A 144,179-nucleotide genomic window follows, 5' to 3' on the forward strand; every position below is an offset into this window, starting at 1 on the left:
CCGCCAAGCCATGGGGCCGGCCCATCTTATTCTATTTATAAACTTATCTTCCTTAAAAAGTTGAAAGAGATCTTTACATCTGCTGTGACATTTAATGTATTTTTTCTAGTTAGCTGAAATTTTATTTTTATTATTTTGAATTACACATGTTTAAAATTTTTATGCATTTGAATTTGTCAGTCTTCCTCTGCCATATCTTCTTTTGCTTCTAAACTGAATGCTCAGGCCGGCCCAGTGGCGTAGTGATTAAGTCTGGTGCCTTCTGCTTTGGTTCGCTGGTTCGGATCCTGGGTGCAGACCTACACCGCTCGTCAAGCCATGCTGTGGTGGCAATCCACATACAAAGCGGAGGAAAATGAGCATAGATGTTAGCTCAGGGACAATCTTCCTCAAGGCAAAAAAAAAAAAAGATTGTCAACAGATGTTAGCTTGGAGTGAATCTTCCACACCAAAAAACAAACAAAAACAAACTACAAAAAAACTCCTGAATGATCATTTTCCTGTAGATCTGATCAATACCATATTCTTTTTTCTGATGGCTTCTCTATCACTTAATTTTAACGAAATTTTAGAATGATATTTAGAGTGAGTTTTAGAATGAGTACTTTAACTTCCATTCACTTTTTCTATATAGTTAGAGCCACTTCTGGTTTCCCTTTCTATCCCATTGAATATATTTACATTATCTGCACTTTTTGCCATTTAAAATACATTATTGCTTTATAATATCTGTTTGACTAGAGTCCCTCTCACTAATCTAGTTACTTTTCAGAATGTATTTTTGTTATTTTTTTCATGTTTCAAAATCTTTTTGTAATATTTATTGAACCTGAGTTAAATATTATGACATGGGCTTTGAAACTCTAGTTACACCACTTGCTAGTTGTCTGATCTTTTACAAGTTTATTAACTCTGAACTTTAGTTCCTCATCTGTAAACTGGGGATGATACTAATATTTACCTCGTAAGATTTCAGGGTTAAATGAAAAACTCCATGTAAGGCATTTAGTACATTTCCTATTTCACGCTTTTCACAGGAAATACTAGAAAAGTGTTAATTATTATGATAAACTTGGGGGTAAACAGCCATTTTTTACATGCGAAGTTTTCGATGTAAGGCGGATAGACTATGCTTCTTTTACATCGAGGCTCGACAAGAGTAGCGCTGCCACTTTTCTCATTTCAACCTCTTTTAAATGGGCTGCCACCACCGGCCAGTACCTCGCCCCTTCCTCGCCGCTTTCCCCTTGAAAGCGGCCCAAGCTCCACGTGTGAGCGGGTCCCGGGGGCGGGGCGGGACCCGTTGCCTAGGAGATGAGGGCGGGGCGGGCCTGCGACCCAACCACCGGGGCTTCCGGGGGCGGGCGGAAGCGAGGGCACGGCGCCCGACGCGACGACCGGCAGCCAATCAGAAGGTGGCGCGCCCATTCAAATGGCGGCGGCCGCGGGAGCCGGCTGAGTGGCGCGGGGACGGCCCCAGGGAGGTGTCCGCGGGGGAAGCTCGCGGAAGGGCGAGGTCTCGGTGCTGGGGGCTTGCGTGCGGACGCCTTCGCCACCGCGGCCGCCGAGGTGCGGGCGGCTGGGCCAGCTCGGTCCCCCACGAGCCCCCGACCCGGGTCGGGGCGGAGGGGACCCCGAAGGAGGGCGCGGGGTGGCGCCTCCAGGGAACCGGTAAGCCGGACCCAGGGCCCTCGGCCACAGCTTCCCCGAGGGAGTCCTGCCCGGTCGGTTGGCGTAAGAGGAACATTCGCGGTCACAGCCGTAATGACCAGTGAGGACACGTCCCCGGGGATGTCGGGGTTCGGGTCGTGACCTCCCTTCCTCCTCTCCTCCCAGTCCCGGTTAAAGTCGGGGGAGAAACTTCCCAGAAGAGCCACACGCGTGTCTACCTGGGTAAGTAGCTAACCATTTTCAGCTGCGCTAGAATTGCCACACTCTTTTCTTTGTTTATTTCCATAAGAGGAAGGCTCTGTGCTCTCAGTTAAAAGGTTGACGGGAGATGCTTATGTCCTGGCGAATTTTTCGTAATCATTGTTATTTATTTAGAACTTGAAAAGACTGAGTTAAAACTTCTGTTCTTTCGTTCCCTGATAGCAATGATTTATGGAGTAGTTGGAGCAAGTGTCATTTTACAAGTTAGAACCAGGCATGCAAATTTAAAGACTTGTTTACATCCTTGTAACCAGTTTGATGCGGAGTTGACTAGAAGCCAGGCCTCTTAGCTGTCGTTGTTTTCTTTCTTTTGATGAAAATAATAAGAATAGTAAGAAGTTTTCACATATCGAGGTATATGGGGAATCCATTCTGGTTTAAATCTGACTTGGCTTAAAACTTGTTTTTCCCGGATCAGTCCTCAGCTCAATAAATATCACCCTTTCTTTTTTTTTAAATTGAGGTAAAATTGCTTTATAACATTGTATAAATTTCAGGTATACATCATTATATTTCAATTTCTGTGTAGACTACATCACGTTCACCACCCAAAGACTACCATCCATCCCCATATGCATGTGCAAGTCACCCCTTTCGCCCTCCTCCCTCCTCGCTTCCTCTCTGGGAGCCACCAATCCAATCTCTGTCTCTATGTGTGTGTTTGTTGTTTTTATCTGCTATTTGTGAGTGAGATCATACCGTATTTGACTTTCTCTGTCTGACTTATTTTGCTTAGCATAATACTCTCAAGTTCCATCCATGTTGTTGCAAATGGCAAGATTTCATCTTGTTTTAATAGCTGAGTAGTATTCCATTGTTATATGGACCACATCTTCTTTATTCATACCTTGATGGGCACTTAGTTTGTTTCCAAGTCTTGTCTATTGTGAATAATGCTGCAGTGAACACAGGGGTGCATGTATCTTTATGCATTCATGTTTTTGTGTTCTTTGGATAAATACCCAGCAGTGGAATAGCTGGATCATATGGTAGTTCTATTCTTAATTTTTTGAGGAATCTCCATACTGTTTTCCATAGTGGCTGCACCAGTTTGCACTCCCATCAGCAGTGTATGAGAGTTCTCTTTTCTTTTTGTTTTTAAAGGATCTGGGTTTTTTTGTGTGTGTGTGTGTGAGGAAGATCAGCCCTGAGCTAACACCCATGCTAATCCCCCTCTTTTTGCTGAGGAAGACTGGCTCTGAGCTAACATCTATTGCCAATCTTCCTCCTTTTTTTCCCCAAAGCCCCAGTAGATAGTTGTTTGTCATAGTTGCACATCCTTCTAGTTGCTGTATGTGGGATGCTGCCTCAGCATGGCCCGACAAGCGGTGCGTCGGTGCGGGCCCGGGATCTGAACCCAGGCCGCCAGTAGCGGAGCGCAAGCACTTAACCACAAAGCCATGGGGCCGGCCCCAAGAGAGTTCCCTTTTCTCCACATCCTCTCCAACGCTTGTTATTTCTTGTCTTGTTAATTATAGCCGTTTTGACGGGCGTGAGGTGATATCTCATTGTAGTTTTGATTTGCGTTTCCCTGATAGTTAATGATGTTGAACATCTTTTCCTGTGCCTGTTGGCCATTTGTATATCTTCTTTGGAGAAATGTCTGTTCAGGTCTTTTACTAATTTTTCCATTGGGTTGCTTGTTTCTTTGTTGTTGAGATGTGTGAGTTCTTTCTATCACTTTTTTTTTTTTTTTTTGCTGAGGAGGACCGGCCCTGAGCTAACATCTATTGCCGATCCTCCTCCTTTTTTTCCCCTCCCCAAAGCCCCAGTAGATAGTTGTATATGGTAGTTGCATATCCTGCTAGTTGCTGTATGTGGGACACTGCCTCAGCATGGCCCGACAAGCAGTGCGTTGGTGCGTGCCCAGGATCCGAACCCAGGCCACCGGTAGCGGAGCGTGTGCACTTAACCGCTAAGCCACGGGGCCCGCCCCTCTATCTTTCTTATCTATAGATTGGTTATTGATTATTCAGGTGGATCCTTTTTTTGTGAGGAAGATCAGCTCTGAGCTACCATCCGATGCCGATCTCCCTCTTTTTTGCTGAGGAAGATTGGCCCTGGGCTAACATCTGTGCCCATCTTCCTCTACTTTGTATGGGACGCCACCACAGCATGGCCTGACAAGCGGTGCATTGGTGCGCGCCTGGGATCCGAACCTGTGAGCCCTCGGCCGCCGAAGCGGAGCACATGCACTTAACTGCTGCGCCACCGGGCAGGCCCCCATGTGGACACTTTTAAACACGAATGCTGGATAGATATTGTTGACGTATATTTACATACACACTTGTCTACTTTGTTGTCTTAACTGCTAGAGGACAGGCTCTCTACTTATCTAATCTTGTGTAATTTTTCTCAACCCAAGCAGTTAATTTACAGTACTTATCATATTTGTTGTCTGCGATACTTTTTTGGGAATAATCTGCCTTGTGATACCTCTGAAACTAATCTCCATGAGGCATTCCTGTAATGTTGTATATACATTCAACAAGTATTATAAAAATGCTTTTTAAAAATTTTTTTTTTTTGTGAGGAAGATTGGCCCTGAGCTAATGTTGCCAATCTTCCTCTTTTTCTTTTTTCTTCCCTAAAGCCCTGGTACATAGTTGTGTATCTTAGTTATAGGTCGTTCTAGTTCTTCTATGTGGGACGGTGCCTCTGCATGGCTTGATGAGCGGTGAGTAGGTCCGCACCCAGGATCCGAACTGGTGAACTCCGGGCCGCCAAAGCAAAACGCCCAAACTTAACCGCCACGCCACTGGGCCAGTCCTATAAAAATGCTTTACTCCAGTCTTTGACTTGGTAGCTAGGGTTTCCACTAATCCCTCTCCCTACTCCTCAAGCTGGGGTTACTTAAAAAAAAAATCTTTTCTGACATGCACTTTTTTTTTCTTTTTAAAATTGTGTTATAATACATATAACATTTACCATCTTTTTTTTTTTTTTTTTTTTTGTGAGGAGGACTAGCCCTGAGCTAACAACCGATGCCAATCCTCCCCTTTTTTTCTTGAAGGAGAGTGGCCCTGGGCTAACATCCATACCCATCTTCCTCTACTTTATATGGGATGCTGCCACAGCCTGGCTTGACAAGCGGTGCATCGGTGCACACCTGGAATCGGAACCTGGGAACCCTGGGCTGCCGCAGCAGAGCGCGCGCACCTAACCGCTGTGCCACCGGGCCGGCCCCTAACATTTACCATCTTAACCATTTTTAAGTGTAGCATTTTTTTAGTATACATCCTTAAATACATTCACGTTGTTGTGCAGGCATCACCACTATCCACCCCCATAACTCTTGTCATCCTGTAAATCTGAAACTCTATACCCATTAAACAATAACTCCCTCTTCTTCCCTTCCCCAACCGCTGGCAGCCACCCTTATACTTTCTGTCTTTATGATTTTAACTACTCTTAGGTACCTCATATAAGTGGAATCAAACAATATTTGTCTTTTTGTGACTAGATTATTTCACTTAGTGTAATGTCCTCGAGGTTCATCCACGTTGTGGCATATTGCAGAATTTTTTTCCTTTTAAGGCAGAATAACATTTCATTGTGTGAATCTACCACATCTTGGTAAGCCATTCATTCATCAGTGGACACTTGGGTTGCTTCCATGTTTTAGCTATTGTGAATGATGCTGCTCTGAACATGGGTGTACAAATATCTCTTGGAGACCTTTCACTTCTTTTGGGTATATACCCAGAAGTGGAATTGCTGGGTCGTATGGTAATTTTATTTTTAATTTTTTGAGGAACTTCCATACTGTTTTCCACAGCAGCTGTACCATTCTACATTCCCACCCACAGTGCACAAGTGTTCCAATTTCTCCACATCCTCGCTAACTCTTGTTGTTTTCTGTTTTGTTGAGAGTATCCATCCTAATGCATGTGATGTAGTATCTCATAGTTTTGATTTGCATTTCCTTAATGATTAGTGATGTTGAGCATCTTTTTATATGCTTGTTGGCCATTCGTGTATCTTTTTTGACATGTGCTTTTTATATCTTTTAAGTCTCTTGGCACATTTGGCCTGATATAAAGGTTATCTGTGTATTCCTTCTAGACTAGGGAAATGAGGACAGAGGTCTTGTCTTTGAAATCCATAGTATCTATCAGAGGGCCTGACACATAATGGGGACTCAGTGAATACTTGTTGAATACTGATCGTAAGCTCTTGGAGGGCAAAGATTTGTCTGAAGCTGCCTGGGACCAGTATCTGAGTTGGAAAGCGTGATTTATTCTGATGTATTTCACTGAGAAGTTACTTTCACAATGGAAAGCTGTCATATTTTTAAAGTCTGTTTGTAGTCTGTGCAATCTAAATTTTTTTTTTTTTGTAGTTTAGCTGATAATTTTGGAAACTGATATGTAAGAAATGGCTGGAAGTCAAATAAACATCCAAAGAAGAGCTTAGCTTCTTCAACAACGTTCTTTTTTAAAATAACTTGCCACCACGATGTCAGCATTCACTGCACGTAGCGGAAATGACAGCGATATCCTTGGTAGTCCTGCTTTCCCAAAGAGTTCAGCACCGAATGTCCTCACCCACAGTAGCAGACTAAAGCTGCATTTGAAGTCAGATATATCAGAATGTGAAAATGATGATTCCTTATTGAGATCTGCAAGTAAAATCAGAGACATAAATAGTACTTATGTTATTTCTGCCTGTGAAAAAGCAGGAGCTAAGCCCCTTAGCCCTAACCCTGCAAGTAGATTGACACTTCAGAGAAGAGTTACAAGGAACAAGGAAGCATCTTTGCTTGGTATTGAGTTGGGAGACTCAACTGAAAAAACAGCAGAAACACGTCTTACATTACAATGTCGTGCTAAAACAGAGTCTGTGGAAAAGTGGAAAACAACACAGAATGTGGGAGGTGAAACAGAAAATAATTGTGCTTCACGGGAACCTTGTACAAATGTAAAGATTGTAAATAATGATAAAATCTCTTCTATTGCGTCTTCTGTACCTTTAGCTGAAGACCCCAAAGACATTGAAATGATGGCTGATGAAAAATACAAAGAAACGTCTTCTGCCCTCAGTGGGGCAAATGAAGATGCTGCACTTAAGTACTTAAGTAACAGAGCACCCACTGGTTCCCAGAGTCAGATTGTCATTAGATCTGGACCTGTGGCTGCAAAACCTCTTCAGAACAAGTTGGATACCAAAGTGTCAGGAACAGGAAACTTACACCATAGAAGTACTGGGAAGGATATTGCAAAAAGTTCAAATAAATTTGAAAGCTTAGAAAGAAGAACACCTACAAAATGTATTACAGAACACAGATTGACGCCAAGGTGTGGCACACCTCAGTTTAAGAGCCCAGCTGCATCAATACTGAAAAATCGGACACCTAGCCTTCAAGTTAAACAAAAACCAAAAAGTTCTCTTCTTGCAAACAAAAGGGAAAGGTCACAAGAAAAGACACTCCCTCCTGAAGAAGAAACTTCAGTTCAGAACACCTCTCCAGAGACAGACCCCTTAAAAGTAGAGAACAGTCAAGTGACGGTGGCAGTTCGTGTCAGGCCTTTCAGCCAGAGGTATGGTACACCTTTTAAATCTAAGGCCACGGTAGTGACGTGTAACATGTCTAATTCCTCTCTGCCTTTGGAAAGGCAAAAATCTCTCTCCAAAGTGATTGTGGGTAAGACAGTCACAGATCACAGGCAGGGCTGAAAAAGATGGACATGACAAAATGTGAATGTGGCATCTAATTATTTTAAAATATTCTAAGGGACGACTATGAAAAACTTCAGAGTCAGTAGGTTTTAACTTTGTTGTGTATCTGAGCAAATTAGAAGAGGATATGGTGACCACTGCAGTGGGGAAGGAACCTCTAGTTTGAACCCAAAGAAAGGGTCAGTCGTTAAAGGCAAGTTATACAGAGCTATAAAGACTTTCAGTAAAAATGTGGGGTTAGTGATAGGGGAGAGAACTGGGGGTGAGTTGTCTAGAGAAAGTGGGGAAACCTAACAGAAAAGGCTCGAGAACCGTGATGGGAAGAGAGGCGACAGCAAGAACAGAGCCAGGAGGAACAAAACCCAAGATGGAAGACTGTCCTGCGGAGAACTTATTGCAGGACCAAGTGCCCGTTTCCAGACTTGTCAGACAGCCCTGGAAGCAGGGCTGGCGTGGAGGGGCACTTGTCAGATTGATGAGGCATGCGATTTCCAGGATAAGTTCTAACGCAGAGTTGGGGGCCAAAAGGGATATCTGGGGCCAGACAAGGACTGATACTGTTTTTCTGCAAATCTGGAGTAAGTGCAAGATTTCCACCTAAGTCTGAGATGGAAGAAGGATGTGCATGAAGACCCATGATTTTAAGGGAGATAATCTGAAGGAGGGAGGGATCTTTGGATTAACAGTAACAATAGCTAGTAGTCAAAAGAAACTTATGATTCCAACTTATATTTAACTGCATTTGTTGGAATGACATTTGTATTTCATACAGCTTTATATAGATTTGTGCCTCCCAAATTTCTTTATAGTAAAAATAAGTTTCCAGATTTGAACTGAAGAGTACAGGTAGATTACAGTAGGTGGGATGGGAAGAGATGAAAAATCCTGTAAACGTAGGGTAGGTTTTCCCAACAATAAATCTGGAACTCCGTTTTCCCTTTGAGTAGTGGCATTGGAGCTACAGGAAATGTATTTTGGAACCTAGTATGATTATGTTTGCTGGTCCACGTTTTCCACATAAAACTTAGAGAATTATCTTGCTCTTGAGGAATGTTGTATTTAACTAGTTTTGAGGTCCTAATTATATTCTGTGGGAATAATACTCAAAATAAGTACAGTAACGTGATGTTTTTCTTTGTGCTTCTTTTTAAAGAGAGAAGATTGAAAAAGCATCCCAGGTGGTCTTCTTGAATGGGGAAGAAATAGCCGTGGAGCATCCTGACATGAAACAAGTTTATACCTTTAGACATGATGTTTCATTCTGGTCTTTTGATGAATGTCATCCTAACTACGCCAGCCAGACGACTGTCTACGAGACCCTGGCAGCCCCGCTCCTGCAGCGGGCTTTTGAAGGCTACAATGCCTGTCTCTTCGCCTATGGTCAGACTGGCTCTGGGAAATCATACACGTGAGCTTTACTGCAGATACAGTTATCCAGAAATGTTGACATCATCTTTTATGAGAAGCAGCATGGTTTGATAGAATGAATATAGTTTTGAAACCACACAGATCTAGGCTCAAATCGCATCCATTTTGCATACTAGTTCTGCAAACTTGGGCGAGTGACTTAACTTTTGGGCTTCAGTTTATGCAGGAGGTACTGTTTACCTTGTGAGTATCCTTGGCTCCATTTTACTGTAAATCATATTTCTTGTGTAAACCGAAGCCCAGAGAGGTTATCTGGTAAGTATTATTGTGAGAATTAAAAGTAAGTCATCTAACAAGTGGTGTGGTAATGATACTGTCCTGGAAGGGAATACTCAGCATTTTAGTTGTAGCTAACGTTGACTGAGTTCTTACTGGATTGTAGGCACTGTGCTGAAGGCTCTGCTTGTCCTCTCTCACAGCATCCCTCTGAATTAGATAGTTCTATTTATTCCTGTTTCACAGAAGAGGAAATGGAGGTTTACTGAAGTTAAGTATCTTGTCCAAGGTCACAGAGCTAATAAGTGGTGAAATCAAGACTTGAACTCAGGCAGATTTGGCTCCAGAGCCCAGGTTCTTAGTTACTAACGATGAGGTTTAATTGGCTTGTTCCCCACTCCCTCTCCAACCCGTTTCCCCCAAAAGAATAAAAAATAACTAATAGTTTTATTCTCCCCTATTCATTATGTATTTTCCAGGATGATGGGATTTAGTGAAGAACCAGGAATAATTCCAAGATTTTGTGAAGATCTTTTTGCTCAAGTAGCTAAAAAACAAACCCAAGAGGTATGTTCTTATAGTATCTGCACGCCTTCAGATTGGACTAGAAAACAGTCAAATCAGGTTAAAATCAGTAATGGCCACTAAGGAAATATCAGTGGAAGACATGGTTCTAGTTTCTAAATGACTTCCTTCGGAACAGGGATATGGAGAGACAGGGTGGGGATTCTGAATTCAGAATTAGTTCTTCCTGGTGGACAGTGACGCGGTCGTCTCCTCTGTCTTTCTAGCTTTCTCTGCTTTATTCCTTTTGTGTTTGTGTGGTGGCTCACAGTGTGGTGTTGTGTACCATTATACGTGTCTCTAGTCAGGCAGGTGTGCAGACTTAACTAAGGACAGCAGGCATATGCTTTAGAACAACACGAAGCAGAAAGAGTAGGGAAGCTGGAGTTTGAACCCAGTTTTGATTCAACTTCAACAGTCATGCTCTTTCCTCTGTACTACACCTGAAGAGTCTCTGCTGGCTTCCTTTTCATTGATTCATTTGTTCATTTAGCAAGTATTACTGAGCGTCTGCTATTTGCCAGGCAGTCTGTTAGACCACTTTTTTCTCAAATTTGCTTGATGACAAGAATCACCAGTGACATGGCAGGGACAGGTGTGTGTGTGTGAGTGCTCTCTTCTGGAGATTCTGATTCAGCTGGTCTGGGGTGGAGCCTGGGAATTTGTAATTATCATGCTTTTCCCCTAGTAATTCATATGATAGGAAAATTGGGACGATATTGTGGTATATTTGGGAGTATGGAGTTAAAAGACCCGATCCCTGTAGTTAAAAGAGTGTAATGGGAGAAATGGGGCAGTAAACAGCCAAGTACAATCAATTAAATGCTAAATAAATGAAATACTGTGATAGAGTAAGAACAGGGCACTGGGAGAAGACGTAAGATTGGAGGGAGACAGATTTTCTTAGAGGAGGGAACAACTGAGCCTATTTTTGAAGGGAACATAGTAGTGATTAGCCTGATGAAGAGGGGAGGGGTGTTCTAGGCAGAGGGAGCAGCACGTGCAAGATCTGAGAGCAGGAGAGTGGGAGCCCGCGGGAGTCTAGAAGTTGTTTGCTTAAAGCATGGAATTTTTTATTTTTATTTATTTATTTATTTTTATTTATTTTATTTATTTATTTTTCCCCCAAAGCCCCAGTAGATAGTTGTATGTCATAGCTGCACATCCTTCTAGTTGCTGTATGTGGGACGCGGCTTCAGCATGGCCGGAGAAGCAGTGTGTCAGTGCGCGCCCGGGATCCGAACCAGCCGCCAGCAGCGGAGCGCACGCACTTAACCACCAAGCCATGGGGCTGGCCCTATTTTTATTATTTTTTTTGTGAGGAAGATCAGCCCTGAGCTAACATCCGTGCCAATCCTCCTCTTTTTGCTGAGGAAGGCCACCTCTGAGCTAACGTCTATTGCCAATCCTCCTCCTTTTTTTTCCCCCAAAGCCCCAGTAGATAGTTGTATGTCATAGCTGCGCATCCTTCTAGTTGCTGTATGTGGGACTCGGCCTCAGCATGGCTGGAGAAGCGGTGCGTTGGTGCACACCTGGGATCTGAACCCGGGCTGCCAGTAGCGGAGCGCGCGCACTTAACAGCTAAGCCACGGGGCCGGCCCGAAGCATGGAGTTTGAGGTAGAGGGTGACAAGAGGTGGAACTAGAGAGGCAGGCAGAACTTGGCTTGTCAAGGACTTCTTGAACCATGCTTCCAGGAATCCAGAAGGCTGTGGAAGGATTTTAAACAGTGAAGTAATACGATCATATTTGCTCTTTGAAAAAATAGCTCTGGCTACAGTGTGGAGAATGGATTGAAGGGAAGTGGGACTGGCTGCAGAGAGACCAGCTGTGGGACCAGTTAGCTGTGTGAGGCATGACAAGGAGCTGACTAAGGTAGTGACAGTGGGGGTGAACAAGGGGGCACACATTTGAGACATTTTAGTACCTGGCAACTATTGGAAATGGAGGATCAGGGAGAGAGGAATCGAAGTTGAAAATCAGAGGAGGAGAGAGACCAATAGAAACATGGTGGTCTGGAGACTACAGGATGAAACGGGATCCAGGTCCAAGTTTAGTGGGAATAAGGCGGTGAGAGAGCTGTGGGCTTGTGGGTCAGACTCGATTGGCTGTTGAATATTTTAGAGGTAGAGTAGTTTGAAGGTACTGGAAGCTGGAGAGAAAGAGAGAAAGTGAAGTGGAGGCAGAGGTCTTGGGGATGATTTCACAGATCTGGGAGGCTCGGACTTTGCATGGAATGACTTTATCACTGGGAGGAATGTAGTGTAACAGTTCAGAGCCTGAACTTGGGAGATAGATTGAGTTTGAATCCGAGCTCCATCACTTTACTAGAAGTGGGACCTTAATCCATTTACTTCTCTCTGTGCTTCAGCAGAGAAAATGAGAATGATGAGGAGGAAGAGGAGGGGGAGGAGGAGGATGAGGAAGATGATTCCTTTCTCATGGGTCTGTTGTGAGGATTAAATGGGTTGAGCTACGTAGAGGGTTTTGAATAGTGCCTGGCATGCAGTGAACCCAACTAAGTGACTGGTAGATCAACTCGGGGATTATTCAGGATGGTACAGGGTGATAGTATGTGGATGGAAGTAGTAGAAGGTGGCATAGCTGGCAAATGGCAGGAGCCTCTAAGGAGAAGAGAGTATGGTCCTCTGCATTGTGAACCTCACTACCTTTCCCGGCTCACCTCCTGCTACATTTTCATCTCTAAGACTCCCTGAAACTCAGCACAATGCACTATTTTATATTTAATAGGCATTAATGCATGTTTGTTGAATTCTGAGCCCCCATACCTACATCAATAGTGTTTGTAAATGACCCTATAGTTACATGGTGTTCCCGTACACCTGGTCTCTATCTGGAAGAGTTCTGTTCCTCTCCTGTGATGCTAACCATAGTCTTCTGTTTTGCATCACTCATGTACTGTATTGCACCTCTGATTAGATTGTGAGGTCTTCGAGGATAAAGACCATGTCCAGTTATCTCAGATTCTCCCACAGCCCCTAGAAGAGTGCAGTGTACCTGGTGGGTCCAGTAAATATTTGGTGAATTGAACCTGAATCACTTTGAGGCTCCCAGTTCTGTCAGTATTGGATGCGTCCTCAGTCACTTCGGGCCAGTGGATGAAACTTATTTGTCTAATAAGGAAACCTGCCCTAACTGTCAAAAAAGCTATGTGGAAGCAAACTTCCCCCCGTTTGACCTTTTCCCCTGTCTTTCTGAATCAAAAGGAGGAGAAGCTCAGTCCTACTTAGTCTGATGATTGCTTTTTGCCCCAATCAGGAAGAATTACTGATTTAAGATCCCAACTTACCAGATCAAATGCCAACACACCAGGTCCAGTCCACTCTTTCCCTCATGCCTCGCGTCCTTTTTTCTCTTTCCCCAGCCTTTCCGGCCACCCTAATTTCTCCCCTTTCTGATTAGTTGTTTTATTTGTAGTCACGATCTCTCATTTTGGTTCTTAATTTTCTATTGCTCTGTCTTATCTATTGGAGGGTATGTTGTATTTCTATGAGATGGAACCTCACGGGCAAGAACCTTGTCTTATGCTTCTTTATATCCTTCTGACGATAGCCCAGAGCCTTACACATAGGAGGTAGGTGCTTGTTGGATTGAATTGAACCTTACATAGAAGTTAAGAAGGAGAAACTCAAGGACTTTTGTTGTTCAAATTAAAAAAAGTTTTTGGGGGATAAAATTCACATAACATAAAATTAACCGTTTTAAGGTATAAAGTTCAGTGGCATTTAGTACAGTCATAATGTCGTGTAATCACCACCTCTATCTGGTTCCAAAAATTGTCATCATCCTCAAAGGACACCTTGTACCCATTAAGCACTTACAACCCATTCCCCTCCCCCAGTCTGTGACAACCACTGATCTGCTTTCTGTCTCTATGGATTTACCTATTCTGGATATTTCATACCAACGGAATATCATGCAATATGTGACCTTTTGTGTCTGGCTGCTTTCATTTAGCAAATGTGTTGGAGGTTCATCAGTGTTGTAGAATGTATCAGTACTTCATTCTTTTTTATGGCCGAACAATATTCCAAAATTAGTAAATTTTGTTTATTCATCAGTTGATGGACATTGGGTTGTTTCCATCTTTTGGCTATTGTGAGTAGTGCTACTGTGAACACTGGTATACAAATTTTTATTTGAATACCTATTTTCAATTCTTTGAGGTTGAAATTGCTGGATCGTAGGGTAACTCTATGTTTAACCTTTTGAGGAACTGCCAACTATTTTCTGTAGTGGCTGCACCATTTTACATTCCTACCGGCAATGTAGGAGGGTTCCAGTTTCTCCATATCCTTATCAGTATTTGTTGTTTTCCATTTTTTTGATTATAGTTACCTAGTGGGTGTGGAGTGGTTTCTCACTGTGGTTTTGATTTGTATTTCCCCACTGACTAATGATGTTGAGCACCTTTTCATGTGCTTGTTGGCTGTTTGTATATCTTCTTTGGAGAAATGTCTATTCAACTCTTTTGCCCATTTTTTAATTGGGTTGTTTGTCTTTTTGTTGTTGAGTTGTAAGAATACTTTATATATTTTGGATACTAGATGCTTATCAGATACATGATTTGCAAAAAATGCAAAGACTTTTAAAATAAATTGCGTGCTGTGTTTCTTTTCCTGCTAGATCAGCTATCATCTTGAGATGAGCTTCTTTGAAGTATATAATGAAAAAATTCATGACCTTTTGGTTTGTAAAGGTGAAAACGGGCAGAGAAAGCAACCAGTAAGATTAAAACAGTTTATTATTTGTTTTTAATTTCTGTTTTTATAAATGCATATAATTATGTGAGTTCTCAATGATATAATGGCTTAAGTTTTTACTGAAATGTTATTATATGATAGCAAATGCTTGTAATCTATACTCTAACTACATTGTTATTTAGTAAATAGGCTGAGCATTATTGTTAGTGGAAATTGTTATTAAATTTAACCTCTTTTTATTTTAATCAAGTATTGTATGAAAATTAAAGATAAAATATTTCTTCTAAGATTTAGTTGGACCACTTAGATCAAACACCAAATCCCTAATAGTCTGTAAAGCCAAAAAGCAGTAAAAGTTTAAAAAATTGCATTATTATAGAATATGTATTTCACTGGATTATTTAGCAAAGTGATATCTTATGGATAATATTTCCTGTGAAATAGAAAGTTTCACAAATACATAAGCTTTTAAAAAAAACCACTATTAGAATTTAAAATTTTTAATTTTGAAAAGGAACTTGGAGCACAGGAAACGAAAATCTGAAGAGTTCACTTGCCTTGCCCAAGGTCATGCAGTCTGCTATTGGCAAAATCAAAAACTTAAACAAAGCTTGGCATTTTCTTCTATGTCTTCTATGTGTTTTAAAATTTCTGGTGACAAAGTTTAAAATGAATAGTGTAAAACTAAAGAAAATTGTAAAAGTCTGAAATTTGTTGAACATGTTTTAGAAAGATATTTAAAGATTTTATTTATTCAGTTTTTTCCCCCCAAAGCCCCAGTAGATAGTTGTATGTCATAGGTTCACATCCTTCTAGTTGCTGTACGTGGGACTTGGCCTCACGTTGGACGGAGAAGTGGTGCCTCGGGGCGCTCCCGGGATCCGAACCCGGGCCGCCAGCATCAGAGCGCGCGCACTTAACCGCTAAGCCACGGAGCCGGCCCTAGAAAGATATTTAAAAGCATATAAATAATAGCTACTGCGGGACTTAAGAATATCAAACTATTAAGATAATCGATGCTACAGTATATTGTCGTACATTGTGCAGATATAAACAGTTTATGATATTGAAGCAGTTTCTTAATGCCTTACAGATTTGTTTTTGTGGGAACCTTTGTTTTTATTTCTGGATAAAGTAAAGACAAATCTCTTTAAACTCAAAATATAGAAAAAATGATCATTGAAAATTATATTTTGTGTGAACTGTTTGTCATCCTCTTAACGATGCCCATGTCTGCTTCCACTAGCTGAGAGTGAGGGAGCATCCTGTCTCGGGACCGTATGTCGAGGCTCTGTCACTGTAAGTGCTTGGCTCAGCAGGACAAGGAGACAGCAAATGATAGAGGGGATGTCATTCTCATTTGCCTCCCCAGCTTTGAAACCCTGGCTGACTATTTAGCCTTCTACCCTTAATATTAAGTTTTCCTTCCCTTTTCATGTAGAGTGTTAGCTGCTTGTTTTTATGTTTGTTTGTATCTTTCACAGCACCTGTAAAGTGCCTGGTGTAGAGTATTATACTGAGTATGACATACATATCTGATTTTTCTCCCTTTTACCTCCTCTTTTCCCCATTAAGTTAAGCCTTCCCTCTCAAGCTGCTTTTATATCTATTATTTGAAGCTGACAAGGGGAGAACGTGCTAAGATGAGTTCATGTTGCGAGTTTGATAACGTGCTAAGAGTCATTTACTTTGTCTTTCAACACTTCAAGTGCTTTTCTTAAAGAAAAGGAAAAGCGATGAGGTGCAGATCCAGCTCCCTTTAATAAATCTGAGACCCATACACACCAACATACCCACACTCACATATACAGACACCTATACATATGCATGTGTGTTAAAGTGTATCTTCTGCTCTCCTGATGTAGACTTGAATATCATAGTGTTAAGAAGCTAAGGTGCTTCATTGTATTAAGAAAAATCATACTTTTTGGTAAAATTAAAGCATTATTTTATTTCCTACCCTTTAGAATGAAGAAAATGAAAGATTCTGTGAGAATCAGTATAATAATATCTATGAATTATTCCATTGTGATATTCAGAGAGTAATTATGTAATTGAAAGGTGGTGGTTATTTTATGAGAATGAGGGGATAATCATCAGTAAAACTGATTTTGTTTTTTGACTTTTTAAAAACAGGAATGTTGTCAGTTCTTACTCTGATGTCCAGGTAAGTTGATCACATTTTGTCTTCTCTCCGCTAGATAGAAAGGTTGTAATCATAAATATTTATAAGAATATTTCTCCTTAATTGCTATTTGCATAAAAGGTTAGTCTTGTTAATTTATCATGAACTGATTTTGTTTGTTAAACCTTAATTCAAAGAATACTCTTCTGAATTAAAAATAAAAATTGACCATCATGTCAGCTTAGAGTTACAGAAATAGCCTTTAAAGGTATTATTTCCTGATTCATATTTCTGTGACAGAAAAAAAATAGACAGTGAGAATACTAATTATTAAATGGTAAACATTTATTAATAATTTCAATTTATAAACTAGTTATAGATGTGTATATGTTACCAGATGTGCTTATTTCACTTTGTTGTTCCAATAACTTTCAGCCTGCAGGTCTCACCTCCTCTCTTCTTGCTCATTAGAGTTGGCTGGAATTGGGGTATAAACAGAGAGCAACCGCTGCTACTGGTATGAACGACAAAAGCTCCCGGTCCCATTCTGTGTTGACTCTGGTGATGACCCAGACCAAGGTATTGTTGTTGTTGACTCTTTTCTTAGGTAAGATAGTAAATATGTTCAAGTTTCATGTTTTTCTTTTTTAAATCAAAGGTAAAAAGTACAGTCATATAAATATATAAGCAATTGGATTTTAGGAAATATACACAATAACTCTGACTTTTAGTATATATGGCAGTATGGTAGTTCTCATTGTTTTAAAAATCAATAATATATTATTAACTTATGATATCAGTGATATTATCATATCAATATTTGATAATATATTAATAACTTATGGTAATTATAGAGTATTTGGAAAAACATATCAGAAAGTAAAAGATTTTTAAAAATTCAGCCATAGATTCCACTACTCAAATAAAACCCCTCTAAACATTTTGGTATATTATTTTTTAGTTGTTTTACAATCACGGTTAAATTTACAAAATCTGTTACAATTTATGCTGTTAAAATTCTTTGCAAAGTATCATTTTTAATAGCTCTATAATATTCCAATGACCATTACAGTTCCTTAAGTTTTTGTCTACTGTTGGACATTTATGTTGCTTTTAAATATTTTGCTGTTTGTTTTTTTTTTTGTGAGGAAGAATGGCCCTGAGCTAACATCCGATGCTGATTCCTCCTCTTTTTTTTTTTTTATTGATGTTAACATTGTGAAATTTTGGGTTGTGCATTTTTGTTTGTCCATCACCATATATATGTCTCCCTTCACCCCTTGTGCCCACCCCCCACCCCCACTGCCCCTGGTAACCACAATACAGTTTTCTCTGTCCATGTGTTGGTTTATATTCCACATGAATGAGATCATACAGTGTTTGTCTTTCTCTTTCTGGCTTATTTCACTTAACATAATACCCTCCAGGCCCTTCCATGTTGTTGCAAATGGGACGATTTTGTCTTTTTTTATGGCTGAGTAGTATTCCATTGTGTATATATACCACATCTTCTTGATCCAATCATCAATCGAGGGACACTTAGGTTGCTTCCACTTCTTGGCTATAGTGAATAATGCTGCAGTGAATATAGGGGTGCATAAGCCTCTTTGGGTTGTTGATTTCAGGTTCGTTGGATAGATTCCCAGTAGTGGGATGGCTGGGTCATAGGGCATCTCTATTTTTAATTCTTTGAGGAATCTCCATACCGTTTTCCATAGAGGCTGCACCAGTTTGCATTCCCACCAGCTGTGTATGAGGGTTCCTGTTTCTCCACATCCTCTCCAACATTTGTTGTTTTTTGTCTTGGTGATTATAGCCATTCTAACGGTCGTGAGGTGGTATCTTAGTGTTGTTTTGATTTGCATTTCCTTGATGGTTAGTGATGTTGAACATCTTTTCATGTGCCTATTGGCCATCTGTATATCTTCTTTGGAGAAGTGTCTGATCATTTCCTCTGCCCATTTTTTGATCAGGTTGTTTGTTTTTTTGTTGTTCAGTTGTGTGAGTTCTTTATATATTATGGAGATCAACCCCTTGTCAGATGTATGTTTTGCAAATATTCTCTCCCAGCTGGTGGGTTGTCTGTTCATCTTGATTCTCGTTTCCTTTGTCTTGTAGAAGCTCTTTAATCTGATAAAGTCCCACTTGTTTATTTTTTCTTTAGTTTCCCTAGTCTGGGTAGGCATGGCATCCGAAAAGATTCCTTTATGACCAATGTCAAATAGTGTGTTGCCTATATTTTCTTCTATGAGTTTTATAGTTTCAGGTCTCACCTTCAGGTCTTTGATCCATTTTGAGTTAATTTTTGTGAATGGCGATAGCAGATGGTCCACTTTGATTCTTTTGCATGTGGCTGTTCAGTTTTCCCAACACCATTTATTGAGGAGACTTTCCTTTCTCCACTGTATGTTCTTAGCTCCTTTGTCGAAAATTAGCTGTCCGTATATGTGTGGTTTTCTTTCTGGGCTTTCGATTCTGTTCCATTGATCTGTGTGTCTGTTTTTGTACCAGTACCATGCTGTTTTGATTACTATTGCTTTGTCGTATGTTTTGAAGTCAGGGATTGTGATGCCTCCTGCTTTGTTCTTTTTTCTTAGGATTGCTTTAGCTATTTGGAGTGTTTTGTTGCCCCATATAAATTTTAGTATTCTTTTTTCTATTTCCGTGAAGAACGTCATTGGGATTCTGGTTGGGATTGCATTGAATCTGTAGATTGCTTTAGGTAATATAGACATTTTAACTATGTTTATTCTTCCAAGCCACGTGCATGGGATGTCTTTCCATTTCTTTATGTCATCATCGATTTCTTTCAATAATGTCTTGTAGTTCTCATTGTATAGGTCATTCACCTCCTTGGTAAGATTTATTCCTAGGTATTTTATTATTTTTGATGCAATTGTAAATGGTATTATCTTTCTGAGCTCTCTTTCTGTTACTTCATTATTAGCATACAGAAATGCAACTGATTTTTGTAAGTTGATTTTGTACCCTGCTACTTTGCTGTAGTTGTTGATTATTTCTAATAGTTTTCCAATGGATTCTTTAGGGTTTTCTATATATACAATCATGTCATCTGCAAATAGTGAGAGTTTCACTTCTTCGTTACCTGTTTGGTTTTTTTTGTGAGGAAGAATGAGCTAACATCGGATGCTGATTCCTCCTCTTTATTTTGCTGTTTTAATGCTGGCATCAACAACAACTTTGTACCTTAAACTTTTTCTCTATTTATGGTTGTTTCCTTAATGTAATTGAGTAGTTGTGTGTTTTTATCCCTTTAAAGTTATTTCTTTTATTTTGGCATAAGCCAAGCACTGCTCAATGTATTCTCAAATATTTGTGCATCATATATGACCACAAATTCAATTAGGGGGAGTTTCAAAACTAAATGAGCAGTTGATAACCTTGTATAACTTCCTTTTGAAGCCTTGTATTGATGACAAGTCATAAAGAAACTTAAATTATTGTGATATCGTTTTGCTACAGACAGAATTTGTGGAAGGAGAAGAACATGATCACAGAGTGACGAGCCGCATAAACCTAGTCGACCTGGCTGGCAGTGAGCGATGCTCCCTCGAGCACACGTGTGGAGAGCGGCTGAAGGTAGACGTCTTCGTGCTGTTCTCATTCTGATCAAACTTATTTCTCAGGAGACTACAAACTAAATATGCTTAACCAAAAAAAAAAAAATCTAATCTGTGGTTTATTGACTGCATTGCTGTGGTTTAAAGGGAAATCCATACTTTTTGGTTATGATTACTTGTCAAAGAAAATTAGTAAATTTTGAGTCATAAGAAAGGTGGTTGTTGGGCTGGCCCCGTGGCTTAGCGGTTAAGTGTGCGCGCTCCACTGCTGGCGGCCCGGGTTTGGATCCCGGGCGCGCACCGACGCACCGCTTCTCCGGCCATGCTGAGGCCGAGTCCCACATACAGCAACTAGAAGGATGTGCAGCTATGACATACAACTATCTACTGGGGCTTTGGGGGAAAAATAAATAAATAAAAATTAAAAAAAAAAATAGGTAGTTGTTTATGAAAGAAAATATTTACTCAGTAACTATATGAGGGGAGAAATATATTTTGTGAAGTAAATTTCTCCTTGAGCAGTTATTTTAAATTAAAAGCACTTTTTATGTTGTGTGCAGGAAGGTGTGAGCATTAACAAGTCCTTGCTAACTCTGGGAAAGGTGATATCTGCCCTCTCGGAACAGGCAAACCGGAAGAGTGTCTTCATTCCCTATCGAGAATCTGTGCTTACGTGGCAAGTATCTTTTGAAGTGTAAAGAACTGTATAAAATGTAGGACTACTGTGGGGAGAAGAGCGGCAGACTGACTTCATGTAACTGAGGGTGAGAGAAGAAGCCGTCAGCAGTGTGAATTCAGAGCGAACCTGCCTGGCTTTGGAGCTCAGCTCTGCGTCCTACATGCTCTGTGACTGGGCAAATCACACCTGGTTCCTCATCCCTAAGATGGGGAGAGTATCAATACCTATCTGTTAGGGTTATAGTGAGGATTAAATGATTGATGTAAACCTCTCAGTGCAGAGTATGTGCTATGAGTGTAAGCGATTATGCTAATACTTAACTATTGTTAGTGCCTCGTGTCGGAGCAGTGGTGTCACTAATGTGTGTGTCAAATGGAATTGAAGTTTTGTTAGCACACTCCAGCTAGCACATAGGTATTCAGTGTTTTCGTTAATGAATGTGTATTTAATTTCAGATACATTCCCTTCACATGACATCTGTATAAATTGGATTCTTGTGGCATTAATGCACAATTCTGTCAAGGACTGCATCTCTACTTGACAGCAGTGTGTCTTTACAATTGGTTTCTTATAATGGAATTGCCACCTCGAAACCTGTGAGGGAAAATCTGATTTTTATTACGCCTTTTGAAAGTTAAGAATAGTGATATTCATTCTGCATTAATAGAGATAGGCCTTTTAGTCTCATATTCTCATACTTTCTTTTTTCTTCTAAAATAAGGCTTTTGCATATAGTGGAAAAAAATTTTATTTATATGTCCATTCATCATTTTCAACATTTACTGTGTACCTGCACAAAAGGTCGTGGTAGCACTGGAAATACAAAGATGACCAAGACATGTGGTCCTTCCCTAAAGTGGCTCCTAGTCTAGTGTGGGGAGAGGCATCTTACTAAATATTTGATGGTTAACCCTATGTTAAAATCTCTACATAGATCCTTGCATCGTGAAACAATATAAAAAGTATAAGAGAAAATAATGTGTTCATGAGATCTAAAAATAGCTACAAATACCAAAAAAGTATTAAATGGTATTTAAGTGAAGAGTATAATACTATATTATATACCCTATTAGTTTGTTTTATGCTTTCTAGATAATTACTGTTATTAGGTTGTTGTAGAAGCAAAGTCTAATTATGATGTTTTTCCTTGAAGGCTGTTAAAAGAAAGTCTGGGTGGAAACTCTAAAACTGCAATGATCGCCACGATCAGTCCCGCTGCCAGCAACATCGAGGAAACATTGAGCACCCTTAGATACGCCAACAAGGCCCGCATGATAGTCAACGTTGCCAGAGTAAACGAAGATGTGAATGCTAAGTTAATTAGAGGTGAATGTTTTTCTGAAGATTAAATTATTTTGTAACAGTTTAATCTCAAATATTAATTTCAGTCATGAAAATAGGCACCTTAAGAAAACAAAAGATTTTTCTTCCATACCTACTTATAATAGGTTCTAATCATCCTTCTACAGTGATGGAGGTAGATGACTGGGAAAGAGATAAGTAGTGAGGGAAACAGTCAGAGCATAGAACATAGAGTGTGGAGAAGGGGAAATCGCAAGCATAGAAAACTAATTTCACAGAACGAGTCGTAGGGTGTGCAGCATAGTAACAGTACAGTTAGTTATTTTACTTCTTGTGACCATTCCTCCACTGTCCTTCTGTTTATCAGCTCTACTCTTCCTTAATTTGTTGATCCGAAGGCTGTTTGGTCTTGAGTTTCTAGCATAGGCCTAACGTTATTTGTGCTAAACTTTACTTCCTCTTTCTGTCTTGGTAACCACCTGCTTAGGATAGACTTGGGTGCCTGCAAGGAATCTTGATTTGTACAGTTTTCTCTTTGCTTATGTGGAACTACCATCTTTTCCTACCCTTTTGTCCTCTGGCAGCAAAAGGTGAACAGACACTTCAGAGGGTGGGCCAGAGATGAATGAGTTTGCTATATTGTGGTTTTTCTTTCCATTTTGGATCCCCTCTCTTTTACAAATGGGACCGTTTTCATGAAAAATAAGTATCCTGGATTCCAGCATGAAAAACCTTTGATCCTTATCCCACATGTGTTTATAGTAAGGTTTATGTCTGTTGTCCCAGTGTAAGTAAGAGTGTCCCCTTTCTCAGTTTCTCACTTTGGACAGTGCATTATGTGGCGATCCTACTTAGGAGGGGGGAAATTCATTGATATAGGAGCACTTTTTCAGGCGAAGGCTAGGTAGAGATTTATAAGTAATGTAAGTAAAATAAAATTGATTTTTGCAAATATTCTACTTAGTAATATTTAAAACTTCAAATAAAATAGAAGATTGGAGGATTATGCCTACTGTGGACATATTACATGTTACTAATCATGCATCTTTTTACAAATATTTAGAATTGAAGGCAGAAATTGAAAAGCTAAAAGCTGCTCAAAGAAACAGTCGGAATATTGACCCTGAACAGTATAGGCTCTGTCGGCAAGAAATAACATCCTTAAGAATGAAACTGTATCAGCAGGAGAGACACATGGCAGAAATGCAAAGGTGGAATATATTTTAGGTGTTAAATGTGTTGCCTGGTGGGGGTGGAGAGAGAGGGGCTTAGGAGAGGTCTGTCTGTCTGTCTGTCTGTCTACCTACCTTCTGAAGAGTAGAGCTGCCCACCCCAGATTATCATATTTTAAATATTCCTAAGTGGCTTCCTCATCTTTATTGATTGTCTCTTGATTCCCAATCTTACGTATCAGGATGTTTTTGACTCTATTATTTCATTTGTCTTTGGAAAGATTATGGAGAGAGAAACTTAAACAAGCTGAAAAAAGAAAACTTCAAGAAACAGAAGAGTTACAGGTATCATTTCAACTTTCAAACTGATTTGAAAGTTAAAGAAGTATGCCAATAAGTATGTAAATTTAATTTCTCAAATACTTATTGGATCCTGACTCTGTACAAAGCAATACCATAGAGAATTGTTATAAAGAAATGTTAAGATCAGATTGTGATTGCTTAGAGCCCGTCAGCTGGTTGGAAAGTGAAAATATAAACAAACTGTCTGGTTCTATTCACTGTGGTTCAGCAAATAGTAAATGTTCATGCTGTGGCAGGCCTGGGGAGGCCAAGGTGAATGGAACATACTTTGGGCCTCAGAGAGCATGCGATCCAGAGGGAGGTTTACAAAATAGGTGACTGAAGTGCAGCGTGACTTGATGAGGCTGAACCGTGTGAAACTGCCATTTTTTAGGTAAATGGCATATGGTTCAACCTAGTGTAGTGGAAAGTGTATAAAAGGTAGAGAAACAGGAGAGAGGAAGGAATAATTAATATTGATGAAGATGGTTATTAAGGAGGACTTCAAAGAGAAAGGGATTACTAAGCAAGATTTTGTACAACCAGCAGGAAGTTGCTAGGCTAACGAGGTCCAAATTTCTAAGCAGAGGAATACCGTGTTCGAAAGCATGGAGGCACAGCACAGTGTGGTGTTCAGAGAATTAAGACGTTACAAATTAATGTTGGTGATGTTAGATGGAGAGAGATGTAAGATTCAGATCATGACGTAGGGAGGAACTTGAATTTAGGTAGAAGGGGAGCAACATGAGCAGACTTGAGTTTTGAGTAGATTCCTCTGGTGATAGTGTGAAAGATGGAGTTGAGGGAGGAAAGACTGATGATGGCAGGGCAAGGTACTTGTTTAGGAGGCTGTTGCTGCACTTAAGCTGACAGATGAGGAAAGATTGGAGTAAGGCAGTGGCCGTGGGAATGGGTGGTGGAGGCATGGGATTCAAGAGATAGAAAGGAGGTAACATTGAGAGGATCCCCTGGGGCTTTTTTCGGGGGGTGGGGTGGGACCTAGGTGTTGAGAGAAATGGAAAGTCAAGAATGACGCCCAGGTTTCTGAAATGTGTGCATGGCTTTGGGAAATTATGAGGTCTTGGTGCTGGAGAAAGAAGGGGCCAGATGATGTGGGTTGAGGAATGACTGAGAGATGAAGAGACAGAGCCGCACATACAGACTCTGAAAACCTTAGTGAGAAGTCTAGGAGTCAGGGGGCGCTGTGAGGCTGAGTCGAGAAGTTTTGTTTTTTTGTTTGATTTGTTTTTGTTTCTTTAAAGGATGGAAGAGACTTGAACATTTTTACAGGAATCAAAGCCCCTTAATGGAGATGTCCTAAAGCAGAATGGAGAGGACAGGTCAGGCTCAAAGGCGTTGGCAGTGAAGGAAACATTTCAGATGATTGGTAGGCGAGTCCTGTAAGAATTCAGAGGAGGGGGTGCAGATTTCCTTGGGAATGGCTAGTCCAGCTTCATAGAGGATGAGATTTGAGTTGCGTTTTGACGCATGGGTAAGATTTTGATGGGCAGAGAAAAAGAGGAGTGTGTTCTAGGAAGGGCGAATTGTATGAGAGTAAAGGTGGGAAAGTTTAAGGTGTGCTCAGAAGAGCGTGTGTGGATCAGTGTTATTGGAGCAAGGAGTTCGTATGAGGTCATAAGGAGATGAAATTGGAAGGGTATGTTATGGTTAGTTTATTAAGGACTTGATTTCCAGGCCAAGAAATGTGAGTTTTATCCCATAGGAAGTGGAAAGTCACTGAAAGTGTTTGACTGGGAACTGACATTTTGAGAATATCCTTTCAGGAGAATTAATTTGGTATAGGATGTAAGATGGACTGAAAACAGGAGGACATTGTTGATGGGGCAGTCAGACTGCAGTAGTTCAGATATGAGTTGATAAGGGTCTGAACTAAGGTGATGGCAATGAAGATGCAGCAAAAGGGATCGATCTTCTCTAAAGACAGCAGTTTAGTAAGAATAGGCACAATTTGGTGGTGATGGATTGATGAATGAGTGGGCTGAGGATGGCGAAGGACCAAGAAGGGTCAACATAACTCTGCAAGTCTAAGAAGTAATGATAATGATGGTAACAGTTACAGGGAAGTCACAAAGGAGAGATTCTAAGAAACTAACTTAGTGAGACTTCACATCGAGTGATTTTAATGTTTAACATAAACCATTTATTTTAAGTGAATTTAACAATTTCTTGGGCCGGCCCCGTGGCTTAGCGGTTAAGTGCGCGAGCTCTGCTGCTGGCGGCCCGGGTTCGGATCCCGGGTGCACACTGACGCACCGCTTCTCCAGCCATGCTGAGGCCGCGTCCCACATACAGCAACTAGAAGGATGTGCAGCTATGACATACGACTATCTACTGGGGCTTTGGGGGAAAAAATAAAAAAATAAAATTATAAAAAAAACAACAATTTCTTGCTTGTGGTTAAGGTTAATTTTTTTTCTGACTTTTACTAGAAAGCAGGAATTACATTTCAAATGGACAACCATTTGCCAAACCTCGTCAATCTCAATGAAGATCCTCAGCTATCAGAGATGCTGTTATATATGATAAAAGAAGGCATAACTACAGTTGGGAAACATAAGCCAAACTCCAGCCATGATATTCAGTTATCTGGGGTGCTGGTTGCTGATGATCATTGGTATGTTATTCTTCCCCCCAAATAAAAGGCACCTGTTCATTTTTCAGGAGGCTTCCATATCTTTGTGATGACGTGTGGTTTCCTTCACACAAGGCGTTCATTTGTACTGATTCTTTGGTATAATTCTTTAATGCATCTTTTAGCCAGGAAAAACAGACGTTCTGAGTGTTTTGTAAGGACGGTAGGCCAGTTACTCTCAATACAGGGTACAAGGTAGTCATGCTCTCTATTTTTGTTTTGGTGTACATGATCTGCTGGCTGAGGGATAATTTCTTGGAATTGTGATCATAGGCATGAAAGTAAATTTCTATCTATCTTATATGGCAGGATTTTTGGTTGGATTGACAAATTTAAATGTTTTGTTTCATGTGAATTTCATTCACATGAATTGAATACTATATGTATTGTTGGGATGATAGAATATGTAGACTTTCTTGTCTCCACATTATGTTTTCAAGATTTATCCATATTGATGCTCTTTCATTTTCACTGCTGTATTCTATTGTATGAATTTATCTATCTTTCATATTATTACAATCTATTTTGTTGATAGACATTTGGGTTGCTTCTGATTTTTTGCTACCACAACATTGCTGAGTACTCTTGTGCATGTCTCCTGGTACACATGTGAGGAGTTTCTCCACAGTGAGTTTCCCAGATGATGAACTGAGATATGAGCCCTCTAGGCAGCCAATGGGAACTTCGGAGGCCTGACCTGACAGACAGTCATGTCTAGTTGTGGGCAGCCTTTCTATTTACCCTAGTGTGCTATACAAATGTTATGATTTTCTAATTATGCTGCAATAATAATGATTTTAAAGGTTTGGGAAGCACTCTTAAACTATATGTCTAAGAGTATTTGAAATATTAGGTTGTAGGATATGTGTATGTTCAACTTTACTTGGTAATTTCAAATTGTTTTCCAAAATGATTATCAGTTTCTATTCCAGTTGGCTTTGAGGGTACCTATTACTCCACATCCTTGCCAACACTTAGTACTGCTGGACTTTAGTTTATGCCAGTCAGGTGGACGTGAAAAGGTATCTCACTGAGGCTTCATTCTGCATTTCTTTGACTAATAATCTTTTCATTTATTCACTGGCCATTTTAGTTTGCTGTTCTGTGACTTGCCTGTTCCTGTCTTTTGTCCATTTTTCAATTGGATTTTTTGTTTTTTTCCTAGTGATTTGTAGCAGTTCTTTATATATTCTGGTTGCCAAGCCTTTGTGAGTTTTATGTGTTGCAAATACCTTTTTTCCAGTGTGTGGCTCATCTTTTCACCCTCTGGTGGTGCCTTTTGGTGGATCGAAGTTCCTAGTTTTATTGTAGTACATGGCATCAATCTTTTCCTTTACGGTTGTCAATTTTTGTGTCTTGTTTAAGACATAGTTTCTACGTTGAGGTCATGGAGATGTTCTCCTAAATTTTCTTCTAGATGTTTTGAAGTTTTGCTTTCACATTTAAGTCCTTAAGTAGTCTGGAATTTTTTGGTGTGAAGTAGAGATGTAAATTCATTTATTTTCCATGTGAATAACCAATTCTGCCAGTACCATATATTAAATAGTATATTGCTTCTTTTGTGATCTGCAGTGTTCATATAAAAAAGTTCCAAAAATATGGGAGTCTTAATTACTTGAGCTTTCTGATAAGTCTTTCTATTAGCTATGTTCTCGGTTCCTTTGGCTCTTCTATTATTAATTGTTTTCTATAACAAATACAGTATGATTTACACCAAGGCTCTGACTCTCAAGGAGTTGAGAGTCCAGCAGGGCACGAGGAAGCCCTCTGCCTGGTACTCAGTATTTCCCATTTTAGTCACTCCTCAGGGTTTGTCTTACTTACTAGACTGTGAACTGTGTGAGAGCTGGTTTTCTGCCTGTCCTCACTGCTGAGACATAACTGGCTGGTGGGGGCTCAGTGAATAAAAGGACTTCTGTACCCGTCAACGTGTATTAATGTTAGATGGGTCTCACATACTTAGTGCTTAAAAGTAAGAAGAAGGAAGAGTTCACGTCTAGCTTGAGCCCTAAAGAGAAGCTTCTTAGGGAGCTCTGGCATTTCAGTTGGGCCTTGAAGGGTGGCAGAGATGAGGGAGAGGACGTCCTCTGCTACAGGGATGGCTCAGACAAAGGAGGGAAGCCCATACTAGGGCTAATTCAGGTGGGCTGCTTACAGGGAAGTAGTGGTGCATGAGGAAGGTGAGTGATTGAAGCCAGACTGGGGGGTCCAGAATGCTAGGCTGAGGAGTTTGATGACAGAGTAGATAGAATTAGGAGAGGGCAGGGCTCAGAACCAGTAGATGTGGTTAAGACTCGAGACTTGTGGGAGGGGTGTATTGCCTGGGGGTGAGCGGTTCTTCCCAGGTACTCTTCTCTAGATGCTGTGAGTGAACTGTCACTCTTGAATTATAATCAACAGCCAGACGTGTTTGGTTAGGACTCATCCAGTTAATCCAAGATGAATTGGACTTTGGAGTTCCTTTCCTGGTCTCTGAATAAAAAGACTCAGAGGAATATATAGCATTTTTAGCTGGTTTTCCACAGTGTCATCTTATCGTCAGGGTCAGTTATTAGATGACTAAGGAGTGTACTGTGATCTGCATGCTTTTCCTTCTTTTGTGATGCTCCACTTTTCATGAGAGGAAAGTGTTTGTTGTTCATTCGTTTATTAAAACTCATGTATAACCAGAAAGTTAGAAAAGCAAAAAAAAAAAACACTTAAAATTGTTCCGTTTATGGGTAAACCATTGTCAATATTTTAATATATTTTTTTCTTTGGATTTTTTAAATTCATTTTTGGGGAGAGGGAGGAGGTTGGTCTTTTTTTTTTTAAAGTAGTTATAATCAAAATACATACAATGAAAATTCTTCCCACTGCTGGTGGATAGAATTGCTAGAGAGGCCAGGCTTTTTCACCAAAACTTCAAAATCTAGTTGGAGGAAAATAAGGGAATTTTAAATCATTGTTGTCACAAATGGATATGAAACTTGACACCAAAGCAATAACCCAAGAAGGATTATCTCATATTGCCTTTTTCTCACTTTTTAGTCTGTTCTGTTATTTTAACAATGTGCCTCCTATCTTAACAGTACTATCAAAAGTTTTGGTGGGACAGTGAGTATTGTCCCAGTTGGGGAAGCAAAGACATATGTAAACGGAAAACGTATTTTGGAACCCACAGTATTACATCATGTAAGTTGGCTGGTGCTAAAATGTAAGAAATTGTTTGACTTTGGGCAAGTTGTTAATGTTTTGAGTCCTAGTTTTCTCCTCTGTAAAATATGGTAATGAGCTAGATTAAGGACTTGCCAGTTGTAAAATTCTCTTTCCTGTTATCTTGTTAATTGCTTTCCTTTGTCCAAAGACAAAAGATATATCACTATGAACCAGTACCTGAGGAGCTGACCACTGACAGCATTGTATGTGTGTGGTAAAGAGCTGGGCTCTGGACTCAGGCCAGACAGGGTTGAAGCCCCGACCCTGCCATCTGCCGTATGACCTTTGGAAAGTTATTTCACTGGGATGATTGTAATATTGACATTAGGAGAACAGGCATAAACCAGTCTGTTGCAGGCAAACCAAGACATGTGGTCACTTCACGTATGTCCTGTCTTTCAGGGGTAAGGGAGGATTAAATGCAGTCATTCATGTGTAGTTCTTAACACCATGTCTGCAAATAGGAAGCTCAGTGAACGCTCACGATTGCTCGTATTAAGCTCTGTGCTCTTTAGTTTCCTCATACCTGACGTCGGGATGATAGCATGTATCTCATTGAGTTGTTGAGAGATGGAAATGTGATAACGTGTACATAAAGCGTTTGACGCAGTTCTTGGCACATGGAAAGTATTTAATAAATGTTAGTTGCTATGATATTTATGTTTATCATTAATAATACTAGACTATAGTGAATTATTGAGTGTGATGATTTGTCCCATGTGATTTTTTGGTTCAGACTCATCTCAAGTGGTAAATTTTGTGTGTGCCTTAGGGTGATCGGGTGATTCTTGGTGGAGATCATTATTTTAGATTGAATCATCCAGTAGAAGTCCGGAAAGGAAAAAGACCATCCAATAGAGATACTCTTATGAGCGAGGGTCCAAAAGACTTTGAATTTGCAAAAAATGAGTTGCTCATGGCACAGAGAGCACAGTAAGTATTATTGCTGCAGCGACATGTAAGTATATGGGGGAGATCTGCAGAGAGAGTTAATCCCATTGCGCGAGGCTGCAGTCTTTCAGGTTCACGCTCTGGGTGCTGGTTTCTCATGACGTAATCTTTTCTCTTGGTACGTTCATTCATTCAACAGACGTTTACTGGGCAGATATTATGTGTCTCTCCGTGTACTCGATGCTGGGAATACACAGAATAATTGAAAGTTAGCTCCTGCACTGGAGGAATTCCTCATCTCCTGGAGCTGGCAGATAGACAGTTGTGACTGTCCCGACAGAGTCCCGCACTGTGTGACTCGTATGGAGTGACTCCTGGCCCCAACCAGGGATCCGCCAAGGGTTCCAGAGGATGAGAAGACATCCCCTGGAATGGAGTCCCTGGAGACTGTTAGAAGTTAGCCAGGAAGACTGGGGAGCATATCTGGGGTTTTCTTTTCTTTTCTTTTTTTTTTTTGTGAGGGAAATCAGCCCTGAGCTAACATCCATGCTAATCCTCCTCTTTTTGCTGAGGAAGACCAGCTCTGAGCTAACACCTATTGCCAATCCTCCTCCTTTTTTTCTTTCCCAAAGCCCCAGTAGATAGTTGTATGTCATAGTTGCACAGCCTTCTAGTTGCTGTATGTGGGAAGCGGCCTCGGCATGGCTGGAGAAGCGGTGCGTCCGTGCGCGCCCGGGATCCAAACCCCGGCTGCCAGTAGCGGAGCGCGTGCACTTAAGCCGCCAAGCCACCGGGCCGGCCCATGGGGTTTTCTTTTCTTCTTGTGCCTAGTTGCAGCTCATGCAATACTGTAGAATTTCTGATTTAAGGAGTATCCTTGTAAACTAAATGGTAAAGTATGCATAAATAAAATGCTAAAGAGTTTGGAGTTTATCTTAAAGGATGTGGAATCATTAATGAATTTTAAGCAGACGTGAGGCAGATATGGTCAGAATCACGTTTTAGAGAGACCACTGTGAGCCAAGTCCGGAGAGTGGACAGAGGTGGAGTAGGATTGCGGGCCGCAGGTGCAGTTCAGAGGCGCCTGCCATCAGATGAGTGTAGTGAGGTCCAGAAGGAGGGATTCTAAGGAGGGAGAGTCAGCAAGTCCTGATGACTAAAGAGGAAGCAGAGAGGAGGCGTCAAGAACGACTAGTATAGGCTGGAATCATCTTGCTCTGTCACCCTGAAAAAGTTGATCTTGCTTTTGCCTTCTTTTTTTTAAATTGTGGTACAGTATACATAGCATAAAATTCACCATTTTAACCATTTTTCAGTGTACAGTTCAACAATATTAAGTACATTCACATCCTTGTGCAGCCATCACCACCATCCATGTCCAAAACTTTTTCATCATCCCAAACCGCGAACCTCTGTCCCCGTTATACACTAATTCTCTATTCTCCCATGGCCCCCAGGCCCTGGTAACCATTGGCCCTCTTTCTTTTGACATTATATTTCCAGTAAAATTGGGAATGGTAATTTCTATAAAGTGCACTTGCTAAAGCATTGATTTTATTTATTTATTTATTTTCTGAGGAAGATCAGCCCTGAGCTAACATCCATGCCAATCCTCCTCTTTTTGCTGAGGAAGACTGGCCCTGAGCTAACATCTGTGCTGATCTTCCTTTACTTTATGTGGGACGCTGCCTCAGCATGGCCAGACCAGCGGTGCATCGGTGCGCGCCCGGGATCCCAACCTGGGCTGCCAGCAGCAGAGCGTGTGCACTTAACTGCTATGCCATGGGGCCGGCCCCTGAAGCATTGATTTTATTGGGAAGAAAGAAGCTTTTAGTTTTCTATAATCGTTGATTCTTTTTTTTTTTTTTTATAATTTTATTTATTTGTTTTTTCCCCCAAAGCCCCAGTAGATAGTTGTATGTCATAGCTGCACATCCTTCTAGTTGCTGTATGTGGGACGCGGCCTCAGCATGGCCGGAGAAGCGGTGCGTCGGTGCGCACCCGGGATCCGAACCCGGGTCGCCAGCAGCGGAGCGCGCGCGCTTAACCGCTCAGCCACGGGGCCGGCCCTATAATCGTTGATTCTTTTCCTTCTGTATATTGAAGAGTGACAAAGCTAATTTAAGGGGCCAGCCCGGTGGCGCACGCGGTTAAGTGCGTGTGCTCTGCTGCAGCAGCCCAGGGTTCGCCGGTTCGGATCCTGGACGCCCACCGATGCACTGCTTGGCAAGCCATGCTGTGGCGGCGTCCCATATAAAGTAGAGGAAGATGGGCACGGATGTTAGCCCAGGGCCAGTCTTCCTCAGCAAAAAAAGAGGAGGATTGGCAGATGTTAGCACAGGGCTGATCTCCTCACTGAAAGAAAAAAAAAAAAAAGCTAATTTAATGTTTTGACTTATCAAAATGCCAAATTATTATAGATGGTTGAAAATATATGGTGCAGTTTCTGCTTTATCAGCTCTTGTAGCATGTGCTTCTAGAGTTGTTTCAATAGTTTCCTAATCTGTGACCTAAACATGAATTGAAAGATATGGATATATGAAATATAATTTCTGCTCTAACCATTGTTAGTTTAACATAGAATACCCTTATTCTGGGGCTGGCCCAGCGGCATAGTGATTAAGTTTGCTCGCTGTGCTTCGGTGGCCCCGGGTTCACAGCTTCTGATGCCGGGCGTGGACCAACGCACCACTTGTCAAGCCATGCTGTGGAGGCATCCCATATAAAGTAGAGTAAGATGGGCACGGATGTTAGCCCGGGGCCAACAGTTCTAAAGCTAATAAATATTTAAGAACACTATCGACAGAATGTCAGAAATTACATTTTAAGATTTAAATTTTTGTATAATGGAAAACATTTTAATATGATTGAGAACTATTATGGTATATAAAGAATTGGTGACGATGTACCCTATAAATATTTTGCTGCTTTGTAGACTTGAAGAAGAAATAAAAGAGGCACAGTTGAAAGCAAAGGAAGAAATGATGCAAGGAATCCAAATTGCCAAAGAAATGGCTCAGCAAGAGCTTTCTTCTCAAAAAGCTGCGTATGAAAGCAAAATAAGAGCCCTGGAGGCAGAACTGGTAGGAGGCACTTGGTTATCCTTTCTCTGCTGGTGCGCCCCGCGTGCCGTGCTGGCTGCAAGATGGGGCATGTAGCTGTGAGGGAACGGGAGGGTCAACCAGTCGAGTCAGGCCCAGCGAGTCTCGGCCTGCTTTAGTTTTACTTGGTCAGCAAGTTGTAGAAGACCTGTGGCTGCCGGCCGGAGAAGGAAAGTGAGGAGCCTCCGTCCTCCAGCCGCAGGAGCCACTGCCATCTCCAGGGTTCCCAGGCGATCTCTCGATCCTGGAAACCCGCCTTAGACGAGAACGCTCCGAAAGGCTGGCCAGCGATCCTGATGTTTAGTTAGGTTAGTCAGCCTGAATGAGGTAGGGAAGCTAGAGAGCAACCTGTTAGTGAGTCAAGTTCTCGTGCACTGAGTAAAGAAGGGGGCTTGTGTACTTTTTTGGTATCATTTTTGAAAAAAATCCTTTGTACTTTTTGCCTTACTCATTTTTTATTATTGCTCTTTAAAGAAAGAAGAGTCTCAAAGGAAGAAATTGCAGGAATTAAGTAACCAAAAGGCTAATCACAAAATTGAGGAGTTAGAAGAGGCAAAGCAGCGGCTTGAGCAGGAGATATGTGTCAACAAGAAGCGGTTAGAAATGGAGACTTTGGCTACGAAACAGGTAATTTCATGTTATTGCTAGTTTATGCTATTTTGAGGAGAAGCTAGATTTATTTTAAGAACTTACGGTATCTTGACAAGAGATGGCCAAACCCAGGTGTGCAGATGAGAAGGGCTCTTCTTGCCTGAGACCTTCCGTCCTGGTGCTGCTCACACGTCAGCACACACAGGCTTTGAGAGAGCCAGAGCTAGTGTTTCCATTAGTTCCATTCCAGATTTCTCTCTTGATGCATCCGCAACTATCGTGATCCGTCATGCCAGATAACATAAAGGAGGGAAACAATGCTGGGGCGTCCTCCACAGAAGGAGGAGAGGCCGAGCTCTCGCACTGGTCACACCCTGACAGCACAGTGAAGCATTGTCTGCCCGTGGAAAGAGGGCCAGCGGACACTTGCCTGAGTAGCTGCTAGGAGAATTCACAGGAGGGCGTCTGTGCCCTGTCTTACGAGCTCAGGCGTTGGCTCTTGTCATCTCACTGAGGACGGAGGCGTCTTTCAAGGGCCGACTCACATTAACCAAGTTCACAAGACCGAAGCATAAAACCTGAATGTCAACATGTTACTACCTTCAGTCAACCTTCTGTCAACCTTTTAGGCCATTCTTTGTCTTTGTAATAGTGCTTTTCTTTTTTTTTTTTTTTTTTTTTTAAGATTTTATTTTTATTTATTTTTTCCCCCCAAAGCCCCAGTAGATAGTTGTATGTCATAGCTGCACATCCTTCTAGTTGCTGTATGTGGGACTCGGCCCCAGGATGGACGGAGAAGTGGTGCCTCGGTGCGCGCCCGGTATCCGAACCCGGGCCACCAGCATCGGAGCGCGCGCACTTAACTGCCAAGCCACGGGGCAGGCCCCTGTAATAGTGCTTTTCAAGATGCGATCCTTAGACCTCATCAGCATCACCTGTTAGAAATGCAGGTTCTTAGGCCCCACTCCAGAACCACTGAATCAGAAACTCCGGTGGTGGGGCCCGAATCTGTTTTAACAGGTTCTGCAGGGGGTTCTGATGAATGCTAAAGTTTGGAGCCACTGTTTTAATCTCTGCTTTGATTCCTTATATCTCAAGGTTAAAGTTTTAATCTCAACTGGCAATTTTTTTTTACCCAAGTTTGTGGTGGGGGTGGGAGTTGGGGTGGAAGAAAATACTCCTAGTAACCAGAGTACTGATACTATAATGTGGTGATAATACCTGTATTGGCCAGCTGTAGAGCACAAAGGCTAGTGAACCACCTCAGAGAGCAAAAACATAGAACTGTCTAATTCTTGAAAACAGTGATATAATGGGCTGTTATAGGCTTATTTGTGTCAAATGAGGTTTTTTCGTATCTTTTAAATTTAACTTTTTTCTTTAGTCCACAGATGTTCTTGAGTGTGGGCTTTTTTGAGTAGTTTTTTTTTATTATTAAGGTTTTTATGCTTCCTACCAATTGGAAGAAAGATTAATCTATGTCATCAAAAATTCCTAATGATTTTGTTGTGGGGGGAAAAATAGTTTTCTAAAAATATTTTATAAATTTTGTTTTTTTCTGAGGAAGATTTGCTCAGAGCTAACAACTGTTGCCAATCTTCCTCTATTTTATATGTGGGCCACTACCATAGCATGGCTGCTGATGAGTGGTGTGGGTCCGTGCCTGGGATCTGAACCCAGGCTGCTGAAGCAGAGTGCGCTGAACTTAACCACTAGGCCACAGGACTGGCCCATAAATCATTTTTTAAAGGCCTTTTATGCTCAATAAAACATGTTAAACATGTATGCTTGATAAAACATGTACTTTAAAATGAGACTTAATAATAGTGTGTTACCATTATCAATCAAGTTTTATAATTTCTCTCTTTGCATGTTCTCATGTATGGGTCTATATGAATGACTATTAATTAGGCCTTAGAAGACCACAGCATCCGCCATGCAAGAATTCTGGAAGCTTTAGAAACTGAGAAGCAAAAAATTGCTAAAGAAGTACAAATTCTACAGCAAAATCAGAGTAATAGGGACAAAACTTTTACAAGTGAGTATATAACGATTTTAGTGGCATTTTCTGAAGTTATGTATGTTATTTCATGTAATTACTAAAATGTTAGAGGTAGTTGCCTTTGTGTATTCAAAACGTTTCATTCTAGATGTTGCTGACTTTTCTGGATCCAAATTTGTATGAATGATTGTTTTTAGACTATTCCGTTTTTAGAATGTTTAGGTATAAAAGCAAATAGTAAACAAAATTCCAAGTATTTTAATGTGTAACATGTTTTTTTTAAATTGACGTCATAATAGTTTATAACATTGTGAGATTTCAGTTGGGCATTATTATTTGTCAGTCACCATATAAATACACCCCTTCACCCCTTGTGCCCATCCCCCAAACCCCTTCCCCCTGGTAACCCCCAAACTGTTCTCTCTGTCTGTGTGTGAGTTTATATTCCACATATGAGTGGAGTCATACGGTGTTTGTCTCTTTCTCTGGCTTATTTCACTTAACATAATACCCTCTAGGTCCATCCATGTTGTTGCAAATGGGACTATTTTGTCTTTTTTTATGGCTGAATAGTATTCCATTATATATATATACCACATCTTCTTTATCCAGTCATCTGTCAAGGGATGCTTGGGTTGCTTCCACTTCTTGGCTATAGTGAATAATGCTGCAATGAACATAGGGTTGCATAAGCCTCTTTGGATTCTTGATTTCAACTTCTTTGGATAAATACCCAGAAATGGGATAGCTGGATCGTAAGGTATTTCTATTTTTATTTTTATTTATTTATTTATTTTTGTGAGGGAGATTAGCGCTGAGTTAACATCCGATGCCAATCCTCCTCTTTTTGCTGAGGAAGATTGGCCCTGGGCTAACATCCGTGCCCGTCTTCCTCTACTTTATATGAGATGCCGCCACAGCATTGCTTGACAAGCGGTGCGTCAGTCCAATCCCGGGATCAGAACGTGTGAACCCCGGGCCGCTGAAGCGGAGTGCATGAACTTAACTGCTATGCCACTCTATTTTTAATTTTTTGAGGAATCTCCATACTGTTTTCCATAGAGGCTGCACCAGTTTACATTCCCACCAGCAGTGAATGAGGGTTCCCTTTTCTCCACATCCTCTCCAACATTTGTTATTTTTTGTCTTGGTGATTGTAGCCATTCTCACGGGTGTAAGGTGATATCTTAGTGTAGTTTTGATTTGAATTTTGGTGATGATTAGTGATGTTGAACATCTTTTGATGTGCCTCTTGGCCATCTATATATCTTCCTTGGAAAAATGTCTGTTCATATCCTCCGCCCCTTTTGTGATTGGGTTATTTCTTTTTTTGTGGTTCAGTTGTATGAGTTCTTTATATATTATGGAGATTAACCCCTTGTGAGATATATGATTTGCAAATATTTTCTCCCAGTTGATGGGTTGTCTTTTCATTTTGATCCTGGTTTCCTTTGCCTTGCAGGAGCTCTTTAGTCTGATGAAGTCCCACTTGTTTATTTTTTCTCTTGTTTCCCTTATCCGAGTAGACATGGAATTTGAGAAGATCCCTCTAAGACCGATGTCAAAGAATGTTCTGCCTGTATTTTCTTCCAGGAGTTTTATAGTTGCAGGTCTTACCTTCAAGTCTCTGATCCATTTTGAGTTAATTTTTGTGTGTGGTGAAAGATAATGGTCTACTTTTGCATGTGGCTGTCCAGTTTTCCCAGCACCATTTATTGAAGAGACTTTCCTTTCTCCACTGTATGTTCTTAGCTCCTTTGTTGAAGGTTAGCTGTCTGTATATGTGTGGTTTTATTTCTGGACTTTTAATTCTGTTCCATTGATCTGTATGTCTGTTTTTGTACCAGTACCATGCTGTTTTGATTATTATAGCTTTGTAGTATATTTTGAAGTCAGGGATTGTGATGCCTCCAGCTTTGTTCTTTTTTCTGAGGATTGCTTTAGCTATTTGGGGTCTTTTGTTGCCCCATATGAATTTTAGTATTCTTTGTTCTATTTCCGTGAAGAATGTCATTGGGATTCTGATTGGGATTGCATTGAATCTGTAGATTGCTTTAGGTAATGTGGACATTTTAACTATGTTTATTCTTCCAATCCATGTGCATGGGATATCTTTCCATTTCTTTATGTCATCATCAATTACTTTCAATAATGTCTTATAGTTTTCATTGTATAGGTCTTTCACCTCCTTGCTTAAATTTATTCCTGGATATTTAATTCTTTTTTTGTGATTGTCAATGGGATTGTATTCTCAAGTTCTCTTTCAGTTAGTTTGTTATTAGAGTATAGAAATGTAACTGATTTTTGTAAGTTGATTTTGTACCCTGCAAATTGCTGTAGTTGTTGATTATTTCTAATAGTTTTCCGATGGATTCTTCAGGGTTTTCTATATATAAAATCATGTCGTCTGCAAACAGTGCGAGTTTCACTTCTTCATTACCTATTTGGATTCCTTTTATTCCTTTTTCTTGCTAATTACTCTGGCCAGAACCTCCAGTACTATGTTGAATAAGAATGGCAAGAGTGCACCCTTGTCTTGTGCCTGTTCTCAGAGGGATGACTTTCAGTTTTTCCCCATTGAGTATGATATTGGCTGTGAGTTTGTCATATATGGCTTATATTATGTTGAGGTACTTTCCTTTTATACCTATTTTGTTGAGAGTTTTTATCATAAATGGATGTTGGATCTTGTCAAATGCTTTCTCTGCATCTCTTGAGATGATCATGTGGTTTTTAGTCCTCATTTTGTTAATGTGGTGTATCACATTGATTGATTTGCAGATGTTGAACCATCCCTGTGTCTCTGGTATAAATCCCACTTGAGGATGGTGTATGATCTTTTTAATGTATTGCTGTATTCAGTTTGCCAATATTTTCTTGAGGATTTTTGCATCTATGTTCATCAGCAATATTGGCCTGTAATTTTCCTTCTTTGTATGGTCCTTGTCTGGCTTTGGTATCAGAGTGATGTTGGCCTCATAGAATGTGTTAGGAAGTGTTCCATCTTCCTCTACTTTTTGGAAATAGTTTGAGAAGGATAGGTATTAAATCGTCTCTGAATGGTTGGTAAAATTCTCCAGAGAAGCCGTCTGGTCCCGGACTTTTATTTTTTGGGAGATTTTTTATTACTGTTTCAATCTCTTTACTTGTGATTGGTCTATTCAGATTCTCTATTTCTTCTTGATTCAGTTTTGGGAGGTTGTGTGAGTCTAAGAATTTGTCCATTCCTTCTAGATTGTCCAGTTTGTTGGCATGTTGTTTTTCATAGTATTCTCTTATAATCCTTTGTATTTCTGTGATATCCATTGTAATTTCTCCTCTTTCATTTCTAATTTTATTTATTTGAGCCTTCTCTTTTTCCTGGTGAGTCTGGCTAAGGGTTTGTCAATTTTGTTTATCTTCTCAAAGAACTAGCTTTTAGTTTCACTGATCCTTTCTACTGTTTTTTTGGTTTCAATTTCATTTATTTCTGCTCTAATTTTTATTATTTCCCTCCTTCTGCTGACTTTGTTTCTTCTTTTTCTAGTTCTGTTAGGTGTAGTTTAAGATTGCTTATTTGGGATTTTTCTTGTTTGTTAAGGTGGGCCTGTATTGCTATGAATTTCCCTCTCAGGACTGCTTTTGCTGCATCCCATATGAGTTGGTATGGGGTATTTTCATTTTCATTTGTTGCCAGATATTCTTTGATTTCTCCTGTAATTTCTTCAGTGATCCATTGGTTGTTCAGTAGCATGTTGTTTAGTCTCCACATCTTTGTCACTTTCCCAGTTTTTTTCTTGTAGTTGATTTCTAGTTTCATAGCATTATGGTTGGAAAAGATGCTTGTTATGATTTCAATCTTCTTAAATTTATAGAAGTTTGCCTTGTTTCCCAACATATGGTCTATCCTTGAGAATGTTCTATGCGCCCTTGAGAAGGATGTGTAATCCGCTCTTTTTGGATGGAGTGCTCTATATATGTCTATTAAGTCCATCTGGTCTAGTTTTTCATTTGAGTCCACTATTTCCTTATTGACTTTCTGTCCGGATGATCTATCCATTGATGTAAGTGGGGTGTTAAGGTCCCCTACTATTATTATGTTGTAGATATCTCCTTGTAGGTTTGTTAATAGTTGCTTTATGTACTTCGGTGCTTCTGTGTTGGCTGCATATATATTTATAAGGGTTATGTCTTCTTGGTGGACTGTGTTTTATCATTATATATTGCCCCTCTTTGTCTCTCATTACCTTTTTTATCTTGAAGTCAACTTTGTCTGATATGAGTATGACAACACCTGCTTTCTTTTGTTTGCCATTAGCCTGGAGTATCGTCTTCCATCCCTTGACTCTGAGCCTGTGTTTGTCTTTAGAGCTGAGATGTGTTCCCTGGAGGCAGCAAATCGTTGGGTCTTGTTTTTTAATCCATCTAGCCGCTGTATGTCCTTTGATTGGGGAATTCAATCCATTTACGTTTAGAGTGATTTTAAAAAATATATCTTATTCTAATCCTCAGTTCTTACTTTATAAGAATTATTATCTAGATTGTGCTTTATCATTGGGTACTTCATTTTCTTTCTCACTTGCATGGTTTTTTTTTTGTACGTTTCTGTGTAGAAGACACCATGTTTTCAGTGTGAACTTTTTTTTCATTATGGACAATTTCAAACAGACTATAAAAGTAGACAGATTACTACAATAAACCCTTATGTACTTATCATCCAACTTCCACAATTACCAGCACATATTCAGTTATGTTTTGACTATCCTCAATTCCCCTGCCTACCTGGACTATTTTGAAGCAAATCCCAAATGTCATATCATTTGATCTGTAAACACTTCACTATGCATCTCTAAATTAGATAAGGACTCTTCTCTCTCTTCCTCTGTCACTCTTTTAAACATTACTATGATATTATTATCACACTTAAAAATATTAATAATAATTTCTTACATTCATCAAATATCTAGTCCATACTCAAATTTCCTGGATTATTTCATAAATTTTTTTTATATTTGGTTTGTTTGAATCAGGATACAAACATGATCCATACATTGTATTGGTAGGTATGCCTTTTAAGTCTCTTATTCTGTAAATTGGCTCTTCTCTCTTTCCCCTTGTAATTGATTTGTTGAAGAAATCAAGTTATTTATCCTGTAGAGTTTCCCAGATTCTGAATTTTGCTGATTGTATTTCCATGGTGTTGCTTAACAGGGTCCTCTGCCCCTATATTCTCTATAAAGTGGTAGTTATTTCTACAGGGCTGTCATTCAGGTTCAATTTTTTAGCAAGAATACTTGGTAGTTGTGTTGTATACTTTCTGTAACTTCTATTTTTAAATGACTTTGAAATTAATACTTTTTATATCTGTTGCAGGAGATAAAAAGATGTAGTACTACAATGTATTTATTTATTCCTCTTAGGGCCTAAAACGGTGCCTTGCAATGAATACTTGATATTTTTTTGTCCATATGAGTAAGGAATTCTATCCTTTCGAAAAAGTGTATTTAATGGAATACTGGTTATAAGTTTGACTATACAATATAGAAAATATTTATGACAAAATCTTAAATTTAAATTAGGAACATGGAATTGTGGACTAAATTGTTTTTCGTTTTTCTGTCCTGATGTATCTCTGTCTCTATCTCTGTCTGTCTGTCTGTCTGTCTATCTATCTATCTATCTATCTATCTATCTATATTTTTAAAAGATTTTCAGGCAAAGTAAAAAAGAATTGTGGTTGTATATAAGTAAGGCTGTAGTATGCTTTACCTAATACTTTAAATAAATTAGAAATTATACAAAAAGAAAATCTTTAAAGATCTTAGAAGGAAAAGCATTGTCTTTGGCATTTCCTCTCTTACAGAATCCTTATCCTCTCGATAGCAACTTGAATTTCCTCCATGCATCCACAGGACATTTTATGTGAAGAATATTTTATTTCACCAATGCGAGTTGAAGACAAGTTACTCAAATATCACATTTCCCTCCTGTAATACATAGTTAAAACCATTCATTTAAAGTCAATAACTTTTTTTTTAGGAATTTTTCTGCCTAGTGATAAGTTAGTGCTCATATTTTGAATCTTCTCTGTGCTTTCTATCAGTTCAACCAAATTGGAGCTCCATGAAACTCTCAATGCTGATTCAAGAGGCCAATGCCATCAGCAACAAAGTAAACAAGTGTTATGTGTTTAGCAGGTAAGCAATTAGTTAAATAACTTAAATGTAAAGTAGTTCTTTGTTTTAAACTAGTTGACCCTCATGTGATTTTTTTTTTCTTTTTTTTTTTTTTTTTTTTTTAGTTTTTCTAAAGACATGGTATTCTGCAGTGTCTGTCTAAGAACAAACAGGTGTCAGGATCCCCAGTGACCCTTTCAGAGCTCCTTCTGGAGTGGAAAAGGCTTTCAACAGTTAATATCCTAGTGTATTTTATAAACAGAATGATTTTAGATGTTTTAGGAATTTACTGATTTACTTTTGAGTTGAAAATTTATCAGTATTCCATATTTTAAAAGGAATATATTTTATTAGAATTTTTTTGATTTTTAAACAATTTTTATATAAGAAGTTATTTTAATATAGTATATACTAGACATGATTACTATAATGAAAATGCTTAACTGTAGAAAGATTACTCTATCAGTGGACTGAATTCTTTGGAATATATTCTAATTCAGAAGACTCCTAGTATAGATGGTATTTGTGCTTTAGGGTAAGCATTTTCCTTTGGCGTTTCTTTCAGACATGATCTAGCAGATAAAGGAAGTCGTCCTGACACTTCTGTTCGCGTCCGTAACCTGCGACTAGGGGTCTCCACTTTCTGGAGTCTGGAAAAGTTTGAGTCTAAGCTTGGGGCAATGAAAGAACTTGATGAGGTTTGGAATATTGTTAAAATTTCTGTAAACTTTTTTTTTTAATAAATATTTGTAGTGTTTAAAAGTTTTTTGAGGAAGATTGGCCCTGAGCTAACATTTGTTGCCAATCTTCCTCCTTTTTTTTTTCCCTTTTTCCTCCCCAAAGCCTCAGTAGATAGTTGTATGTCATAATTGTACATCCTTCTAGTTGCTCTGTGTGGGACGCCACCTCAGCATGGCTAGATGAGCGGTGCGCCGGTCTGCGCCCAGGATCCGAACCAGCAAACCCCAGGCCACCAAAGCAGAGTGCGCAAACTTAATTGCTATGCCACCAGGCCGGCCCTCTGAACTTTTAGAAATAAAAATATAAAAATGACATATTCTTAGGCAAATAAAAGAAAAAGCAATCCACATTCCCCAAACCAACCAATATTAACAATTATGTCTGTTGACTTTACTTTTGTCTATAGCTGGGGTTTTATTAGTTTGTTTTAATGTAGTTATAACTGTAATACAGGAACTGAGTACAGAGTCTATTCAGTTATAATTGTGTTTCTAAAATTTTACATTTAAGCACAAGAGAAGAAGAAATTTGATAGACATAAAGCAGTTTGCATGATACGAAATTCTCTTCAATTCCTAATGTGCATTTTTACATAATTACGTTTACATTTCCCCATTGCTGTGCTTTTGGCTGTTTCCAATTGTTTGCTGTTTTAATAGTCACAACAAAAAATATCTCTGCACATATTAGTTTTTAATTTTATTTCCTTGTCTTTGGTTTTCTAGAATAGAAAATATGATTTTTTTATTGTACTTTGATGCTTGCTGGCAATTTGCTTGCCGGGAATATTGCCATTTACCAATGTTACCAGTTTGTTTTAATTTATATTTTAATAACTAGTGAATCTGAGGATTTGATTGTTTCTCTATTGGTCAAGTACGTGTTCATGTCCTTTGAATTTTTTGGCGAGTGAAGTGCGGGTAATGAATTAATATATCTATAAAAGCTCTTGCATGTTTTGATAATAAACCTGTATTTTATATTTATTATGTACATTTTTTCCCCTGGCTGTATTGACTTCTTCTTGGTTTCATTTTGTTACACCAGCCATTTTTTTTTTTTTTTTTTTTTAAAGATTTTATTTATTTTATTTTTTCCCCCCAAAGCCCCAGCGGACAGTTGTATGTCGTAGCTGCACATCCCTCTAGTTGCTGTATGCGGGACTCGGCCTCAGGATGAACGGAGAAGTGGTGCCTCGATGCGCACCCGGGATCCGAACCCGGGCCACCAGCATCGCAGCGCGCGCACTTAACCACCAAGCCACAGGGCCGGCCCTCAGCCATTTTTAATTTGGTGTATTTGAATCCATCTGTTAATCTGGAAATCTTCTTACTGAAACATTGTCCACTTCTCTGTATTTCTTTTAAATTTTTTAAACATTTACATTTTCAAGTCACATAGAATTTATTATGTTGTATTGTGAGAGGTATGAATGTAAAGTTAATTTTCCTCCATATTATTATCTTATCCCTGAAACATGTAATAAATAGATGCAACATGTATTAAATTGTTGCTACTATTTGTCAAATATCTCACCTTTAAGTAATGTGGCTCTATATGGAATGATATTCTGTACTACTTAGATAATAACAATAATGAAGACATTATATGTAAAAACGTACAGGATGCTGCCAAATGATAGCCTTAATGCTTGACTTGTTTAATGGGAAAAAATGAAAATAAACTAAAATAGTTAACTCAATCTAGAAAATATAAAACAAAGGAAAGCAAATGAAGGAATCATTAAAAATAAAAGCAATAATTGATAAATTAGAAATTAATAGATACAAGGTCTGGTTCTTGGAAAAGGTGAATGTGATTTTAGGAATGGACAATGGCATTTAAATAAAGATAACAAAAGCATTTTAAAACTGTATTACATGTAAAACTTTATGCTAATTTTTTAATTTTTTAGAAAGAAAAGTCTTTCTAAAAAAAGATAAATTATGAAAGCTGACTTAAGAGATGAATAACTATGCAATAAATTGAAAAGTTTGTCAATGAACTAACCTCAAAAAAAAAATTGAAAAAAAAAAAAAGGTGTTGATCTCAGTCAGTTTTATGGGTAAGCTCTTTTAAACCTCCAAAGAACAGATAAATCTGTGTAAACTATTCTGGAACATAGCAAAAAAGAGAGTGTCACAGTTACCTTATGATGCTAGAGTAACTGATTAAAATCAAAACAAACAGAAACCACAAAAGCTGAAAACAGATGATTCAGAAGATAATTACAACCAATCTTAATATGAACACAGCTCTAAAAATCTGGAGTGAAATGTTAGTAAATCAAACCCAAAGACATATTTAAAGAATACTTATGCCATGATCAGGTAGGGTTGATTCCAGGAATGCCAGGTGTATTCATAATAGAAAATCCCAAAAGACGGAGAGGAATCCTTCCAGAGCACTGACAGTGTTTATCTCTAAAGGATGGGTTTGAGAGTGGTTTAAAGTTTTTACTTTGTGTTAATATACATTAATAATTTCCAAATTTTCTGCAATGAATGTGAATTGCATGTGTAATTAGGACAAAAAAAAACTGTATTGAGGTCATTTGATCATTCTTGTCTTGATACGTGCATTAGCATCAGGTAGGTGAGTTACCTTGTTATTACCCTGCTTCCTACTTTCAACTATTCATTGCAATGCTCTTTATTTATTATTTCCATATAATTGTACTATATCTGAATCAAGCTTTATATAGTATTTTGCTAGAACTTTAATTGGTATTGCTTTAAATATTTAAATTAAAATGTAGATTATTGTCACGATCAATATGTTCAGCCAGGAAGTCACTGAATCTTAATGTTGTCAGATTATTCTTTTATTTCTCTCCTGAGGATTTTCTTTTTTGTTTTTACTTTGTTTTCTAAATCCCAAGTTAATTATTTCTGAAATAGTTAATGATTTCTGTTGGTTTTCTTAGTGGATCTCTTTTACTATAATTCCTAGCATCATGTGATTGATTTATTTTATCAGGAATGGGATTTTTTAGATTTTTATCAGATAACGTGTAATTTTGCTAATTTTATGTTTTAAATGCACAAAGTATTTAAACTGTTTTTCTTAGTTGCTAAACATTTTTAACCGTAAATTAACAGAAACTATATATTTTATTTTTTTTAGGGTAACAGTAGTAACAAGAATGAAGATGTCTTTTGTGATCCTGAAGATGAATGGGAACCTGACATTAGAGATGTGCCAGTTTCTTCATTTTCTAGAAGGAGGTAAAGATGTTTTTGTTACTGGTTTTCTTGTTGTGGGTATGCATATATATCATTTCCTTATTTTACAAGAACTATCTATTGTTGTGATGGATATGTCTGTGAAGGAAACCCAGTAAGAGAAGAGAAATAATATGTTACTGATCAAATTACAGCACTTATCAGTCAGTTAGAAGAGGAAAAAAAATGTCCAGTATTTTATCATATAAGTCTTAAGAGCAAGTTAGATTAGCATTAATCTAATTTCCCATAAGATGAACAGTGTTTATTACTTTTAAATTACCATTTCTCAAGAACTTGGCATATGTATGATATTTTATTGTGAGTTATAGAGTTTTAAATGCAGTCAAGTTAGTATGAACACCACAGATGAATAAATCATGGTGATAGAGGACTTCTATGTATGACAAATATTGCTTATTAACTAAAAACATAAAAGACTTCCTCAGTGAATAGATGCTTTTCAAGGAAATGTTTGTTCTGCTTAGACCTCAGATGCTTAGATTATGGAGAGGCAAAAATGGCATAATAGAAAGGCTTGGTCTGGGAACCCATTTAGCCCCTTAGTTTGGTTTTTAAACAAATCCTTCTTTTTAAATAACTATTTCTCAGTTTGGTTTTTAAATAAGACTACTGTCTGCCTTGTCCTGAGGATACAAAGATCAATAAAGAATGCTCTCTCTCCTCCGGGACTGGGAATTGAGGAAACTAGAGGCAGGAGTTGCTGATAAAGATGTGAACTAAGGCTGGGCAGAAGGACTGGAGACGAGAGTCAGGTTTATGCATATTCAAGAGGCAGAATCAACAGGACTTGGTGGCTGGTTGGGGGCTGAGCATGATGAAGGGCTCAAGGATGAATCCTGCTTTTAACTTGGGTGACTGACTAAAGGAAAATGGTGTTCCCTGAGATGGAGGGTAAGATGAGTTTATTTTTGAACTTGATGAGTTTAAAGTTCCCAGGGGGCCATCCAGGTGTATATTCAGGTCTAAAACTTTGAAGGAGGGATTTGGGAATTTTCAGGATGTAAAGGTCGATGGCATTCATCCAGCAGAAGTACCAGCATCATTAAGAACATTTATTGAATGCGTGCTAAGCATTATCTCATTTAGTATTGACCACAAAACTATGAAGTTGGTGCTGCTATTACCTACATTTTACAGTTGAAGTAACTGAGGACTTAAAGAGGTTAATGACTTGTCCAAAGTCCCAGAGGTGATAAGAGGAAGAGCTGGTACTCAAATTGATACCGAACCTCTTAATCTCAAGTTTGTGTGCCCAATGCACGATAAGGCCATCACTGAGACACTGGTGCTTGGAGATGGAGAAGGTTTATTCGAATCGGCCAAAATGAGAAGGCTGGAGGGCAGGTTCTCTCAAATCCACCTTCACAAGAGAAGAAAGCGAGGGGTCTTTATAGAGCTAAGGGGCTTGGCAGGAGGAGTTACAGAGAAGGAAAGGGGAAATCCATGTTTCTTTCACTCCAGATAAGCCCTTGGGCAATCAGACTTCTGGGCGTCAGCACAGCTGGGGGCTGGTTATCTGATGGTTGTAACTTCTTGAAGGCATTCTTCCTCTACAAAACAAGCTCATAAATCCTTGTGACCCTTGAGTCACCCTCAGGTTAAACAAGAAAATAGTAAATTAACAAAGTTAACTTCTTTTCATCCGTATCTGTGTTGGGAACAAGGTCTAAGGGTAATCCTGTTCTTATTGAATATTTACGGTAACCCTCAGGTACCCAGCTTCAAGATCCAGGTTTGAGTGACTCCAAAGATCCCGATTTTCTTGCCTGCTCTGCTGTGTTGCCTCTCGGTTGCATATGAAAGGGCAGTATCTTTCTGATTAAATAATTTTTTTTAACTTCATCGCCTTCAGCTGCAGCTCAGAATCCATTTGGGTTTCCAGACCTTTTTAGGCCTTTTTTTGTGTTGGATCATGCTTATTTTAAACTCATTTATAAAATCTCCTCAAGGAGATGCAACTACTTCATAGTGACCTTTCCCTCAGTGACTTTTGCTTTATTTACTACATTCTAACTGCTATGGTATGGTAAGAACTAGCCAAAATGTAACAAGCTCTACGTTTGTGTTATATGACATGTTATAGACATAACAGCTACAGCTTTCAGGCTGAAAGAAATACAAAGCATGTCCTGTGAACAGATTCTGAGCTCCTTGAGTGTAGAGAAGGCATCTGTATCCCCTGCAGTGGAGTATAGTAAAAAGTCATGGGTGCAGATCAGCGTCCTAAGTTCTAATCTGTGCTCAGGGTGGCCATGGGCAAGTGATGCTGTGTCTTAGGCTCTAGTTTTCTCATCTGTAGAATGAAGACATAAGAGGTCCTGTATAAACGCGGCTGTTTCTCCTGCTCCTACCATGACCACTGTGATCTGTAACATGGGACTGATGATGAGGATGATGATGTTGCAGAGTCGTTATGAGGGTTAGAAGTGACTATGTAGAGTCCTACTCTAGTGGATGGGTGTTCAGTAAATGCAGCTTTTATGATTAAGTGCAAATCTGTATTGAAGAAGATTGAATCTTGGACTACAGAGAGGATATTATTTCTGATCCATTACCAATAAACAGATGGTGATATCTTCAGGGATTTGTCTCAAGGCCTTCAAAGTAGAGTTGGACTCTGATACCAAAATGAGCTCAATGGTCCTGGGGTGGAATGGGGTGGAACTGGGTGGGATTGGGTGGAACGGGGTGGGGTGGATGGGGCTGAACTGGGTGGATAGGGCTTGGGATACTTAAGCCAACCTAGAGTGACATAAGCCTCCCAAAAATTCAAACCAGACCTGCAGATTGATCAGAGGCTGATTTATAAAGTCCTTTAGATTTTAGAATTACTGATTTGTTATTATTTTTATTATAAACAGATATAAACTTTGTGTACATAGAATTGTGGATCACAATATGAGCATTAGTAATTAATGAACATTAAAATTTTAGCCTATTGAAAGTTGGTGATTTATATCTTATTTCCTGCTGACTTTTAGATGAATAATTAGAGAATCAATAGAAGTTTAAATTGTTACTGAAAGATCAAAACTTATTTTCTAAGATTTCGAAATTAGGTGTTTTCATTTGGCAGAGATGTTTTTGAGAACTTCTATAATTTAAAAGTATCATTTTTAAAAAAAAATGAATTGCTCTTGGTCAGAGACCTTGTATATGAAGTTTCAGCCTTGTGAGAATGTTTATGACAGAATTGCAAACTCTGAGAGTGCTCGCAGGTAATGGAAACCCTTGACAGATTCTTCATTACAGAACTGCTTCTGGGCAATGAGATGCCACAGCTGTTCTGCCATAAAGTAGACAGGTTTGGCTGCCTGTAAATTTTGATATGTACTGTTGCCAGCTAAAAGTAAAATTTCCCCTGATGTTAAGTAAAAATTCTTTGAAAGGAATGACAACCATTTACTTTATTTGAGTTTAAGCATTGTTTAATACGAGAGTGTCGAGAGAGTAAGTTTTCCTGGTTTAGGCTTACAGTAATGGAGGTACCCGTTCCTTCCACTCCTAAGTACAAAACACTGTAACCTTTGAGAATTGATTTCCTCTCCCTATTACCAGTCATATTTCTGTGTTTTTCTTGTAGGAATTCAGGGGAAAATTTATATTTGAAACATTTAGGCTCCTATGGATAGAATGCTTCTGTTTAATAATCTTTTCAACAAATAGTGTTTTCCTTTGAGTGGCCAACAGCAGTGGAAAGTTCTGTTAAGAAAGACTTCTGAGGGTCCAGTAGATTTAGATCCAGGTCACAGCTCGAGTGGTTTCATTGACATTATGGGGGCTGGAGTTGGAGTTTAGAAAATTGATAGATGAATGGCAATGGAAGCAGGCTGCTGTTTCCAGAAGCAATTAGAAAGCAAGAGTAACAGCTAGACAGCCAGTCACACTCTGGGGAGAGATTTGAGTGTTCCTCTGGGCTGAGGGAGAAGAGGGAGCGAAAGGAGCAATGGAGACGGGATCCTTTCCTCCCCCGTGTTGCTGCTACACTTCACAGGGGCTGTGCTTTTCACACTGTGTAGCGAATGTTTACTTGAGTGGTTATTTACCTGGATCATTTCCCTGTTTAAAATCCTTCCCAGGATAATTTGCTCAGGACAGATCCGAGCTTCCTTAATTGGCATACAAGGTCAGCCCCCAGCTGGCCCCGCAGCGCCCAGCCCCATCCCTGGCTGCCCTCTCCGCCCTAGACGGCATCCTTCTGAGCCTCCTTTGGTTCTCTGCGTGTGAAGTACTTGCTTTTATCACCAGGTCTTCCCATGTGCCAGTGCCTGTGTCTGAAACACACTGTTCCCTGCTTCCTAAGCCTGCTCCCCCTTTGGCTAACTCCTACTCATCCTTCAGCCTCCTTACTCTAGGAGGCCCTCCCGCCTCCTTGGGCAGGGCGGGTTCTTCTCCAGAGTCTGCCACAGCGCTCTGCTCTCATCACACACATCACCTTATTGTAATTACTTCCCTAGTTTCTCTCTTGCTGTGGACCTCAAGCTCAGGGAGCCCAGAAACCATGGATGCTGTGTTTCACCACAGTATCCAGAGCCTATGAATTATAGTACTCTATAAATAATTGTTCTATTTAATTAACTATATGCTTAGAACAATACCTGTAAATAGTAAAATTCTTGCTCAATGAACCAAATTAATTTAACTAATGCTTGACGAAAATATTTCCATGGAAAACACACACATGTTCATTTTCTTTAGAGAATTAAACATAAATATTCCTAATAATTATTCCATGAAGTATATAGCTACTAATCTTTTTTTTTTTTTTTTTTTAAAGATTTTATTTATTTTATTTTTTTTCCCCCCAAAGCCCCAGTGGATAGTTGTATGTCGTAGCTGCACATCCTTCTAGTTGCTGTATGTGGGACTCGGCCTCAGGATGAACGGAGAAGCGGTGCCTCGATGCACACCCGGGATCCGAACCCGGGCCACCAGCATCGCAGCGCGCACACTTAACCACCAAGCCACAGGGCCGGCCCTATAGCTACTAATCTTATGGTTTATCTTTTTCCAGGAGCAGGAGTTTGATGAAGAATAGAAGAATTTCTGGTTGTTTACATGACATACAAGCCCACTCAATTCAGAATTTGCATTCTTCACATTCATCAGGTATTTTTTCCATCAGATTTTCTTGTAACTGAGAAAAGCATCAAGTCCTGGCTCCACCACTGCTTTGTTTCATGTTCTTGTGCAAATCATTTCATCTCCTGGAAGCTTCCGTTTCCTCTGTAAAATGGGAGAGTGGACTGGACGGCCCCTCCCACTCCTAAAATCCTGTGCTGTGATTTATTTCACAGCGTTTAGTAGAATGGCTAATTCAAATGTGGGAGACGTGTGTGTTCAGAAATGTGTAAAAATGTTATTTTCTTGTAGGTGAAAAAAGCAAAGTGTAGAAGATTGTGTGTTATAGAATGTCATTTGTGTGAGGAGCAGAAAAAAAGATGCATACATATATGCTTGTAAATGAATAAGATATTTCTGGAGAACTGCACCATGGCCTGAAGGTGCTGGTTGTCTGTGGGAGGTGGGGCAGGACAGGGCAGGAAGGAAGACTTCCTGTTCATTGCCTACCCTTTAGTTCCCTCTGAATTTTGTATGATACGCATGTATCATCTATTACAAAGTTAATTAAAAAAATGTTTAAAAGAGAAAGTTACAGGAATTATTCCATTGAATAAATTATTTTATTTCAATATTGATTATAATGTTAATTTTCATATAGAAGGGGGGATACATTGTAAATTTGTATGTGTAACTACTTGTAATAATTAAAATTACTACCTGATGGCAATGGACTACTAGACAGCAATAAAAAAGAAGGAACCACTGATTCATAGAGCAACCTGGGTGAACCCCAAAAACATTATGTTGAATGAAAGAGACCAGATAATAAAGAGTACATACTGTATGATTCTATGTATGTGAAGTTTAAGAACAGGCAAAACTCGTCCATGGCGACAGAAGCCAGAGTTGTTCAGAACAGAATAGTGGGTGAGGAGGGATGCTGTTGGGGTGGGATGATGGCAATGTTGTACCCGTGGTCTAAGTGGGGTTACCCTGGTGTGTGTACACACAGGTAAAAGCAAGAAGCTGTACGCTTGAGATAGGCACACTTTATAGAGTATAAATGATACCTTAGTAGCAAAAAGTTTTGAAATTACTATGTAATGTAATAATCTATTTGATAAAGGTATTAATGGAATATGAGTAGCCATAAAAGAAATTATATCTCATCTTGACTTTAAAATAAAGACATTAGGGTTTCTTTTTTTTTAAGTCATAAAATTATCTTTTAGGAAGATAATTATCTTACTACTTGTTTAAAGTAGAACAAAATATGCTAGAGGCTTTTTGTTTACCAGCAAAGTGAAAGGTTATATACCTATGGTAGCAGCTTATTCGTTCAGTATTATGGAGAGTAAGATGTCTTATAAAAGTACTTTTTCCAGGTAACTAAACTTTTGTCTTCAAGGGCCATTTTTTAAGAGCTGTTTTTTTTTTTTTGTGAGGAACATTAGCCCTGAGCTAACATCTGTTACCAATCCTCCTCTTTTTGCTGAGGAAGATGGGCTCTGAGCTAACATCTGTGCCCATCTTCCTCTACTTTATATGGGACGCCGCCACAGCATGGCTTGATAAACGGTGTGTAGGTCCACGCCTGGGATCTGAACCTTCGAACCCTGGGCTACTGAAGTGGAGTGCGCTAACTTAACCACTATACCACCAGGCCAGCCCTAAGAGCCCTTTTTAAAAATTAGAATATTAAGAGGAAGTCAGAAATATGAGAGGTCCTTGCTTGTGTACAGTTTTGGAGAGGGAAATGGACACCCAGCTGTGCATTTAGTGGGACCCTGCCTGGGCAGCTGTGAGGTGCTGGAAGGAATCCAGGCCTGCTGGGCGTGGAGGGTGCACTTTCTAGCCGTGGGAGGTCCAGCAAGTGTCTTATTGTCTCACCTTAAGGGCCATACTTGTAAACTGGATTTTGCCAGTCTTTCTGCAGTGTTGGTGCTGGAGTTGAGAGTGAATTGGTACAGTTACCTTCCTGAGCAGAGGATGTACCGTTAACTCTTCATGATGACTGGAGCGTGGTCACCAGCATCATCACGATAGTGATTCGTCATGACCCTGTGCTGATACAGCTCTGAGTTTGGCAGCTTTTCTTTTTTCTCTTCCCGAATCAGGCTCTTATCTTTGTTCTAGATGCTTGATAGTCCCCACCCTGTGCCTTTGTTTCATCTTGCCTTGTGGTTTGCCATTCCTGATTGCCTATGGCCCAGAGCAGAAAATTCATCTTGTGTATTAAATGAAGATCATTGTACCCACGTGTTGCATTCCAGGAAAAAGTTATTTCCAGAGGCTCCCAATGAGCTCTTTCAAGCTTTTCCATTTACTTCTGGTTTGGATGGTGCTTAGAACATCATGCTGCAAGTCTGTCTCCCAGAGGTGTGCCATAGTAACCGTTGGTGGTCGGTTTGCTTCAGCCTGTCGTGATGATAGCGAACCTAGAAAAGGAGCTATTTTAAAGTAGGGCCACTGAGACATTCCTTTTACCATAGTTTCCTCTAGTATTGCCCACTTTTCCAGCTTATGAACTAAATTTATTTGTATTATGGTTATATTATTTTATTTTATGTAACTGCTATTTTCACCAATTCAGTGTTCCTTAGGTGTTACCAAAAAGTAAATAAAGGAGGAGATTAAACCAGTGGTTACATGGACATTTGGATTCTCTGTACTGATTTGCGGTGGAGGAACTGCTAACCTATGGATCAATGCAGTTGAGAGGTTAATTGGTTCCTTTATGGGATTGTGTTTTCACTTTGGTGTATAGAAGCAAGGATGTGTTGAAGGAAGAGTAACCTACTTTGAGTTTATTGACCAATGATTCTATAATTGCTTGCGTTAATGCATTTGTTTGAAAGTATTGTGCCTGAAAACTAGGCTTAAGATGGCTATTTTCTGTTGATACAGGCTTACTGGAGAAATCAAGCACCATTTACTCAAATTCAGCAGAATCCTTTCTTCCTGGAATTTGCAAAGAATTGATTGGTTCATCATTAGATTTTCTTGGACAGAGTTATGATGAAGAACAGACTATGGCAGACAGCCTGCTTAATAATTTTCTTAAAATTTATAACGGGCTATTTGCCATTTCCAAAGCATATGAAGAACAAGATGAAGAAAGTCAGTATAACTGTAAGCAACCTCCCTGCTGTGTGAACTCGCACGAATGATTGTTTTCTGCACGTTACACTTTGTTTTGAATGCCTGTTCCTCACATCTAGCATGCATTTTCTGACGATGTTAAAATGTTTTAGTGGTGGTCATACGTGAGTGTTTGATTTGGAGAGTATTTCTTCTGATAATTTTTCTTCTTTCAAGTGTTCTCTTCAGATCGAGCCACCCAGTCACTCACTATCCAGGTAGCAGGTGCGTTTGAGCAGCTTGTGGTGCTGACGACACACTGGCTGAGTGATTTTGTGCCCGGTGCCAGCACAGCCAGACTTGGCGATGAATTGAGACAAGAAGTCAAAAAACTCGGAGGCTACTTACAGTTATTTTTGCAGGTAGGTTGACTTGCTAATTATCATTTGAAGAATTCGGCTGTTCAGTAAGGATTTATTGACTTTCTACTGTCCTCATCTTCCCCAAAATTAGATCTGTAGGATTTTGAGAAGTGATTTCTCTTGAAATCCTGAGACTATGGATGTCTATACTTGATTTATTGAACCAAGACTTACATGGCTGTTTGTGCGCCAGGCACTAGTTCTAAGTGACTTAGAAATATTCACTCAGTTAATCCTCACAGCAACCCCAGAAGTGGGTACTGTTATTGTCACCATTTTATAAATGAGGAAGAGGAGGCACAGGGAGGGTAAGTAGCCCAGTGTTACATAACTAGTAAGTCGTGGATTTGAACCCAGGCAGTCTCGGGCCCAGAGTTCATGCCCATTACCCATATACCATGCTGGCCCTCAGGGTGGGCTATCGGGAAGAGAGGCAGAGTCTTGCTCTGGTTATGGGTTGGGTTTCAGCTGGTGGTGAGTTAGTCACAAGCCTGCTGCTATCGAGGCCAGAAAAGTAATTTTGTTTTCCTGTTTGTCGTGCATCAGATAAGGTAAAGTTTGGCTGTAAGGAAGAAGTAAGATGGAAGCTTCCTTTCTCTCACATGAAATCTGGAGGTGGGCATGGTGGCTGTTCTCCACAAAGTCCTTGGGATCTGGGCTCCCTCCGGGGCACCCATCTGCTCTGCCTAAAGCGTGGCCCTTGATTTCATGCTCCACCAGGGAGGCAGAGTTCAATGCACAGATGGAAGGAGTGACAAAGAAGGAAAGGGCCAAGCGGGCCTTCCTTTAAGGGAAGTTTCTGGAAATTACCATATGACATTTCTGTTTTTATATCTTTGGCCAGAACTTCATCACATGAGCACATCTAGCCACAAGTATCATTGGGAAATGTATGTTTTATTCTGGACAGCTGTGTGCCAACCGAACAATCAGGGGTTCTTTCCTGTGGAAGAGGGGGGGCATTGATCTTGGAGAATACCCAGTTGTCCGCCATCTCAGCAAACTCCTCCATAAGAATCCTTGAATACACCAGGGGAGCAGATGTGAAAATACCAAAAGGGATAGGTTTCACTTTTAAAAATGGATAATTTGGTTTCATAACAAAATGTTCTAGAATATGTGGACAAATCTTGTGCTACAGTGCCCACCAGAAGACTTTCCACATTCTGTTATTGTCGCAGAAGTTTAGTTGTATCAAATGCTTTCTGAGTGGGCTATTTACTTGCTGGAATTTGGAAACCTTTATTTGATCATCTGATCTAACTGGTCAAATTGAAATCAGATGTTTAGTTTTAATTGCTCGTTACTCTCCCCTGGAGGTCTTCCTGGGTCTCCCCAAGACTTGGTTAGGCATTTCTCGCTTGTGTGTGTGTTTTTTTTTTTTTGGGAGGAAGATCAGCCCTGAGCTAACATCCATGCTAATCCTCCTCTTTTTGCTGAGGAAGACGGGCTCTGAGCTAACATCTATTGCCAATCCTCCTCCCTTTTCTTCCCCAAAGCCCCAGTAGATAGTTGTATGTCATAGCTGCACATCCTTCTAGTTGCTGTATGTGGGACATGGCCTCAGCATGGCCGGAGAAGCGGTGCGTCGGTGCGCGCCCGGGATCCGGACCCAGGCCACCAGTAGCAGAGCGTGTGCACTTAACTGCTAAGCCACGGGGGCGGCCCAGGCATTTCTCTTATTGCTTCTCTGAGAACCCTCTGCTTCACATTATGCCTTTTATTTATTTATTTACTTATTTATTTTTGAGGAAGATCAGCCCTGAGCTCACATCTGTTGCCAATCCTCCTCTTTTTTTGCTGAGGAAGACTGGCCCTGGGCTAACATCCCTGCCCACCTTCCTCTACTTTGTATGGGACACCACCATAGCATGGCTTGATAAGCGGTATGTATGTCTGTGCCTGGGATCCGAACCTGCGAACCCTGGGCCGCCAAAGCAGAACATGCGAACTTAACAGCTATGCCACCAGGCTGGCCCCCACATTATGCCTCTTAATATACCATATTATTTACAAGCCTGCACACTTCAGTGGCAGGTGGAGGGAATGTGAGTGTCTTTTCTCACAAGGACTCATTATGTGATGGATGCTCAGTTGGGCACTTGTTGAGTTAGTTATAAATTCACGTTAGGTGAAGGACCACTTTCGATATAGGAAACAGGGAAATGGAGTGACTATAGGACAGAGGGTGGACTGCAAAGCAGGGGTGGATGAAGTGACGAATGGAGGGGATGCTCTGACAGCACAGAGCCATGAGGACGAAAGGGAGAGCTGGCCAGAGAGCAGAGCTGGCGAGCCACACTCTGAGCTTCTGACTAGGCTCCAGCCTAGAGAAGGAAGCTGGTTGCGAGATGGTTTGTGGTGGAAACAAGAGAGTGAGATGCGCTTAGTTGACTTTCAGATTTTAGAGGTAGGACAGGAAACAAAAACCAAAACCCACTATTGGCATTTGGAAATCCAGTGTTTGAATCCATGCTAAGTTAGTTGTATGTCCTTGGGCAAACTGCTTAATGTTTTGAGTCTCCCATTCCCTCCCCTGGAAAATAAAAATGGCAGTGCCTATCTGGCAGGGTTGCTGTGAGGGTCAGGGCCGTTGATGTTGTAAGGAGGTACCGACTGAGTAACTGGTATGTAGTTTCTTTCCTTCTCTTCATTCTTGAGGAAGAATGCTTTGAACTTACCTTAGGGGTTGTGACCTGTAGCTCTGTGAGAAATGTTTCCTGTAAGGAACCGAGCACGGAGAGAGCGGGTGTCGTGGCGGGAGGCCCGGCTGAGCTGGGGAGGGACCCTGTGAAGCCGGCAGACTGGATTTAGTGACTATCCTTTCTACTTAAGCATGCTTTGAGAATCCTTCTCGTGTAGCGATACAATTAACATATTCCAGAAAGCAGCCCAAGGGCAGTGTTCTGAAGAGTCCCCACAGCGGGCAGGAGACAGAAGAAAGAGAAGCTCCAGAGACACCCCATTCCTCTCGGGTGTGCGTTCTGGCGTACACGGGGGCCTTTTGTGTGAAGGGGGTTTGGTTTTGTTTTTTTCCCTTTTCCTTTCTCTCTCCTCTCCCTCTCCTTTTCCTTGTCCCTTGATAAGAGAAAATATCTTTGTTAACCATCTGTCAGGTGGTTATAGGGACAGGAAAAGCTCAAAGGCAGAAGAGCCAGCGTTCTGTTCTGTTCTTTTGGTGTTCACGCGTCACTTTTGTCTATGTCTGGTGAACTGCGTACTTGCCTCACGTCTCCTGTGGTCTGTGAGGCCTGTGAGGGTGGCAACTGTTTTAGTGATTTTATTACCGTTAGTAGCTGTAGGTCGCCTGTTGTCTGGTTCTGACTGAGACTGATGAAGCATAGTCGCTATATCAGTGAAAGCAGAAGGCATTTTCTTCAGACTGTTTTTCCTGTCTTTACCCCTTGTAATCTCATGTATGATATACTGGTCCATTTTTATCTTATAGGGATGCTGTTCAGATATTTCATCAATGGTAAAAGAGGCTCAAGAGAAAGTAATGCAGATCGTACAACAAGCTGTAAAGTGTGTGGGACAGTTAGCGGTTCTTAAGGGGAGCCAGCTACACTTTCTGGAAAACAGTTACAGTAAGGCCGCCAGTGTCCAGGTAAGTTAGCAGTGTTAGTTCTGAGAGACTTCACCTGAGGGAACAGTAGAGTCTTCTGATAATAGTGTCAACCAAACATCATACGTTTTTATTTTTCAAAATGGCACATACTTTAATAGTTGAGCAATAAGATTTAGAACTGCTTCAGTCTAAGTGGGTTAAATGTCCCTGATGCCTTTGGAACCCTCACCTCACCTTTTGGAGCTTCGGTTGGTGACAGCCATCTGCTCTGGAGGGTTTGCTCAGCCACCAACACATGAAGAACTCTGTAATTCTATAAAATTCGTATTTGCTTGCTGTAATTATTCATGCTATTGAAGACAGTATTATATTAGAAAGTTGCCGTGTTCTGGCACACAGTTTCCTGCCTGAGATGATAAACATTCCTTACAACATCTTATACGTGGAATACTAGATTATAGATCTGCTCACTTTCTTTCCTTATAGACTGTTAGTTTCTATTCCAGCTTTAGTTGAACTTAATAAACTTGGAATATATTACAGGCTTAAAATAAGCAGAAAATATAACTTAATTATTGGATAACTTAAAATATATCTAAAACTTGAGTTTGCCAGTTAATGCCTAAAAATGTTTTCTAGGAGGATTTCATGGATGCTATTTGTGATGGTGTGGTCTTAGGAATGAAGATTCTATTAGACTCTGGACTAGAAAAAGCAAAAGAACTTCAACACGAAGTCTTAAGGCAGGGTACCCAAAATGAGGTAAGATAAATAAAAGAATGTTCTATATTGTACCAGATAGTTTATAAAGTTGATTTTTTTCTAACTGAGTGAATTAGATTTTTATGAATTTACATATCTTAATTTGTGTTGAATTATTTTTTATTGAAAAGGCTGACAGTGTCTTTTTATCATGGTGATGTTTCCCAAGTTACCCTTGCATCACTACCGCCTCTGTTGTTAATATTTTGCTAGATAGCGTAGCTTTTGTCAGTGAGAATCCAGTCTGTGGATGGACTCCCAAGCAGAATGGAGTGTGGCAGCGACATCTAGTGTTCACTCTCTCTCGTCTTCTTCCTTACCTTTGTCTAGGTCTCTGCTTTTCCACTTAAGAATGGAAACTACTGGGGCTGGCCCGGTGGCACAAGCGGTTAAGTGTGCGCACTCCGCTGCGGCGGCCCAGGGTTCGCCGGTTCGGATCCCGGGCACACACCCTGCCGGTTCGGATCCTGGGCACGCACCGTCGTACTGCTTGTCAAGCCATGCTGTGGCAGCCTCCCATATAAAGTGGAGGCAGATGGGCATGGATGTTAGCCCAGGACCAGTCTTCCCCAGCAAAAAGAGGAGGATTGGCAGATGTTAGCTCAGGGCTGATCCTCCTCACACACGAAAAAAAGAATGGAAACTACCATTTATTGATCCAATCCCTTGGACTATTTTGCCAAGGGCGTTCACATCGGTTATTTCATATCAAGATATAGAACCAGTGAAGATTTGAGTGTCTTCCTAGAATGTGCCTCCTCCCTGCTTCATCAGCTGACTAGCATACAAGCATGAACCCACGCTGTCCTAGAGGTGGCCTATGAGGAAGCGCCGGGTTCGGATGGTGGGAAGCGCCAGGTTCAGACCTGCCTCTCACTTTCCAGCAGTCATTCGTCAGGGCACTCAGTGCTCTGACCGTGTTTCTGCACCTGTCACACTAATACCTGTGTCACAGGTTTGAGCTGTTTACTTACTGAATCAGCTCCTGGTGACAGGTACTGGACCAGGTGCTCTACATATAACAGAGGTGAACTCACACCTGGCGAGGCAGGAATTCCTGGTGTTCCCTGAGCTGCACTGGGCTGGAGCAGCTTGCTCAGTTGCCGGAGCTGAGGTTTTCTGTGCTCCTTGCTCGACTCCGTAGCTCAGCATGCTGCATAAATCGGTCACTAATGTTCTTTGTCGAGAGTCACTATTAGTGAAGTAGGGATTGGGAAGATAAAAGTTCAAGTCTTACGACAGTGAATTGCAGAGACTTTTCTCTTCTAGAATCTTGTTGTAACAACTTGTTGTTAAAACCGTCCCTGGCCATTCCCTTTGTCTTGCTGGAGCCAGTCAGTGGGATGGAGCTGCGTGGGGACGTTTAGGTTCTGAGACTGTCCCCACTAGGATGAATACTCCTTTACATCTGTCTTATTGACCTAGGAAGGTGGGTCATGTGGAGGCCTGTTAGCTTCCACCCCTCTGGGTAGCTGTTTCCAGGAAGGCATGGAGTAAGTTAGATTTTTCTTTCCTTTTGGGAAAACCTTTGCATTAATGTCCTTCTCGCTCCCTTGGCTGAGGGGAAACTCTCCATGTAAGCCGGAGTGGTCTGCATCCACTTCCTCTGATGACAGGGCTGTGTAGACCTCTCTCTGCTCAATCTCTGGGGAGAGACACTGAACGTTAGGTTCTCTCCTCCCTCCTGCGTAGCCAGAGCCACTTGCCTGAGCCTCACGTGCTCCATTTGAAAAGTCAGGGGGACCGTAAAATTCTTCTGGGGATCATGAACTATAGAACGATGTATAGGAAAACGCTAAACCTCGTGCCTGGCAAGTCTGAGGCCCCTCAGCTTGCTCCTGTCTTGTTCTCTACGTACGTCTGCCTCTCTCACTTTGTAGTTTGGTTTTGTTTTTAAAATAAAAATGCATTCAAAAGGAGTTCATGTTGCCACTAACTCAAGATCTGTGGGTCTAAGCATGTTCCAGCAGACATGAGGCTGACTTCGGTTCCTAGTGCCACTTTGGGGAAAGGGCGTGGTGGACTGGTGGAGCTCGTGTCCCCTCAACCGGCAGCAGCACCATTTATCACTAAAACACTTCATCACTGTCTGCAAAGTAGAATTTCTGTGGCAATAAGTGCAAAAGGGTATAGAATAAGTTAATGAAAACTGGAGATGAAATCGTGTATGTGAATGTGCTCAGTAAGCAGAAAGCAGGGTCAGATGGTGGCTTTCCTGTTGTTCTGAGGACATAAACAGCAATGGGTCAGGCCTGTCCAGCACAGACTTCTATTATCTGCATCTTCATGCGGACCTCTGCCCAACTTCCTCTCGTTTCTCTCTACGATGTGCCTTAGCTGTACTGTGTTACTCATGGTGGGGTTTTGACTTGTCATATTCTTGTTATGTTAACACTCATGAGAGCCTACAGAAGGAAAAGGGAATAACCAAAGAAATAGAAATAGGATCAAAGTAAGGCATTGGAGTTATGATTTTAAAGCTGGAATCAGGGGAAGAAAAGGAATTTGGATGTTCTTTTTTCTTTTCTTTACTCCATGGGGAAAAAGTTGGAGTTCAACTTGCGGAAGAGCCCTGTGGGTAAAGCCAGTTCAGTCCTTAAGCAGAATGCCCTGGCAGAAAATAAGAGAATGCCCCGTAGGGGGCAGCATCGAGCAGTACAAAAACAAAGGCTTAGGATTTAGACCTGGGAGTCTTAGGTGCTGGCGCCCGGATCTGCTTCCTTATTTGTTAAAGGAAGACGGTGGCATATGCTGCATAGGGCTGTAATTGAGAGTCAAATCATAAAGCATATGTGAGCAGATAAGTAGGACTGAGAAAGACAAATACTGTGTGATCTCACTTATGTGGAATCTAAAAAACCGAACTCGTGGAAACAGAGAACAGATTGGGGGGTGGAGGGGAATGGGTGAAGGGGGTCAGGGGGTACAGACTTCCAGTTATAAGTTAATAAATCCTGGGGATGTAATGTACAGCGTGGTGACTATAGTTAACAATACTGTATTATATATTTGAGAGTTGCTAAGAGTAGATCTTAAATGTTCTCATCACAAGAAAAAAAATTTTGTAACTGTGAGATGATGTTAACTACACTTATCGTAGTGATCATTTCAGAGTATATCAAATCATTATGTTGTACACCTTAGACTAACACAATGTTATACATCAGTTGTATCTCAATGAAACTGGGAAGATGCATATATAGAGTTCTTAGAGCATAATATTTGCTTGATAGATTAGTTACCTCACCCTCTCCAAGGGAAGTTTTGGAAATTTCATTCCTATAAACATTTAAATATAAACAAATGCTATTGTTATAACAAACATCAGAAGGTATCCATATTTAATGTAGAAATCAATGTGCAATTTATTTCGAAAGAAATTCCACTTACGTGATTTAGGTTCTTGAGCTTTTTTTTCTTTTTTTCTTTTTTTTGTGAGGGAGATCAGCCCTGAGCTAACATCCATGCCAATCCAATCCTCCTCTTTTTGCTGAGGAAGACCGGCTCTGAGCTAACTTCTATTGCCAATCCTCCTCCTTTTTTTTCCCCCTAAAGCCCCAGTAGACAGTTGTATGTCATAGCTGCACATCCTTCTAGTTGCTGTACGTGGGATGCGGCCTCAGCATGGCTGGAGAAGCGGTGCGTTGGTGCGCGCCTGGGATCTGAACCCCAGGCCGCCAGTAGCGGAGCGTGCGCACTTAACCGCTGGGCCACGGGGCCGGCCCCTCTCGAGCTTTTTAATTGCAGTCCCAGTAATCGAATTCCAGTCATCTGACATCTAGATTAGAACTCTCTTCCCTGTCTGGTCCCACAGAGTTCTAGGATTCTTGTAGATAACTACTTGTATAATAAAACATTTGAACATTCTCTGTAGGCCACCGACCAGATGAGAGCTAACGCCGCGGGATTGATTGGGTCTCTTGAAAACCTCTTTGCTGAATGGAGAACAGTAAGAGAAGCTTTAACTTGTTTTTCTGTTTGATTTTGTTGAGTGTATTTTATTGTTTCATTTGCTTCCAGTACAGATATTTTTATTTCAGTTTTTACCCTTAGCGGATAACTCCGCTGTGTTTGTTTAGTTGAAGTGTGTACAGTAGCTCTCTAGCGGCTTCCTCATGGGAGTCATAACTTATTAGTTTTAGTGATGGGTAAGATAGTGTATAGAAATGGACTAATATTAACGTATTTTATCTGTTTCTTACTGCTCCTGGTTTGGTAACTGTCAGCTTTTGCTTGGATAGTCATTACAGGCTCAAAAATTGTGTTTAGTAATCAAGATGCTCAAAGATTTTAAAACACAGGTGAATTAGACAAAGTATTTTATTCTCATGTTACAGGTAAATAGAAAAATATAAACTAAGTATATAATCAGTGACTTAAAAAGGAGAGAAATTTCTATGGCTTGAAAATTTTTATTTAAATAAAATAAATGGGAGCTATAATGTTGAACTCTTAAAGATTAAATAAATTTATCTTTTATGATATTGGATGATAAATGGTACTATTTTATTTCGTTCTCATGTAATAGGATGATTGGACTTTGATATAAAATTAATTAACAATTCCTATTTCCTTTGAAAACAGTAATTGTTAATATTGTATTTTAATCTTGCTTGTAGAAATAGAGTTAATCCCTGGTGAGGAAATTAGACTCATTCTCTTTCTTAAGATAAGATTCTGGCAATTAAAATCATTTTGACTAAGTCTTACTGCTATGTAGCCTGTTATGTATTTTTTTTTTTTTTCTCCCCAAAGCCTCAGTAGATAGTTGTATGTTGTAGTTGCACATCCTTCTAGTTGCTGTATGTGGGATGCTGCCTCAGCATGGCTGGACAAGCGGAGCGTCAGTGCGCGCCCGGGATCTGAACCCAGGCTGCCAGTAGTGGAGTGCTTGCACTTAACCGCTAAGCCACGGGGCCGGCCCCCAACCTGTTATGTATTTTTAAAAATATTAACTTTATTTACACAGAAAACCTTCAGAACTCAAGTACAAGAAGAAAATTCCAGATACCAAGATTTGAAGAAGATGGTTAATCTTGTCCCAGAATTCTTGAAGTTAAAACACTGCTTAGAGCAGACTGTTCAAATTATTATTTCTGCACTGAGAGGTATGTACTCCAAATGGAATTTGTAATCAGAATGTTACAGTTTAAGGAATCTCAGACATCTTTTCATTTCTAGTCTAATCATTAACGAAGGCCTAAGTAATGCCACTCACTGAGGTTACCAGTATAGGAACTTGTGTGATTGGATTCTCGCTTCAGGTATGTAAGTACCTCTGCCTAGATGATCAGCTCCTAGGAAACCAGGTGCTTCCTTAGCAGAGAAGCTGAATAGTCTTCAGCTGTTGGGGGTGGTTGACAGGGTCCCTCTGAGGTAAGAGGTATCCAGAGTCGCAGGACAGTAATAAACGCCTCATGGAGAATGAAGAGGTGTGTGAACTTTCCTCTCCTCTATGCACAGGATGCCGCAGTGACGTCCGTCTCCTCAGGAACGGTGTGGAAGGTCTTTGCAGCCTGGCCAGGGCTTTTCGTGATGACTGCAGTCTGCGCTCTGCTTCTGTGGACGGCCCTGCGAGGAGAGCCCCTCAGGCTGACCACAGGGAACTGGAGTTGCTAGCCAGGTCCCTCCTCTCATGTTTCGAATCTGAAGAAAGACCTGCTTTGTTGAAACCCGGGGAAATTTGTGATCAGAATACTAGAGCAGAAGGACAAGAACACTCGGAATGCAGCAGGCCTGACTCGTGTAGGAAGAAAGGTGTGCCAAAGCATGTCTACGTGCTCCACAGCGCGTCCCCAGCCGGGAGCTCAGAGGACAGCGCAGCCAGTAGGATGCAGTGGGTGTGAACCCGGTGTGAAGGCCGTTTCTGACCGCAAGTGTGTGTGTGGTTTGTACAGGTACTTGGCGATGCTGCCTGGGTGATGTAGAGCAGATTCTGGAGAATCATTCTTTTAAGAACCCGATCCTTTCGTTTGCCCTGTGCGCCCGCAGACAGCACTCACATATTCGGCGTGGCTGGAAGCGAGTGCCCGCAGTCCTTGAATACACGTGGTGATTTCCCTGTGAGGAAGAGATGCTGAATAAATGCTGGTCCTTGCATTGTGAACACTGTTAGTGAACCGTGTGTGCATTTTCAGGGGCTTTAACGTGTGAGGTGCAACACGCTCGCTTTCATGTTCTTTTGGCATTTGAGCTTGTGTTCTCTCTGAAGTTTTATATGCAGTTTTAATAGTCAGTGCTCCACCTGGTGGAGCTTCTGCTGTCAGGTTCTGCGAAGTGTAGAGGGACAGATGAGGACTTTTCCTGAAGGCCGTAGCCCCTCGCAGGGCTTCCTAAGGGCTCAGTCCAATAGGTCTCCTCTTCATGTTCAGTGTTGAGTCTTCTTTCTGCTTCTAAACTCATGGCTCCATTGGTCACAAACCTTTTCGCGTCTTTGTAAAATTTTGTATACATGTATTTATATTCTTAAGTAAATCGTTATGTGGTATTTGAATGAATGGTGAAAAACATTATTAAAATTATGCACACTAATAAATGTTATAAAGAGAAGGCCTTTAATAAATCTTGTCAGCTTCAGAATTGCCTCTTGAGCTGAGATTTTTTATATTGATTTTCTTCATTTACTTTATTCCTCCCTTGAGGTTGCTGCAATAGCTCTGCCTTGACAATAGCTCCCCTAGCGTTGCAGATCAGACAGATAGCTAGGAAACACTACACAACAATTAACATTATTGCGACAACTGCTTAGATGTTTTTTAAGCGTTGCTCTGCCTCTTTTTGCTTGTTCTGTCTGGAATAGGTGTGTCCCTGTGTGCTGTAGTGGAAAGAGCGGGAGCTCTGGAGTTGGACACTCTCTTCATGCAGTCGGGTTGTGAACCCCAATGAGGCTACTCAGTAATTGTTTGGTTATTTAATTACTTATTGAGGTGACATTGGTTTATAACATTATAGAGATTTCGTGTGTACATCAGTATATTTTGATTTCTGTGTAGACTACATCATATTCACCACCCAAAGGTTAATTACCATCCATCACTGTACACATGTGCCCTGTCACCCCTTTCTGCCCCTCCCCCTGCCCCTCTGGTAACCACCAATCTAATCTCTGTGTCTGTGTTGTTATTGTTTTTATCTTCTGAGTAAAATCATACAATATTTGACTGTCTCCATCTGACTTCACAGCATAATACCCTCAAGATCCATCCACGTTGTTGCAAATGGCTGGATTTCATCTTTTTTATGGCTGAGTAGTATTCTATTGTGTGTGTATATATACATACACACCACATCTTCTGTATGCATTCATCTATTGATGGGCACGTAGGTTGTTTCTAAGTCTTGGCTATTGTGAATAATGCTGCAATGAACATAAGGGTGCAAATATCTTTATGCATTCGTGTTTTCATGTTCTTTGGATAAATACCCAGTAGCATGATAGCTGGATCATATGGTATTTCTATTGTTAGTTTTTTGAGAAGTCTCCATACTGTTTTCCATAGAGGCTGCACCAGTTTGCACTCCCACCAGCAATGTATGACGGTTCCCCTTTCTCCACATCCTCTCCAACACTGGTTATTTCCTGTCTTGTTAATTATAGCCGTTCTGACGGGCGTGAGGTGATATCTCATCGTAGTTTTGATTTGCATTTCCCTAATAGTTAGTGATGTTGAACATCTTTTCATGTGCCTGTTGGCCATCTGTGTATCTTCTTTGACCTTAAACAAGTTACTTGCTGTCTTCCCACCCATTTCCTCATCTGCTGAAAGAAAAGTAACAGCCACCTCATGGCCTATCTGAACATTAAATGAGAACAACCTGGGACTAACTCCTGGCAAGCAGTAGGTTGTGAGTAAATGTTAGCGTCCGTCCTTCTTTCCCATCACCAGTTACAAACCCTTGTCATTATGCGTACAGGACCACACTCGGTGCCAGCATTTGCCATTTATAACATTCTGCTAGTGCGCCAGGTTGTATTGCAGTGCTTTTAACGTGGCACAGTTGAAAATCTATCTGCACCATTAGGTTCTTGATAATAAAGAGAACTAAATGACATCTTACTGCCCTTCAGGAAGGTGTGGTGTGGTGTGCGTGTGTCCTTCATGAGGCCCATCTGAAACTTTTAGCAAAATGTTTATTGTTTAATCTAGTTAACTAATTAGCACACTTGAATTTGCAGTGCCTAGCTGTGTGCCAGTGACTGTTATGAGGTTTTACCTAAATACAAAAAGTAAGAATTCATTTATCACAGATGAGGGGAACAGGTACCTACAGTTTGGTTCAGTTAAAAGACAGTTGATACAGTCTGGCCTCCAGCAGAGCCCCCCTCTCCTCCCTCCTGGGTCCTGCTGGCTTGCTGCCCAGATCCCACTGCTTCTGAGAGCATTCAGAACACCTCTTCCATACCCTCCAGGTGACCTCCCCAGCGGGAGACCCCCGAGAACAGAGAAAGGAGAGGCTTCTGCAAGCTCCGAGACTTGAGTTCATATTCTTGGCCTACTCTCTTCTCTGAAACCAGGCTCCCTCCCCACCACATAATCCAGGAGGCACGCATTGGTTCAGGTGGACCATGACTTAACCGTGGGGAAGGAGCTCGCATCCCTGATGGAACGCGTGAGCAATGTTCTGCTGGAACAAAACGAGATGCTAAACTCTGGGAAGCCAGGCACTCACTCTGCTGACTAGCCCAGTATTCTTTAATGAGACTTTTGTAATCCAGCAATTCTCTAACCATTCTCTTTTCCATAAAACATCTCTACGCAAGTGGCCTCTTTGAACTGGCCCAAGAACCTCTTCCCTGCCAGCACCTTTGAAGTCAAACTTTGACGTGTGCTTATAATCAATTTGAGATGTTGCTCTGACCTTGTGAGGGGATTCTGGGTGATAATTTAGGTAAAGTTGAAGTTAATAATATAACTCACTTTTCACAGATTTAAGCATTTAACACTCCCCCCCTTGTTTTTTGGAGTGCGACAATAACACATCTCACGGGGCTGGTGTGAGATTAGTTGAATTGTTGGGCAGGTGAATTGCTTGGGACAGTGACTGGCACACAGGTTTCAGTAAAAAGCAGTGTTCTTACTGAGTGGAGGAGGTACCAGGCTGGCATTCTGGTTAGATTACTAAAGACCGTCCTCTTCCCACCACCTTACACTGCTGCCTTTCACCCTCTGCGTTTCTGTTCCAGCCTGCCTCCTGCCCCTTGTTCCCGTCCTAATTACATTTCAAAGGGAAGAGCATGGTTTTGCAGAATCCTTAAGATAACAGGGGTCTGGAACTGGTCTGAAGCTTTTGCCTGTGTAGAGATCTCTCCTTTGTCACCTCCCTCAGTTCCCATATCCTCCCTAACCACTTGGGACATCACGTCCCTGGGTTATCCTCACGCTAAGGGATTGAGAAATGTGAAGAAGGCGTCCCCATTGCCAAGTTCACATAGATCCGGAACATGGGACCAGCAACTCATCAAAAGCTTAGCCCTCAGGCGACACCGCACTGCTCAGACTATGGGACATTCCGTCTGAAGTAAAATAAAACGTGCTGGACATCACGGGAAATTTACAGCCCAGCGCCCCCAGTTCCCAACAACCTGTGTGCAAATCAACAAGGAGTGTCAGAGTTATCTGCAGAGTGGTGCCTGCAGGAGGGTCTTGTTCAGAAGACGGAATAACCCCGGGGCTTCCCGTCCTCCTTGATCTTCCTGCAGCATAAGTGCTGTAGTTGTACCCTCTTCCCCTCCACAACTCCTCCCTGGCTTCTATTCCCTGACCACTTTTCTGGTCCCCTCCTACTTCTGCCCTGTGCAGTCCCTGTCACTCTTCTCTTGCAGTCCCCAAGGCTCAGAGCCTGGCCTCTCTTCTGTCTCCACATTCACTCCCTCAGGATCTCAACCACTTTCCTATGTGGGGATTCCATGTTCTTCAGCCTGACGCGCTCCCACATTCCAGGTTCTCATCTCCACCTGCCTCCTCCAACACATTTTTTCTTCTGCAAACTTCTTTCCCTCCTGATCATCACTTTCTCACGGTTTGAGGACCCGGTCTTCACTCCATCTCCCTTACACCCGCCACCGTCCAACTGGACACCAACTCTGTTGACTCTTCCTCCACGAAGCTTCTCACATCATCCCGTTCTTCCATTCCCACTGTTAAAACTCCGGGTCTCTGTTGTGCCTTGAGGCTGCTGGTGACTGGGCTTCCTCCTGGGTTCTCCTGTGCCATTCTCCCTGCCTCCCATCTCCAGGAGGGTCTTGTTAGATCTCGGAATTTATTTTCTTGTCTCCCTCTACTCAAGGATGTTCAGTGCTTGCTTCTGCCTATAGAGTGACACCCAAACACAGAGCTTGACGTTTTACTCCTTCTACAACCGTACTCTCTCTTCCCAACCGTGACCTGCTCAACCAGGTCTCCCAGATGGACCTCCAGGTTTTGGCTGACATGAGAAACATCATCTCTCCTTCTCCCCACCTCATCCAGTCCTACCCACCCCTCAGATTCTACCTCCTTTGTGAAAATCCCTTAGTCAGATATTAATTGAATGCTTGTGGTGTGGCAGTCAGGGCACCGAGTCCTTGAGATCACAATGGCAAAGCAGACAGCCCAGGACCTCCTCCCCCAGAGCTCACATTCTGCGGGGAAGACGACAAGTCCACAGCAATGATGATATGGTGTGACCGACGCCCTGACAGGGGAGGTACAGGAAGCACCTAACCCACAGGTTGAGACGTGATACACAAGGTCAGACCTGGAAAATGAGGGGAAGTGAGCCAGGTGAGGAGATGGGAAGGTGAACATCTCAGGCAGAGAGACAGTGTGTGCACAGGCCTGGAAGAGAGACAGAGCTGGTGTGTGGCCAGTGGGGCTGATGCTGATGAGGAGACTGAGGCTGGAGATGTCCTCAGAAGGACATCAGGGAGGGGCCGGCCCGGTGGCACAAGCGGTTAAGTGCACGCACTCTGCTGCTGCGGCCCGGGGTTTGCTGGTTCGGATCCCGGGCACGCACCAACGCATGGCTTGGCAAGCCATGCTGTGGCGGCGTCCCATATAAAGTGGAGGAAGATGCGCATGGATGTTAGCCCAGGGCCAATCTTCCTCAGCAAAAAAGAGGAGGATTGGCAGATGTTAGCTCAGGGCCCATCTTCTTCACACACACACACACACACACACAAAGTTAAAAAATAAATAAATAAAATAACAATAGCTAACTTAAAAAGAAAAAAAAAGAAGGACATCAGGGAGAGTCTTGTGAGCCACATCAAGGAGTTTGGCCACTGAATGGTTTTAAGCCAGGAAGTGATTTTGTATTTGGATTCTAGAAAGATCCCTCTGTCTATACCATAGAGAATGGATTGGAGAGGAGGAGGCTGGTTGGGTGGTGATCTTCAGGAGGCCTGAACTAGGATCATGGTAGTATGAATGGAGACGGGTGTATCGATCCCAGAAATATTTAAGAGGGAAAATGGACAAAATTTGGTGACTTGGTAAAGGGAAGACTGAGAAAAATGGAGGGAAAAGATTGATGCACAGGTACTTGTCTTGAGCAACCAGGGAGAGGCTGGCACAGTTTACTGAGAGAAGGAATACCAGAGAAGGGAGGGAGGTGGGGAGGTGTATTTGCCTGCTCTGGCTGCTGTAACAAGCACCACAAAGTGGGGAGCTTAAACAACAGAAATTTACTGTCTCAGTGCTGGAGGCTGGAAGTCCAAGATGAAGGTGTCGGCAGGGTCAGTTCCTTCTGAGTGCTGTGGAGGCAGGCTCTGTTCCATGCTTCTCTCCTGGCTTGTAGATGGCTGTCTTCTCCCTGTCTCTTCATATCATCTTCCCGCCATGTGTGTCTCCCCAAATTTCTCCCTTTTATAAGGATACCAGTCATATTGGATGAGGGCCCACCTTAAGATTTCATTTTAACTTGATTATCTCTGTAAAGACCCCATCTCCAAATAAGGTTACATTCTGAGGTACTGGAGGTTAGGGCTTCAACTTAGGAATTTTGGGGGGACACAATTCAACCTATAACAGAGACATAAGGAGCTTAGTTTTATATCTGTTGATTTGAAGGATCTTGGCACGTCCAAGGTGTGATATCCAGGAGAAAGTTGAAAATAGGACTCTGCAGTATGAGAGGGTGCTGCTTTATAGGTCTTTATATTTTCATACTGTGGTGTGTCCTTCCCTTTGTCATATAGACCTTGTCATTCCAACAAGTAGATATGTTGCCTGAGGGGAGTTTAATGAGTCATTTAATTCTTGAAGTAGCTTAATAATGTAAAGATAAGTGCTCTTCCCCATTTTACAGAAGAATAAACAAAAAATTTAGAGAATTTGAACTATTTGTCCAAGATCACACAGGGAGAAATAATTAGAAGTAGGCTTAAATACAGGTTTATAAACTCTAAATATCACACTTCTTTATAAATCTTGATGGGTGGAGGGGTAGAGGGAGGAAGGAGGGTTGGATGATGATGAATGGAAGATGGGTGGGTAGATGGATGGATGGGTGGTTAGAGCTATGGATGGGTGTAATGTATGTATGTGTGGATGGATGGATGGATGGATGGATGGATAGATGGGTGGCTGCGTGGATGGATGGATGGATGGATGGATAGATGGGTGGGTGGATGTGTGGATGGATGCGTGGATGAGTGGATGGATGGGTTGGGTGGATAGTTGGATAAGGACAAAAGCTCACATTTGTTGAGCACTTACTATGGGGCAATTATCAAACCAAGCAGTGTATATGCAACTGCTCATTTAATCTTCAAACAACGGTATGAGGGAGATGCAATTGTTATCCTTACAAGCCTCACTGAAGAAACTGAGGGTTGGAGTAGTGAGTAATTCTCCTAGGGTTATAGGGTTAGGAAGTGGGTGGAGCCCAGATTAGAACCCATCTCTCAGAATTTTGAGCCTCTATGCTAAAGAATGCTGTACTCTGAAAGCATAGATGCCGCTCTCAGACTCAGATCCTCCCTGGTTTCATTTGAGTCTATAATTAGTCAGCAAGCATTTTTTTTTCTTTTTTTTGAAGACTAGGTGGGCAGGACTACACGAACTCCCTGTGGGAAGCCCCTTTCTTTGCCCCTCTGAATAGCTGTCTTGTTGTCATTCTGCATGCCATCATAAAATCATGAACTTGAAGGCATTCATGTTTTAAATGTCTTATTTTTTATCTGCCCTGGGCATAATATACTACCTGGCACGCTCAGTTTTCTCCAAATGAACTTTTTAACTGAAACATATCAAATACATAAAATGCACAAATCATGTGTCCTGCAAGAATTTTCCCTATGTGACGACATCAGTGTAGCCATGACCTAGATACAGAAACGGCATATCCCAAACACCCAGAAGCCCTCCTCATGCCTGCTCCTAGTCATTGCCCGAAAGGTCACCCCTACTCTGACTTCTAACACCGTTGTTAGTTGTGCCTGTTTTTGAGCTTTATATAAGTGGAATCGTGCCTATGAATTCCTTTGTGTCGAACTTCTTTTGCTTACCGTCAATGTTTGTGAGCTTTATCATGTGATGTCCAGCAGTTTCATTCATTTTCATTGCTGTCTAGTATTCCCTGGTATAACTATAGCACAATTTATTTACCCACCTCTGGATAAACTGTATATTGACCACCTCCCTGTATCTGTACTCTAGTCATGTAATTTTTCAGTGCCTTCCCACTGTGGGCAGGTGTAATTCTCTGCCTTATGGCTTTGGCCATATGACTTGATTTGGCTAAGAGGATATTAGCAGAAGTGATGCAAATTGTCTTGAAAAAGTGCTTTGAAGACTGGGTGTGTTAGCTCTTATATCTCTTCCATTGCCATGAGACAAGCAGGTGCAGGCTGGTCCTAGAAGGAGGATGAGAGACATGTGAAGTAGTGTCTGCCACCCCCTAGAGCCCAGCCTAGGTCAGCTGGCCACAGAATCATGAGCTATAAAAAAAATGCACTGTCACTGTATGCCACGGGGATCCTGTGGCCATAGGTAATTGACACTCCGTTCTGCCGTGCCCTACCACGTCTAGTTGATGGACATTTCTTTATTCCCTGGTTTTGGTTATTGCAATAACGGTGATAAGAACATTCTTGAACATGTCTTTTGGTGCACACATCTACAGTTTCCCAAATTGCTCAATATTTTAAAAATTAATAGGTCTTCATGCAATTTCCTTTAACAATTTTATTATGAAATATGTCATATACCCAAAAAGGAAAAGTAACATCTATATGCCTTTGTTTTCATCCAAGCCTCTGGAGAGATTAATTAATTGCAAACAAACCAACAATCCTAAGGCAAAGGTGGTTAAGAACTAGCCCTGTAACTGTGTGTGCAGCTTCCTGCTCTCCTGCAAACACGAGGCCTTGTGAGCTGGTGGGACCATGGCCTGGTGGAATCCAAGTTGTGCCTCTCTTTGCCTCTACAAGTTAAACCAAACCCACTTTGAACTTGTTCTCTCCCAGTTGGTGCCCTTGTTAGGGCCATATATCACCAGTGCGCTTCCCCCGGATGACCATTTCAACTATACATCATCTGCGTGAGCGGGGGCCTTCCTAACATATTGCTCTTATCCATCAACAAAGCGAGCTGCCGCTCCAGTAATCTATTAGCGTAATACACCATCGGGGGAGGCATATTGATAGAGCAAAGCTGGTCGATCTGTGAATTGTGGATTTCTAGAAGTTCAGGTCAAGAGAGTAATGCAGATTTCAGAGTGGATTGATGTGGCTGTGAATGGTATTTTATGATATAAAGTTTACCTCTGATTTAGAAAGTAATTTAATGTGGGTGACAGCTCAGGTTCGGGCTGAGAGAGGTCGACGTGGCAGATATCTGTAGCTCTTGGATGACGTATTTCAGGAATAAATTACTGTTCTTGATACTTTTATTTCATTTCTCGATATGTCATCAGGGGCACCAGAAAATTGGCCTGGGAGGAAAGTTTTCACGTAAAGCAAAACGGGCTCATTCCACTGCCCACCAGGTAAATAAATGTGAGGTGAGCGTGGCCTCTGGAGGCTCAGTTGCCATCCGTTTCAGTTGGTTGGGGCTACATTCTCAGAGGGTCTTGCTCTTGACTTGTTGTTTAGATAACAAAGCAGCGGCCGCAATGCATCAGCTGTTAACAATTTCTACGAGACTTGGGAGATCAGAACCGTAGTGTTTAGGCGGAGGAAGAGGAGTCCAGAAAGAACAACGAGCAGATGCCAGTAGGTGGTTCAAATCATTTAGGACCCAAATCAGGGGACACGTAGCTACCTTCTTGCTCAGGAGAAAAGAGGCTCTGTTCTGTCCCACAGACATACCTGCCAGCTTCTGACTACACGTGGAAAGAATTTTCTGGTGACTCTCAAGAGCTGTCCATAACTTCATTAAATATGAAAACCATGATAGGCAATGCTTATTAAATGCTTATCTGTTATTTTACTTAATCTTCGCAACAGCCTTTTGAGTTAGGTACTATTTTTATCTCTATCTTAAAGTTGAGAAAAGTGAAGCACAGAAGGGTTGAGTGACTTGCCCAAGGTCACACAGCTGGTAAATGATGAAGATGGGGTGAACACAAGCGATCTGGATCCAGGCATTCTGCTCTTGGCCACCGAGAGGAGAGTCTCAAGCCTGGCGGTACATCAGCCTCACAGGAGGAGCTTTTTAAAAATATCAGCACCTGAGCCCTGACTCCCTGAGATCTTGATTCAGTTGGTCCACGGTGGGGATGGTCTATAAATATGTTTTTAAAGCTTCCTAGATATTTTCTATTTATTGTGCAGGCGAAGATGAGAACTGCTAACTCAATACCTTTCAACAAATGGTACTCATTTTTATTATATTTTAATGCAAAAGCACCAAAAGAGGGCAGAGTCACTTTTCCGTTGGCTATAGAGGAGCAGAGCATTTAGGGAGCCCGGGGCTAGAGGTGCCACCTGGGTGCGGGGCCGCTCACTGGCTCAGCAGCGACACCTGCAGGTGAGGAGGAGGATTGCAGCGGTTCTTGCAGGAACGTTAGCGTCAGCACGCATTGTCTATGTCGTGACGTCAGCACGCCAGCCGCCCCACAGGGCCTCACAGAACTCATGGGCCGCGTTTTCAAGTAGAAAGGGTTTGCTCTTAAACCTAACACCAACTTCTGGAAAGATTTGAAGAATTAGTGCTTATCTCAAAAGTAAGGGGTATGTCGTTCCGACTGCGGTGCTCGCACAGCTCCTCGCAGGCGTGACACACGCGGCTCGCGCTCCGTCACCTCTGCTGGGCCGGCCGCCGCTGTGCCGCCGCTCCTGGCGCTGCCTCTGCTGCGCTCTCGCCGGCCGAGCGCCGAGCGCCGAGGGCCCAGAGCCGCGCCGCGGGCCGCGTGAAAAACGGCGCGAGGCCCGCTCGCTCGCACGCCCGTTTGGCATTTCCAATGGAAATCAGGAAACGGTCATTCTTCCAAGGATTTTCTAGCTAGTGAGGGCAGAACGCAGATACAAACTAACATCCTAATATTGCACGTTCTTTTGGACAATATATTAATGTGTCCAATGTAGTATAAGCATGTGAAATCGTCTGAAACCGACCATTAAACTTTTCGATGCTAATACAGATTGTAGATTGTTCTGAATAACACTTGATTTTAGCCCAAAGATTTTGACCCTATTAACATATAAAATTCATATGTATAATTCTGGAAACTGAAACTGATAAGCTTTTAACAATATAATTGAATAAATCTAAAATGTCCATGCAATCTTAATGTCATAACAGCTATATATTATATGTTATATATCACAGATACATATCGGAGAATGATAAGCGCTATGGAGAACATCAAATAGATTGAGGAGGATAGAGCGTTCTAGGGTAGTAAGAGTGGGCTGCTAATTTGCGGAGGGGGGTACGGATATGGCGATGTGTGAGCAGAGACCTACAAGAAATGATGAAGCAGTTGTGCAGATCTCGGAGGAGAGCATTGCAAGCAGAGGAACCAGCAAGGGTGAGGCCCCAGCGCAGCAGGGAGCCTGGGGACTCAGGTGGGGGAGTCAGGGGTGGCAGGAGAGGAGAGCGTGGTTGGGATGGAGAAGGGGCAGAGTCGGGGGGGCCTACTAGACGTTTGTAATGACTTGGATTCAGCTCTGAGTAGAGAGCCACTGGAGGGTTTCAAGTAGAAGAATTACATGATCTGATTGAGATTTTGAAAAGTTCACTCTTTCTGCTGTATGGGGAATAAGGCTAGAAGTGAGAAGACCACTCAGGAGGCCATTGAAATAACCCTGGGGAGATATGACGATGGCCATCAAGCGTGGTCCTTTTACAAACTAGAATAGAATGTACTCCAATCAGATAGGACTGAGCTCACGGAGTGAACAAAAATGACAACTTTGGCAAGGACGCTGTCCCACCACTTGAAGTAGCTCATAGATGGCTCTGGGATCAGGAAACCTCCCCGTAGCGCTCTCTTCAGTTCAAGCTTATTACGCAACCATGAAATCTTAGAGAGCAGCACGGGACCCAGCCAGGGAGCAGCTTGGGATCCAGAGGGTTTGGGACAATCGACCTTCTTTCGTAAAGCAGAGAAAAGCAATCCATGTTGGTTGTCAACATGACAGTCAACCTCGGGAAATGCAGCAGATTCTGGAGCCTAAAGATTATCACGAATTTCTCATTACCTCAAAAAAGAAAAAGGCTTGAGTATGATAAATCCACTTGGGAAGAATTCATTATACCTTAGTTTTTTTTTTTTTTTTTTTTAAGGTAATGACACTGTGGAGAGGACCACCCAACAAGAGTTCCTTTGAGGACTGGGGAGCTGGGGAAGTAACTGTCGCATCTTCATCCTGCTGCCTCCCTCCGAGCTCTCACTGGGGCTCCAACGAGAAGCCAAACATTGGCCAAACCCAACCAGAAGCCAGAGGGCAAGGGAGCCCCTTGGTGTAGCCTCAGGTCAGCTTCCCCAGCTCATAGCCCACAGGAAGACGATTTTAGCCCAAAAGGCAATCACCTCATAGGTGGTTGGAGCAGGAAGGAAATGCCTTTCCCCCTCCTCCCTCTTCGATCTCCCTTCCCCTGTAAGAAGGGGAATTCAAGAATTAGGAAAGTGGGATTGGGTGCCTCCAGAGTCAAGAAACCCAAGGTGGGAAGGGGACAAATGCTCTTTTGTGGAATAAAGTCAAGGTCACGTTAACAGAGAAACATGATCCTGAATGTAGACTTGAGGAGGGTAAGTAACAGGATTAACTTCTATAGTTTCTAAGGGATAATCAGAAGAAAACAAATGGAAAAAACCCCACCAAACTACAACAGAGAGAAAAGGAATCATCCCAGCTCCTTCCTGCGCCTCCCGCCTTGTTGAGACCAGAAGCTGCGCCCCCTCCACCAGCGATGGAAAGAGGCTGGGCTCACCCTCATCAGAGGCTGTGAAAAGGTGTGACACCCTCAGAGAGGGTTGGAGCCACCCTCCCTCTGCGGGAAGGGAGGTCTGCGGAGAAAGGACAGAGACAGGACCTGGGGAAGACAGGGCTCTCGCTGCAGCCGGTGGCCTCGAGAGAAGGCCCTTTTGTCTGGTTGCACGAGGAGGGAGACGACGCGTGAAAGTCACTTAGCACTGGGCCCAGGCACCAGATAAATGTGAATTGCTGCCACTTGTGCTTTCTTTCTACTGTCCCATACACACGCACGCACACACACGCGCGCTTGCACACGAGCCAGTTCCATTGCAGATGCTTGACTTCAGTTACAGGGTCTGCTCTCTGCTCTCACCTCAGCCTCATCGTAGTGATGGAATCTTCTCTGGAAGACACTCCAGGTGGATCCTGCTGGGCAGTGTGTGGTCTCTTGCCAAAGGCTGTGGGGGCGGGAGTGGGGGGGACTCAAAACTTCCGGGCCTCCCTCCCTCTCCTGTTTGACCCTGGAATCAGCCCTAGTCTCTCCTGGGCACACGGAGGAGGGGGATTTACAAACAAGGGGGTAAGAGCTGTGCGAGGTTTTGATCCGTGAATTTCCAGACTCCATCTCATGCTGCGGGGCCTCTGACTGATTCCAGGTCCAGAAGGGACTTGAGGGGACGGCGTGGAGCGGTTACCGGGCTGTTGGGGCGACTCGTAATCTTACAGGCCTTCTTCTGGGCAAGACCTTTGAGGACCTTTCTTCTGACTCTCCCCTTCTCTACTCTGATCTGTGTCTCCCCTGCTCCTTCTGGAAGGAGACTGGGCCGGGGCCACTGGAGCTTGGGGAGGGGAGCGAGGGGGAGCAGCACAGAGCTCTCTCTTCTTTCTCTGCGTCTTCTTTCTGCTCCCCACACACTGGAGCCGCTCAGCTGGGTGCCGTCCTGGGTCCTGTCTGTTGGCCATTTGTCCCCCGTGTGGTGTACCTCCTGTGTGAACTTCGGCATCTGCAGGGCCTCCCTGCCCTGTGGGCTCAGGCTCCTCACACTCCTGGGCGAGTTGTGGGCACGTTAGCACCTTCTCTGGGTCGCCCCCCAGGCTTTGCAAAGTGCAGATTTTGCTTTACTGGGGCCTTTGCCTTGTGTGGGCTCATTCCCACTTCACCTCTGAGGGCACAGTGGTGAGGATGTGGCCCAGACGCTTCCGGCTGGCCTAAAATAGTGAGCTGAGAGCCCGGGAGGGGCCACAGCTGCGCTGCAGGGGCGAGGGGGGCGGGGCTCTGCAGAGTGGAGCGGGCTGGGGGGGAGTGGGGGGGGGGAGGTGGAGGGTGCGATAGCCTGCAGAGGGCCTCAGTCTCAGGGTCTTGATCCAGATTAAACACGCTCGCTGATGGGTGAGAGAACACACCTCGCTTCACACATAAGCCACACCGACACGATCAATTGTTTCTGTAAGGTTCACGGTCACCGAATGGGCTTGGGTTAATAAGGTGGCTCTTCACCGCTGCTTTTTTTCCCCTATCAAATCAAGAAGCCTGAAATTCCTGTCGCAAACGGCAAAGGACAGTGGTTTGCCAGGTTTAGGAGAGAGAGAAAGGTGACAGAGCCGGTGAGCCCCAAGATGCTGTCCACGAAAATGGTAGTGTGCATTTGTAACCACCCACTGCATTTGACAGGCGTGCTTACAGATGACCACACGCTTACACAGACGCTCTCCATTAACCTTTCCAAGAGCCCCATTAATCTTACCAGTCTATCCACGAAGAGGGGAAGCGACGTGCCCAAGATCACACGGCTGACAAGCGGCAGGGCTGGGATTTGAACCCAGTGCACCTGATGGGCAGCCTCACCCTCAACCCATGTCGTTCTGTCTCTGTGCTGGACATGGCTACTTGGCAAGATTTGAAAGAAATACTACATTTAAGTAAAACACAAGTGCTTCTTGATTTCTTCCCATTCTTTCCGTCGTTGCTTCACTTCTGCCCGTTTTATCACTGCTTAAAGTGGTAACTGCTTTCAACTCGCGATGAATCCTCTCCTCTAGTTAAGGAGCCTCAACTTCCTTTCCAATATGGGGATGATTATATCTTGCTCAAAATTGAGGGGTTAAATGAGATGATACATGGAAAGTTGTGTGTGGTTGGTACAAAATAACTCAATAAATAGTAGTTATTATTATTACCAAAAAAAAAAAAAAGGAGCCTCAATAACCAGTGCAGATAAAATAGAAAAGCATGATTTTCACCGTGAACGTTTTCAATTACAGAACCACACGGGCAGCTTTGAACACGTTTTATAACTGTTACGCTTCCTCCCAGCTGTACAATTACCCAAGAGACCAGGCCACCTCACCTTTCTGATCTTTCAGGACAGAGCAGTGAACATGCCCATAAGTTCGGCTTGCCTCACCTGAGCTGCCGTAATTACGAGTGGGCCTGTCCCTCGTTCCTGCTGCCGGAGGTCTGTGTCAACGGGAGAGCTTCACGCCAAGTCACTTTTGGTGCTTCAAGTTACGAAGTTTGGTTTTTTCCACCTGATTTTCTGCTGACTCTTACTGTTTCTTAAAGGGGCATGACACTTCTCTCCTGCTGAACCCAAGGCAGGTCGGAGCTGCGAGGAGCCAGTTCCTTGCTCTGGACTCGGTCTTTATTGTTTGAATGGTGCTTCCCAGTTCCCAGGGGTGAGGACGAAGCAGGGGCTGTCCTGGGCTGTCACAGCCATCCACAGTCGCGTGATCCGTGCGCTCAGTCTGACCTAGGCACCGTCCAGTGGCCGAGATTTCCATGTGGGTAGACCCAGCTTGGGTAGAGATCCCTGGGGCGGTCTTTACCCCAGCTCTGTGGAGGCGACCAGAGAACAGGTTCAGAACTGATCCCGCACAGTGGAAGTAACGACAGGGTTAACATCCCAACTCCTCAAAGCATAAATGGGATTTGAACAGCGAGTTACTAACACATGCAACGACAGCGTCATCCGAGTTCCATTAGCAGGAGCGGGTTGACTTACTCCACGTGACATCTAGGACTGGTGAGTACAGGACGGTAGAGCTTGAAAGGACAGGAAAGGTCACGTGCTCCTCCCCTTTATTTTAAAGTACCCAAAGTCACAGCCAGTTGGTGGTGGAGCCTGGTGGCAGAGTGGAATTCTTTCGTGACTGGCTCTGCGTGTTGTGTCTCTAAGAAGCGGCATTAGAAATCCCGAAAATGCCTTCAGGAGGAGCCGGAGAAAGGCGTTGTCTAAAACAACAGATCCTCAGGAGGCTGGGCTTCACCAGATAGGGCTGGCAGCTGGCCAGATATCTCTGGTATGCCCACTGAGTGTGTTCTGGGTCTCTCTATACAACCCGGCCTTCTGTGCAGACAGTTTCCCTTTGAGGCTGACAGCTGAGTGAGGAGAATCCTTGTTCTGAGAAGCTCCCCAGTGGCTTACAGTGAAGGTTTTTTTTTTCTGTCCATTCAAGATCTGTGATGTGTTTGGTGAACTGCTTCTTCCCTACTCTCAATCATGGGATTCTGGTGCCAATTATGGGGCTCCATCCCTGGCCACAAAGATGGTCACGTGACCTAGGCCTGACCGAGGAGACAGAGACAAAAAAGCAGAGCCCTAATGATTTCAACCGAATTCCTGGACCCAGCTGTGTGCGAAGAGCGAGTTTGCTCTTCTGGACTTTGCAGTTACATGAGGCAATTAAGTTTCCTTTACTAACAACCAAAAGAGCTCTAAGGAGTGTCTTGGGGGAGGGTAGGTTGCTGGAGGAGCTTGACCTGGCTGATTTGTGTGGTCATCAGATGGGGCAAAGAGGGGCAGAGTTTCGTAATGGAACAGGGTCCACTTGGCCCTGATCCTGGGTGTATGGCACTGCTGCCCACAGCCAGGATCCCCCAGTGTGGGGGCCTAGCAGGCTGGGGGGCTCCTCCGAACTCTGTCACCTATTACCTGAGCCAATCACCCCAGCAAGGAGAGGGCTACAGACTGGAGCAAGTGTCTTCAGCTGGTCCAGGAAACAAACATGGCGGCCAGAGTGGGGACAGAAAGGGGCACATCTCTATTGGCATCTTGTCTAAGGAAAGGTATCAGGTGAGGGGTGCTCTGTGGGAGAAAGGTGAGGTCCCTTCTGCCCTCTGGTGCTTCCTCAGTCCCTTTCGGAACCCAGGAGCACTGCCGGCCTTGCGTTCTCCAGGCCTTGCTTCCAGACTGGAGTGGACGTGCCAGTGGTCAGCGCTGTGGGGGGAGAGTGCCGCCCTAGACCCCCTGGCTGACTCGCAGCTGCACCAGTTCTGCCAGCTCCCAGCAGGCGGCCGGCTGACGGGGAGTCGGCCAGTTGGAACAAGCACGGCACAACCTCTCAGGCTCTTGGGCGCACAGAGAAACGCTTCCATTGCTCTTTCTACTGCAAAATACACCTTCAAGTCCTCCTCCTGGGCATCTGCTGCAGGCCCTCTGTCGTTGTCCCACAGTAGGGCTAGCCACCTGTGGCCCCTTGTCAGGAGGAATGCTTTTTGTCTTATTTGAAAGGATGTCCTGATATTTATAGGAATTACTTCCACACAGGTCTAAAACTTTGATCAGACGACTCTGCAAACGCACAGCTACATTGGCATCGGAGAGCCGTGGAAATTTCCTATGTGTTATACCCATGGCCCGGAAAACTCAGAAAACGCTGCTGGGAAATACATACAAAACATCAAATTTAATTAAAGATCATGCTGATATTTCCAAGAAACACTGTCAGCATGCGAAGCTACCATGTTGCTGGTGATGCCTAGATAAATCTGGGCCTTGTTGGTCACATGATTAGTCAACAGGGATGGTTATAAACACATGAGCACTTCCCAAAGGTTCATGCCCTATTTTACATATGCTTAGAATTTTCTAATTTATCCTCTTTGCCTCTCAAGTATACAAGCAATTATCAGAAAGTTCACTCATTTCTAGACAGTAATAGTTCATGTTTCTGTGTTTTTTTTTTTCCCCTTGCTTTGCATTGCATCACGGAAGGATTTGGAACAAGCCCAATAACATTAATGCAGTTGACTCAGCAGATTGGGGCTGACTTCTCAATGACTGGTCTCCTTGCCTTATTCTGTAGAAGAAGTTGACGAATTGAGGGTGACACTTTTTAATCTCCCAGCCCCAAACGTAATCCTGGTAATAATTGCTGGAAAAGGCACACACCGTGACTTAATAGATATTTTACTCACTAGGTATTTTCTAAATCCTCAGAGCGGGAATGGTCTTCTTTAAAGTTCCTCATGATTTATGCAAAGAGACTCGGCTCCCGGATGTCCCTCGAGCAATAAGCACACAGTATTAAAGAAGCATTTGGGGAAGAATTCTGGGGAATTGATCTTTGCCGGGCTTTTTGGCAATGTGGAGAAGCCCTTTGCTCAGCAGAGTGCACAATGGGAACTGGAGCACTCCAGACATTTTCCTTTTCTTGTTTGTCTCTAAAGCTAACTTCAGAATAGATTTGTGCAGAGAAAAGGCAGGGCCCTTGTCAACGAGGCACAACTGACAGGTAACCAGCGCTGTTCCCGGTGGAGGCCTGGAGGGCTCCGTCAGTCTCTGCGAAGGTGCTCTTGTCTCTCCTGGACTCACTTCCCTGCTCCTGAAGTCGTCCTTCAAGAACTCTCACTTCTGGCTTCCCCAGTGGAAAAATGCCAGCTTCTCGGCTGGCGCGTCCTGCTGCAGCCAGGTGTTGGCTTCTCAAGGGAGGCTGTGTCCCCACATGGTGTGATTGCGGGGGGACTGGACAGGTCTGCCTGCTCCCCAGATATTTAAGTGGTTCTCTCCTTGCTAGAATTTCCACCATTGTCAGGCCCTGGGGTCAAAATTTAGGTCTGAAGTAGAGGTTGCTACCAGGTGGGGCACTAAAATGAAAAGATTCAGGCATCCAGGATGGGGGTTATTTGACCTTGTTTTATAGAATCCAAGAGCTTTCTAAGTTGTCCAGTTTTGTACAGTATTAAAGGATCAATAAGCAGAAGCCAAAGTCTAGAGAAATGTCCCAGCTTTTTAATTTTGTCCTGTCCCATTCCTATCCTCTCCTTCCCAAACTCTTTGCTTCTTAATGGCAACCCTTCCCACCCTCCCCCGATGGCACCTAGGACAGGGCATCCCTCATGGCCGGCAAGCTTTCGACAGTTTCTCCGCGCTCCCCTTGTGTGTTGTCCTTCCTCGAGTGATCTGGAGTCTGCCTGCTGTTAACAGAATGGCAAGGAGCAGTAGAAGTAAGAGGCTCTGGAACGTTCTGCTGAGACTGTTTGTGAATTAGCAGATGTTGACTCTGCTATGAGGCTGCATCTGGAGAGGCAGAGTGACGTGGCCCTCCATGCTGTATTTGCCTACGGCTGGGGCAGAGGGAAAAGCCGGTCAGGACAACGGGAATGCAGAAACGGTATAAGGAAGGGAGTCAGTAGCTGAGCTGTGGCTCCAGCCCTGTATCTTTCTGTGCCATCCTGGGCAAATCATTTGTTCCCTTGGTTACACAAAACTCCACCTTCGTGGTGATGGTCATCTGAGATGAGGTTGCAAAGGTGCCCTGGAGGATCTGCAAGTCGGTGCTTCTCAAACTGCAGTGTGCACGGGCACCACCTGGGGGTCTCGTTCAAGTCAGGTTCTGGATCAGCTGGGCTGGGCCAGGCCTGAGTTGGCGTTTCCAGCACACTCCCAGGTGGTGGCAATACTGCTGGTCTAAGGGCCACACGGTGAGAAGCCAGGATTGTCCCAAAGGTTTATCACAAGCCAGGCACCTGGTAAGTGCTCCAGAGATGGTCACTATTAGTAGTAGTAATATTCAAAAGAGCTTTACTCGTATTTTGGTCCAGGGAATTGCTTCCGGATTAACCTCTCACCCCCACCACCGATCTAGATGGTGGTGCATTTTTCAGCCCTGAGAATAATTTATAGCATGAGCTCTTTTTCCTGAACAATTTCCTCTAGGCAGCCTCTTGAGACTGAGCACTTTCACGATTATATTTCTAGAAGGATTTTTCTTTATCCCTTTCCATTATCTGTGCTCTTTGGATGGGTTAAGATGTATCACATTTAATTTTCTGTAAGGCCTGAGAGCATGAGATGATAATTCTATATCACATTTGAAGGAGGCACAAGAGTTCACCATTTCTGCTAATTATGAAATGGAGGACCACTGAGACAGAAGAAAATGCGAATTTTCTTTGAGTTCCTCATTAAACGTCCATACTCCATTCAACATTGCTCTGGAAGATGTGGCTTCCTCCAGTTCCGACATAAAATAATAGATACATGAAAAAGCTAGTAGCCCCAAAGGGCTCCAAGAAATCTTCAGGTATTTTCTTCATTCACATTTACTGATTTTTTTTTTTTTAAGATTTTATTTATTTATTTATTTTTCCCCCCAAAGCCCCAGCAGATTGTTGTATGTCATAGCTGCACATCCTTCCAATTGCTGTATGTGGGATGCGGCCTCAGCATGGCTGGAGAAGCGGTGCGTCCGTGTGCGCCCGGGATCCGAACCCAGGCCGTCAGCAGCGGAGCACGCGCACTTAACCGCTGAGCCACGGGGCCGGCCATCCTTTACTGATTTAAAAAAAAAAAAAAAAAAAAAAAAATTCCATTTTTGCACGGAACCTGAGAGGCATGTGAGAATTTTCAACAGGTAAAGAGGAATGGACTACTGTCCCTTGGCCGCCTCCCTCGACCCACACCGTGTGAGCTGCTGTCTTACTGAATCCTTACTGCATGCCTGCAGCCTACATTATTCTTCCCATCCTCAATTTACAGACAAGGAAACTGAGGCTCAAGCAGGGAGTGACATTCCCAACAACGGCGAACGCTCGTCGACTGACCAGGAAGATGCGCTCCTTGACGGCGGCTCTGGGTAGAGAGATGGTGGAGCAGGGTGGAAGAGGAGTCTGGTTCTTCACGGAGGAGCGTGGGTGTGTCCTTTCCCTTCCTTCCACTTGCTAAGGCCTTGTTGCCTCTGCCTTTCCCTCAACTGCCCAGAGGTTAGCTGTTTTCCATCTGCACTCCCCTGTTTAAATCAACTTAAAAGGGAACTCGGGGCTTCCTGTCCATCTGGACTGTGCACCAGTTAACAACTGTCACTTTTCACCCAGGAGGGGCCTCATTCCAGTGGTGGAGGATGTGTTCCCAATATGTAATTTATCTCTTTGTTTGTAAAGCACTTTAAGGTCTTTTGGGACAGCAGTGGCTGTGTAAATATGCTATTTATTATTCATCAACTTTATCCTCTTAATGGTCCCCCCTGACAGGTCTGAATCAATTGGGAGGGTCAGGTTGCCAGCAATGCTGCACGACCTCCTGTGCTGGTGACAGGCTTGGCCACGGCTCCTGCCCTTCCACTCGATGGGTGTTCAGGCGAGCAGCGACCTGAGGCGCTTCTGAAATCCCTACAGGTTAAATTGGAACGGTGGGAGCATATCCAGGCAGAGATGTCAGGAACGCAGTCGAACACGTGACACTGGAGGTCCAGAAAGAGGACAGTTAAGACGGCAGGTTCCGGATCCCGGCTGCTTGAGTTTGTCTCTCACCACTAACTACCTGTGTGACCTTTGGCAAGCCACCTGACTTCTGGGGCCTCAGTTTCCGTCTCTGTAACATGAGGATAGGAACGTTCCTCAAAAGGTTGTTGTGAGGATTAAGTGAGCTGATATAAAAATTAAAATATTAGGGACGACTCAACTTCCTCATCCATAAATGGGAGGAAAATAATCCTCACCTCCTGAAGTTGAAGTCCTGGTGGAGATGAAATGCAATAACATTCAAGCGCCCAGGAGTGTCCGCCGGTGCTCAATCAGTACCCATCACAGTCCAAGGCCCTTCTTCCCTTGCAGTTTCTCAGGACAAAGCCTGGGCACCATCCTTGACTCCTCTCTGCCTCACATCCCAGTCTGATCCAGCAGCAAATTCTATGGGGTCTGCCTTCACTATAGATCTGGAATCCGGTTACTTCTCCCCACCTTCCCTGCCCTGGTCCGGGGCCCGCCACCAACGTCTCTCACAGGGGATCCTGCAGCAGCTTCCTAACTGAGTTTGCTGCTTCACTCTTTGCCCCTCTGTGGGCGGAGGGACCCACTGGAAAGTTGTCAGATGACGTCACCATTCTGCCCACATCCCTGCGTAGGGACCCACTGGAACTTAAGTCAGATGACGTCACCGCTCAGCTCACTTCCCTATAACGGCGCCTCTCTCGCTCAGAGTAACAGCCAGATCCTGGTGGTCACACGGCCCGCCCCCCCCTCCCATCCCCCGCCCTTCTCTGGGTCCCGGCGCCCTCTCTCTGCCCCCCTCCCTGGCCTCCTCCCTGGGCCCACGCCCCTTTCTCAGGGAGGCCTTCTCTGAGTGTCGTATTTGAAGTCACACCTGCCTTCCCGCTCCCCATCACCCAGCACCCCCAAGTCCCCCGAGCTGCTGGACGTTGTCTTGCACAGCACTCCCCCCCAGCACACTGTCTGATTTCCCTGTTTCTCGTGTTGGGCGCGGTCACCCGGCTCGCCCTGCTGTGGGGCACGCGGCCCGGAGCAGGGCGCCTCGTCCGCGGCTCCAGCGGAGCAGGTGCCAAGCGGTGACCTCCTTAGACTGTAACCAAGGGGCGCGATGCGCATCGACAAACGCTCCCGCCTCCAGTATCGGAAAGGGCCGGTCTCCGCACAGCCTTTCTGACAACCAGTTTTATTATTTTAAAAAATTTTAGGCCATTTGATAGGTGAACAATGACGTTTTGCTTTTGATTTAATTAAATGTTTCAATTATTAGTGAAGTTGGACATATTTTCCATGTGTTAACCACTCATATTTTTTCTTTTGTGAAGAAATTGTTTATACTTTTTGCTCATTTTTCTATTAAGGCACTAGTGGGTTTTGTTTTGTTTTGCTTTTATTTTAGTTTGTTTCATGGATTTATACGGATATTAAACTTTTGTCATATGTGTGGTGAATATTCTTCAACTTCTAGTTTGCCTTTTAATTTTGTGTATTATATTTTTGAAATTCTATAACTTTAAATTTTATGGGGTCACAATAGATCAATATTTTATTCCATTGTTTCTTCCCATAAGTTTTATGCCTGGAAAATCTTTTCCCATCCTCAGAGTGTATAAATAGTCAGCATCATGTTTTTCTGGCTCTTGTAAATGCTTTCACTTTAAATTCTTTAACGGGTTTGGGATTTATTTTGCTGTATGATAAGCGATGAGGAGAATTTTTCCCCAAATAAACATTTTTTAAAATAGTATTTGTGGGCCGGCCCTGTGGCTTGGTGGTTAAGTGCGCGCGCTGCGATGCTGGTGGCCCGGGTTCGGATCCCGGGTGCACATCGAGGCACCACTTCTCCATTCATCCTGGGGCCGGGTCCCACATGCAGCAACTAGAAGGATGTGCAGCTATGACATACAACTATCTACTGGGGCTTTGGGGGGAAAAAATAAAATAAATAAAATCTTTAAAAAAAAAATAGTATTTGTCACATATTCCATCTCTTCCTCACTGATTCATGATTTAAAAAATAAATATAATACCCTAATATCTTAAATAGTCGAGGGCCCATTTTATAACCATTATTTCTACTCTATCGATCTATTTACTTATTCTCATTGCCACATTGTTTTAATTAATTCATCTTTTTTTTTTTTTTTTTTTTTGCTGAGGAAGATTCATCCTGAGCTAACATCTGTTGCCAATCTTCCTCTTTTCATTTGAGGAAGATTTTCCCTGAGCTAACATCTGTGCCAGTCTTCCTCTATGTTGTATATGGGTTGCTGCCCCAGCACGGCCACTGACGAGTAGTGTAGGCCTGCACCCGGGAACTGAAGCTGGACTGCCAAAGTGGAGTGTGCCAAACTTCACCACTAGGCCGCAGGGCTGGCCCTGTGTGTCTTTAAATTGGTTTTAAAATCTGGCAAGGCAAGTCTTCCTCCATTATTCTTCTCTGTCAAAATTTCCTAACTATTCTCAACTGGCTATTATTTTAGATAAATGTTAAGAATACTTTTGTCAAATTGTAAAGAATGGTATCGAATTTGAATTTCCTAAGCCTATACATTAATTGAAATAACATATTCCTCCACGAATTTCCCTGCCTCTCTGCTCAGATGCGTTGCTAATTCTCATCTACTGTGAGCAGGCCCCTGAAAGTCCCTGCGGTTGACAGAGAGGAAAATCAGGAGCAGTAATAGCTCTCCTGGGTGACTAGTATTGAATATTACGTATTTCCTTGTCAGAACAATTAGCAAGGGAAAAAAATCAGTAGACGCCTTAAAACCTGCCAGGGAGCTAAGCGGGCGATTTCAGAAGTGGGAGTTACATGTGTGTGTACGTTAGAGGAGTCAACATGGCTTTAATTGTGAATATATTGCACACACTTAAAGATCCGCCACACACTGGTGTGCGTGCATTTCCTCAATGAGCTGGAGTGCCCTCTGTGTTGGCCGTGGAGAGCTCCATCAGTGTAAACACAGTGTTTTGTGCCCCCCCCACCCCATTCTGTGGGCTGGTGTGTCATCAGAGAAGTCCAGCATGATTCACGCAGCTGAGTCAGGGTCAGATGGGATGTTAAAAATAGATGTGTTGGAGAGCAGACTTAGCGTGATTTCATGAAACATGCCATCTTACAACGCAATCCTAAACACTGATGGAAACTTGAGCATTTTAAGCCACCTTGGAGAAAATTCTTTCTCCTTTGGGCTAACTCAGCTTCAATGGAAACCTTAGAAAAAGAATGAGAGAGAGAATAAATCCCCTTTAAGTTCTCTCTGATTTTATAAAGACTTTCCGTGAGGGCGGGGACTGACTATTAAAGTAAAGCCAACGTTCTGTGTTCAGCTTTGCAGAGCTTTAAGTTAGCATGGCAGCAACGGAGAATGTCTTTCTTCTACGGAAAAAGCAGTGTTTCTCATTTCAAAAGGACTGTGTGGGAGTTTCAGTAGTGTGGGGGACTGACTACTGTGACAGCAGCCCTCATGTCGAGCGGCTGGACACAACAACGCTTCATTTCTCACTCATGCTACAATCCAGTGAGGGTCCGTGGAGCAGCGGGATCTCCGCTCCAGGCAGTCGTTCAGGGACCCGACTCCTTCCACCTTGTGGGGGCCCCACCCGCCTTTAGGTTCTTGCAGTCCTTTCCTTTCAGCTGCGAGATGGGAAAAGGAAAGGAGGATCCCACAGAGAAAGTTTTAATAGGCCAGGCCTGGACCTAATGCTTCCAATGGCCAGAATCCGACCCCATGCCCACACCTAACTGCAGAGGAGACTGGAGAATGCAGACTAGTAGCGTGCCCGGGGAAGAAGAGAGGAGCCCAGATAGAAGAGAGCTCTAGCCGCTTCTGCCACAGGACTGATTCACTTATTCATGCATCTATCCATTCATTCATGGATATTTATTGAAGAGCTATTATGTGCCAGACACGATCTGCCGCTAAGACGGCAGCCCACGGGATGGCAGGGGGTGTCTGCCATCTGGAGAGGGTGGTCTTGGTTCTGGATCGTCACTTACTAGCTGTGTGTATTCTAGTTGTTGAGCTGCTAGGCGGGATGAGCAGAGCCTGCAGTGCTGTTGTGGGGACTGCATGAGATAACGTTATGTAAAGCCTGTCATGCTTTACACACATGTAGTAAATGTGTTATGTGCTGATCACGTACTGTCTCTTCAGCATTGATTATTAGCTATTCCTGTTAAGGCACAGAATTCCCACAATATGTGCTTTCTTCTCAAATCTCAAAATAGTGGATTTATACTTCTACTTTCAATGTTTATGACTGGATTTTCTTTCTACCCAAACTTCATTTATCCAAATATATATTAAACAAACCCTTAATCCTTTAACCTCATTAGTTCATGGGTTTTATTATGGCGCATTTGTACTCTTCACACTGAGGAAAGAAAAATATTCATTTGAGGACCTACAAACTATAGTCAATATTATTAGCAGGAGTATTGATGAAAGGAAGCTGGTAGGTTTGCCAAATAAAACCTAGAATTCGAGGGACAAAGGGGTCTGGTCATCCACTGTAATGCCCACATTGGACACTAGATGGCAGTGTGTCACAGGAATGTGGTGAACGTCGGGGGCGGCAGGGGTCTACCTGCCCTTGGACTTCAAGTCCTAACTTCAAAACGGACTAAAGAGAGACGAAAGGAGCCGTAAAATACGTCAAATATTTTTGTTCTTAATGTTGTGAAAAGAAATATCTCTAAACACTCTCAAAAAGTGGTGACATGTTATATCCATTTTTTCTACCTAGAGGCCAACAGAAATAACACACCTATGATATTTTGTGAGCACTGAATGAGTATACACATGACCTGTGGGGTTTTTGAGTCGTTTTCTAAATGGCCCGTGAGCTTGGTCTCTATTCCTGGCTGTCCACACACATTTGGGAGCTGGTCTTGATGGAGGCTGCTGATATAGATTCTCACTTTTTCCTGGTGAAAAAAATAGAAGGAGACACTCCTTTGGAGACATCCAGAGACATTGAAAGTGAGTGGGGAACTTCTGGCAGTTTTTATCCCTGAGGAGATCCTACGACTGTCCAGCCTAGAATGGAAGCTGGGCCCTGTTTCACTTGAATTTGCATCTATGTGGTTGTCCCAGAGAACTAAATATTGAGTGGCAATGCAATAGACATGGGGTGGGGTGATGCCTTAAAAGAAAATGTCACTAATAATAGTAACAATAACAGACGCTGTCATTTATTGAGACACCACTCTGTGCCAGGCGCTGGTCTGAGAGTTGTAGAGGTGTTATCGAATTTACTTCTCCCTCGAGCCAGGGACGGAAGATATTGTTATTGCTAATTTACAGGTGAGGAAACTGAGGCTGAGAAAGGGTTAGTGACTTGTCCAAGGTCACCGAGCAGGTGAACAGTAGAGTCAGGACCTGAACGTAGGTTGTCTGACTCCACAGCCAGTTCAACAAGCCCAAGCCCTGCTTTTCTTATGTGCCGCAGTTAACTCTTCTCCAACTCGCTGGGCTTGGCCACATGTCTCATTTCCCTCACTGGGTGTTTACGTTTAGAAGACAGTCCCCTTAACTCCATATGAACACTCTAGCACTCCCCCCCAAAATGAAACTTAATTTCTGTATTCACAAAAGAATCTAGCACTATTTTAAAAATCTTGATCCACAGCCTGAAGGAAGAAAAACAATGAAATTGAAGATTGAAATTCCAACTGTGGGTGGCGGAGCGCTTGTTTTTTTTCCAGGGACTTCCTGGCAGAGAGACCTCATGGCCTGGGATTAAACTGTCCCCATCGCTGTCTTCGGGCACGACAACTTTATACCTTCCCACGGCTTCCTGCTGCTCCCGAGACACCCAGGACGGAACGAGGCATCGCACAGGTTGCTGGGTGGTCTGGCGCCCCGAGACCCAGCCTCAGCTCTGCCAGCCACTTCCGTCCTGTTTCCCTGCTTCAGCAACGTGGAATGCACCGTGTCCCCTCTGGCCTTCACAGGCCATATCTGGGTTTGCAGGACACGTTTGTACCGTCATCTGACTGCCTCCCTGTCCAGACCGTGAGCTCCGTCAGAGCAGTGCCATGGTGTCTGTTTCGTGCATCACATCCTGAAGGGGGCCTGATTCACAGTGGGGGCTCCAGCAGGATTCCTTAAATGAAGAAACTGACCGTGATCATATTTTCAGCATAAAAACAGAGTCACATGATCTGGAAAAGGCTATTTTTCCTGATTTGTTCATTTATTTATGTCAAGTCATGTAAAGGTAGAAATATTTCATCACAGCTTTTATTACTCTTAGGAAATCAGCATAATCAAGAACATCAGTAATTTATACTGAGATCAGGACTGTAGGGAAGACAGAGTTGCTGTCCTGAAAGGGGGCCGTCCAGCTGGGTTCCGGCACACGGCCACACGGAGAGGGCCAGCCCAGGCCAGGGGTCCGACCGTGAAACCAAAAACCTGCTCTGAGAGCCCAGAGAAGAGACTGGTCCTTGAGGGGTGGAGCGGGCAGCGAGGCCTCAGGGTGGGGACAGGAGGACAGGTGGACGTGAGAAAGGATGGGTGGAAGGGTGTTTGTCATTCCTCCTCCTCCCATACCCAAATGGCTCATCGCTCTGCCTGTCCTCAGGTAGAAATAAGCACTACCGTGCTTCAGGCGTCTACTCTCTCTTACAAGTTCTCTGTCTAAACTTTTGCACTAAATCTCAGCTTTAACGAGAAGCAGCTTTTGATTCTTCAGCAATAGTTCTGGGGCCTCTCTCCGCTGCTGTCAGGTTTGTGGGTTTTATTTTTGTGTGTGTAATTGGAAAATTCCCCCTGAGACTGGGAACAAGCATCAATGTTGCTGCAAAAATGGCCTCTTGGTCCAGCCTATAGGATCGGGTGAGCTTCGGAAAGCGGAGCCCATCAGAGAGGTGAGGGTCAGGCTGGTAATTTCGCTTGTCGCTGTGGTTGGACATTGGTCTTTGTTCTGAACTATTAGGATGTGGCGACGGCCTGGGCAAGACGAGGCCCCGGCGAGCAACGTGACACATAAAACACATTTACGACGCCTCCAGTGGCAGAGCTCATTGGCTGCCTGCGACATCCTGGGAACAGGGGCGGTTTTGTGCTCTGCCTGAGGGCCACCACTGCAAGTGCCCACGGGGTACTGATGCCTCTAAAGGGATCTCCCTCCGAGCAAATGCCAGCTCGCGGGGTCTTTCTCCTTCCACATCTCCTTACCTCCTCCTCTCCTGCTCCCTCTGTTTGGTTTATCTTCTTTTTTTCACCCAAGATGAGAAGAAACCACCTCCGAATGTATTCTTTCTTTGTCCACCACAAACAAATCTCTCTTTTCTGTGATCCTGAATATTTTTTGGAAAATTCACTGGAGGAAATCTATTTTGCATTTTAATGTTTCCGTTATTGAGTGTGTGTGTGGTGTAGAAGCGTGGCCACCTGCGCTGATAGATTAAATAACCAGAAAGATTTGCTTACGGAGTGGGGAATCGTCGCCCTTCCCACCAGCGGCTTTCTCCTTTTCCATCTTCTTGCTTTTGGTAAAGCTCCCCTCTGCGGCCGCAGCCTTGTCCAGCATCTCCTGGAGAGAAATTACCCTCTTGCCGCTGGGTGTGGGACTCACTTCATCTCCAACCACCAGTTTTCATGTCTCTGAATCCTCCAAATCTTTTGGGCTCATACTTAATAGACCTGTGTTTGTGTAAATCAATGCCCATAAACCGCTCACTTGGGAACCTGGAGCTGGTATTTTTTATGACTTGAAGGACAGTAAAGGCAGCCTCCACCGAGGGCAGCCACAAGTTTGTGATTGAGTTATTAAGTTCTTGTTGGATCCATCCTGGTCTGGCGTCCTGCATATCTCCTGCAGCCTGTAATTTCTCTAGAAAGAAAAGAGCTAAGACAAGCAGGCTCCACCCTGAAATACCCTGGAATCTCAGGTACACTTGCAGTTTGAGAAATAATTCCAGTTTGGGTTTCCTGTGAGGGCAAGCCTTAAGTATAGGATGAATTAAATCAGTTCTACCCAAATACATCTTTTGCTGTCTCAGTATATTGATTAATATTGGTGCTTATTTGTTTCTATATTTGCTTCTCAACACATTCTTCAAGAGCAGGAGTTTGCAGACAATGATGCAGGGGCCAATCCAGCCCCCGAGCTAAGAGTGGTTTTACATTTTCAAATGGTTGAAAAAGATTAAGAGGGGCTGGCCCCAGTGGCCTAGTGGTTAAGTTCAGCATGCTCTGCTTTGGTGGCCTGGGTTCGGTGCCTGGGTGCTGACCTACACTGCTCTGTTAGCCGCCATGCTGTGCTGCGGGCCCACATACTAAAAAACAGAGGAAGATTGGCACAGATGATAGCTCAGGGTCAATCTTCTTCAGCAAAAAAAGAAAAGAAAAGAAAAAGAAAAAAGATTAAGAGAATAATATGTTATGATGTGAAATTCAAATCTTAATGTCTATAAATAGTTTTATTGGCACACAGTCACACTTATTTGTCTAGGTACTGTCTATGGCTGCTTCTGCAGAAGCATGGCAGAGTTGGGTGGCATGCCACATGGCATACAAAGCTCAAAATATTTACTCTCTGGGGGTCGGCCCAGTGGTGTAGCAGTTAGTGCGAGCGCTCCGCTTCGGCAGCTCGGGGTTCACAGGTTCGGACTCCAGGCGAGGACCGATGCACCGCTTGTCAAGCTGTGCTGTGGCGGCGTCCCATATAAAGTAGAGGAAGATGGGCATGGATGTTAGCCCAGGGCCAATCTTCCTCACACACACAAAAAAATTTACTATCTGGCCCTCTGTAGAAAAAGTTTGCAGACTCCCGTTCTGATGCCCCTTTGTTCCCAAATAATTTCTCAGCACGCAAGTCCCCCAAGAGCTTTGCAGTTTCTTCATGTTCAGGATGTCATTTCACCATGGTCCCTTCTGAACTGGGTCTTGTCTACTTTTACACCGGGGGTCTTCAGAGTAGGTGGTTGTCCCTTCGGAGAATTCAGTGAGCATTTTTTCCTAAATGTTACCTTTCAACAGGGACACAAACTCTTCGTTTAAGGAACCCGTCCATCACAGCTTCTCATCCCTGGCTGTACTTTAGGGTCACCTGGGGAGCTGGTGAAGTTCCCAATGGCCAGGTCGCACCCCAGGCCCATTAACTTTGAATCTCTGAGTGTGGGGCCCAGGCACTGCGATCTCCTGGAGTTCCCCAGGGAGTTCCAGCGTGCGGTCAAGGTTGACCACTGCCCTGAAAGTTCAGCTTACGAAGGGGGAACCCTCAGCTTTTTAGAAATAAAGATTTTAATTCCAATTCTATTGGAGACTCAATTCCTTTCCACAAATATCTGTTGAATGCCTACAAAATGCTAATTGCCCCGAAAGCTGTAGGAGTGAACCTCAAAAGGGAATGAACCCTCTCTCTGCTCTCTGGAATTCGGCAAGACAGACCACCAACAATGGATGGAGTGACCCCCTTTTCCCAAGTAGACTAATATCGAAGTCATTATTTCTGAGAACTAGTTAAATATGCAGAATTGGCTATGTACATATATGGAAACCAAAAAGTATTAATAAATAAAGTACTAGCTTTTGAGCCATCTCATGACCATTTTGGAAATGGCCACATTTTCACTGACTGGAACTCGGGTCGGGGAGCCTTGAGGTCTGCTTCTCAGCAGGAGCAGCAGCATCACAGTACAAGGCTCTCAGGCCCTCCTGCCTACCCGCTAAACAAGCCGAGCGTGTCCCTCATTTATTTTAGATTCGTTTTCCTCATCTATAAAATGGAGTTAATAGAATTCCCACATCACAGGGTTGTTGAAAGAGTCGATGAGATGATATTCACGGAAGCTCTTCCTGACCACAGAACTCCATGCACTGATTCAACACGTTCCCCCTTGGGGCTTACGCTGTAGTGGGAGAGACAAAAATAGACAAGGAAACAGATATGAATGGATGCCACGGGGGTCAGTGCCCTTGAGAAAAACCAAGGAGGAGAGGGGACACAAGTGCCTGGGAGGGTGGGGTGAGGGTGTTGTTTCAAATAGGGTGGTCCAGGAAGACTCCCTGTGGAGATCCGTGGCTCTGCTAGTTGTCATTACAGCAGTGACGGGAAATGATAAGCCTCCTGATACGACCACTGGCGGGTGGGAGAGAAGGCGATAGCCATCTTACCCAGCTCTCCTGTCTACTTCTCTCCTTCGGCTCCAAAACAGGTGAGTCCCCGATTTGGACAGAGTAGAACTTTGAAGTATCTGCAGATGCCTCATGTCCTAAAGAGAATCAGGGACGGGTGAAATAACGCCCCACTTCCTGGAGGCTGGCTGGTGTACCTCAGGTCAGCCTTAAACTCACGCCGCCTTCGTGAGTTACGTGGAGCAGCTAAATGCCTCCAAACAGACTCGCAATTGCCTTTTGTGGAGGGCAATTTGTCAGTACCTATCAAAATTTACAATGCATGCACATTTAAGCCCAGAAATCCCATTTTTAGAAGTCTATTCTCTAGAAATAATCAAACACAAGTATACAAGAAAATATGTATAAAGATATTTATTTATTATAGTAGTAAAAAATTACAGACAACCTAGGTATATATCACAGGTACTTGATAAGTATTTTTTAAATGACTGAATGCATGGATAAGTGGAATATCATAAGACAATTATAAGGGAGGGAGATCTGTATACACACACATGAAAGGATGAATGTATTAGTGAGTGAAAAAGTGTGCTAGAGAACAACAGTAACACAGACAGCTTATAAATACAAACATACACACCAGGCTATGGAAAGGTCTGGAATGCCACTACTCATTCTGCACAAATCTACTGGGTTAACAATAGCAAAGAGCATTTAATCATAGACTTTCTTCACATGCTGCCAAGCAGGAGATCAAGGAGGTAGTGAGGGAAGATTTCCACTTTCCATTTTATACATTTCCATATGAGTAGAAATGTTTTCAATGATCACATATTACTTAGGTAAGTTTTAAAAAGTAAAATAATTTAATATTTTTTAAAAAGCCTTTTAGAAATATATGCATTTTTAACTGGGCAAAAGCACCCTGTTCCTCATTAGCTAGCTAGCACACATTTCCTAGCTACTGTAACTAACTGAAGATGGGGGCATCTCCTAAGTGCCAGGTACTCTGCATTTGTTATTTCATTTACTCTTGCCAGATGGGGAAATGGAAGCTTCTACAAGTTAAGTAACTTGCCAAATTCACACAGTTGCATATTGTAAGACTTGTCTAGTTACAAGGACCATGAGCCCTCTTGTTGCTGACAGTAGACAGGCAGAGGTCAGGGTCCTGCAGACATAGCCTACCGGGTAGAAATGAGGAGTCAGATGGTATCAGGGCTCCCTCAGTCCCCTAAGGGCAATGTTGGAGGCAGGTACACAGGGATCAACTTTACCTGTCTTGCATTTTGCCCAGGGTCAATCTATGTGCAATTAAAAATTAAGACATTGCTCTAGAAATTTTTTTTTTTTTTTTTGCTGGGGAAGATTCGCCCTGAGCTAACATCCTCTGCCAATCTTCCTCTTTTTGTATGTGAGCTGCCGCCACAGCATGGCCACTGACAGACAAGTGGTGTAGATTTGCACCTGGGAACTGAACCCAGGCCACAGAAGCCAAGTGCACCAAACTTAACCACTAGGCCACTGGGGCCGGCCCTGAAAATATTGAATCATATTTGAACACTACAAGGTCACACACAGGCACCAATGAATGAGTTCAGACCTCATGGGACTGCATTTCAGCCACCGAGCTGCAGGAACCAGAGACAGCCATGTGAAAACCAGTTCTGATTTGCTGTAAAACTGTTTTCTAGAAAATTGACCATTACACTCCTCAAGGTCCTGAGTAGAAGATCCTAGGGAAACTTGTAGGATGGAATGCTAGGACACGACTGGTCACTCCAAGACATCCTCCTTTCAGATGACATCCAGATAACGTCCAGATGACGAGGACCCTGTGACCTAGGTAACCCTTTCGGCTCTGGTTGTCAGAAAGGAGACCTGAGGCTCAATTATTCCATCTGTTAGCCCTTAGAGGTAGCAGACCTGTCAACGCTGGAGATTCTCTTCCCAGAGTTCTGGCTTTGCTTCTGTTATATCGCCATGTCTTTGGCTCCTGGAATCAGAGTGAAAGTCCCAACAATGTCCTAGGGGGTCTCCATGGCCTGCCTCCTGCCCAACTTTCCAGCCTCAGGTCCCATCATTCACTCCGACTGGGACACACTTGCTACAAACACACACCTGCTCAGAGCTGCTGGGGGCTTTTGCCCTCGCTCTGCTGGCCGCCGCGCCTCTCTCTCAGCTCTTCCCGTGCCTGTCTCCCTCTCACCCTCAGCGCTCCGTGGAGGGCCTCGGAGAGCCTCTCTCTGACCTTTTCCCCGTTCAGCGCAGTCGCCCTGCCGCAGGTCGCCACGTTCATTTCCTTCAGAGCATGGATCGTAGTCTATATTGATCTTGGTTACTTACTGACCGCCTCTCACCATTGACAGAACAGGAGTTCGAGACCTGGTCTGTCGTCGTGACCTCTGTATTCCTATGGCCTAGAAGAGAGGCACGTAGCAGGTACCCAATAAATATCTGTTGAATGTTTAATGAATAAATTTGTTTTAGGCTGCTTCAGATTCTTTTTGGTTCTACAAGAAAGATGAGTTATAGCTATTCCAGCTCTACAGATATCAAACATCATCATGAACTTGCCTATTTGCCTGTAGAGTACACACCCAAGATTTCAGCTTACCGTACGAAGCACTGCGATGACTGTACTTCCTGTAGACAGGTCTCTGGCAAGGTGGAAACTGCTTGTATAATCCTACACACCAGCTACCAGACTGCATTCCTTAGTCTCCCTTCATGGATCCATAGAATATGTTTGTTGAGGGGTCAATAGTGTGTGCGTTTCCTATTGGCTCCTCTCTCCCAGGGGTTTGCCCTTGTCTCAAGGAGATGATCAAGTCTGGGAGGGCAGGGAGAGCTTCCGCTTTTCTTATGTGACTCCTCTCTCACGCCTGGGACCCAGTGCAGTGTCCATGCTAAATAACCGTTTGATGATTGAATGATTGATGGACGTTTTGTGGACCAGTCGGTCACATTATCAACAGGAAACATATTTATTTCATATTTCATTAAAGTTGTGCCTTGACAATATGTCATCTAGCAATGTACTAGATGAAGCCACGGAGCACACTCGTCAAGGATAGAACATTCCTTGGCATTCCGGAGGGGGCTGGATGAAGAAGGTGGTCCCTGCCTGCAAGGAGCTTGTGGTCTTACTTGGGAATGGGAAATATAAAAACCTAAAAAGTTAACTTTATATATATGTATATATGTATATAACAAATAACGCCCTTCCGTGACCCATGATAACACCCTTCCATGACCTTTGAGAGGATGTAGATTTTGTCAAAATATGTGAAGATTTTTCTTTAGACAATGTCCTACTTGTTTACGGCAATTATCTTATGGTAAATGTTAGCTCCAACGTTTTCTGAGCAAGATATTAAATGGTTTGCAATATTCTAAAGTCTTGGAGCTGTCCTAATGGGGGTCAAGTGAGTCCCTCTCACCTTCCTGGCCTCAGTCCATAGTATACAGTCATGTGTCGCTTAATGATGGGGCTACGTTCTGAGAAATCCGTTGTTAGGCAGTGTCGTCGTTGTGTGAACACCACAGAGTGAACTTACACAAACATAGATGGTACGGCCTACTAAGCACCTGGGCTCTATGGTACTCATCTTATGGGCCCAGCGTCGTGTGTGCGGCACATGACTGGAGTGGAAGCTGTGAGCAGGCCAGGGCCTTGAGGCACAATGTATGAGCTTTGCCCGCTTCCTCACTTTTCACTCTCACCCGTTCCCTGACCCCCACTTATTCTGTGCTTTCTCTAGAGTCAGCCCTGCTTCTCTTTTCTGTTCCCCTACTAAAGAGTCTGATGAACTAGTCACATAAATAAAAATCAGATCAAATGACTTATGTTCCTACCCTCAGTGGTTTTGCATTTTTAACTGTGAGCCCAATCAACCCTTTCGTCAAATTGTGAAATTTCAGGAACTTGAACTTACATTAAAAAACTCACTACCAGATGTCATTTATACATAGAAATAATAATAGTAATATTAATAACACTTCATAGAGTGACTACGGGTCCAATGAGCTGATCTTTTTAAGTGTCTGGAACACAGCACACACAATAAATGGCGACATCACTATTGCTACTTGGTGAGTCTCTTGGAATGATCAGAAGCTGTCATCTCTGTGGTTGCCGTGGAGACAGCGCAGCTCCGTCACCTTCTCCCTCCTGTTGGCGTAAGCCTAGTGCGGTCTGATGTGGCAGCGAGCTTCAATAGCTACAAATTTTATAGTATATTTCTTGTGAGTATTTTTTTAACTTGGGAAATGTATGCATTTTCCCACTGTGGTTGAGTTGAACTTACCAAAAGTAAGGCCAGTGGTGGGTCTCACTGGGCAATGGCAAGTTTCAAGTGCAGTCAAAGACCCACTTCAAATGCCTGAGAGAGGACCTACGTGTAATGGGAATAACCTCAAACTCTTCTTCCCTTCAATTTCCCCACACACAACGTAAATATGTTTAATGAAGCGAATTCTGTATCACACCCAGGAAATATCCTTTGAGGGACGTGGTTCCGAGGGGATTCCAGCCGATGGTCAGGTTCTGAGAGGTGGGTGAGGCTGGCTGCCCTGCTGGGCCTGGGACTGACTAACGGGGTTGTGAGAAGCAGGGAGCAGATCAGAGGCAGCTCGTGTGCCAGCTGTGACAGCGGTGCCTCTTCACTCCTGCAGCCCCATCATGCTCCCAGTCAGCCTTTCGAGCACCTCCTTTCTGTGGAATTTCTGTACATTATTGGCTCAGACACCAAGGTGCCGTAGAGGCAGCTGGCTCTGAGAATCTGGTGGGGTGCGTGGGTTTGTTGCAGATCTGAATATTACCTGAGCAATTCCCCGTCCCTGTGCTCCCCAGGAGTGAAGGGGATCAGGGGCCTCTAACTTCGGGGAGAGACAGCAAGCCGGCCGAGTTGCAAAAGGCAGGCGCAGCGTTAGTAGGGAGCGTTGTACATCATTTCTTTTTCTGAGCCGTTTTGTGAGGGTGACTGACAGGTGAGCCATGGACGTGTTTTCCCCCCTGCAGAGAGAATGGCCATGTATGACCTGGTACCTGAGGGAACTCATCCATTGCAGCAATGTCATCTTTCCACGTATAATCGGGTGACCTATTACGGAGCGACAGGGACTCAGATCACCCTCAACCCAGGCTAACACAGGATTCAGAGGTGTGCTTTCCTTTCTTCAGTCTCAAAGGGTCACCACGTTACCTGTTGCACGATGGTTTAGGCTGGCTGCGGGAGAAGCCAGAGGCAAGCCACACACGGGCAGAGCTCCACATTCATCCCACCGTGCAGTGTGCGCGGCTTCAAGGACACCAAAGACAATAGCAATACCTGGCACGGGTCCCATTTTCTGGATGGGGAAAACTGAGGCTCACTGAGGTTGGTGTGTAACGGAACGAGACATAAGTCCCAGACCAGATCTGCTGAGCAGTGGTGCTGTTCTCTTTCTCCCATGTCATCTCGACACATTTGCTTATAAGGTTTCTTCTAGCTCTTGTGTTCTGTGAGTACGATTCTGAAGTACAAAAGCTGGCTTTTCAGGCCCCGGGGACTGTCTTGGTCAGCAGTGTTTCAAAGGCTGCGTCCCACAACCAGACTCGTCCAGTCTGAGAAAGTAAGTTGTACCTTGAAGTTAGAAGCAGAAGGAGGGCCGGCCCTGTGGCTTGGTGGTTAAGTGCGCTCGCTGCGATGCTGACGGCCCGTGTTCGGATCCCGGGTGCGCATCGAGGCACCACTTCTCTGTCCATCCTGAGGCCGAGTCCCACATACAGCGGCTAGAGGGGTGTGCAGCTATGGCATACGGCAATCTACTGGGGCTTTGGGGGCAAAAAATAAAATAAATAAAATCTTTAAAAAAAGAAGCAGAAGGAGATGATTTAGCATTATTTGTTTTTATTGCATCTAAATATGTCTTAATAAGTGGTCTCCAAGTAAATGATGGGAACAAGACAACGAGCATTCAAAGACATTCAGTTCTTGATCCTTTTTATAGCAATGTGAGAGACATGAGCAAAATTAAGAAATTGAGACATTTTTGAAGAAACTCTTGTCAGTCAAGTTTCATGCTATTAAAGTAGGACATTACTAAAGGTGCCTCGAACCTCCACGCTGCTCCTGAGCTCCTCTACACAAAACTAGCAGGTGATTTTTCTCAGAGACGTTGGGAGACCCATAAACCCACTCTCTCGTTAAAAGAGGACTACAGAAAAGTATTTTTCATGGGAGAAAGTTAATTTTTAAATATGCATTTTTTCAATTTCTAAATATAGAACAAAAATGTTTCCATTTATTTTAAAATGTAACACACATATTCCTGAAAGAACATGACGGAAGGGCTTTCGTCCTACTTGTCTACTATTTATTTATTTTGCCATTATCTAGTGTGTCAGCAGAGTCTCGTAATGCCTTGTGTCACACAAAAGCAAACACAGTCACGTTACATTAATGACCAGGCTGAGATCATTTAACTGACTGGCTACAATTCTATGCCCCCTTGCTATAAAAATGTGACCCTAAATCCTAACCAACTTTGGGACAAAAGGCCCCACAGTTAGGGTATAGTAACAAAGCTCATGTTGTATACAGTTTGATTGTTTCAATGCCCTTTGTCCATCCATCTTCACTTTACCCGCTATTTTATGTGGTAGTAAAAAGTCAAGTGGAAAACACACTCTTTGGTATTTTAGGCACAATATTCATTTATCCAACATGTTTGGCAGGATAAACTAAATATAGTGGAATGCTGTCTATAATCCTGGTGTTTGAAGTTAGAACTAAACCCGGCCTGCAGTGTGATTGCAATCACAGACCTTTTCCATATGGATTCATGTTTCCAAATGAGCCCTGGATAATGATCTACATCTAAACACTTGATCAATTATCCCAATACCACCTGATCGTTAGCCAGACGGGTCTTTACCAGAGAGCAGGTTTTCAACCAGCACTAACTATCTGGAGCAGAAATAAACCTTCTGTCTGGGTTGTTACTTATCCGAAGGGGTCGGTAAGACTCTGAGGAAAAGCAGGGCTACGTGCCCAATATATTAAGCAAAACAGCACCAGTAACCGTGGGTCTGCGTGGTGCTGTCTTCCTGGCAGGGAGCAGCCATTGCGCGCAGGTCTGCGTGAACCTCGTCCTCCCCGCAAGCCCGGCGGGGCTGAATTTTGGAGACGAGAAGGAGAAAGCTTCCACTGTTGTATCACTTCCTTCAGCGCCAGCAGCTTTTATTCTTTTCAACAAGTGTTTAGAGGAAAGTGTTGATGCTTATTAATCTGTTTCTTGTCTTACAAATGTGCTTACGCATGATTGGTGGCAAACCCGCCTACCTGACAGCTCTCCATGTAATCTACACGGCAGGACGGGGCTGCTACACTGAGCAGATCCGTGTGGAGTTGTTATTCTTTGTAATTACCTTCATTAAGTGAAAGCATGTGTCAATCAACTCTGAACTTTAAACAAACCAGTCATTTGCAAGAAAAATGCATTTCTATTTCCTCTGTGCACATGTGCGCCTGAGGATGAGTATAGATGTAGATAGGTGTATACGGTGTATTAGAAACATGTTTCTGTAATTTTCTGGATATATAATTTACCCTGGTTTGCATTTAATAACTTTAAATAGAGTGCACAAGTCCGGGGAATTATGTCGACAGAGTAAGTTTAATAGCTAATTTATGTACTAGTGGGAGCAGATAGTTTTTAAATAAGGCACACTCCTCCCTGAATTTCTGCAATAAAAGTATACATTCACATTAATTTTAACAACCACTGCTCACTGGGGATATAAATTTGAAAACACATTTACCCTCTTGCTCTATCATATTGTAAATGGACCATGGTGTTGTAACTGTCTTGATTTGATCAGACCTTACCCGGGTCAGGAATTTGCAGCCAAAGCAGATAACATTCCAGAAAAGTGTTTGGAACTTTCAGAGGTGACTCAAGGAGCCCTACTCACTATACCCCTCACCGACAGTCATGAACCCATCCCTTCTCTGCTCATGCACCAGACGCCCCCAGGCATTTATGCATTCATTCAACCAACCCACATTTACGGAATCACTGTGTGTGCACAGCACTGTGGGGGATTCAATAAATGAATAAGATGCTCAAAAGAGGACCTAGGAGAGGACGGAGGAGAAAAGCCGCAGAATTCGCCGCATTTCAGTGTCCCCGCGTGGCTTCTCCAGTCTGTGCATTAGGCAAATTCCTCTTCTGCTTCCTAAGAGCAGCCATTTCCCTCCACCAGGGGGTGTTCAGGGATAGAAAGAAAAGACAAAGGTGATGGAGGCAGCTTTGAAACTCCTCAGCAACTCCTTTCCCTTCCAAGGGCCGGGATGACAGATGAAGGTGAGGCTGGAGGACGGTCTGTTGACCTCAGTCCCTCCTCAGTCCAGGAGCCAGAGCGTCCGGCGGACTGTCATTCCTCAGCCTCAAGCCCTCCGGCGGCTGCCCAGCTCCCAGAGTGAAAGCCGAGACGCTGTTACCTGCCCTCCGCCCTCCCTCCCCTTGTCTCCTACAGCTCACCCCATCTCTCGGCCCCCACCTGCACCCCCACCTCCAGCCACAGCACTGGCGATTCTCTCCACCTGGAGCCCCCTTCTCCAGACATGCTCCCGGGTCACCCCTTCAAGGCCATGTCAAATGTCACCTTCTCTGCCTATGCTTTCAAAAGTTGCAGCCCCACCCCCTCTATGCATGCGCAGTCCCCGCCCCTTTTTAGATAGCACTTAAGCCCTCCTAACATCCATGACTTATTTATTCATTGCCTGCCTCTCCTCACACAATAGGAGGAGGTAAGTTCTGTGAGGACAGAGGTTCGTTTGTTTCACTGTGTGTATGGTGTGTGCTCCTAGGGCGATGCTTCAACACAGTGTCTCATAAGTAGTTTTTGAATAAATGAGCATTTCCAGATCCCCGTGACCAGGCACATCAGGGTTGGCTTTCTTAGAGTGTCCTTCACTTGAGCTTTGCTAATTCTGGCTGAAATACCTGCGGCGAGTGTGGTAAATAGGCGGAAACAACACAGAGCGGTGCTCGGCCCCTGGGAAGCTCTCTACACACAGGGCAGATCACGATGGGTGAGACCGGTAAACTGTGCGCTGAGCCAGGATGCTCAGCTGTAAGTCCATCCTCCACCTCTCCTCCGTGTGTGACCTTGGGAAACGCCCTGTCTCCAGGTGCCCTCGGTTTTCACTCATACAATGGAGAAGAGAGCACCACGAACCGTCTCAGAGGCTGTGGGGAGCATGACTGAGGTGCTCAGAAGAGGAGCTGGGTGCTCAGAACCTCTCAGAGGGGCTTGGGGGACCCTGGGGGGTCTGGCAAAAAGAAACCTGTGGAGGAACTGAGGGCTAGTCCAGAAACTCTGGGTTCCAGGAGTACTTGGGGGTGGAGTGAATGATGAAGGTCATGAAGCTTCTAGAACAATTTGAGACAATTTGACTCTGGGGAGCTGACTTGGAAATAGGTGCCCAGGGGGTGAGTTGAGTGTATGAGGCTAGGTAGAGGGAGAAATCCCACAAAGCTGTGGAGTTTAACCCGTAACTGAGAGGGGAACCCACAAAGTCCCTTGTGGCCCTGGTGGGGGGCTGAGTAAATGTGGCTGGGAAGATATTGAATGAGGCTGTCATTTGGGACTGGAGTTGATCCTGTACCTCAGAGCAGCGTCTTTATAACACAAAACCCCAGTCTCCTCCATAAGAAGGGCTGAAAGTTCCACATGCACCTGGAAGTGGAGGCTGTGAAAATTAGTGAGGTAAGTAGAGAAAACTACGCATTATTGGGAAGGAAGAGGCATCATTAAATGATATGGAAGAAGGGGAAGATGGGAAAGAGTTTATAAGACACCCAGACAGTGCATGTGAAGTTCACTGAACTTTCTGTGATTAAGGGAAGCATTTCTGGAAGTGATGGGTCCTATCTCTTTGTGTTACATGCTGACTGCTCTGACCATAATATTCCAGTTAACACTCTCTCTTCGAGCCTACGTGATTTTTAAAAAATATGATCGTTTCAGCATTCATAGTTTTCTGTCATGGAAGGACACATTTTATTTTTATTGTTAACAGCTTTATTGCGATATAATTCACATAACACACAATTCACCCATTTAAACTCTACAATTCAATGGGGTTTGGTATATTTGTGGAGTTGTGCAACCATCACCACTATCAACTTTAGAACATTTTTGTCTCCCCAAAAGAACTGTACCCATTAGCTGTCACTCCTCATTCCTCTCTCCTCCCAGCCTCTAGCAATCACTAACTTCCTTTCTATCTACAAATTTGCTTCTTCTGGACATCTCGTAGAAATGGAATTATACAATATGTGGACACTTGTGACTGACTTCTTTCACTTAGCGTATGTCTTCAAGGTTCATCCAAGTTGTAGCATGTGTGCTTCATTCTTTTTTAGGGGTGAAAAATATTCCATTATATGGACATACCCTATTTTGTTCATCCATCAGCTGATGGACATTTGGACTGTTTCCACTTTTTGGCTATTATGAATAATGCTGCCATGCACGTTGGTGTACAAGTTTCTGTGTGGATATATATTTTTATTTCTCTTAGGTATATATCTAGGAGTGGAATTGCTGTGCCATATGGTGACTCTGTGTTTACCCTTCTGAAGACCTGCCAGACTGGTTTTCAAAGCAGTGAAGCACACGTTAGCAGTAAAGCAAGAAATTTTATAAATGTTCCAGCCTTTCAACAACAAGTTCTACTTTTCATCCTGATCTTCTCCTAAGTGCTGATCTCTGCAGCTGGAAGCCTCCAGGGTGGCTGGCCTGCCCCGGGTGCCAGGGGCAGGTGGCCAGGAAGCCTGATGGAAGACAGTGGAGGGGACTACGGGGACAAGGAAAAGAGAAAGTACAGGAAGAGAAAGAAAGAAAGAAGAAAGGGCAGCTTTTAGAGGCTGCCCGCTCCTAAACCTAAAATTTATGAATATATGTGTATTAAGTTGTATAAGTTTTCTCAATAATTCTCTCAAAGTGCTCAAGAGGGGTGTGGCTGAGCTCCAGGCAGAAGGCTGCACGTTGTGTCCTCAGCTGCAGCCTGCAACGGGTGACTCAGGTCCTGTGCTGAAGGGCAGGTGGGATGGCCACTTACTTGACCCAGATGGTCTCCCCTCCCTGACACACACGGGAAGCCCGGGAGCTTTGAAAAACTGCCGACGCCTGGGCCTCGGGCCAGGATTCTGCAGGCACTGGCCCCGGGTGGGGCCTGGGTGCAGGGGTATTTGAAAGGCTCCCCAGGTACTTTCTGTGAGCAGCCAGGGTTGGGAACCACTGATGCAGATGCACTGTTTTCATATCTCAATAACTGTTCTTAAGACAGACACTGCTGTGATGATCTTCGGACGCACCGTAGAACTTTCTCAGCAGCGCTTCAGAGCCCCGATTGTTGCTGCTTCTAAAGAGTGCTAGTGAATAAGGGATTTCGATTGCAGTATTCGTTGGCCAGAAGTCATTCTGTTTTGGGATCAGGGAGCCCATGTGTTGGGACCCATGAAAATCTGCAGTGGAGCTAACCCAGGTAAGTCTAAAATCAACGTGCCTCTAGAGACCCTCAAGCCTAGAACAGATCCCCCATCTGAAATTTGGGAGTGAGGCTTTCTCTCCATCAGCCATACATTCATTCAGCACATCTTTACTGGTACCTTCTCAGCACCTCGTCATGATTTGGAGCAGCGCTGTGGAGTCAGGACACGGCTTCTCTGAGCTCTGGGACCTCAGGCTCCACGAGCTCCATAACCTGACCACCGCCACCAAGTCCAGGTCACCTTCTCCTCCAGCCTAGACCTCTGCAGGTGCCTCCTGACTGGCCTCCCTGCTTCTGCTCTTAGCCTCCTACAACCTATTCTCCTCACAGCCTGAGGAGCCTCTTTAAAAATCAATAAATCACCTGCCACCATCCCTTTGCTCGAAGCTTTCCAAAGGCTTCTCATCAGACTCGGAATAAAATTCAAGCCCTTCACGCCTCAGCAGACCTGACCTGTGCCCACCTCCATTCTCATCTCGACTCTCCTCTCCCAGCCTGTCTGGCCTTCCTGCTCATATCTTCCTCGGGGTCTCGTCATTCCCTCCGCTTGGTCTGTCCTTTCCGCAGATCCTCAGCTGGTGCTTTCCTCTGCCATGGCCCCTGGGGGATGACAAGCCTCTCTAAAGCAAGGACCCTGTGTGAGCCATCTGTGTGTCCTGCACAGCATCCATCAGGTCAAGTGCATTCAGGAGGTGCTCAATAAGACACTTGATGTTGTGAATGGACAAAAATATAAAGAAAGCAACATGCTAGAAAAATCCCTGCCCCAAGTTCTCTGGAACAGGTAACTCAAAAGAGCCAAATCAGCACATCCAAGTCTGATGTGGTTCTCCTGCGGCTCAGAGAGCTGCAAGGATTTTAAGCTTGTGCAAGCAGATCCTCTAAAAGAAGTAATTTTCTCTTTAGGAGAGTGGCAGTACACAGGCTCAGCAGTAAATTCACAGTATTTCACAAGAAGATGAAAAGTGAAAATCATATGAAAAGTAGTAATCAGACACCAGCAGCCCCAGTCTCTGTGCGTTAATGGTATGGTGCCACAATGCGGCCATAATTTCTCTCTCTCTGGCTCTGGCTCTGTCTCTAGCTGTCTCATGGAAAATGCTGAGTGGCAGGTCTACACAGCATGGAGTAAACCAGTGGTAGTATAGACAGGCACATTATGCCATAGCATAGTCTTTGTTTCCTGTATTTCTTCTCCCATTTCAGTAATAGTGGGCTTTGCATCTATGTAAATAATGCAGGGGATAGTGTGGGACTATAGAGACACGGTCCCTGAAGGCTGGAGGCCGCAGCCACAGCCTTCAGAGGAAGGTGGAGACCAGTAGGAGGGGTGGGCACCATCCCCATCTATTTTCTTCTGTCTCTGCTTTTAACAGGTTTTCTGAAATGCTCCCACCCCATAAGCATTCATTCTGCTTACCATTTTGGAGTTGCTCCTCCTCACTCAAAAGCTGTTTGTGAGCATCCTCAGTATATGAACCTCAAGGCAATTTATGTTGATTCTAGATAATTTGGAAAAATATGGAATAAAGAAAAGCCAGGGCCGGCTCTGTGGCTTAGCGGTTAAGTGCGCGCGCTCTGATGCTGGCGGCCTGGGTTCGGATCCCGGGCGCGCCCCAAGGCACCACTTCTCCGTCCAGCGCGAGGCCGAGTCCCACGTACAGCAACTAGAAGGATGTGAACCTATGACATACAACTATCTGCTGGGGCTTTGGGGGGAAAAAAATGAATAAATAAAATCTTTAAAAAAAAAAAAAAAAAAAAAAAAAAAAGAAAAGCCAGTCATCCATAGTTCCACCACCCAGAGAAAAGTCTTCATAATTTTTATATTCCTATATGGGAAAACTTTAAAATATTTCAACTTATTTTCATGATTATGAAAGCAATACATCTTCATCACAGAAATTTTGGAAAATGCAGAAAATGGTTAAGAAGCAGAGGGACAAATAGCCCACAATGTAGAAGGACTTTTTGATCATGAGCATTTCACCATGACACACATGGAAAACAAAGGCATCCGGCTGACTGGTTGAAAAACCCCAAAGGAAAAAATGCAAAACAAAGACATTCCCCTCGGCCTGAAATGAGCAACACTTGTAGCCTCTCAGCATTGGCTGTGTCTTCCTGGTTCTGGAAACGCTAAGGTCACTCCTGACCGGGAGGGTGACTGTGAGAGGCTCAGAGTGACCACAAGAGGTGGGGAGAAGGGTGAAGGCAGGAGTGTGTGTGTGTGTTTGTGTGTGTGTATATGTGTGTGTGTGTAGGGGAAGGAAGGTGGGTGTGCTTGCACAGGGATTCAGGGGGGGGAAGGCCACCAGGAGAAGGGAAGGGAGAGAGCGGGCAGGAGGAGGCTGAGGTGTTGGTCCTGTGCAGGGCCCTGGGCTCCTGATAGGCTGCGGTGCAGGCTGCCCTCTGGGGTGCCTTGCAGGTGCTAAGGTCCTAGATCTGGCTTGGGGAAAGGAAATGGGCTCCCGGAGGTGGGGATGGGGCTGGGTGGCTGGTTCACTGCACTGAGTGAGGAGTGGCTCCTGCTCTCCAGGCGCTTTAGGAGAATGTGGTCTCGTGGAGAGAACACTCCTGGGAGCTCGTCAGACACCCAGTTCTAACCCGGCCCTGATAGTGGCCAGACTTGAGCCTATTCTTTTTACCCGGGTTTTGTTAGTTTTTTTGAAGTGAAATCAATGCCTTCCCTGCCTACTTCTCAGGAGAATTAAGAGAATAAAGTGAGGTGGTAAGCACAAACAAATATTGCTATTATTTATAGTGACACTCTGTGGCCAATTCCACGCATCCTTCTGGTCTATTAGTACAGCACTCCCTCCGGGAGGACCCCCAGTCTGTGCTAGGTGTCCCCACCATGAGCTTCCACAACAGCTGGTCTCTGGCAGGTTGATTGGCGGTCAGTGTACTTCTCTGGTAAGCTAGTAGAGGCTGGCTGGTTGGTCCCTGTGTCTATCCTGGCACCTTGCATGGTTCCGGGCACCACTGGAGACTCAATAAATCTTTGTTGGCTGAATGAGTGAGTGCTGCTATTGAGTCACTGCAGAATGTAACGCAATAGTTACTGGTTTTCTTTTTATATAACGAAACCAGAAACTGAGAGATAAAGAGCTGAGGAAATAAGACTCAGGAGACCCAGCTGCTTGAGGCTGGTTTGCATGCTGGACCTGCCAACTGCCGCTGTAAAACTGCCACACTGGGCATTTACTGGGTGTGGATTTTTTTTTTTTTAAAGATTTTATTTGTTTATTTTTCCCCCCAAAGCCCCAGTAGATAGTTGTATGTCATAGCTGCACATCCTTCTAGTTGCTGTATGTGGGACACGGCCTCAGCATGGCCGGAGAAGCGGTGCGTCGGTGCGCGCCCGGGATCTGAACCCAGGCCGCCAGCAGCAGAGTGCGCGCACTTAACCGCTAAGCCACGGGGCCGGCCCTGGGTGTGGATTTTGTGCCGATGGAAGAAAATCTATTAAAACTTCATAACTGCGGATTTCCTCCCAGGCCAGCTCCTAAGGCCAGAGGAAACAAAAGGAAGATTGGGTGAAGCACGAGGCATGCGAAGCCCTAGATTTCAATCCAGCCTGGTGCGGCCCAGCTGTGGGGCGCTGGGCACAGGTCACTGCTCTGGAGCTCTGTTTGCCTGTCTGCAAAAGAAGGTGGTAGGGTTGTCTCTAACCCTTCAGTTTATACTGACCTGAAAGACGACGTGTGAGGCCAGCAGCACAGGCTCCGGCAGCCACCCAAAGAGATGGCAAGATTAAGCAGCAAGTAACCTTCTTGTCACAATGTCTGGCAAGAATGAATACCTTTAAACCAAAAAATGTGAAACAGCAGAACTTGTGCTGTGTGCACGGCTAAGTCTGCGTGGTCAGTGTGTGCAGAGGGCTAGACCAAGAGGAAGAGCCACACCAATGGTTCCCAGAGCTGGTTAAGACGTGTGCCAGACTAACAATAAACAGATCCACAGACAGTACGTGTGTGTGTGGCAGGGGAGCAGAGTGGAGGGTTGGTTGGAGAAAAGCCATTTCTCCAATCACAGGTAAGTTTTCATTTGTTAGTTTTGGTAATTTTCATAGGGCGCAATATAGTTCTCGTTGTGACATACCTGTAGCATGATTGACTGACTATTGCCACCATCTCCTGCCGACTCACAATTGTTCCTAGTGCAAGGACATTCTCTATTAAAATTGTGAAACTATCTCTAAGCATGTTATGTTATTTTGTTGTTAAGCTCTTGGCTTTACATTATTTTAAATGAATCTAATGAAGTACATAATATGTTTAACTATCATACTGATATTGTATTTAATATGTACCTAGTGTGTATTAAACGCAGATAATATCTAATATTTCCAACTTTACATTGTAGCATTAATGACCCTGCGTTCTAAAATTAGTAGTGTGCTTCTTTTTTTTGCTGAGGAAGATTTGTCCTGAGCTAACATCTATGCTGATCTTTCTCTATTTTGTATGTGGGTTGCTGCCACAGCATGGCTGATGAGTGGTATAGGTTCACACCTGGGATCCGAACCCTTGAACCCGGGCTGCTGAAGCAGAGTGCGCCGAACTTAACCACTACGCCACAGGGCCTGCCCCAGTAGTGTGCTTATCGAATTGTATAAGGAATATTTTTGGGAAAGAAATTATTTAAGATTAGAATGGGTGAAAAAGTAGTTTATATTTTCTTTAATAAAATATTTTTCATAAAAAAATTTTTGTTCATATGTAGTTACTGCAAGATGAACTCGTTGGTTATGCTTGGCACTGTTCTCGCTCCACACCCCCTCCCTACTTTATCGCTGTGTATTCATTTAGTAGCTAAAAGTATCCTTCTCAACTGAGGGAGTACGTTTCAGATCAAGGTGCCGGTTATCTGATAATCAGAAGGATGGTTGACTTCTCCTACCAGGCCGTCCTGAAACTTCAGTGCCTATTGTGAGATTAGAGTGATCCATCATGCACAGAAACTCTTCATTGTGACTTTACAAACTTTTAAAAAATAGATGTTTCAAATCAAGAAAGAAATGTGTGGTAGACTAGTAATTTCTTCAGAGCATAAAAGAAAAAAATGTCTATTCGCTTATAACAATGTTTAAATTGTATAGAGAAATAAGCTTTGTCCTTTGTTTGAAGAGAACAATGGCACAAGCCTCTGAGTGAGGATGATTTATCTCTGGCTAAACCGCCCTAACTGTTTATGACAGCACAAAGACAGGTATCATTAGCCTTAGGTGTTGACAATTGAGAATTCATGGGAATGAGTTAGAAAAATGCTGGTCGGTCCCACCCCTGAGTTTGTGGAGAGCAGATGGTCCTGTGAGCCACTGACACTGACTCCTATGTGACCAGAAAAGTGTTCCTGCGAATTTTCACAGAGGGGTTTGGTTTTTTGTCCCTTTTTTCTGAAGTTGAAGTGAAAATTGTTTTTAGGAAAAATGGATCTATACTCCAATCAAAGTATTTCCCAAGGTCCTAGAATCAAGTTTATTTGCAAATCCATAATTTAGTGAACTGTTTTACCTTCCTTGTAAGTGATTCGTGTATAAATTAGTGATGGATTCCTGACTAATTTATTTTTGCTGCTGTTCATGGATTTTCAAAGCTTGCATTCCTCAAGATCACCCTCTTCATAAATACCTTCAATAAATTCCAGCCCAGGACGGCACTCCAGCTCTCTTCTCCTTTAGAGGATGCTCCAGTCGGCATTCTAAAGCAAATAAGAACTCGGTGACCCCAAGAATGCATCGGATTAAAACCTACCAATAAAAAATGAAGTGTTACCAGAGAAAATACTCTGCAGCTGTCCTTTGCTTTAGATGCACATAACAACAACATGAATTTGGGGTAGCATCTGGTCTCAGGGTGGCATGCATTAATTCACATTTCAAAATCTTTTACATATGTTTATCTTCTTATGAGCATATCGCTGGACTACATTAGATCTACTTAAATCTATTGAGAGTATTGATTTCCTTTCATCCGAAAAATCAACACAGTGAGATAGTCTCGATCCTCTTATAAAGCCCATTAGGGAAAACCAGAATGGTGTTGACGTAAATGAGAATGCTTCTTGGCGTACATGACTTATTGCTGTGGTTCAGGAGATGCAACTCTCTTTCAAATCGAGTTCACTGGCTTTGTCACGCTCGGCGCTGGCTCCAGTCCCTGTCTGCACAGCAATCACACCTCTGTCGACATAAACTCCCTACTTAGCAACCAGAAGTGGCTCAAAACAGGACGAATCAACATATAACTCTCTTAATGATATTTTACCAAAGTAGTAATGTTACGTCCAATAATTACCTGAACTGTTTGAATTTCGTTTGGGCAGTTTTTCAAACGATAATCTTCAATTACTATGAGACTGGAGTTTAAGGGGGTATGAGTTAGCTGAAGTGTTTTAGTAAAACTCGGTAGATAAATCAAATACCCTGAATTCCCTTACTAGCTGTTATGATTTTGACATCTTCTTATCTTAAAGAAATTGCTGAAAATTTGACAAAACGAAGGTTGATGGCTATAACTGAACGTGACGATATCTGTACGGGGAACAGGTGAAGCCGCTGTATCTAGAAAGAAGGCTCCCGTCCCTCCCCAACTGCATATTCAGGTTAAATGTGTGCACATCCTGGTAGCTGGAACATCTGTTTCTAGCTTGTTGTTCCTCTTGGCTGCTTTTCAATTGGATTTCCTCGAGCAGGTCCCAGGCTTGTCACCTCAGCCAGGGTCTGTTAAGCATCACCACTGGTCCTACATTAAGTAGGAGGTTCAGGGCTGAGCTCATAACTCGCCTGCCTTTCTGACTGATCACAGGGATGCTCTCCGGGGCCACTTATCATCAGGCTCCTTGGGGAGGGTGCTCCTCTTTGTCTGTACCTCTTGGGGGGGAGTTGGTTCTGTATCTCCTTGTTCCTGGGGTTACATGTGAAAAGACAGAGCTCCTTGTCGCTTCCATGGAGCGGCCGTGCGACGCTGTGCCTGTGTACCCTCTGTCAGAGTCGCACACACGAACCTCGCTGTGTCCTTCCCGCAGGAACTCTAAGTATTACGTGTATGTGATGTTCTTTTCTTCTTCCTCCACTCTGCAAAATAGAAAAGGAACTATCATTGAATACAGTTTAAAGGAAGCCAGGCGACTTTCAGAATGAAACAGAGTACTTTAGTGTTCTGAATCATGGTTATGATTTCGCATAAAATCAAAAGTGGAAAACGTTTGATGTTTATAGGGTAGCAAGCGTGTCGTCCACATCCCAGGGGGTGGGTAGGAGTGGGCTTGGAAGGAGATAGGCAATTGTCAAGATGCTCACAAAGGTCTTTACACAATTTGGTGGCTTCCACTTTCTAAGAGGTGCGGGCTGACTCTATAAAAGGGATGTCCAAATTCAAGGGTAGATGAAAAGCACTTAGAAAGTTTGTGAACTGGCAAGGGGGACGGTTTGAATTTGCTTCCCATTTCTACTTTCTAGGTGGCTTCTGAGACAGCAAAGAAACTTGGGTTCAATGCCGCCCTTGTATCCTGGGGTGGACGCCACCCCGTTGTGACCTCCACAGCTAAGCTGTGATAGCCACAGGCTCTCTGCCAAACCGTGCACGGACTGTAAACATCACAAGTATTCCTGCCCTCGGGCAGGCGTTTTGCTGGGAATGCTCTCTTTTGCCAAGTCTTGCCTTGGTCCCTCATATGGATCTATTGCAAGGTGAAAATAGATATTAGCCGAGTAACCCGGAAGTAATGCCGCAGAGTAACCAGGCATGGTTACAGAAGCACAGGAAATAAGATGAGGAGGCAGTGCTATTCTGATGCACGTAGTGTTCCTCTTTTTGGGGGGAATGGAGGAGGGAGGTGGCTATTTTCCAGATTTCTGACTACCAAAGTCATGAGTAAACCCAGTGCTGGGCCTTACTAAATATGATGATAACAGCTCTTTTGTTCTGATTTTATCTATCTCCTCTGCTTACTCATTTTATAAGCACTTCTGAAAAAGGAGCCAATCTCTAGGAATTGTAGTCATTAAAATCTGCTCATTAGCTTGCTTTTTAAAGCACAGAATTCCATTGTTAATGGGGTTTGAGCTTTAAAGAGAAAATAAATTGATGAAACAAAGAATCAGTGGAAAATTCTAGCATTTTGGGGTAAGCCTGTGATTTCCCTTTTGACCTTGCTGCTCTTGGTGATTATGCAGAAGGTGCAGGCTAATTCTGAGCATTTCCTAGGTAGCCAGCATTGCATGGAGCACTTCACTGTGTTACTTCCCTGAATTCTCACAAGAAGCCCTTGAGGTCTCTGTTGCCTTTATATTTACTGATGCCAACAGTGCAGTTGTCCTAAAAGTGCATCAGGACAGCAAGCATCTACTCCTCCTGTTTAAGAAAAATCTGAGAAATACCTGGATCCTTCCCTTCCTTCAGCCCCCAATCCGTCCATCCCTTAGAAGCTGAGGGGAACTTTTACCGTATGTAAGTATAGGATGAACCTGAGAAAAACCCTGAAGAAAGATGACGTGAGTTGAAAATAACCTGAAACTACGGTTTCCGTCCTGAGCTTTGCAAAGAAATAAAAAAATCTGGAGGGAGGAAAAGGCAGCAGAGAGTGGTTGTGAAAAGGAAGAACCACATGGGCAATAAAGGTGAAATTATTATAAATTGGCAATTTCAAGACCATTAAGATTATCCTAATTGTGATGTCTTTCTAACTAATCTATCATTCTCTGTATTAGAGGGACTTTCCTACTTTCATTATGGGACAGATGCAATTATATAAAATCATAATGAAAGAATTCCCCTAAGAACAGTAACACGTAAACACCATGACTAAATCTGAACTATTTCCAAATTCCGTGGGGTGGTGGGCACGGGGCAAGGCGAGATGCACGTTATAAACTAGCAGTATTAATTCAAACTCCTTATTTCAGTAAAAAATGTTTTTGCTTTAAATGATTTCATTTACTACATATATTATCTCATTGACAATAAATAATAGTAACTGCTCTGGGCCGGCCTGGTGGCGCAAGCGGTTAAGTGCACGCACTCCGCTGCAGCGGCCCAGGGTTCGCCAGTTCAGATCCCGGGCGCACACCAACGCACCGCTTGTCAAACCATGCTGTGGTGACATCCCATATAAAGTAGAGGAAAATAGGCATGGATGTTAGCCCAGGGCCAGTCTTCCTCAGTAAAAAGAGAAGGATTGGCAGATGTTAGCTCAGGGCCAATCTTCCTCATACACACACAAAAAATAGTAACTGCTCATACTTCCAGTTTTTATCGTCATTTTCTTCTTGTTTTAGGACTTTGTTTTACTTTGACATTTCTACTCAGGCATCAGATTCAATTTTTCATCCTACTTTTTCCCCCTCAGCATTGTATCTCAAGCATAGCATTTGCTATGGTCTTAAATAGGATGCAAAGGCAAGATTTTTAATGGCTGTATAATATTCCATCCAGTAGGTGGGCCAGAGTTACCCCAAAACTCATATTTTGAGGTTGTTTCCAATGTTTCACTGGCAAATATGTTTGTATGTGCAAACATTTTAATAACTAGGATTTTCTCTATGTTATAGCCCCAGAATCACTGCGTTAAATAGGGTGCAGAGTTGGAGAAATCTGAGGTTCTTCAATTTTTCAGCAACAGAAAGAAAACTCTCTTTTAAGGTTTTCATTTAGCAGAGGAGCTAAAACTTCGACTACATTGAACTTGCTTATCTGACCCACATCTTATTAATATATGGAGTGGTTCCTGGCTTATTCAGAAACACTAAGGTGATAACTTTCTTTCACATTTAAAGTGAAAGAAGCACCATTTTATGCCTTGTTCAATACAAACAAGTTTTCCAGAATAAAAAAAGTTCTGATTTATCTTCACATATTTATAAATTTGGCTTGTGAATATATCTTAGGGAAGGTAGATGGAACTAGGAGGATGCAAAAACAGAGAGGGTGTATTAATAGGTCTGTAATGATATAAAATTTATTCTGGGGGTGAGGTGAAACTTAATGGTTCATAAATAACAAATTCATTATATTTTTAATACTCGAGTTATATTAACACCATATAACATCTTTATGGTACCATTAGTAGCATTTAAATCCTTGACTCAACTTGAAAAATAAAGATTTCCAAATCTTGACCATGAAATGATTAGCCAAATAAAATGTTTTAATAAATATTATTGGATTAGAACATGGTTGGTTGGGTCATAAACTGTCTTATAAATGTTTTATGTCATCTGTTACACTGCATTTTAAAATGTTAACAAATTAATTTATTTGAAAGGCCACACCAAGGGGAATGATGTCTTCACTGGGGCATCAGGCCGGGACAATACAGCAGGAAGCCATTTCTCATCCAGTCACATCAGTGGCAGAAGAGATGTTAAGACATAAAATGTGGTATGGTTTGTTAAATATTCATTTATAATTTGCATTCATTATTAAATTATGTGTTGGGCTAATCTTTAATCTTAAAAATACATAGAGTGTCATAAAGCTCTCAGAAGACATAATAAATATTTTATTATTTAGTGTTACTTTAAGTGGACTAGAATGCACACAAATGTTTGTCAGTAATGATACTTAATTATTCCAAGGAGATTTGATCTGCATGGGTACTGAGTTCAATCATTCATTCAAGCCTTCAGGTCACTAAGAGCAATGTCAGTTTGGGACACCATCTCTTCACGACTGATGGCGATTCAGCTGCTTGCTCCTCACGTCGACACAATCATTCATCGCCTAAAACCATTTCAGCACAGAGTGGTGACTTGGAGGGGCTTATTTTTTTAGTGGTCTCAACGACTATCATGATAAACTTCACTTTTGGTTTGGAAGCTTCAGAGTTGAAATTCTCAGAGATTCAGCCCTTTGAATGGACTATCCCAAAAAACAGTGTATTCCAGGCTAAGAATTCCCATGCTCGGATAGTCAAGTATTTGATTAAGCTCCATAGCCGTGATATTCAATTTGCATTTGGTAAACTGAAAAAGTACAGCCATCAGGAGAAAGCTGGATGTGGCGGAGCAGTGATTTGTATTATAGTCGCCTGGTGGCTGCCCAATGAACCATGTAAAAACAGTTCATTAAAATGTTTATGTGCTTGGCTGGTTAATGCAAAGAAAGCTTTATTGCAGCCTTATAAAACCTTGGTTAACTTCAGGATGGAGCCAGATCAATGCACTGTAATAACTTAGGCATACGTTTCATCTCTCCTGGAGTGCAAAGAAGAACCCAGAAACTTCCTTTTCTTCCTCATTTCTATGACCACATATTTTCAGGTTTTTAAAGCTAATCTAGACTTTATTCCTTTTAGCTCTTTTTAAACTAGATAAAATATTCCAAGTTCCTTCGTAGGCAATTTGTAATAATTTTTTGGCATAAAACCACGGAGTACTATTTGTAATAAAATCTAATCAATGAGTATGTGACTACTGCATTTTGTTTGGAAGTTAAACTTTATGGAATCTCAATTATACTGAACATCAAAAAATAATCAGTATTATACTGGAAAACAGACATGCTAACTTATTTGTCAGCTAGTTTCTCCCATTTCCTTCAACACTTTTGGGGATCATAGACATATTTTAAGCCCATGAGGATATGACTGGGAGACTATAAATACGTGACCTTTAAAAAAATACTTAAAGGGGCCGGCCTGCTGGCACAGTGGTTAAGTTCGTGCGCTCCACTTCAGCAGCCCAGTGTTCTCGGGTTCGGATCCCGGGCACGGACGTACACACCATTCATCAAGCCATGCTGTGGTGGTGTCCCATACACAAAATAGAGGAAGATTGGCACAGATGTTAGCTCAGGGCCAATCTTCCTCACCAAACAAACAAAAAACTTAAAAACAATTGGGTCTATAACAAGAAGTGATTAAAAAAACTTCCTTAAAATAAACAAAACACCCATTTTTAATAGAAAATTGATCTATGTGGGCATTTACCTTCTCAGGATATACACGATTAGACTTAGAGATGGAAAGTCATATTTCCAATTCACCTATAGAAAGTCTTCCAATAAAGATGGTTTATTCATTCGGATAGTATGTTGAAAACTGCCTCAAAAACCAGCACAAGAAGAAAATACGCTTTCAGGAGCCAAGCCAAAGGTGCTAAAATCATAAAATAGCATAATAGTAAGAAAGATATCTCTATGTTTTCTCTCCTTCCCTGCTGTACACACCGTTTATTACAACAAGCTAACACAAAGAGGAAGAGACCACACAGTACACTGTTACAGTCAAAATGTATCCATTAAAATAGATGCTCCTGCACACAGCAGACAGACTCAAAATATTCCTAATGTCCTGTGCATCAGCCAAACTACGGCGTATGAAAACTGTGCCTTCATGTCCTTGTGAACATCAAAACCTACTCCTACCCTCCCCATCTTCTGTGAAGCTGGAGATTGGATGGCAGCCCCTAATTAGCATTTGGAGCTATTTTTTCCTAATTCCTAGGACTGCTCCATCTAAGACGGAGTTCTTTTGGGATTAGGTATTATATCACATAAAGATGAATTTGACTCCAACACACTATATATATTCAAAAAGCATTAGTAATAAATCTGAGCCAGCACCTAGCATAATGCTTTACACATAGTAGACACTCAATAAACATTTGTTGAATCAATGAATGTTGAAGGAGTGGACTTTTAAAATCTGCTTTGAAATGCAGTGGCTGGGTGCTCTTATCTGAGAGTATGAGGCGGACAGGAGGAAGGGATGGGAAGAATCCGTGAAGTTAAGTGCAAGAAGCCAAATGTTGATCTGCTTTGGAGCCCTAGCCTAGTCTTCAGATGTACACAGAACACCATTTAAAATACCTGTTAGTTGGGCCGGCCCTGTGGCTTGGTGGTTAAGTGCACGCACTGCAATGCTGGTGGCCCGGGTTCGGATCCCGGGTGTGCATCGAGGCACCACTTCTCCGTCCATCCTGAGGCCGAGTCCCACATACAGCAACTAGAAGGATGTGCAGCTATGACATACAACTATCTACTGGGGCTTTGGGGGGAAAAAATTAAAAATAAATAAAATCTTTAAAAAAAAAAAATAAAATAAAATAAAATACCTGTTAGCACACTGCTAGACATAAGATAGTTTTCCTTCTCTGTGTGGATTTTTAAAGTAGACTTTGGGTTGCTGAGTTGGGTCTAAAGCCACACCAGTTCAAGACCACTTAATTGAGAATCTATTCTTATCCTTTTAGATTGCACATCCCATCCACTTTCATATAAGATGAAGAGGCTATGAGCAGTGACATGGCCTCCGGTGCACCATCATCTGGGTGGTGATTACAGATGGGACACTTATGTGCGCTGACCCGCATCTTACACCAGCACTGCAGACATCAGCAGCCATACCTGACTTGAGTGACTGTTTTGGCTTCAGATGAGACTCCAAGCAAGTCAAGAATCCATTTTTACCAAATTTGTTTGACTAAAATCTGTGTGTGTGTCTATGGCAATGTGAGTCCAGTGAGAGAGGAGACAGCACAAGAGGGGGAAAGATGGCCCTAGATTTGAAACTCACCATACCTATGATATGGCTTTTCAATTCCTAGGATGAACAAAGATCTGGGATAAGTCTAATTAAGCGTCTTCATCTTTTGCAGCTTGAAAAAGGCTGAGTGGGGTGGAGAGGGGAGGGTTTGCTCTCCATGTGGGGCTCCTCGAGCCCTCTCAGATTTAATTGCAGGCGTAACTGACCCCCAGTCCTGCAGCATATCAACTTGATGTGTATAATTGATAGCCAAACATTTTTTACAGGCTGTTAAATGGTGAGGCCACAATGAAATGTATATAATGTTGATTAAAGTGATTTTTGTACGAAAGGGTCATAGACATTAACAAGTTAAAAGAAAGTGTGAGCTCTGTTCTTATTCCTCTAACCTTTGTTGAGTTTTTTCCCATAATTGACACCACGTGTTTACGATGCCTATTTTTGTCAAATTTAAGGCTGTAAGTCTTGCATGTATTTAGAAGTGCTCTTGAGATTAAGGCACTCACAGAGTGCTCAGAAAGGTAGATTTCAGATATTATTGTAGCACATGATAATGGAGAAAGATTTAAATAAACGCCCCTAGTGTGACTTGTATTAAACTGTCTGGCTCATAACAGCAGACTAAAGTACGAATAACTCTGAAAAGGATTCAAATGGACATCTAAATGATAATTACCGGGTAATTTTGTTTTGGTTATAATTTGTGGTGTTATTTTTATAACTGACATGAGACATAATATATTTTTCAGGGTTCTGCAATAGCTGAGCAACAAATGGAAGCTGTCAGAAAGCATTTGTAGGAACAGTTATTGAAGAAAGCTGTGAGGTTGTTGAAATGCTGCATGGACTCAATTTTTTTAAGCCCATACATTGAATGCTTTCCTAAAAATGTAATGGCTGTGGACATGTGTCGTACAGAGAGCCCTCTGCATAAGCTGTTAAAATCCTCTTATTTTCACTAGTGTGAAACCCACAAGGTATCTTTCAAGGATCTTTTCAACACGTCCTGTGTCATAATTCCTGAGCATCTGATGCTATGGGGGCTCGTCCTCTTGTTTCTCCTGTTGTCTGGACCGTCGACCCTCTCCCTCTTCCTCACTCTCTTTTCTTCTGTCTATGCTCTGGATTTCTCTGCGGCACCAAGGACACCGTAGGGTCTTGAGCTCTTGGTCCTTAACTGGCAGCACTCAAATCAACTGAATTTACTGACCTCTGCCCGAGCCATGAACTGAGACGGCCGAACAGACCACCCAAACTCCCACAACTACCAGATGGCAGTTTCCCTCGGCCCGTCCCGTGCGATGTCATTTTGTGAAATTCACCTCTCTGCTCATATGGCTCTGATTATTTGCTGACTTGTAATTTCAGTTATTTTCGTCCAAGTCTTATCTTCCTTGCCAGACTGTAAGCTCCTGGACAACAGAAGATATGCTTGATGCTTTTTGTGTGTCTTCCCTCCTTCCCTGGGCTTAGCAAGGTGATCTGCCCAACGTGGGAATCCAGGAGATGCACTCTGGGAGAGTTAGTGACATTTAAGCTAGAGACACAGAATATCCTAAAGATAATCCAGGTATGAATACCCAGAGATTGGCCACATCTCTGGCTAAATCTTCAGCTATTCAAAGTAAGTTCCCAGTTTCTTATTTCTATAGATATGAAATCAAGAGGATATATATTTTTAAATTTCCACAATATCTTATTTCCAGAGATTTGAAATCAAGATGTTATATCTTCCTTCATTGAGTAGGAAATAGCTCTCACGCTCTGCTGTGGCAGTACAAGGCTGAAGGAGTTATAATGATCCTTGAACTCAAATCTACCGATAACACATTTTATTAACTGGTTGGAGACCAGAATAAGACTTGTGGGTGAAACCAGCGTGTCGCAAGCCATTCTAATTTCCAGGCACAGAAACTGTACTTTTTAGCAGTGGAATTTTACTTGAGGAATGACTTTACCAGGGGAAGTTCTACCAATCATTTAATTTCTTTTTCCCTTAAATTATAGGAAAAGGGTGACTCATAGCCTCAAGCACTCAAATTCATTTAATGTTCTAAGAGTAGATACACTGGCATTGTATTTTGTTTGCTTAATCGTAATTTGGGGGAAAAACACAAGAAGCTAACTAACTGTGTTTCCTTATGAATATTTATAACTTTTCCAATTTTTCTTGACTATTTCTTTTTCACTACATAGAGATTAAAAATAATAAAATCAGTTACTGAAATAATTAAAACAGGAAAAATCAGTACTTTTCCACTTATATTGTTTTCCAGAAAAAGAATTCTTTCATTCCAAATTATATTCTCCTCAATTTATGTCCAGTCCTTGATATTAAATTTTAATTGAGATAAAATATTTTTCTCATCATAAACTCAATGCAGATATTTCTAACATGTTATAAAAGTGAAAATTCAAGAATCCTGAAGTTAGAAACATGTTTGTGTCTTTTTTCCATGACTAACCCATGTCTATTCTCTATGAAATTGATGTCAAAAAAGTATTATATATTTTCAGTAGGAAATAGAAGGCTGCCCTCTACTATCCTTGTCAGAACGTCGTATCCCTTTAATCATACTTTTCATTTCAGTACATTGAAATTTCCGTTACCAAGGACAACATCATAAATAAAAGTGTTTGTGAAATTTTACCTGCAGCTTCCTAACTTTGTGCATTAAGCATGAGACCAGCAGAGAGGTGGTCAAATGTGAAAATTTATAATCATTTATTACGTACGGCTGAAGCAAGGGGGGAATAAAAGCGTGAAGGCATACATCTATAAAAGAAAGCCGAAAAGCTTAAATGAAAAGTAAAGTGAATTTCTGTGTCTTGTCATAAAGTAATGAGAAGGTAGAGCCTTTATTCATAGCAACCCCAGATGCATTTACTCTCAATCTAGCTTCAGCAGTAAACGCTTCCCTGATGGATTGTTCTGGACTTACAAAGAAATATTTGTGCTCTACATAATAGTATACTTAGGAGAATTGCTGCATGGTTGAGAAGATTCCATAAAGGTTTATAGCTGGTGGTGTTACTGTAATTTAATCACAATGTAGCTAATGTAGTACTTTCATATCGTGGGTTACTTTTTTATTTACCATTTATTAGTAACTGACAGAGTCAATCATCTCTACATCATAAACAAATCATGGAAGGATTCTACAGGAACCGGAAAGTCCCAGCATAGATGTACTATGGTTGTTTTATGCTACCACCTTCCCTGTAATGAGCTAGCCATCAAATTATTATTTAGATCTGTGAAGTGTAAGGCAGGCTCCTCGTTCTCAGTCCATTGGCCAAAGAAAACTTGAGAACATTTTATGTCATGAATACAATTAGCGCCGCATGTAGTGTTTGCACAGAAATAAGTCATTGACCCAGTTCAAGCAATGCTTAGAAGCGATTTCTGAAGAATCTTAAGGTAATTAGTTAGAGATGTTTTCTAACTGTTCTGTAATATATTCATGGACAGTAACACAAGAGTACGCTTAAACCAATGTTTTCTCATTAGAATTTTCTAGAAAATTTTTGTTTTTACATTTGAAAACTAAATGCAACTCCTTTTATACTTTCTGTTTATATATATTCCTCTTTGGATAGGTAGATGGAAGGATAGGTAGATCGAGACAGATAGTAATAATTAGTTGTTACATAAACCAAGCCACATTAATACGGTTGACCCAGAGAGTATTAATGGAGACCAGTAAAAGAACGGTACTCACGTACAGAAACTGTGTGACGTTGTGGAAAGTAGACTGAGGGCGAAGCTGAGTGTAAGTCAGGGTCTAGTTCTCTGACCTTGGACAAATCTCCTGACCTTGGCGAATCTCAGTAAAACAGGACTCACCTGTAAAACAGGACTAACAATATCTGCCCTACTAATCCCCCTGGATTGTTGTAAGCACCAAATAAGATATCGTATGAAAAAATTCTGCAGACTGAAAAGGTACACAAGCTCTCAGTGCTGTGGACATAAAAGACATTAAATAAATGTAGCATTGAGTGTTCAGAGCAGGCCCTTTTTAGATAATATTTGCACAGCTTTTATTACAAAGTGGGCACAAAAGTCATATAAAAAAAAGGTCTGTCATTTAGCTAATATGTATTGACCACCTACTATGTGTCACGCACTGACAGAGCCTAGTGCATTAAGAAGAGCTGATGAGAGTTTCGGAAAGGATAATGAATTTGAACCAGGTTAAATGCTTAGTAGACAGCCAGGTCCCAACCATCTCTTCTAGAACCTCTGTCTGATTGATCAGATTTTCCAAATTTTTAAATTTCTGAGAATTTACAGATTCTTAAATTCTCTGTAGACCTTCAATTCACCCAGGGCTAGTCCGTGTGAAGTCTTTAGGCTGGAATTCAGTGACAGTGATGGATCTCTAGTATGGGAGGTGATACTTCTGGAAATAAAAATAGCCCTGCTCAAAAGTACAACCTTAGATTAACAACTCAAAGAAAGAGAAACAGCCTTCGGGTAACTGAAGTGACCGCTCAGTTGAGAACAGAAATGTCAACACACAGGCATGGGCTTTATTGATTTTTTCATGGGTGTTATTTAGTTCCTGGAATATCCTCCCCTTTGTCTGTCAAAGTCTTGCTAATTCTTCAAGGTCCATTTGAAAGGTTACCTCTTTCATGAAATCTTCCCGTCTACCCCTTGTAGTCTATCACATGATTTCTTACCTACAATTCTAAAATTCTCCTTATATTATAGTTATTTCCATGTCATCATTTATTATACGTTAAGTTTTTAAAAGCAAGGACAAGTTGTCTTCATCTTTGAGCTCCTTTTGGCGTCTGGTATCGTCTCTTGCACAAGAAGCTAATCAAATCGTTATTGAATTTAATTACCACCCTCTTAAAAAAGTTGTCTGATATAGGGATGCGTATAACAGTAGGATTTTTAAATTTTGGTGACTTCAAAAACAAGTTAAAGCTATTTTAGGCACTATGAAAGAGCAGTATATTGGTTTTATTTTTCTTTTATGAAATTAAATTTAAAATATTACCAATCGTATGTTTTAAATGCAGTCTAACCGTCTTTTTTCTCTTTCGTAGTTCATTTTAACTCTCCATTTTGTACATCAGACGGCACACAGCTCTGGCCTGAACAGTCTTCCTGTATTTTCAGCCCTGTGATGGGTACAAAAGGGGACTCACGGGAAGTGGAAGACGAGAGACCTCCCAGGGGTCTTAGTTGTCCCAGGATTACAACAGATCTGGGGTGTCGGCCCCCCAGCAGAACAAAACACTGTGAAGACCCCTGCTGGGCATGGGTTCTAGGTGATCTGATGTTGACGGAATACCAAAGAGGGAAAACTAAGGATGGGATCAACATATCCCACCTTTCCAGCCTCACTGTGGCTGAGGCACATTATCTCCATTCCAGAATATTGAACATTTTATCTCAGGACAAGAGTACAGAACTACAGCAAAGTGGGATTGATAAAATATGCCCAAAGCCTTGCCACTTGGGGTAATTTTTAACCATCTTCTAAATACATTTATCTTCCTACTGCTATAAGATGTAGAAATAAACTTAAATATTTGTGTTAGTGATAACAGAGAAGCATGATTTAGTGGAAAAAACAACCATTTGGGAAGTTCTGTGTATTACATCAGCTCTAACACCATGGCACACCCCTTTTCCCATCTGTGTTTCTATTTTCTACATGTACTAAATAAAAAATTAATTTTTCATAATTTTCTTCATGTGAAATGTCTAATTATACCTTTTAAAATTAGAGACTAGAATAATTTAGTTCAACTTAATAAAATGTTTGAAAGTCTACTCTGTGCCACGTTCTTTGGTAGGGGTGTGTGTGCATGCATGTGTGTGTATGCATGCATGTGTGTGTGTGTGCACATATGTGCTTCTATGTTTTGGAGGATGTTGTGAAGATAAATAAGACCTGAAGTCTGCCCTGGTGGAGGATGCAGACCACCCCAATGACAAATGGCTTATGCCAGATGATGGAGTATGCACAGCATCCATGAGGGATTTCATTAATATAAGTAGGATCTCTCACATAATATTTGAGACATATTTTCCTTTCATTTTAGTTGATTTAAATGTCTGTTTTCCTTGAATGGAATCTATCACCTTTTGTGATTTTTTTTCTACTTTTTTCCCCAAATCTTAGGAAACTATCGTTCTTCCAAAGAAGTGGTAAATACATATGGGTTTTTCATGATTTGATTAATTTTTAACTCTTTAATTAAAGTGTTGTTAAAGATACCTTTCAACCTCACTTTTCTGGCTACACACAAAATAGAGGAACTTGCAGGTTAAAAGAACTGCTTGGAAATTTTAGGAAAGCAATTTAAGATGTTATAGAAATCAAGCCAAAGAAAAACTAGCTGGGTTTAGAAAGATAATCCCCACTCTGGAGAGGTATAATATGGAGGAAATAAAATAGTACAGGGAAAAATATTTGACACTGTGCCTGGTATGTAGCAAATACTCAAATCCTTGTTGCATTTGAATCTCAGGGAAGATGCTCATGATCACTCCTGAAACCATTTGAGGCTCTAGACATCCATCCTAAGCATGATGCTTTGTACGTGAGCCTGAGGGAAAAAGTGGGACAAGCAAGTAGCTGTCAAAATCAGTGAGGATGCATGTGGAAAGAAACTGTACCTACACTTTTCCATTTCTCTAAATGTTGCTCTAAATTATATAGTTTCTATTTAAGTGTAATTACTTAACATAATTACTTAAATACAGTGTTAGTATTCCTGACATTTAATGATAGTGTTTAACGTATAGCGATGATAGCATTTAATGAGATTATTTAGCTGTCTGGAGAAAAGCAGATCTGGGTGGGAGAGTCTGGCAAATCTCCACCTCGGTTAATTATATTCGTTCTTTCAATATTACTTATTGAGCTTCTGCTTTGTGCCAGGCCCTGCGGATGAGGCCAACAACCAGCTGTGGGGCTCAATTCTGGGAAAGACAGAGATTAAACAACTAATTACAAGATAAGTATTTAAATACAATTGTGGGGAGTGCTTCAAGGGTTAAGTACAGGAGGCTGAGAGTGTGCATGTTAGGTATTCCTGATGGAAAGCTGGTTGATGGGGTATTTTTTAAGTGACGTCATAATTGAGACACCATCAACTCATCATCTACCAGATCCAACTTCTCCTAAACGTGTATAACACCTTCTTCCTACAGAAGGACACAGATGGTATATGCTCATTGTCATTCCTGCTTGATGGGTGATCTAATTGCCAGCGTACATGTAGGGGAGGATGGAGGGAACAACAGGAAAATTCACTCAGTATGAAAACACAAGGGAGAAGGTCACAACTTGGATTTTTCCATAGACTCAGGAATCTTCAGGGATGGTTTCAAGGTGGTATTGGGCTTACTTTAAGTGTTATCAAATAAAGTCTCTGATAACAGAGGACAGGAGGCAAAGGGGAGAAGATTTGAAAGGGATTAAGGGAGGGAGAAAAGGTAAGAGAGGCTTAAGGAAAATTTGGAAAAGAACTGAAGGGAGAAAAGGGGACTATGTGACAACACTTCACATTATGATGGGACAATTTATGGCTATTCAAATTAATGTACTACTTCCTTTTTTTTAATTTAATTTTATTTATTTATTTATTTTCCCCCAAAGCTCCAGTAGATAGCTGTATGTCATAGCTGCACATCCTTCTAGTTGCTGTATGTGGGACGCAGCCTCAGCATGGCCGGAGAAGTGGTGCGTCGGTTCGCGCCCGGGATCTGAACCAGGGCTGCCAGCAGCGGAGCGCATTCACCTAACCGCTAAGCCACGGAGCCGGCCCAATGTACTACTTCCTTTTGTGGTGAATATTCCACTGAGTGCCATAAATGTGCCAGATAATGCGATAGGTGTTAATACAAGGGTGAAGAAAACCAGACTTTATTCTTGTTTTCATGGAGTCTGCAGTCTAGTAAATCACAAAATAAAATAAATCATAGGAAGAAGTATATAATTAAAATTGGACTCCACTGGGTTCCACTGGATAAGTGCTATGCAGGACAGTATGCAACAGGGGAACCCCGCCTGGTCCAGGCCATAGGGCACTAGGGAAGTGACACCTGGGTTGAAAGGTGAAGAAGAAGTGTACGAGTTCACTAGTGGGGATGAAGTGTTCCAGGGTGAGAGCATACCATGCGCAGAGGCCCTGGGGCTGAAAAGAGTGTGAAGCATTGGAGAAACTAAAAGACATTCAGTAGGGCTGCAGCTGAAAGAAGGAGTGTAATAAATGAGTCAGGCTGGGCAGGGCTTAGTAGACCACGTTTAGGATTTGAGTATTTGCTCCAAGAGCAATGGGGATCTGTTAAAGAGCTTTAAATAATGAGTGCTATAACCTGAGTTTTGTAAAATCATTACTGTTGCTTGAAAAGAACACACTGGAGAAGGGATTGAATGGATTCAGGAAGACCAGTTGGGATGCTATTGCAGTAGCCTGGTCCAGTGATCACGGAAGAGTGAGCTAGGGCGGTGGTGGTGGCAGCAGTGTTGGTGATGGTGAAATGGAGAGAAGCAGACAGAGGGGGCATACTTTTAGGAGGTGAAGTCGCCAGGACTAGGAGAAAGTTTCTGGTTCACGGAATGGGTGGATGGTGGTGTCATGTCCTGACAGACGGAAACCTGAAAGAGGACCAGATGTGCCTCTGAGACAAGCGAGTGGAGATATTGAGCAGGCAGCTGCATACTTGTGTCTGGAGCTCAAGTAAGCAATCAGGGCTATAGTAAAAATGTGTCGTTGACTGTGCTCACAATTAAGAGGGCCTCAAGAGAGGTTTAGTGTGAGAAAAGTACGGTGTTTGAGAGTAGTCTTGAGAAATTCTAGCCTTTAGAGCTTGGGGAAGGGAGAATGAGACTGAGGAGAAGACAGAAAGGTAGAAGTCCGACTGCAACCCCAGCTTTCTGATTTCTGGTGTTCCACTGTATCGCACTATTTCTTTTTATGGAAAAAAATACCATTATCTCATATTCTACAGACTCTGACCTGAGTCATTTGTGTCTTGAGACAAATCTAGATGGTTATGCACTGTTCTAAATTCTTTAATTGAACAAAGATGTGTTTCATTTACAAAGCATTTAGACCACATCCCTCTCCTGTTCAAAATACTTTCGATGGTTAAAATATTGCTATTTTAATTCTCATTTCCTGAGTTACAGTGAGGTGATCACCTTTTCCTTTTCTCATATAAATAGGTAGATGGGAGCCCCTTTAAAATTTAGGAGGAGGGATGGAGAGAAGAAAAGAGGGAGGGAGGTTTCCAGGCCCAATTCGCAGCCTCAAAGCCTCTCTTCCCTCTGCTCCCATCTCCTGGGGCCTGACAATGGTTTGCCTAGAATAATTCTCGAAATAGAAATCATCCTCTCCTCTGGGGCGAGAGTCAGGCTACAAGGGCAGCCTGGACTCTGGGCTTTGATGATGGAAGAGCTTCTGAGGGTGGCGAGTGGAAGGGACGGCGGCCATCTCCCACCTCTCCTGAGTCTGTGAAGTAGACACACAGGACCACTACCGGCGGTTTGCTCCCGTATTGGGATCACCAGATGGGAAGAAAATGAGGAGACCTTGGTATCGCCAAAGCCAAGGAAGGTATTTCAAGGAGAAGGTCAAGTAAGACATGGCCTCAAATATGTCCATGAAGTGGGAGAGATCATTTTTAGTGGGAGCTGTTTTGGGGCGAAGGGGTGGAGCTGTTTTAAAGTGGGTTGAGGGGTGAGTGGGGAGTGAAGAAATATATAGGAAGTACAGATGACTCTAGGAATTTGATCGTGAAGAGGAAGAGAGAGATAAGACTGGAGAGGATATAAGGTCTAAGGAAGGGGTTTTTTCGTTGTTGTTGTTTATTGAGATGGGAGAATCTTGAGCATGTTTAAATCTCTTTGGCAAGGACCCAGTTGAGAGAGGAGGTGAATATTCCTAGAGAGAAAAGAGATGACTAAGAGTCCTGGAAAGTGACATACCTGAGAAGGAAGGTGAGAACGGGATGTAAGGCCCCGGGGGAGCTGGCCTTAAGTAGTAGGAGGGGAGGGAGGGGAAAAGGAGGTCAGGAAATGGGTGAAGATGCTCTTGCAACAAGGATTGGGTCTTATAATGTGGAAAAGGAGGGAACCAAAGTAGTTAAAAAACTGGGTAAGGGCCGGCCCCGTGGCTTAGTGGTTGAGTGCTCGTGCTCCGCTGCTGACGGCCCGGGTTCGGATCCCGGGCGCGGCCGATGCACCGCTTCTCCGGCCATGCTGAGGCCGCCTCCCACACACAGCAACTAGAAGGATGTGCAGCTATGACATACAACTATCTACTGGGGCTTTGGGGGGAAAAAAAAAGAAAAAAAAGGAGGAGGATTGGCAATAGATGCTAGCTCAGAGCCGGTCTTCCTCAGCAAAAAGAAGAGGATTAGCATGGATGTTAGCTCAGGGCTGATCTTCCTCACAAAAAAAAAAAAAAAAACTGGGTAAAAATCTCTCTCATGGGATTGGGAGCTCCTGGGCGTTAAAGGCCTTGTCCTAATCATTTTTGCTCCAAAGCAAACACTCAATAAATGTGTTGAACTGAATTGATAACAGCCCTACTATTTCTTAAACCTCTAGTAAATGAGTGTCAAAATCCAAATTCAAATCCTATGGGCTATTGATTATAATCTAACATATAAAACATACAGAACTTTCTTAGCCTGGTGAGAGAATATATTTTACAATGTATGGATGTTGATACAATGAACTCTCGCCATGTTTATAAACAGCATTGTCATTGAGAAATTTTTATTTTAATCCAGTAGAACTTAAGAATGTATCTTGCCTGAATGTGAAATTTAATTTTAGTTGTTCATTTGCCTGATTTAATGCTCAAGCTAGGGCTCTAAGAAACCCCAGATTGGTGTGTTTGCATTTTATAGACTCGTAAACTAAATTTACCTTATTCATGGTATTCAAGGTAGATCCATAAGTTAGCAAGAATTACACATTAGAACAGTTGTAATATAAAACAAATAAAAGTCTAGGCTGTTGGCGATGGCCAAGACAATCCCCAAGAGCATCATGTCAGGAGAGAGCACTGAATTGTGACTTCTGGTTTCAAAATAAATGATCATCATAAACAATTGAAGCAGTATTAAAAATTCAACTATCAGTTTGGCAAATTTCCAATTTCTTTATTAAACCAGATTCCTAGAGATAGAGAATATGTTTCCCTTCCTGTTTTTAAATACAGTTCATCTGCCCCTGGCTTAAAGTAACCTGACACCTGTTAAGTATCTAACATAAGTAAGGCATTTGCATTAGAGATACAGGATTGCTTGAGTCACTGTTGAATGACATCATTAGAACATTCATTCATATCTATTTATATTAATATTAATTTGTTATCCAATATCTAATCCCATCAGTGAACTCACGTAATCTTTGTCTTCGCAGGTTTTTATGCATATGTATCAATGCTTAGCATGGAGCCTGGCTTATCAGAGGTGCTCAGTGATTGTTGACGGAACAAATTAATGTCACCTAATAATACATCTACGTGTCATATCCCCGTCTCCCCCATTCAACAATAAATGTAGGGCCGGGGCTTCTCCACCTCATCCTCTCATCTCTCACATTGCCAGGCATGTAGTAGATACTCCATAGATACTTGTTGAATGAATTCATAGTATTATAGTTGTAATTGGTACTGAGTTTGTATTTAATTGGCAGTATCTTCTTTCATTCATTTTCTTTCCTTAGTTTTGGTTCTTTCTTTCATCGGCTTTTTTTCTCTCCTTCTTTTGGTCAATTTCTCTTCTCTTGCCTTTTCATGTGTATTTTTGGTATTAGGCCTTTCATATTTGCCTTTTCAAGTATATTTTGGTATTAGTCCCTTTGTATTTTGCTGTCTGACTGTACTGGACAGATTAGGTAAGGCGGCCTTTTCTGCTGTAAAGACCCACAGTATCAACAATATGATTAATAAAGTAGAGTCAGCACAATCATGACCCAACATGACACTGAAACACTTGGTTGTCCTTCAGAATTTGTCAGCTGAGCTAACTTCAGTGTGTGTGTGTGTGTGTGACTGTGTGTGTGTGTGTGCCATTCACAACTCTTATCCCTACTGTAATAGAGATAAAAAACACTATCTTCCCCTCCTCCTTTTGTGGTTTGCTGACTCTTCTTTGTCGTGTATTAATAACAATGCTTCTGGCATTGGCAGGTACTCACGAGCATCACGTTTGTGGTTATCCGACACGTCTCAGCTCCCCCGGGATGTTTAACCACCCGCAAAAGCAGGTCGTTACGTTTTATACTCCACTGCCATGAACATTATTTCTTAAATATATTTTGATTTAGCTCAACGGAATTCATTTATTTTTGAAAAACAAAGTGACAATTATGATAAGTTTTCGATGTGGGGAGTCGAATACCTAGAGTCATTCTTGTTTGCACATTCAGGCACTGTCTGTTTTTAGGTGGGCTCAAGAGAGTAACATTAAGCTATAATTTGAGTTTATTTGTTTTGCATCTCAACAAACTGTATCTCTGTGAATAATAATAATTACAGTCTTTGAGTGCTCGCTCCGTGATAGTATTTTACTTACGTTATTTCTAATCCTCCCGACATCCACACAAAATGATACTATTCTCTTTTTCAGATGAGGAAAGTGAGGTTTAACAAGATTAGATTACTTGCTTATAGCCATTCGACTAGTGGCTTAATTTAAAAAAGGAGCCCCTGTCCGCAATTTCCAAGGAGGAGCCCATTTCACAAATGGGGTGAAGGGTGGTGGGCAGGGCAGAGATGGTTGGACAAAGAGGACAGACAGGGAAAGCCACTCCCCAACACACGACCGCCTCAGGCGGCTGCTATGATCCAGATTCCCTTCAGGAATTTCTGACACCACCGCTGAACGGAGATACGAAGCTGGTATAAAATCATACCCCACTCCAGGAAAAAATTATGATTGGCACAACAAGTAGAGAAAAAACAGAGATGCGGGTACGGGATTAGGAGATTTTAGGCTGGTGCATACAAGGCCGTTCACCGTCTACATCAGATCACCGGGCATGTCTGTCAGAAATGCAGGTTCTTGGACCTACCTACTTCAGTGAATCCTGGGCCAGGGGTGGGGTGGGGCATGCCAGGTGATGCCTGTGTACACTCAGATGGGGAAACTTCTAATTTAGGGTAAGAGCCAAGAGATTAGGGGGATAGGTGCTGTGACAGGAAATCGTCATGGAAAGATACTCTAATTCAACGTTTCCAGCTCGGTCTTCAAAATCTACTTACAGTGCCCGCTTTGCTAGCACATATACTAAAAATAATTAACGCACAAAAAACCGAAGAAATAAATTACTTACAGTTTAGTGGGATTATTTTTGGAAAAAAATTAGGAAATTTATGAAACTATAAAGAAGACAATGAAAACAACAGAAAATTCTACAACTGGAGAAAATCTCCATTACTATTTTGCCTATTTCCTTTCAGTCTTTTTCAATATTCAAATCTTGATATATTTATATAATAGAGGTCAAACTCTACATTCTTTTCTCCTAACATTGTATCCATCATAAGCAAATTTCCAAGTTGCTAAAAATTCTTTGAAAAATTAATGACCGCATATTTTATCATTTGGATGAAACAATTTATTTAACGATGTTTTTCATCGTTGGACATTTAAGTTGCTTCCATTGTTTTCCTATTATATTCAGTATATCAAATACAGCTCTCATTATTTAAAATTCAGCTTTACTAAGTTAACTAATCTTTTTCTTATGTCTCTTAGAAAGTTCAAGCAAGCTTCACTACAGAGGTGAAAGTTATGTATTTTTTGGTATTTTGCATTCTGAGATGCATGTCTATCCAGCTGGGGCCCAGGGAGCGGATATTCTGGATACACAGCAGGGCTGGGTAATGAGTTTGGGGTAGAAGTACATTATCAGAAAGAATGAATGAAACAGTTATCTTAATAAAATCGAAACCAGGGGATTTTGCTGAAGCTGCTTTCAAAACATGAATGGCCCATGCTGACATAAGGAAAGAGTAAAGATTAAAGAGTTTGGTTTCCATATGATTGTTTTGGGGGTTTTCCAGTTAAAAAGGCTTATTTACTAGTACTGTAGAAGTATGCCAAAAATATGTCTTCAAATGCGGAAGGGATAATTAGGTTTCACTGTTCCAAGTCAAAAGAAAAAGAATTACTTTCTGTCCAGTCTCTGAAACTTTGGCCACCTGCCTGGTATTTCTCTTCAATTTCACACTTTGGAATGGCCTCTAGGCAGACACCGTTCAGGATCGGTCCCAAAAAACAAAGCTGCCAAAATAACCCTTTCGCCCACTTTTCAAAGCAAACCAGCCATCTTAAATCTATATATAAAGAGGGATCACTAAAATTTACCTTTGCTTATGAAAATCATTGTTTTTGTGTCATATTTCTTACAATATAGCTATCCCTGATTATAAGCCAGCAAAATGCATGGAATTTATAATAAATATAACCTATCTCACCTGAATCTTCAAGCTTATGGAATTTTAACTAGATTGTGTTCATTTCCCCACAAAACTAACCCTAGGCAAATTTTTGAAAAAGGAAAAATGTGTCTTTGGACATTCTTGCATTGATGATTTTGGGGACCTTACATGTTCTTACTTTTCTCTGCACGCAGATCATTCACAGCAGGTTACAAAGCACCAACAACCACTTAAAATGTGACTCCTCCCAAATGTTATCACCTCAAGGCAGTATTTCTCAAACTTTAGGGTGCAAAATGCTTCTTGTTAAAATGCAACTCCTGTCCCCCCTTTTCTGGGTGAGAGCCAGGAATCTACATATCAGTAAATACCCCGGGGGAATCTGATGCAGGTGAAGAGGACCACACATGTAACGGGAAGAAGCTCAGGTGGGTGGGATTATAAATACTACCCAGGGGCCGTGGAGTTGTCGTATTGAACACCGGGATTTTTCCTGTGGTTCCCAAAATGGAAACAGGGAGGAGGCTCTTAATCTGCCCCAGCTAGGTCAGATTTATTCTTCAACTGTTCATTCAGCTCCTCACTCACTCACTCACTGATTCATTCATTCCTTCATTCACTCACTCTCTCATTCATTCACTTACTCATTCACTCGCTCACTTAATAGATACATTTTAAATACATACTCTTTTAGAGAACTGAACAGAGGGAGGCACCCAAGGTGAAAAAACTTTATATTTACCCATGAATTCTAGGACGGAATTTGGGCACATTAACAAGGAACATGTATGAGACATGTATGAGACAAAATTCAGGAAATACCAAAGGATACCAAAGTTCTTTGGGAAGATTTTGTTCACCTATTTCTACCTCATTTGGTTTCAAAAAATGATTTGAGGTGGCTCCAGGGATACATGTAACACAACAGAATGAAAATAAAACAGATGGGGAAGTCAGAGGAATATAAAGACAGGCAAGAAAGATGACATCAGAGTCAACACCATACACGAAATGTCCATCTTAAGCATAAGTACTAGAGATGGGCAGCACATTTGGGTCTGAGCTTTCTCAGCTGCCGAAAAAAAAAAAAGAGTCCCACTCTGGCAAATTCACTGTATCCATAAGATGTAAAGTTTCCTGGAAACAAGGCCTGAGAAAAATCTCTTTTGTAGATCTTCATAAAGGATAGTTTTATGATACTTCTGTTACCAACCACATCCCTTCAAAAAATATACAGTTGTGCTTGGTAGAGCTATTTATTATAATGCTAAAATGCTCTTTAGTGAAAACAATCCTAGGATAGCCACATGCAAAAGAATAAAGTTGGACCCTTACCTCACACCATATACAAAAAATTAACTCAAAATAGATCAAAGACCTAAAAGGAAGAGCTAACACTAGAAAACTCTTAGAAGAAAATGTAAGGGTAAATCTTTTTGACCTTGGATTTGACAATGGATTCTTCACTATGACACCAAAAGCACAAATAACAACAACGAATAAATGGGACTTCATCAACACTGAAATCTTTTGTGTGTCAAAGGACACAACAAAGAATGAAAAGACAACCCACAGAATGGGAGAAAATATTTGCAAATATAAGGAACTTCTTTCTAGAATCTATAAAGAACTTTTACAACTCAATAATAAAAAGACAACCCAATTTAAATAATGGGCAAAGGATCTGAAAAGACATTTCTCCAAAAAAATATACAAATGGCCAATAAGCTCATGAAAAGATGCTCAACATCTTTACTTACAGGGAAATGCAAATCAAAACCACAATGAGATATTACTTCACTCTGAGTAGGATGGCTGTAATAAAAAAGTAGATAATAACCAGTGTTAGAGAGGGTGTGGAGAAATCAGAACTTCACAGACTGCTGGTGAGAATATACAGTTACTGTGGAAAACAGTCCAGCAGTTCCTCAAAAATTTAAACATAATGATACTATTTGGCCCAGCAATTCCATTCTTAGGCATATAACCAAGAGAAATGAAAACATAGGTCCACAGAAAAACCTTTACACGAATGTTCATAGCTGCATTATTCATAATATACAAAAGGTAGAGACAACTCAAATGTCTGTCAACTGATGAATGGATAAATTAAATATGGTATATCCACACAACAGAATAGTATTCAGCCATTAAAAAGAAATGAAGTACTGATACACACTACAACATGGATGAACTTTGAAAACATTAACCTAAGCGATGAAAGAAGCCAGTCACAAAAGACCATGTATTATATGATTCCGTTTATATGAAATGTCCAGAATAGGCAAATCTATAGAGACAGAAAGCAGATTAGTGGCTGCTTAGGGCTGAGGGAGATAGAGTAGGGAGAGGTGATAACTAAAGGGCATGCTTTTTGTTTTTTTTGTTAGGTGATAAAAATGTTCTAAAATTGTGTTGATAGTTGCATGACTTGTGAGTATTCTAGAAACCATTGCATTGTACACTTTAAATGAGTGAAGTGTTCATAGCTCAATAAAGATGTTACAAAAAAAAATCCTAGGAGAGTTCAAAACGTTGTGATCTAGTATATGGCCTTCTGATGGTCTGGCTTGGTCCCGGGCAAAATCCAGAATATCGAGGAATAGACAGGCTGTATATCTTTCTGGAAATCATCCATTACTATCATTTATCATAAGTGGCCTTTGATAAGAATGGGGCAGCAGAGAGTTTAAGTTACATTTTCTTGGCAGGATCCTAAAATGCAATTATTTTTTGATGATTAAGGATGAATTCACATATTTTGGCAATCCAAAATGGAATTCCTTCACAGGGCCTGAAGGTTTTGATATATTCTGTTGACAGTGTGTTGAGGTTTTTTGATTACAGCACTGTGCAGTATTGAAGATGGAGATAAGATGGTCATGTGACTTTGGTCAATAGAATAATTGTTCATCGTGCAGAGTGGACTTTATAATTATATCAGCAGTGGTCCCAAGTACACAATGAACTAAAACAATATAATTAAAAAAAGTAGTGGCATCTCTTCTGGCTTTCTTAAATAAAAAAGCCACAGTAACTAAAAACAATTTCTTTTTCAAGAGAAGTGTCCAACGACGATGGTCTCATGTAAGCTCTCGGTTGACAGGCGCTCATGGGCAGCTACAGCGCTCCATGCTATTTTGTTGTGTGATGCTGCGGAGCTCGCACATTCTTATATTCCCACCATCAAAAACAACTACAGTGTAAAGGGGAAAAAGGCCACAGACCATCGTGCTCTAGGTACACAACCCTAGATAACTCTCCCCTTTGCATCATCCTCTTTGTTAGAAGGGGTGCAAGAGAGGAGTCCAGGAGATGAGCGAGACTGTCTCACCCACCCACAGAGCCCAGGTTTGCTGCCATCACCACCGTCTTTAAGAAGCGGATCTGCACAGCCCAGGGCCTTAGAGACGTCCTCACAGGCTGGCCTGCTTTGTCTGGATTCTGTCCTGACAGCACCGAGGGACCACTCAGGTCCAGCTCCCTGCCCTGGCAGCTCCCCCCTCTGCCTCCGTACACTGCATACAGCTCTCATCTGGGGTTTGGGCCCTCTCCCCACGTCAATAATTTTTTAGGCTTCTAAAAGAAAGCCAATAAGACTATACTGCAGGGCCGGCCCCGTGGCTTGGTGGTTAAGTGAGCGCGCTCCACTGCTGGCGACCCGGGTTCGGATCCCGGGCTCGCACCGACGCGCTGCTTCTCCGGCCATGCTGAGGCCGCGTCCCACATACAGCAACTAGAAGGATGTGCAGCTATGACACACAACTATCTACTGGGGCTTTGGGGGGAAAAAATAAATAAATAAAATCTTTAAAGACTATACTGCATACCACTTGCAGAAGGTGTATAAAGTTGATGGATAATAATAATAATGAATTTAAGTTTTCAAAATGAGTTGTTTTCCAAGTGATTTTTCCTAAATGTGATGGAGAGCCACATGATCATATTGTCACAGAGAGGCTCTGAACTGCACATCAAGATGGGGGTGAGATGTAGACCCCATCACTACTATTCACAGGCAAGCCAACACGGAATCTCCCCGATTCCGATTTTCTTCTTTTGTGAAATAAAAAGGCAGGACAGTTTTAGAGTCATTAGGAGATGGTATTTAAGGCACTTTCTAGCTTTAAAATGTATGACTATCTTAACTGTCCTATTCATCAGATGTAGAGAGAAATCAGAATTGTGCTGCTGCCCTGTGACTTTGTTTCCATTTCCTCCATCAAGGAGAATGGCCTTTATACTGGAAAGAGTGGCTAAGAAGGACTGGATGCCTGGTTTGGATGTCAGAGCTTCAGCAGAAAGTTCAGCTTAGGACCCTGACTCTATCCCTAGGGACACAGCTCCTATCAGGGGCAGGAGCCCACCCTGACTGGCGAGGATCCTTTAAGATTTACAAGAGCTCTCTCCCAGAATTACACTACAGTTGCCCTGGGAGACTGCAGGCTTTCGCTGATGAAACAAGAATAACTGGTTATTCTCTTAGGTCTCAGGCCCAGCTTCTGCCTCATGCGAGGCTTTCTCTCATGCAGTAAATATCTATCGGGCACCCGCCACGTACCAGATCCTGAGATGATAGCAGTGACCAGATTGACAAGGTCTTCCCTCATGGAGCCTAGGAGAGATGGGCAAAAAATAATAAACAAATAAATCCTTAGAACAATTATTGACATAGTCAGAGCTAAGGAGGAAGTCAGTAGGATGTCTTGATGAATGCAGTGATGCAGAACTATGGGTATAGCGTGGGGAATGTCCTAGAGTTAGGTCAGGAAAGGGCCCTTGGGAAGGGTGACACTGAACCCAAGACCTGAAGGCAAGAAGAAGCTGGCCTCGCAAGGACTAGGCAGAGGAAAGCCAAGACCAAGTCCCTGACACGGACAGGGGCTGGGGGGTTCTGGGCTCACACAGCAGGGTGGTGGGGCAGCACGAGCAGAGGCGAGGGGGCAGACGGCAGGCTGGAGAGGGAGCCTGGACCAACTCGCCAGGGCCTGGAAGGCCTGGTCAGGAGTCTGCATTTCATTCTAATGCAACAGAAAGCCACCGAAGGGTTCTAAGAGGAGAGAGGCAGGATCTGATCGTGGGTTTACTCTGGCTGTTGTGTGGAAAATGGATTAGAGGGAGTGGGACTAGAGGGAGGAGAGAGTCTTTCAGACTGATCGTGAGGAGGGAGATAGAGGTTCAGTTCAGTTTTTCCTCAAATAGCTAGCCAGTTGTACTACTTTATTAATTATCTCCTCTTTCTTTGAACCATTTTAATCTATATTCTACATCCCCATGTATCTTGATCTATTTCTGGGTTCTGTTTCATCCATCTGTTGGATGGATGACCCATGCCAGTGCCCACCTGTTTCAATTGCTGTAACTTTATAACATATGTTGGTATGTGGTAGAGCTAATCCCCCTGTTACCTTTCGTTAAAAGAAATGTCTGCATACTCTGATACCGGTGGTTTTCAAACTTTGCGGAACATTAGAGTCATCTGGGGTGCTTTATAATGTGACCAGGGTGCTGGGATTTCAAAAGCGCCCTAAGTGATTATAATATGCAGCAACGTGTGAGAATTGCTGTCTCCCAGGTTTATTTTTCCAGATGAATTTTAATATGATTTTGTCAAGTCTCATCCCTCTCCAAATTCCTATTGCTATTTTGATAGGGATTGCACCACATTTTGAAATTTAGAATTAATTGAGGGAGAATCAACATCTTTAGAATGTTTAGTCTTCCTGCCCAGGTACAAGACACATCTCTTTACATGACATCTATTTCTACATGTACTTGAATCTTTTTTCATGTTAAATTCTTCAGGACTTTGTCTGATTTGTTACTATTGCACATGGGAGCTTTTCTTCTACTATATTGTTTAACTTGTTGAATACATATTGGAACGCTAGTGGTTTTATTTTTTTAAACTGTTTTTAACCTACTGCTCTGTGGTTTTTTTTAGCCTCCATCACACTTACACATGTAAGTGGAATTTCCTTCCCCTATCTTTGCAAATCCATCTATTTCTGCCTCAACCCCCAAATCAAATGTATTAATTTAATTAATCTAATTAAAATTAGAAAAGGAAAACTTTTGCCCCCCCCCCAATTCATCCTTGTTACCTCTCAGCACCACCATCTCTGCCCAGCAAGGAAGCTATCTTTCACATCTGTGAATCCGAATAGCACTTTACCCTGACTTCTCTTGTGGCCCCTATTCAATAGGATAGCGCTATAGTGGAGTTTCCCTATAAACAGGATGCTTATTGCGGTTAGGGTCTTTTTTATATTTTCCCATAGCCCTTTCCTCAATAACTTTGCAACATATTCAGTGCTCAATAAATTTTTTGAACAAATGGATAAAGGAGTGACACCCGTATAGAAGAATTAGGTGAACGGATAAATGGACAAAATGAATGGACATTTGACTTAACTACAACCGAAGTTCTTTGATGAACTCTGCCTAAAAGTTCCAAGAAGCCTACAAATTAGGATTTAGTAGCCTGCTGTGGGAGTCTGTCCTCGATCATGTGTTCAACTCTTCAGTCATTCATTCATTCCTCTCTCATTCATCATGTCCTACTATGTGCCAGAGCAGATTAGGAAACTCAGAAGCATTTTGCTGTCCAATAGGCTCTACGGGGAAGCAAATAAGTAAACAAAAAAAGAATGACAGAATATTATAATGCTTTGCTATAGAAGTCTGAATGGGGTTACCTAGGGGCACAAAGACAGGAACTGTCTATCCCAGGTTGGGGTAGGAGAGGCACTGGAAGGCTTCATGGAGGAGGTGACCCTTGACCTGAATTTGTGTTTGACATTTTTATCAACTACTCAGATTAGGACAGAAGTTGTGCTTATCACATTTACAGATAATACAAAACTCGGAGAGACATACCACACGACAAACTCAGGAATTAAAAGAAAAATTGTGCCAGCCATACTTCTAGGAATTTACACAAAGTAAATTTACGCAAGTGCAAAAAGACTGTTTATCATTGTTCTGCTTATAAGAGTATAATTGGGAAACAAATTACTTGTTTGTTAAATTGTGCTTCATAAATGCAATAGAATTTATTTATTAATGAATAATCATTAAAAATAATGTTGTAGTTCTATATTTATTACCTGAAAAGATGTATATGGTGAGAAAACAGTATGTTACAAGACAGAAAAGAATGTGGTCCCATTTTTATTTTTTTTTTTTTTTATTTTTTTTTTATTTTTTTTTTTTTCCTGGTATTACACTGACTTTATTTTTTTTAATTTTTTTTTTTTTTGACTTTAATTTTTTGTTTATTGCAGTAAGATTGGTTTATAACATTGCAAAAATTTCAGGTGTACATCATTGTACTTCTATTTCTGCATGGACTACATCATGTTCACCACCAAAATACTAATTACAACCCATCACCACACACATGTACCGAAATATCCCTTTCACCCTCCTCCCTCCCCCCTTCCCCTCTGGTAACCACCAATCCAATCTCTGTCCCTATGTGTTTGTTTATTGTTGTTATTATCTACTACTTAATGAAGGAAATCATACGGTGTTTGACCTTCTCCCTCTGACTTATTTCACTTTGCATTATACCCTCAATGTCCATCCATGTTGTCACAAATGGCTGGATTTCGTCGTTTCTTATGGCTGAGTAGTATTCCATTGTGTATATATACCACATCTTCTTTATCCATTCGTCCCTTGATGGGCACTTAGGTTGCTTCCAAGTCTTGTAATTAGTATTTTGATGGTGAACATGATGTAGTCCATGCAGAAATAGAAGTACAATGATGTACACCTGAAATTTTTACAATGTTATAAACCAATCTTACTGCAATAAACAAAAAATTAAAAAAAAAAAAAAAAAAAAAAAGCAACAAACTACTCTTTTAATCATAAAAAGCTAGTCTACATTCCAAAACAAAGAAGATGAAACGAAAGAGGGATAAACGCAAAGCTCTGACTTCATGTCCTCCAAACAAAGGACAAAAGAGAAAGGAGGGGCAGAATTTATCTGAACAAGATCTGGGGTTTCAATTCATCTCATGCACATGCTCGTCGTGCATAGTCACATGCTGTGATGTCGTTGCTGAAATTCTAATGCAATTTTTGGCTACATTAACAGAAGTATAACACGCCAACCACTGGACTGTGAGCCTGTCCAACCACGCATGGATTCAGTTCCAGTTTTGCACCAGAGCAAGAGACATGACAGTCCAGGGAGTGATCAGCCAGAGGAGAGAGATCAGAAACACGGTCACAGATCCGTGTTGAGAAAACTCAGAACAATTACCCTGGAAAAGAGAAAATGCAAGAGGACACATGTCTGGTGGCTTCAAATATTTTGTGAGCTGTCCATGGAAAATGGTATAGAGTTCTGTGTTGCCTCAAAGAGCAAAATTGGGATTTCACACGGAGGCAGAATTCAGCCCAATGTTACAATACAAATCAGAGCTGCCCACAAACAGACCTGGTGCCCACAAAGCAGGAAGTGTAGAAAGTTTCCTGCTGTTCTAAGTGTTCAAAGTGGGTAGATGACCACTTGACAAGGAAGTTATGGTGCCAGGAAC

The 144,179-nt window shown here is 42.4% G+C and overlaps 1 protein-coding gene across 5 annotated transcripts; it reads left to right on the forward strand.

The window, feature by feature from the left end:
- The first annotated feature begins 1,462 nt into the window (after nt 1-1,462).
- Nucleotides 1,463-66,609, forward strand: KIF14 (kinesin family member 14). 5 transcript variants are annotated; one of them, XR_015550009.1, is made up of 31 exons: nt 1,464-1,893; nt 6,275-7,472; nt 8,765-9,019; nt 9,735-9,822; nt 14,466-14,564; nt 15,789-15,841; nt 16,679-16,709; nt 17,139-17,246; nt 20,151-20,267; nt 20,809-20,924; nt 22,081-22,253; nt 23,293-23,440; nt 23,683-23,746; nt 26,194-26,378; nt 29,468-29,570; nt 30,367-30,527; nt 33,421-33,568; nt 34,061-34,213; nt 36,089-36,215; nt 42,262-42,355; nt 42,900-43,032; nt 46,202-46,302; nt 51,338-51,432; nt 54,295-54,519; nt 54,706-54,890; nt 58,339-58,497; nt 59,098-59,220; nt 63,095-63,169; nt 64,190-64,328; nt 64,402-64,484; nt 64,684-64,817. XR_015550009.1 is itself a non-coding variant. In XM_087424319.1 (30 exons), the coding sequence occupies exons 2-30, from the start codon at nt 6,391-6,393 to the stop codon at nt 65,064-65,066; spliced, it is 4,923 nt and encodes a 1,640-aa protein (XP_087280445.1). In that variant the 5' UTR covers nt 1,464-1,893; nt 6,275-6,390; the 3' UTR covers nt 65,067-66,609. The 5 variants fall into 5 exon arrangements, 3 of the variants coding, with proteins under 3 accessions (XP_087280445.1, XP_004439031.2, XP_087280446.1); XM_087424319.1 differs by lacking the exon at nt 64,402-64,484 and having other exon boundaries at nt 64,684-66,609; XM_004438974.2 differs by lacking the exon at nt 64,402-64,484 and having other exon boundaries at nt 6,280-7,472; nt 64,684-66,609.
- The last annotated feature ends 77,570 nt before the right edge of the window (nt 66,610-144,179 follow it).

Source organism: Ceratotherium simum, chromosome 36, assembly GCF_057802395.1.
Source record: "Ceratotherium simum simum isolate JZ-2026a chromosome 36, ASM5780239v1, whole genome shotgun sequence".
In the NCBI taxonomy this organism is placed as follows: domain Eukaryota; kingdom Metazoa; phylum Chordata; class Mammalia; order Perissodactyla; family Rhinocerotidae; genus Ceratotherium; species Ceratotherium simum.

Coding starts and splice junctions, on each gene's coding strand:
- KIF14 (XM_087424319.1), top strand. CDS start 6,391: ATGTCAGCATTCACTGCACGTAGCGGAAATGACAGCGATATCCTTGGT. Junction 17,247..20,150: donor TGGTGATGACCCAGACCAAG/GTATTGTTGTTG, acceptor GTTTTGCTACAG/ACAGAATTTGTGGAAGGAGA. Junction 34,214..36,088: donor AGACTTTGGCTACGAAACAG/GTAATTTCATGT, acceptor ACTATTAATTAG/GCCTTAGAAGACCACAGCAT.